Source organism: Ovis aries, chromosome 4, assembly GCF_016772045.2.
Source record: "Ovis aries strain OAR_USU_Benz2616 breed Rambouillet chromosome 4, ARS-UI_Ramb_v3.0, whole genome shotgun sequence".
Taxonomy (NCBI): Eukaryota; Metazoa; Chordata; class Mammalia; order Artiodactyla; family Bovidae; genus Ovis; species Ovis aries.
In genome coordinates this window covers 118,793,321-118,933,885 of record NC_056057.1, presented here as the reverse complement: position 1 = coordinate 118,933,885, position 140,565 = coordinate 118,793,321, and the positions used below count along the sequence as shown (strand labels likewise).

Genomic DNA, 140,565 nt, shown 5'->3' with positions numbered 1-140,565 from the left:
TTAAAGAAGTAGCAGTTGGAATCAAATTGTATGCAGTGAAATAGTACACTCAGGAAACCAATCAGTACACAGGGCTTCGCTTGGACTGGCCCATGGCCTTAAACAAACTGTCCCTGCTCTCTGCCCCCTTCCTCGTTTTTAGGGCGAGTGATAACATGCTGGTCTCTGGGGCTGTGGAGAGGAGGAAATGAGTTACTGGGTTAGGTGGTGCTCGGCATTGGGTGGGTGTTAACCAGCCTGCAGCCTGATTACTCCTCCGCCAACACCAGCTTCAGCCCCCCCCCCGCCCCCACCGTGACCCCCACTTCCACTGCCTTCGTGACGCAGCTATTGCTAGCAGCGTGCGCACAGTCTGGGTTAGTCGGATGACGTGCTGGTAACCGCAAAGTCCAAACAGCTAGTTAGTGGGGATTGGGGCTTATTTACAATACAAACTCCTGGGCCCGGCCCTTGGACAGTCTAAGTCAGCAGGTCTGGGGTGAGTCCCGGAACCTGCCTTTGTGGTGAGCATGGTGAGTGATTCTGCTCCAGGCCCGCCCTCTGAGAAGCATCTTGTTGGCCTGAACCTGGGGGTCAGGGGCTCGGGTAAGAGCAGAGCCACGTGCCCAGCTTCTCTTCACCAGACTAGATACAATGTGAAGCGTCTATCCACCCATTCTAATCTGTAGAGAATATTCAAGAAACTCCATCAGCGCCTGTTAAGCATCTTCCAGATGCTGCTTTATTCCAGGTGTTCGTGAAGAGACAGAAAGACCCCAGCCCTCCTGGAGTTATGATCTAACTTGGACAAACAGACAATAAGCAACAGATAAATTTACTAAATAGTGAGGGTGAGATGACTAGGACACGAAGAGCAGGGCAAGGCTGGCTGAGGTGTGGCTGTAGCTTTCAGCCAGTGATCAGGGATTGCCCCACTGAGGCGACACTGGAGCAGAGGCTGGAGGAGGTGAGGGCCTAGTCACGGGATATCTGGGGGACGATGCTTCAGGCAGAAGGAAGAGCCAGTGCCAAGGCCCTGAGGCAGGATGGTGCGTGGAGGTGTGAGGACCAGCGAGGTGGCCCTGGGGTTGAAGCAGCCTTGGTGCTAGTCACAGGAGTAGGGAATGAGGGCCTAACAGGTAAGGACTTTTTTTTTTTTTTTTACAGTTTTTAACTTTTAAGAAATATTCAGTTCACACACATAGTTAAAAGACCTTCAGTCTTTCCCCTACAAAAGTTGTTAATGAGACTAAACTGTGGACTTCCCAGGTGGCTCTAGTGGTAAAGAATCTGCCTGGGGAAAAAAAGAATCTGCCTGCCAATGCAGGAGACCCAAGAGATGTGGGTTTGATCTCTGGGTCAGGAAGATCCCCTGGAGGAAGGCACGGCAACTCACTCCAGAATTCTTCCCTGGAGAATCCCACGGACAAAGGAGCCTGGTGGGCTATAGTCCATGGGCTTACAAAGAGTTGGACACAACTGAAGCAACTTGGCACGCGAGCAAAGGATGTGTAGCCAAGCTCACTAGGGATGTTTTTCAAAGCATGCTCACTGCTTAGCAGTGGGTGACACAGTCAGCTTGGTGGGTCATGAGCAGTACTTTAAGAATATAACCGGTCCTTTAGTGTAGAACAGGATGCAAACCATCAGAGAGTGCTGAACCCAGCTAAACAGCTATCTCATGAAACTTTTGTTTTCTGTGTCACAGAAAGTTAAGGGAACAGAGGCATTTGATATGTGAGTGTTGAATCTTATTGACTCAAATCTCTGCTCCAGCTACTGAATAAAATTAACTAGTGACCAAACTCTCCTTCTTTCCAAAAATCCACGCATAGCTTCAGGAAATACCCTTGGCTGTCCCTCAGCAAAGGAAAAGCTTTCTGGAGATGAACCGGCCAGATGGGGGCGGATAGCCAGGAGGGGAAGGGCGCCACCTGCAGGCAGCGTGCCTCACCTCATCAGACCGCCTACAGGACCTGTCTTCTAAGTTAAAGGGGATCATTCCAAGACAGACCAAACCTGTCAATCCTGAAGGAAATCAACCCTGAATCGTCATTGGAAGGCCTGAAGCTGAAACTGAAGCTCCAATACTTTGGCTACCTGATGCAAAGAGCCGACTCACTGGAAAAGACCCTAATGTTGGGAGAGATTGAAGGCGGGAGGAGAAGGGGACGACAGAGGGTGAGATGGTTGGATAGAATCACCCACTCAATGGACATGAGTTTGAGCAAACTCTGGGGAATAGTGAAGGACAGAGGAGACTGGCATGCAGCAGTTCATAGGGTCACAAAGAGTCGGACGTGGCTTAGTGACTGAACATTTGAAGCTCAGTGGGCTTTATTGGGATGGGGATCTGTAATATGACAGAGATGAAATTGGTGGTTGGCTTAAATCATGAGTCACTGCAGCTGCTGACCTTCAACACTCCTTGAAAGGAGTTCAGAGTGGAGATCAGGAATGAGGTGCTCTGTATTCTGGGAAAAATAGGCCAAACAGGTCTTCGAATATTTGGATATTTTCAGGAGGTTTTATGAATCCAATTCCTGCATCTCCTCGTGTCTAGAAAAGTGCAAATGCTTCTTGGTGACACCTGCTGCTTGTGACTGGCAGAGGCTTGCTGCAAAGTATCTGTGCTTCACTGTGTGTGCTTTCCCTTCAGCTAAATCACATAGAGACTGACCTTCCCCCACCTCTTCGGAGCAGTTGCTTAGAGCTTTCTGAAATGCTGTCTTCCAGGCCATAGTCTTCCTTTTGCCCCAAATAAGACTTAACTCACAGCTCTCATGCTATGCACCTTCTTCAGTGGACAGTACAGCTGCTATTGCCAAAAGGTAACACAGAATGTTAAAAAAGTAATGAAATTAGCAATGATGAAATCTTGTTTTTATAGTGGTAAAATATACAAAACATAATTTTTCACTGTAACCATTTTCAAATGTACAGTTCAGTAACATTAAGTACATTCGTGTCCATGGATGGACATGCACCACCCGTGTCCAGAGCCTGTCATCTTCCCTCAACTGACAAAAGTTTATTCATAAGAATAAAGAGCAAAATGCACTGCTTTTAGTGTACAAGTCTCTGAGCTCTGACCGACGCATAGAATCACCTCACCACCACCTCAGCCAGATACAGAGCAGTTAAAATCTCCCCAAACTCCTTCCTGATCCTTTGCAGTCATGCCTCGCCCAACCAGTCCTTGGCAACAACTGATGTGCTTTTTGAATTTTATTCTGCTCTTTTCAGTTGTTTTTGTTCAGTCAATAAGCTGTGTCAGGCTCTTTGCAGCCCCATGGACTGCAGCACGTCAGGCGCCCCTGTCCTCCACTACCTCCCGGAGTTTGCTCAGATTCATGTCCATTAAGTTGGTGAAGCTATCCAACCATCTCATCCCCTGCTGCCCACTTCTCCTTTTGCCTTCTATCTTTCCCAGCATCGGGGTCTTTTCCAATAGATTGACTCTTCACATCAAACGGCCAAAATACTGGACCGTCATCTTCAGCATCAGTCCTTCCAATGAATATTCAGGGTTGATTTCCTTTAGGATTGATTCATTTGATCTCCTTGCAGTCTAAGGAAGTCTCAAGAGCCTTCTCCAGGACCGCAGTTTGAAAGCATCAATTCTTTGGCACTCGGCCTTCTTTGTGACCCAACTCCCACATCTGTACATGACTACTGGAAAAACCATACCATAGCTTTGACTATATGGACCTTTGTTGGCAAAGGCCCGAGGTCCATAACATTCCAGAGTGGTACGTGAAAGGAGTCCCATGCATGGCATCGTGCAGTGAGCAGCCTCCTAGGTCTCACAGCACTCTGCAGGGAGAGTCTTGTGCGCTGCTGAAAGGGCCACTGTGCGGCAGGATTCCACTGGAAAGATGGACCTGGCTGCTTATGCATCCCACAGCTTATCTGAGTTGTTTTCAGTCGTGGGTCATTAGAAATAAAGCACTAGCATTCACAGACAGGGTTTTGAGTGAACATAAGCGTCACTTTCCTTGAGTAAATAGGAGTGACGTTTCTGGATACCATGAGGAATATACATCTACCTGTAAGACACTGCCAAGCTGGCTTCCAAAGCAACTGTGCCATTCTGCATTCACATCAGCAGAGCAAACGGTTAAAGCTTTAACCATTCCAATGAATGTGCCATGCTGTTTCATTATGGTTTTGTCTGAATCCCCTACTATGACTTAGGGTACTGAACTCTTGTCCCATCCCTGTGTGCCACCGGAGTATCTTCATTCAAACTTTTTCCCTATTTTGAGTTTGGGTGGTTTGTTTCTTATTATTGAGTTTTGAGAATTCTTTTCATGACATGGAAGCACATTTCTGTCACGTGTGTTTTGAAAATATTTCCTCCAAGTCAGTGGCTTGTTTTTTTCATAATCATTAGTATCTTTCAAAAAGCAGAGGTTTTAAATTCTGATGAAGTCCAGTTTATCAGTCATTTCCCTTTCATGGTTATGGTTTTAGGGTTTCACATAATCTTTGCCTAGCCAAAGCTGCAAAGGTTTTCTTCTATGCTTTCTTCTAAATAGATGTTTTATGATTTTAGGTCTTCCATTTAAGTCTGTGATCCATTTTGAGTTCGTTTTTATTATGATGCAAGTTATGGGTCAGGGTTCATATTTCTTTTTCTCTCATGAGACTTTCATTTGTTTTTTTATTGAGGTATAGTTATTTACAATACCTTATAAGTTTCAGATCTACAAGATAGTGATTCCATTTACCATGATTATAAAATATCCCCTGTGCTGAACAACACATCCTCATATCTTATTTATTTTATCCATAGTAGTTTATACCTCTTATTCTGATGCTTATCACTGAAAGGATATATAGTCACTATACTATTGACTAAGTCTAGATAGTATATTCAAAAGCAGAGACATTACTTTGCCAACAAAGGTCCGTCTAGTCAAGGCTATGGTTTTTCCAGTGGTCATGTATGGATGTGAGAGTTGGACTGTGAAGAAGGCTGAGCGCCAAAGAATTTATGCATTTGAACTGTGGTGTTGGAGAAGACTCTTGAGAGTCCCTTGGACTGCAAGGAGATCCAACCAGTCCATTCTGAAGGAGATCAGTCCTGGGATTTCTTTGGAAGGAATGATGCTAAAGCTGAAGCTCCAGTACTTTGGCCACCTCATGCGAAGAGTTGGCTCATTGGAAAAGACTCTGATGCTGGGAGGGATTGAGGGCAAGAGGAGAAGGGGACGACCGAGGATGAGATGGCCGGATGGCATCACAGACTTGATGGATGTGAGTCTGAGTGAGCTCTGGGAGATGGTGATGGACAGGGAGGCCTGGCGTGCTGCGATTCATAGGGTCGCAGAGAGTCGGACACGACTGAGCGACTGACCGGAACTGAAGTCTAGATAATCGTAGGGCTATTTTATAACCTAGTTATTGATTCTGTTGGTGGTATTTAGAATGTGTCCTGTGTTTCTCAATTATGTGTACTGCTGGAATGAACAAATTCCTCTGTGTATCTTCAGATTTTAGATTCTTTCCTTCAGTTAGAATCCCAGAAAGATTGGATCTCATACAATAGTTGTGATTCATACATTTCCGTGTGGGATAATTTGGCTGGTGAATCATGACATCCAGGTTGGGCTTTCATTCATGTTTGATTGCTGTTGAGGTTAAGTGTCTCTTCCAGTGTTCACATCCCTTCATAATGATCTCTTTCATGATTTGTCTGTCAGTCTTCTTACCTCTAAGGCAGTATCTCTATTAGTAGGCATTCAGTGGCACATTCACCTTTGGATGGGAACCATCACAAAGTCTTGACAGCCCGACACCTTTCTCCATTTACTGTAATGTGCCAAAGAGACAAGGAAATGTATTTCTATCAATCTTTGTGTTGTTGGTCTCTTGATTTCTTGAAAAATAGGAAAAACTAAGGAGCATTTTTGACCTTTGAATTTTCAATTACTATGCCAAGCTTTCAAGGCAATTAAGACATAAATAGTCTTTGTACAAGATCTTGTCCTTAATCCGTGATTGATACCTCGTGCTGAAATAGCATAGGTGATGTACAGAAGCATCGTCTCAGAGAACACACATGTTAATAAAAGATCGATTGTCAAATACGTTTAGAAAGAAAACAACAAAAAGAGAACATAATTTGTCTTCTCAGGTGTCCTGACAAGACCACCGTAGCCGCCTCACACCACCTGGATTTCCCTCTCAGTGACTGTCATGTGTGAGCCGTGGTGCCCACACCCGCCAGTGGCTGTCCCCAAGAAAGCATGTGGACAGTTCCCCAAGAAAGCATGTGGACAGTTCCCCAAGAAAGCCTGTGTTTAGAACATGGGATGAAGTTGCATTTGAAGATTTAAGCCAGCTTCATATGTCTGGGTAATATGTAAGACATGTTATAAACACAAGGTTAAAGATGGCCAGTTAAGTGATTTAACAATTGAGTAAATTCTCCAAAGCCAGCCAGATCCACCGTCTGCTTCTCTTATTTCATTTCTAAACATTGTAACCACTTTGCGGATGGTGGTGGTCACAGAGGAGGAGGAGATCTAAGGATCTTGTTGACTTTATCCAGCGGGTCCTTGAATAGCCCTTTAGAAAATGCTGAGTAATTTAGACTCCTAAAGGAGTCATCTCATTAAATGCTGTGCACTTCCTCTTTTCTATTTACCCAAAGGGAAACACGGGTGGGGAGCAGGTGAGCTCAAACCAGGCCATGCAGGATATTCTGCTTTAGGAAAACAAGGTTGCCCATGCACCCAAATGCAAGAGGTGATAGTTCAAAATTTGACCTTGACTGATTGCATTACAGAGGAATTTTTCAGTTTGGAAAAGTATACTTTGTAATTTTTGTTTTGAGTGTCAACTCTTTTTGTTCATTTAAAAATAGCTGAGTTGACACATTTTCCATATCATTAATATTTTTCCAGCCCAACAGCACCAGTATCTTAAAAGGACTTAGAAACACAAAGTTGTATCAACCCTGTGTTCTCTTGTCTTCTCACATAAGCTTTGCGCTTGTGCCCTAGTGAGACAGTGGAGCAAACGCAGACACATTGTATCTGTCGATTCTGCCTGAAATGCGACTTCTCAGTTTATTTGCCTTGTAGTATTTGGTGAAAGATGCCCGTTTTTCTTTTCCTCTCCAGTCAACACGATTTTATTCATTCATTTATTTATTTATTTATTTTGCTCTTAAGTTTCCTGCTGGGAGAGCATTGGGGCTGATATGGTAGAGCAAAGCAAACCCGTTTAGGCCACTTAAGCAACGCATTATGCTTGTCACAGGTAAAGTCTGTGAACCAGCTAATCATTTGCAATTTAGAAAGATATGCCTGTTTAGACACCTAAGTTCCCAACCTAATAGCTATTTCGTCTAGAGATATCTCTCGTTAGGAGCTCCCAGTCCATCAAATGGATGTTAAAAGAAGATAGAAATGAGCCCTGGCAACCCAAGAGTCAACACAAGTCTCGGCATTGCAGGGTTTATGCTTTTTCAGCCCAGGAGGAGCCCTGTTCACCAGTTAAGACTGGTCGCCAGTTATGCCAGGGACCCTGAGACACAGGTGTCCACCCAGCTGCCCCGTGGCGATGGGCACCCGTGGGTCTACCATCATGGAGCTGAAGAAGCCCGAGGCTGGATGCGTCTCTGACTGCTCTCTGGCACATCCACCTGGGCGGGGACCAAGAGACCAACGTGGCACAGCTGGCCTGGAGGGAGGGCTTGGTGATGGAGGGGTGCTCCCGGCTGACGGTGAGTCTCGGGCCTCCTGCCTGCCCGGTGCAGGGAAAGAGCGTCTCCCACCTTCTGGAGTGGAGGCGCTGGCTGGCGACTCAGCCAAGAGGAGCTGTGGTCTCGCCAGGGCTTTGAGGGTAGAGGACGCACCTGTGTCTACTTGCAAAACGCGTCTGGGGGATTTCAAGAGTCTGGCCCCTCCCTCACTTTCTGAAGCTCCTCCAGAAGGAAATGGCAACCCACTCCAGTATCCTTGCCTGGAAGATTCCATGGACAGAGGAGCCATGGGGTCTCAAAGAGTCGGACACGACTGAGCAACTTCACTCTCACTTTTCCAGAAGCAGAAGGCGGTTCCTTCCCTTGCAGCCGGTTGGCTTGTTGATCTCACTGGACAAAAAGAGGAGAACTAGGAAAAAGTACTCCAACGAGCGCTGCTTTCCTCTCCAGGCAGTAAAGAGTAAAGCGGCTTTAAAATCTGATCAAAACCCTTGACGAATAAAAGCGCTTTTAGCTGAACAGGTAGTCCTGGGTGTGGGAATCCCAGCGGAACCTCCCCTCTCCACTGTTCCCCCGTGTCTGTCAGTTCTGAGTCAGAAAACTGTGATTTCAGAATCTCAAGACTGACTTCCTGTGGCTGTTTCCTTCCCTGCCCTTTGGCAGTCTTGTGGGGTTTTGGGGGGTCGCTGTGCTGGGTCTCCGTTGCTGTGAGGACTTTCTCTGGTTGTGGTTCACGGGCTTCTCAGCAGTGGTTCTCATTTCAGAGCCCAGGCTTCAGTAGCTGCACCTCACAGGCTTAGTGGCTGCACGGCTCGTGGAATCTTCCCGGACCAGGGATTGAACCCGTGTCCCCTGCCCTGGTAGGCGGATTCTTATCTACTGCACCACCAGGGAGGTTTGCAACCTTGCTTTAATGTATGGGGTTTCTTTCACATGACTGTCTCTCTTAGGTGCTATGCAATTTGGGATCCAGGCACAGGTTGTTCCAAGGGTCCTCAGTTCACTTCAGTCGCTCAGTCGTGTCCAACTCTTTGCGACCCCATGAATTGCAGCACGCCAGGCCTCCCTGTCCATCACCAACTCCCGGAGTTCACTCAGACTCACGTCCATTGAGTCCGTGATGCCATCCAGCCATCTCATCCTGGGTCGTCCCCTTCTCCTCCTGGCCCCAATCCCTCCCAGCATCAGAGTCTTTTCCAATGAGTCAACTCTTCGCATGAGGTGGCCAGAGTACTGGAGCTTCAGCTTCAGCATCATTCCTTCCAAAGAAATCCCAGGACTGATCTCCTTCAGAATGGACTGGTTGGATCTCCTTGCAGTCCAAGGGACTCTCAAGAGTCTTCTCCAACACCACAGTTCAAAAGCATCAATTCTTCGGCGCTCAGCCTTCTTCACAGTCCAAATCTCACATCCATACATGACCACAGGAAAAACCATAGCCTTGACTAGACGGACCTTAGTCGGCAAAGTAATGTCTCTGGTTTTGAATATACTATCTAGGTTGGTCATAACTTTTCTTCCAAGGAGTAAGCGTCTTTTAATTTCATGGCTGCAGTCACCATCTGCAGTGATTTTGGAGCACCCAAAAATAAAGTCTGACACTGTTTCTACTGTTTCCCCATCTATTTCCCATGAAGTGATGGGACCGGATGCCATGATCTTCGTTTTCTGAATGTTGAGCTTTAAGCCAACCTTTTCGCTCTCCTCTTTCACTTTCATCCCTGTAATCGAGGAAAGGAGCTCAGGTCACGCGCGCGAGCAGGGCAGAGGGGCAGGAGCCAAGGGAGGGGGAGGGCTGAGCGCAGAGGGGTCCGGGCTGAGCCGGGCCTCAGGGAAGGGGACCAGGGGCAGGTACCAAGGGTGACCAGGCCAATCCAGCCGCTCCTGCCTCTGGGTGAGTTCTGTCCCCTTTGAGGCCATCCTGGGTGTTAACCAACCTGATGTCACCCATTTAGTTTGTTCTAAGGAGACTCATGCAGCCATGAAATTAAAAGACTCCTTGGAAGAAAAGTCATGACCAACCTAGACAGCATATTAAAAACCAGAGACATTACTTTGCCAACAAAGGTCCGTCTAGTCAAGGCTATGGTTTTCCAGTGGTCATGTACGGATGTGAGAGTTGGACTATAAAGAAAGCTGAGCACCGAAGAATGGATGCTTTTGAACTGTGGTGTTGGAGAAGACTCTTGAGAGTCCCCTGGATAGCAAGTCAACCAGTCCATCCTAAAGGAAATCAGCCCTGAATATTCATCGGAAGGACTGATGCTGAAGCTGAAACTCCGATACTTTGGCCTGATGCAAAGAACTGACTCATTTGAAAAGACCCTGATGCTGGAAAAGATTGAAGGCAGGAGGAGAAGGGGACGACAGAGGATGAGATGGCTGGATGGCATCACCGACTTGATGGACGTGAGTCTGAGTGAACTCCAGGTGTTGGTGATGGATAGGGAGGCCTGGTGTGCTGTAGTCCATGGGGTCGCAAAGAGTCAGACACGACCGTGTGACTGACACTCTTGGCACACTCGTGTGTGGCCTGAGCTCTCCTCACTGTGTGGGAAGAAGGCATGTGACGTGGTCACAGCGAGACTCCCCCAGGCTCTTGCGGGAACACTGGCACACGTACAGCTGGAGCTAGACGCTCGCCATGCCCGGCCCCCCGGTGAAAGGCTGAGCAGCCCATTGTGCGGGAAAGGCCAAAGAGCTGGCCGAAGGGCCAGTCAGGGCTTCCACGTCCTACGCTTGAGGTTTACGGAGCATCAGGTGACAAATCCCGGAGCAGGGGAACTCCCCCTCACAAATCAAGGGTGGTTCATTTCTCACAAAATTAGCACTTTTTCTCCTTAACTGTTGGGGTTTTATAGTTTTTTTCCCCCTTCTCTGAGGTTGTTCACTGAAATATTTGGTTTTAGGAGGGGTTTGCTTTTGAACTGTGATGCTGGAGAAGTCTCTTGAGAGTCCCTTGGACTGCAAGGATATCCAACCAGTCCATCCTAAAGGAGATCAGTCCTGGGTGTTCATTGGAAGGACTGATGCTGGAGCTGAAACTCCGATACTTTGGCCACCTGATGGGAAGAACTGACTCATTGGAAAAGACCCTGATGCTGGGAAAGATAGAAGATAGGAGGAGAAGGGGATGACAGAGGATGAGATGGTTGGATGGCATCACCAACTCAATGGACATGAGTCTGGGTAAACTCTGGGAGTTGGTGATGGACAGGGAGGCCTGGTGTGCTGCGGTCCATGGGGTCGCAGAGTCGAACACGACTGAGGGACTGAACTGAAGTGAACTGAATTTAGGATTATGAATAATACTATTTTCTTAAAATGTTTTCAATGGGCTACATTGTAGACCTAGTAAATTTTTACTGCAAAAATGATGACAGGTTTCTGATTGACAGGGTGTGACCTGCATTTTTAAATTGTCATCGTGGACAGTGACTGAAAATATATTCCAACCATCTACCACTTGTTTGAATATAAATTAAAGCTTCTACACACCTGAGGGCACCCAACCAGGACACCAAAGCATGCCCTAGACATCTGAGCCTCTGTGAGGGACCCGGCCGCCCCTGGGGAGGGGGGGATGGGTCCTTCAGCTTCGGGGAGCTCTGAGAAGTAACGTGTACACACAGATGAGAGGCGTGACCTCAGACACACACATGGATGAGTCTGGGTTTACTTGCCATCCAGAAGTGCCAGGTTCAAAAGTGATCCTCTGAAGGTCAAGGGGTAGGTTGATTGTTTGACATGGAGATGAGTGTTTCCAAGGAGAGCAATTCCAAAAGCTGGCCAGGCCCCCAGCGGCCCTGGGAGCTGGCAACCTGTGGCTAAGACCTACCTCGGAAAACCACCCATGTTCTGCTTCTGGGCGGTGAGACTCTGGGGAGAGCTTAGGGGAGGGCCCGGAGGCCAGCGGTGAGGTTCAGTCCAGTGCTGTGGGGGTCACGAAGGGCCCTGACGATCCCATGGGGGCTGCTTCCTTGAAGCTGCCGGAGCTCCCATGGGCCGCAGTTGGGGGCAGCCTCCCCATGGGAGGGGGCCTCGGGGTGCCTCCAGGGTCTGTGGGCGCCGGGTGCTGGGGTAGGCCTGCAAGCAGGGCTCCCACGTGACTGCCTAGGGGGATAACTTAGGCTTTCCAGAGTTGGTCCTAAATTGGAAGTGGAGGCAGTAATTAGGGAAGTGTCAGAACTGACATTCTGACCCTAACCCCGGCCACACCGGCCCAGCTGTTACCGGGCTTGCTGAGCTGGTTGCTGGGGAAAGAAGCTGGCTTCTGCGCCTGGTGGCCGTGGGGAAGGGGCTGTTTCCGGGCCTGGCTGCCGCACATGTGTGTGTCCTGTCTCACCGCTGTGTGTGTGTGAGTGTGTGTCCCATCTCACCACTAACTGCTTCTCTGGCCTTTCACAAGCCACATGACACTTTGGTATATAAAATCAGGTGTTTAGAATGCATGGTCTCTGAGCCACTTGCCATTTCTATAATTCTATAAAAAACAAAATTGCAAGAACGGCGACTTCGTGTCCACTGAGGGCCTGCATGGCTCCTGCCGTCCGCAGGCAGACTCTCCTGGTGTGTTTGGAGCCTCCTTTGATGAATCGAAGACTGCCAGGGGTGAAGAAGGTAGCTGGGAGGACATCCGCTGGGGACAGCCCCCTGCTCCCAACTTCCCATGGCAGGAGACCAAGGTCCGGGGCAGAAGGGGTTTTGGGCGCCCCATGACACCAGGCCCAGTGTCCCCAGGGTCCCCAGCACCCCCAGCGCCTCCGTGCACGGGCCCGGCCCTTCCTGGCCCAGCGTGTCTGTGTGGAAGCCCCTCCGGGAGGCGCTTGGTACTGCAGAGTGGGCTGTGCTCTTTGGACAGGCGTGGCTCTCACCACCCACAACCCGCAGGGGACACAGGGTCTGCAGCCGTGAGGAGCGGGCCTGCTCTCCAGGGAGATGAATCCCCGAAGGGAACAGATCCCACTGCCCACAGGGAAGCACGGGGACCATTGCGTGCTGGGTGAAGACTGTAAACGCCGGGGCAATAGGCAGAACCAGGCCCTCCTGCCCGACGTGCTCAGGGCTGCTCCCACGTCCAATGACGAGGACACATCAGGAGTAGGAGGGGAAGGCCCCCCAAGCGGGGTGGGTGACCCCCACCCCGTCCCTGCTGTGACACCCCCTCCCCTGCTCCATCCCCAGGCGCCAGGGGTGGCCACGCCCCCTTTCTGCCCAGCCCACTAGGGCATCCAGGCTTCTCAGCCCCTCAAGCTCCCTCACCCGACTAAGGTTCATCGTGCGCCCAAGTTTGGGGCCTTCTGCCCCGTAACAGCTTCCTGCTTTACCTCTGAAATGAGTTTGCCCCCACCCCCAGGCCCACCCCATCCAGCAGCGGCTGCAGCCAGTTCCGCTCCCCTGAGTTCTGCTTCACGTCCCTGGGACCCTGATGCACAGGAGCCACCCCCAAAGCGATGAAGTCCGACTCCAGCAGGCAGAGTCTGCGGCCAGTATTCTTTACTTTGAAAATGTTATTAACTCACCTGTCACAGCAGGGGTCGTTTGTAACGACAAAAACCAAATGACAGGTGGGCCGCTGAGCATCGGCCTGGCCCTCGTGGTGCTGTGGCACCCAGGGGCGATGTGCGCACACCCTGAGCCACGGCGGACCCTGACCCCCAGGCCTCTAGCTGTCCCCACTTGGGGGGAGGAGCCCCGGGTCTCCCCACTAGGCCAGCTGTATTCACGGGGCCGCCCTAACCCTGCAGTTCCAGGATTTCCAGTAGACGGGGTTGATCGCAGGAGTTATCTTCACTCATACTCAAAGCACCACTGGAATGTGCTGTGAGGATTTTAAGAAGATGTAGACACACGAAGACAAAGACAGGGAGCCACAGTGGCCGTGGACAGACCGACAAGGCAAGGATTTCACGGGCGAGGAGCTCCAGCTGCAGGTGGAGGAGCGGGAGAGAGGATGGGGAAGCCACGTGGCCAAGGACAGCTCCCCAGGGCCGGGGGTCCCAAGGCCAGTCTGCCTTCAGAGGGGCCCGTGTCGCCCAAGGACAATCTCCGTGGTGGGAGGAGGCCCTGGGAGGCTGAGCTGCAGATACGCAGTCACGGGTGTCCGAGCAGAGCCGCTGGGACCGGGTCACCTGTGTTCCCCGTGGATGCGGCGTCAGTCCTGGTGGAGGTGGGAGCGTGGGGGCTGGAGGCGTTGGGGACAGCTGAGGTCGGGGGAGGCATTCCCACGGCCTCCCAACTTTCAACAACAAAGTCGAAGGTGAAACTCAGTGGGAAAAGCCTTAGGAGGTCAGAGGGGAAAACGACTTCGCACCCTGAACCTCAATCAGATCACCAGTTGGTTATGCAGGCGGAATAAAGATACTTTATTTTTACATGGTCTCAAAAAGAGACTCTGCAGTATTCTGTCCCGGGGGCTCCTGGGGAGGGTGATACACGTAGAGTAGGGTGTCCAGGGTGCCAGGAGCCCAGGACCCCACAGACAGCGTCCCTGGTGACGGGGGGGGGGTTCCATGGGCGACTCTGGGTGCGAGTCCAGGTGGGTTCAGGAAGCAGAGTGACCGCCAAGCACGTCGACCACTGACGAGGCAGGAGACCCGGGCGGCAAGGGGACGCGATGTCTCACGCTGCCGCTCAGCTGCCAGAAGCCTCCCCGTGCCAGGACGGAGCACCGGTCACAGACATAACAGAAGTGCCGCCAACCTGCCCGTCACCCCATGGGGGTCCCCGCCTCCCCGAGCCGGTCTGGGGAGCATCACGCTGACACTTCAAGCGGCAGCGGGACCAGCTGTTGTGTAGTAGCGGCCGTCACTGTGAACTCGACATGGGCTGCTTTGATCCACATTAAAAGAATGTGTAATACCCCACCCCACCCCCCACGCACACGTAAAATAACGGAGTGTGAACACGCGCACGGCCGGGTGCAGCCTGAGAGGTCAGAGCAGGCGGCAGGGAAGGTGGCCCCCGCGAGGGATGCCCTGCGCCAGCAGGGAGGAGGAGGCGGGCCGCTTCCCGCCCCGCCCAGGCGTGGCCTCGAGTCCCAGGGAGGCTCCGATTAATGCTCCCCTTCTTCTCCCGCGTGTGCTTAGTGACCCTGTGCTTCTGGAAAGGACGGTCCTAACACAGGGACACAGGAAAACGTGTAAAATGCAAACACAACATTGTTCATGACGGGCCCGCACGTTATTTCCCTAGTGTGAGAGTTTCTCACGCCCTTGGGGCCCTGGGCCAGGAGGCACACCTGGTCCCCGACTCCAGGCACAGCTGAGGTCAGAGCTGAGGTCTGAGGATCAGCGCCTGCGGCAGGGGTGGGGGGCGATGGTGCCACGTGGTTCAGGAGTGCGGTCAGCTCTGTCTTGCCGGGTCGCTGATCCCGCGGTCCCGGGGCACACGGATGGTGATAAACGCCGAGCGCAGCCAGCAGTCCGTGGAAAGACCTTTATGTTAAGCTTTGTGTTCATAGTTTTTAGTGTGAGGACAACTGATGGAATGTTGGAGCTGAAGATGCTCCCGGAGTCCATTTAACAGCGTCCCCTCCCTCCATGTCTTCCCTGGTGTCTCAGAGGGTACAGAGTCTGCCTACAACGCAGGAGACCTGGGTTCAATCCCTGGGTTGGAAGGACCCTCTAGAGAAGGAAATGGCAACCAGTATGACTGCCTGGAGAATCCCACAGATGGAGGAGCCACGCAGGCTTGGCGGGTACAGTCCATGGGGGTAGCCTGGCAGGCTTGGCAGGTACAGTCCATAGGGTTGCAAAGAGCGACTAAAGCTGGACACGACTTTCACTTCCCTCCTTCTGTGATGGGGAAGCCGGGTCCTGTGAACTGCTTCAATTCCCAGTGATTACCTGTTTTTGTCTCTTTCCAGCGCATCTGCTCTGTGCTGGCATTCAGAGCTGGGGCACACAGAACAGGCCAGCCTCGCCCTGGGGGCTCCACTGCCATGGCACATGGAGGGAGGGGTGCCCTGGGGGCGCCCAAGCTGGGCTCAGACCCGAGGGCAGGCGAGTGCTCAGGGAAGCCTTCCTGGAGGAGGTGACGCTTGGGTCAAGTCTCGAAGGCCCGGGAGCAGTTGGGTGAATGAAGAAGTGAAGGAGGGTCAGCGTCTCGGACGGAGGGGCAGAGGTGCGCGGGGCTGAAGACGCACGATGCAGTCAGGAAACCTGTGGTAGGCGCCTGGCAGAAACGGCACAGAGAGAAGCAGGAGGGTCCTCTCCTGTAGGAGACTGGGCCTTATCCTCAGGGAAATTCAGACATCGCCAGGGGAATCAGGGTACTTAATCTGGGAGGCACCATCAGTTTGGTGCGTCAACTGAAAAAAAAAAACATCAACCCACTCAAAGCGCGAGTCCTGAGTTTAACTTTACCTGGGGTGTCTCACTGAGGACCACAGCCCGGGAGACAGCCTCTCAAAGTGCAAACTGTGAGTTTAACTTTACCTGGAATGTCTCAACGAGGACCATGGCCCGGGAGACAGCCTCTCAGAGAGCTCTGAGCAACGGCTTGAAAGGGGTGGGGGTCAGTACATGTGTGATTTTGAAGAAGGGGTCCATGCAACTCAGCACCCATCTCAGCAGAAGGTCACGGTCAGTCACAGGGAACAGAAATCTCAGTTACTGATTGCAGTGCTTTTCTAAGCGTGGGACGATGCAAGAACCTTGCTTCATAAACTTTTCTCCTGAAAACACCCAACGCTCTGAAGGCCTGCCCTGCTGGTTCTCCCGGAGCACAGAGGGCCTCATCCTGATCTCGGCCCTGAATTCCACGCAGGGTGTTCTGTAAGTTGGCCTTCACGGTGGCTAATGACTTGACTTTTGTGGAACTGGGTAGAAGACAACAGTCTTTCTTTCTTTCTTTCTTTCTTTTTGCAGTGCGGGCTTTTCTCCCGCTGTGGGGACTGGGGCCTACTCCCTAGCTGTGGTCCGCGGGCTTCTCACTGCTGTAGTTTCTCCTGTTGCAGGGCCTGGGCTCCAGGCGCGTGTGCTCAGTAGCTGCAGCCCCCGGGCTCTGGAGCAGGTTCCCTGGCGATGGTGTGACCGTGCCCGGGAGTGGGGTTCCACGGGGGACCCTGGGTGCCCCAGACAACGTTCTTTAGCTGGTATTCCAGGCAAGAACACTGGAGTGGGACTCCATGCCCTTCTCCAGGGCACCTCCTCGATCCAGGGCTCAAACCCACAAGGGAGACCCCTCTCTCCTGTCAAACAGTAGCGTGGGTCCCCGCTTTTCATGGGTTTGGGCCACTTTCTCAAAGTCCTGCACAGAAGAGCCGTCCATGTGCCCTGTCTCTGCTCTTCTGGAAGCCACCTGTAACCCCGACGGAGGCTGGCTGTCCTTCACCCGTGTAGGAGCTGCTTAAACACACGCCAGTCAAACCAGGTTGCTTTCCCTCTGGACCCCGTGCTGAGTGTGGAAGCCTTCTAAAATGCAGGTCCCATAACGGGGGGACTTTGTCAGTTTCGTTCACTGCCAAGCCTTCAGAACCTAGAACAGCGCCTGGCATGTGGGAGGCACTCAACTGTTTTAACTGAAAGAACATTTTAAGAGGTCAAGAAGCAACAGTTAGAACTGGACATGGAACAACAGACTGGTTCCAAATTGGGAAAGGAGTACGTCAAGGCTGTATATTGTCACCCTGCTTATTTAACTTCTATGCAGAGGACATCATGAGAAACGCTGGGCTGGCGGAAGCACAAGCTGGAATCAAGATTGCTGGGAGAAATATCAATCACCTCAGATATGCAGATGACACCACCCTTATGGCAGAAAGTGAAGAGGAGCTAAAAGCCTCTTGATGAAAGTGAAAGAGGAGAGTCAAAAAGTTGGCTTAAAGCTCAACATTCAGAAAACGAAGATCATGGCATCCTGCTCCATCACTTCATGGGAAATAGATGGGGAAACAGTGGAAAGAGTGAGCGACTTCATTTTTGGGGGTCCAAAATCACTGCAGGTGGTGACTGCAGCCATGAAATTAAAAGATGCTTGCTTCTTGGAAGAAAAGCTATGACCAATCTAGATGGCGAATTAAAAAGCAGAGACATTACTTTGCTGACAAAGGTCCATCCAGTCAAAACTATAGTTTTTCCTGTGGTCAAGTGTGGATGTGAGAGTTGGACTATAAAGAAAGCTCACAAGGAATAGAGCCAATATTCATGGTAACTTTAAATGGAATATCATCTATAAAAATATTGAATCACTACAATGTGCACCTGAAATTCTATAATAAATTAACTATATTTCAATTAAAAAAAAGAGAGAAAGCTGAGCGCCAAAGGACGGATGCTTTTGAACTGTGGTGCTGGAGAAGACTCTTGAGAGTCCCTTGGACTGTAAGGAGATCCAACTGGTCCATCGTAAAGGAAATAAGTCCTGAATATCCATTGGAAGGACTGATGCTGAAGCTGAAGCTCCAATAATTGACCACCTGATGCGAAGAGCTGACTCATTTGAAAAGACCCTGATGCTGGGAAAGGTTGAAGGTGGGAGGAGAAGGGGATGACAGAGGACGAGATGGCTGGATGGCATCACCGACTCAATGGACATGAGTCTGAGTAAACTCCGGGAGCTGGTGATGGACAGGGAGGCCTGGCGTGCTGCAGTCTGTGGGGCCACAGAGTCGGACACTGAACTGAACTGACTGAAGAGCTGTCAGCAGCAGCTTCGTGGCCTCACGTGCGGTGCCCTCTACTGGACGGCGGCCGTCACGGCCTGGGTGCTTGCCCTGCCCCCTCGCTGAGGCTGGTACAGGTCGCAGGCGGCCCTCCGCTGAAGGTCGAGTTTGGCCGTGTTGACGGTCACTTTCAACAGCTGTATTCCCTACAAATGTCCTCCCGAGTTCCAGCTGCCCGCTTTGGGCTCAGGGCTGATCACGGCCCTGGGGCTACAACGTCCCCCTGCCCACTTTACCTAAGCTCTGCCCCAGCCATTCATCACCTCTCCTGAGTCACCCCGTTTCTCCCCCTGTGTGTTTACGCGGGGTCCCTGAGGAACCTGGGTCCAGCACTGGTGCGGGGGGGACAGGAGCTCAGCCCTGGAGTGGCTGCCCCCCACCGCACCCCCAGGACCCTCAGCTCCTCTGGGACCCCTCTCTTGGCCCCTGGGCACTGCTCCCAAGAGGCCCACGTTTCCAGCTGCATCTCCAGTCCCTAGCTCACCTGCTCTGTTGTGACAGGTTCCAGAGTCAGCAGGATTTTTCCCAGAAAATACAGCCCCTGATCCTCAGCCTCTTGGGCGAATGCATCTTAGAAAGAGAGGGGAAGGGGATGGAGGCGCAAAGGAGACAGGAGCTGGAGAGAAAGCCCCTTCCCGCTGCCTCTCCTGCCCAAAGAGGAAAGCTGAGTCCTTTCTCCAGGACTGAGTCTCCATGGCTTCCTGCCATGCTTAAGGACGGCGCTTTCTAGAAGCTTGCGCAGGTGCGGGTGCAGACGAGGGGTCCCCAGGACAGCCCGAGGTGTCTGCACAGGGTGGGGGTCCCTCCGGGGGCTGCCCGAGCTGCCTCCTACCTCCATCAGGCGCTGGCCCCCGAGGCTCATGTATGTTTCTTTAAGGCTGGTGGTGGCTGCTGCTCTGCTTGGGGGCAGGGGTCACGCAGGCCGGCCCAGGAGGTTTCCAGTCTAAGTAAAAGAGACGAAGCAATTCAGTGGAAGAGAAATATCTGTCCTAGGAAATGAGATGGTGCCTTAAACCTCAGAGCGGGGGAGGCCACTGGCCTTTTCTCTTATTCACTCTTTTTTTTTTTTTTTTTGCCCTAAGGGTCAACTCTCAACGAGATCTTGCCACAGAAACCCTTTAAATGTGAAATGCTATCTTGATACTAGTTGAAGGGTTCCAGTTAAAATGAAACATACTGATTTTAAATGGAAATGGCTGCCTGGCATTGACCCCGCTTTGGAAGCAGAATGGCAGGCTCACAGCAGCTTTCAGGGTGGGAGCAGGGAGGCAGGGAAGACCCAGTCTGGTCCCTACCAGCTTTTCCAGCATTAGCCATCGCCTTTGCTGCCCAGAGCTGGGGGAGGCCGTGAACTTGGCCAGTGGGACCCAAGACACTACGCTCCATGCCTTGGGAAATTCCACTGGCCCCCTTGTTGCCTCCTCCAGCGGCACTTTCACAGATGGCACCATGAGGAGGTTCGACCCCCAGCACAGGTGACACCTATGAGGATGAGGATGAGATGGCGGGATGGCATCACTCAATGGACATGAAAGAAACTCCAGGAGATGGTGAAGGACAGGGAAGCCTGGCGTGCTGCAGTCCACGGGGCCGCGGAGAGTCGGACACGACTGAGCAACTGAACAAGGTGACGCCTCCAGGGTGACGCGTAGGTCCTCTTCCCGGCATGAGGGGGCAGGGAGGACAACCTGTCTAGCTCTGGATGTGCCCAGGCCGCAGAAGCCTGTCCCCTTCCAGCACTCACTGCGGACCAGGGTGACGAGGGAGCCTGCTCCTCCATCGCCCGCTCACCCACAGGGCAGGGTGAGTCCGCTCTTCTTGGCAGGTGACGATGGACCAACTCAGGGATTCAGGGCTCAAGGAGAGGCCAGTGGATGAGCAGCCTGTGAGCTGCGCCTTTTCGTGCAGGCCTCCCCAGGACCCAGCGCACGGAATGGGTCCTTCACTCCCTCTAGAAGGTAGAAGCGTCTTGGATAGATGCCCCACCCTGCAATATGAGGACAGGGTCACATCTCCGAAGGCTCCAGGTGAGGCCCTCGCATCCTGGAAAGTTGATCAAATCCAGAAGAAGGAGGGACTCAACTCACAGCTCAGCTGAAGACTGCTGTTTAAACCAGGACAGTCCCCTGGGACCATCTCCCAGGGTTCAGTCCCCACCCAGCCCCATGAACTCAGCGATCAGGCCGCTACAGGGGGAAACGGAAGGGCCGGTAGCTGTTTGAATGCCAGAAATATGTCCCTGAAGTGATGCCAGGAGTATATCCAGGAATGAATCCCTGAAGAAGTGATGCTCTGGGGTCCAGGTAGACAGTCTGATACGGAGAGATGATGTCAACCTCTCCTCCGCTCCTCAGAGCTGTCCCTCACCTGGAGCGGAGGGCAGCTCGGGGCTCCCGGGACAGGTATCTCCTTGTGTGGAGGCCGCCGAGGCCTTCCTGCTGTCGCTCTGGAAACCTGCCTGAGCGGCTGAAGCGGGAAATGACCACAGTGGGCCTTGCCCAGGACGGCGGGCAAGCCTCTTTCTGTGATGGACAGCAGATGGGGTGGGGGAGTGGGGTGCAGCAGGCGGGTGGGGGGGCCGGAAGTCCACCAGCAGGGAGGCAGCCTCACCTGCAGGAAAGGATGACTCTGACGCCCAGCCGACACAGGTGATGGGCTCAGAGAACATGCCGGGTTTAAGCTGGCCGGTCAGGGACCGGAACACGGTCACCACCAGGCGGGTCTGCGGTCTTCCCCAAGCGAGTGCACGTCCCGGGCCCTGTGACGGCCCTAGAGAAACCACCTGCTAAGCACTTTCCCTTTCTGCTTCATGCGGCAGAAGGGCCCGGGGGAGAGAGAAGGCCGCGGAGAGAAGAGAACGCCCCGGGAGCAGGAGAGTCCAGGAGGAGGGCTGCCCAGGACACGTGGGGAGGGCGTTCGACGGCCTGCCTGTGTTCCGCTTGCTTCAGCTCCCGTGTTGCTTCTGAATGAGGCTTTTCTTTCTGAAGTGAGACCAAACACTCCAGCCCCAGGCTGGAGTCTGCAGGCTGGGAACGCAGCTTCTGAAAGGTGGGAAGCGCTTCCCCACCTCAGCACCTCCACGTGGACACCTGCGTCCCGTCAGGTGGACACAGCGTTCCTGACTTTGTGGGCTGGAGGTCTGCGTGCTCCAGGCGAGGCAGTGAAAATTGACGCAGGATGAAAGGAAAAGGCTGTCAAGGAGACAGGCTGGGGCACCACCAGCCCGTCTCCTCTTCCCGGGGACCGGTCAGCCACGAATCGATGGTAAGAGGGCTCTTTCCTCTTACGGTTCAACCCACTGCTCAAAATTCTGCCTCATTTTCGTTTGCTTCAGGTTTAGGCCGTGCTTTCGGGTACAACCATTTTTTTTCCTCCTAGAGTTAAAAATATCTGTCTTCTGATCTTACCTATTTGGTTATAAATAGGAAACATACTTTTTAAAAAAGGTACAAATGGTCACAGCCAAAACAGCCCTGCTCTTCTTTCCCAATGAAGACCCCCAACATGAACTCTGACACCAGCCACGGGGTCAGGGCTCCATTTCCTCTAGGACGCCAGCCACCAGCGGAGACCTCAGGCTACCCACACTTCTGACAATCTGTCCACAACCCTGGGGATTCCCATGACCCCCTCAGGTTGGACGATCCCCTCGAATGATCCAGCGAACTCAGGAAAGAGCTGAGCTTACGATTACCATAAGTTTTATCATAACGGACACAAGCTTGGACCAGCCTGGACCAGCCGAGTACAGAGACACACAGGGTGATGTCTGGGTGGGTCCCGAAGACAGAGCTCTGGGCCCTTTCCTGGTGGAGCCGGGACATCAGCGCTCTCCTGCATCGGCCGGGAAGCACCACTGAGCCTCATGGGCCGGGAAGCACCACTGAGCCTCAGGCTCCAGAGTTCTCCTTGGCCTCTCAAGGCGCAGCGGCGGGACTGATGACGGGCTGTCTCCATCCTGAGCTCCGCCTCCAGCCCCCTCGCTTCCCCCAGGGCACGCGAGGAGCACCTAGCTCCAAGCCCCACCCTCTGCTCAGTCTAACCAATCGGGTGGCTGGTCTTCGAGACACCAGCCCCATCCCAAAACTCTGGGTCACGTGATTGGCATACCCTCTCAGGGCCCGCCTAGCATCACAAACACACTCCTGTCACTCAGGAAATCCTGGTCTTTATTACTTGATTCTCCAGCCCAGAGGAGGCGGATATTCAGAGTTATCTTAGATTCCTTCCAGAAATACTGCGTTTTTTCCCGAGGGTAGCTTACTATGTTACATGCACGGTTTGGAAAGTCTTTGTAAATGTAATGACTTCATTCGTGAGTCATTTTGCATCTGTGCACGCGCAAGTGTGGCCCAAACTCCTGGACTTGGAACCATTGGGCCCCCACCAAGTGTGTGTCCTTGTGATTTGCGTCACTATTCTGACACGATGCCCTCTGTTGAGTCCTATATGCGTCTCCACCAGTACGAGGTCTCATCTCACCAGTACCAAATCAGCCTTTTTATTTTGCTCATCTTTTATTAAATGAGATGTTTATTTATCTATTTGGCTGCACAGGAGATCAGTTGTGGCGTGGCGGATCTTCATTGCACCGTGTGGGACCTGATTCCCTGACCAGGGACTGAACTGGGGCCCCCCTGCATCGGGAGGGCAGCATCTTAGCCCCAGGACCACCCGGGAAGTCCCCGTTTTACTCATCTTTTGTTCAAATTCTTACTCAGTTTTCAATAAGGTGGTTCGATTTAATTTTCTGGTTTTGCTTTTAATAGCCTTTATTTTTCAGAGTGATTTTAGGTTCACAGCAAAACCGAGCATCATGACAAAGATTTCCTGTATTCCCTCGGCCCCCCAGATGCAGTCAGCCTCCTCTATCAGCACCCCACGTTCACTATCTCGTATGTCCGGTTTACTGTTACGGCTGATGAACACACATCACGTGTGATCACTGTCCAGAGTCCACCGCTTCCATTGAGGTTCCCTCCTGCTCTGGTACATGCCACGGGTTTGGACAAGCGTGCAGTGACGTCAGTACAGCATCCTCCAGAACCATTTTGTGGCCCTAAAAATCTGCTTTCTGCCAATTGATTTTCTTTTATTCTTTTTTGGCCGCACCACGTGACTTTTGGGCCTTCGTTGCCCATCAGGAAAGAAACCCATGCTCCCTGCAGTGGAAGGGCAGAGTCACAACCTCTGGGCAGCCGGAGAAGTCCTGATTTCAATTTTTCCACGGCTACAAGGGTGCTTGCTCTCTTCTTTTATGACTTGGGGGGCGGTAATGGTTAGAAAGGCTTGCCTCACTCTACAAGTGTATAATAAATACTCTCCTGTAATTTATTCTAGTATTTTTACGGTTTCCTTCCTTTTTTTCTATTTATTTATTTAGCTGTGCCGGGTGTTTGTTGTGGGGTGTGGGATCTAATTCCCTGACCAGGGATCAAACCCAGGCCCCTTGCATTGGGAGTGTGGCGTCTTAGCCTCTGGACCCCTAGGGAAGCCCCTGTGGTTTCCTTTCTTAGTCCATCCGGACCGGCCCCTCTGTGATGTACATTCCAAGACGGTTCACTGGACCATCTCTTAGTGGAAACACCACCTTCCTGGTCCCCTCAGGCTGGCCTGTGGAAAGCTCCCTCTGGCCACGTGCAAAGCACAAGCGGGTGGTCCGAGGGGCCGCAGGCGCACCCGGCAAGACTGTGCAGCTGGGCAGCCAGAAGGTTGCCCCTCAGAGTGTGTGTGTGTGTAGAGGGGGTGGCAAGGAGCAGCCTGATCCAGAAATATTTGGGAAACAAAATCAAGAGAGTTAAAAGCAAAGCAGATCTGGGGCCTAGGGGAGTGGTGGGGGTGAGGGACAACTTCCTGGGGCTGGGCTGTGTGGGTGCTGAGATGCAGGTACGAGGAAGCTGGGTCTCCGCTACAGATCCAGGCCCCCGTGGCTGAGGCCGGGTCGCACAGGGCCTGAGGGCTCTCTCCCCTTCCCTGGCTCCTCTGCCCTCCCCGGGCTTATGCAGGGCCTGGCCCCAGACCCCAGCCTCCTCTCCTCCTACAGGCTCCCCAGCCTCAGCTCTCCCTCCCAAGACCACATGGACCCCGTCCAGCTTACTGACAGGTTGCTCTAGGACGGGGTGCTCCCCTTTTCCGAACAGCTGGGCCCAGGGGCCCGGAGTCCTTGGAGTTGCCACTTCTGCACGGGGGACCAAGGAGCTTCCCTAGAGGGAGGGGGGACATCACCTCTCTGCTCTTTCAGTTACGGATTTCATTCAGCTTTCTCCCAACTTGTGCTAAAAGTTACAATGGCTTAAACCTGGTGGAAATGAACTTTTCTCTTATATTAAGAGAAGGCCCAAAGTCAGCAGTTATGGGCTGGGGTGGAAGCTGCACATCGGCGTCAGCATCCAAACTCCTGGGGTCTCGTCTGCATCTGCTCTCTGCTTTTCCACCTCCAGCCTGCCTCAGGGTCCAGGAAGCCTGCAGGAATTCCAGCCATCAGATCCACATTCCAAAGAAGAAGCAAGGACAAAGGAAAGGCAAAAGGGATCTAAGGCCGCTGTCTTCCTGCTTCTGAGATTTTCAGAAATCCTGCTTCTCCCTAAGTCCTGCTTACGTCTCACTGGCCAGAAATTAGTCCAGCGTCCATACCTAGGAGCAGCGGAGCTGGGAACTGGCACTCTAAGCTGGGCACACTGCTGCTCCGTTTAAAGATCAACGTCCTATGACTGCAGTCAGTGCTTGTGAACAAACGGCTGAATCTTCCTCAGGTGACACCGTGGGGGGAAAGGTGAGCATCAGTTCAGTTCAGCTGCTCAGTCCTGTCTGACTCTGTGACCCCATGGACTGCAGAACACCAGGCCTCCCTGTCCATCACCGACTGCGGGGCTCGCTCAAACCCGCGTCCATCGAGTCGGTGATGCCATCCAACCATCTCATCCTCTGTCGTCCCCTTCTCCTCCCACCTTCAATCTTTCCCAGCATCAGGGTCTTTTCCAATGAGTCAGCTCTTCCCAGCAGGTGGTCAAAGGACTGGCGTTTCAGGTGCAGCATCAGGCCTTCCAATGAATATTCAGGACTGATTTCCTTTAGGATGGACTGGTTGGATCTCCTTGCAGTCCAAGGGACTCTTCAAGAGTCTTCTCCAGCACCACCATTCAGAAGCATCAATTCTTCGGTGCTCCTCTGAAGGTGAATATAATACAAGGCTATTGTTTATCAGAACCAAGTCCCATTCCTTGGACCCAGATGACCCGGCACAGCTGGGGGCCAAGTGATGGGCAGCAGGGTCACAAGGTGACTGGACCCTTAGGGGGACAGGCAGGAAGCTGAGCCACAAAGACACCCTGTGAGGGAAACGGAAGCCGGGATTCTTGCTCTCCGAGAAGGGGTTTACTAATGCCACAAAGGGAGAAGATTACAAAGAATCTGAGGGGCTGGGCTGGGTTGGAGACACGGGATCAACTCATCCGTCTCGATGTAGCCATGGCGACGTGTGTGCGTTGGGGTGAGTGTGTCTATACGTGTGCATGCTAAGTCGCTTCAGTCCTGTCTGACTCTTTGCGACCCTATGGACTGTAGCCTGCCAGGCTTCTCTGTCTGTGGGATTCTCCAGGCAAGAATACTGGAGTGGGTTGCTGCCCTGCTCCAGGGGATCTTCCCAACCCAGGGATTGAACCTGTGTCTCTTACATCTCCTGCGTTGGCAGGCCGGTTCTTTACCACTAGCGCCACTTGGGTGTATGGCGAAGTGTACGTAAATCTCATCTTTGTCCCAGAGAGCCTGGGGGCAGTGACACCCCAGTAGTAATAAACAGTGAGTACCTCGAACTTGCTCTCCAGAAACGTCTTCTCCACTGAAGGGTGCCAGGCTCCCTAGAGGAACGGCCAATCCGCGAAGGGACAGCGTCGCTTCTCCCCCGCCCCTTCCCTTCCCCTTCTTTCTTTCTCTCATCTTTCTCTCATCTTTCCCACTCTGCCCATCCCCCTGAAATACCCCCGTTTCACCTTCAGAGCCCAGCATCCTAGAGACCAGGTGCTCAGAAGCACAGACAGAGCTGGCATTTTCTGCTCGCTCGAGAAAGCAGGGATCTGGGGAATATGGAGGAAATTATTCAGATTACTTGGAGGAAATTAAAAAAAGCATCTCCCGCACTGAACCATCCTTCTTTCTCCGCCACAGTCTGCCCGAAGCCTGCAGCGGGGTGTCAGGTGACTGAGGGCGGGGTGTGTCTGGGGCCGGGTTCCCCGCGGGCCCGCACCTGGCCGCTTTTCCTGTGGGGTTTGCATGAGACTCGTTTGCAAAAAAAAAAAAAAAAAAGGATGCCCTGCTGATGTTTAAGGCAGTTCCTGTTTAAATGTAAATGTGATGCTTAATTTATCCATCCCTTTCAGGCTTGTGGGGTGAGTGGGTGTGACAGGTGGGAAGAAAAGGGATTGATGGGGGGAGTGGGGAGAGAGGGCTGGGGGGGTAGGACCAGTGTCCCCATCCGGGAAGGGCTGGGACCCTCCCAGGGAGTGCCCAGGAGGACATTCCTTTACCCCGTTGAGCAGTGTTGGGAGCAAGGCCCTCCGGGGCCAAGTGACCCGGGGCACCTCCTGTCTTTGCTGCAGGGTGAGGGTCTGCATGCACGAGGTGTGAGGCAGGTGGCCTGGCTCAAGGGGCCTCCTGCCCAGGGCTGGGGTGAGGGGACCTGGAGAGGGCGTGGGGACCCAGGCCTGGGACATGGGCACGCAAGTAGTGGGGGGGGATCTGGGAAGGAGGCGGACTCCTGGGCCAGGACAGGCACTGGGGTGGGGTTGGAGGCTGGGGCCGGGCTGGGGCGGGGCGGGGCGGGGCGGTGGCTTGCCTGGCAGAGGAGGTAGCTGTGTGCCCCGGGATGCGCGCACAGGTGTGGCGCCCAGGGCTGGGCTGGTCTTCAGGCGCCCAGGGCGGCCAGGCATCCGCTGGGTCTCCCGGTGAGACACCCTGAGGCCAGACGGCGCGGAGAGGAGGCGGCGCAAGCATGATGCGCTCGCTGCGGCCCGTGGTCCTGCTGGCCCTGCTGGTCCTGCTGGCGGGGCTGCCAGCGGCCCGGGACCCCCGGGAACCGGACGTGTTCTGTGGAGGTGAGTGTAGGGGTGCGGCGCAGGCCCAGTGTCCCCGCGGCTGGACAGCCCGCCTTCCCCGTCCCCCGGCACCCCAACAGGAAGCTCTCTAGGGTTCCCACTGGGCCCCCGGCCTGGGCCGGGGTCCAGAGGTTATGGGAGCGGCTATGGAGCCTCTTGCAGCTTCGCCCTGAGCCTGGGTGCTCAGTTCCCGTCTCTGGGCTTCATTTGGGGGCCGTCATGGGGTGTCTGCAAAGAGATCCAACCAGTCCATCCTAAAGGAAATCAACCCTGAATATTCATGGGAAGGACTGATGCTGAAGCTGAAACTCCAATACTTTGGCCACCTGATGAGAAGAGCTGACTTATTTGAAAAGACCCTGATGCTGAGAAAGATTGAAGGCGGGAGTAAAAGGGAACAACAGAGGATGAGAATGTTGGATGGCATCACCGACTCGACCTGAGTTTGAGTAAGCTCTGGGAGTTGGTGATGGACAAGGAGGCCTGGCGTTCTGCGGTTCATGGGGTCGCAGTCAGATATGACTGAGCGACTGAACTGAACTGAACTTGGGGTGTCGGCTCAGCTGTGGGGTCACACTGGCACATGGGGCCTGGGCACTTTAGTGACATCTCTCCTGGGGTGACGAGCTAGTCACAGCTGATTTGGGCTGTAAGCTTGCCCTTTGTAGAACCTGCAGGTGGGTTTTAGTCTTTTTAGGGTGGTCCTTCAGTCACACCGATGAGCGGGGCATCATTAAGGAGGATCGGGGATCTGGGGAGGAGCACACGGGCTTTGACCGGCCATCTCAGTGGGGACGAGACCGTGGAACCGGGAGGCCACTCATGCCAGCAGAAACGTCTGTTGGCTCTGGTCAAGCATGAGCCCCGCTCTGCTGTTTGCTTCTGCACAGACCCATCACGTGGCTCCTGGTCTCTGGGTGGAGAGGGGAGCCACGCCTGTCCGGGCAGTGAGAGTGCAGTCACTGACCTGTGCCGGCTTTCCTGGCTGGGCTCTTGGACGTGGTGGGGTGGGGGATGGGAGGAGGGAGTCCCTTAGGGCCAGGGCCTGGGGACAGCGTGCAGAGGGGCAGGTGGGGTGGAGGCGTATAACCTACAGTGGAGAAGGGACCTCAAGCTGGGGGCCAAGGAGGGAGATGGGAGAGGGCGGTGCCCCTGAGGCCTGGGGGCAGGGGATCTGCTGAGAATCCCCAGGGACTCACTGAGGTCCCCGGATCCTCAGAGCTGGGCCCCACCCACCTCAGGCTCTCATTGCATGCTGAGTTCCTTCAGTTGTGTCCAACTCTTTGCGACTCCATGGACTGTAGCCCGCCAGGCCCCTGTCCATGGGATTCTCCAGGCAAGAATACTGGAGTGGGCTACCATTCCCTTCTCCAGGGGATCTTCCCAACCCAGGGATCAAACCTAGTTTTCTTAGGTCTCCTGCATTGGCAGGTGGGTTCTTTACCACTAACGCCACCTGGGAAACCCTAATGTACAGAACATGCAGACAATTGGGTGTGCCTGTGTTCCAATAAAGCTTTATTTATAACACCAAGCAGAGGGCCAGTTCTGGCCCATGGGCTCCAGTCACCCAGCCCTGCTCAGGACATCCTCCAGGCGCACAAAGGACTGAATCTCACGACTGCCTCCTCGCAGCCTCTCTGCTCATCTCTTCAGGTCCCTCCCACTCCTTTGTTTTGGCGGGAACTCAACCTAAGACAGGTAGATAGAATGATCGCCAACATTTGACAGATGAGGAAACTAGCAAAACTGAGGTTCTCCCGAGGTCATTCAGCCGGTGAGGGGCAGTGCCAGGCCCACCCACGGAGCTGGGTTCCGCAGTCTGGATCCCCCTGTGCTCTCTTGCGTCTCTGAATGATTCCAGAACCAGTGAACGCTTGTGCCTGTGGGCATCTCCAGGGGCCGTGGAGAGAGGTTGTGGACCCTTAGAGGAGAAGCTGTAGAGAAAGCAAGGCCAAGTGTGAGAGGAGGGGAAGGCACACCCACGATGGTGCCCTCCTGCCCTCTGCCCTCTGCCTTCCTGCCCTCTGCCCTCTGCCCTCCTGGCTTTCTCCCAGCTCCTCTTGGGCTCCTCTGTGGCCCCCCTCCCATGTCTGAATGCTGGAGCTCAGGCCTGCCCCCTGGTGACCCCTTGGCTCCCCACCACCCTCATCCAGGCCCTTAGTTACATCCTCCCTCCCCGGTGCCCCTGGAAGCAGAAGCCCGGCCCCTCTTTACCCCCAAAAGCATCTGAAGCCTCAGCTGTGGCTTTGAGATTGGCTGATGTGACTTTACTGCACTGGACAGCGTGAGGCTCGTGTGTGTGTGTGTGTGTGTGTGTGTGTGTGTGTGTGTATGTGTATGTATGTGTGTCTGTATGTCTCTGTGTGTCTCTGTGTCTCTGTGTATATGGGTGTATGTGAATGTATGTGTATATGTGTCTGTTTGTGTGTGTGTGTATGAGTATATGTGTCTGTGTGTCTCTGTGTATATGTGTCTCTATGTGCTTTTGCGTGTGTGTATATACGTGTCTGTGTGTGTGTGTGTATGAGTATATGTGTGTGTCTCTGTGTATATCTGTCTCTCTCTATGTGCGTTTGTGTGTTTGTGTGTGTATATGTCTGCATATATGTGTCTGTATCTGTATATGTGTGTGTGTGTGCATCTGTGTGTATATGTGTGTGTACTTGTATGTGTCTCTGTGTGTTTGTGTGTATGTGTATATGTGTCTGTGTGTCTGTGTGTGTGTCTCTATGTGCATTTGTGTGTTTGTGTGTGTATATGTGTGTATGTGTCTGTGTGTATGTGTACGTATGTGTATGTGTGTGTGTATGAGTATATATGTCTGTGTGTCTCTGTGTATATGTGTCTCTCTATGTGCGTTTGTGTGTGTATATGTGTGTATGTGTCTCTGTGTGTATGTGTATGTATGTGTATATGTGTCTGTATACGTGTTTGTGTGTATGTGTGCATCTGTGTCTGTGTATATGTGTGTATACATATATGTGTCTCTCTGTGTGTGTTTGTGTGTATATGTATATGTGTCTGTGTGTCTCTGTGTGTATATGTGCTTGTGTGTGTGTTTAAGTATTTGATGCTTAAGTTTTGGCTGCAAAGTCCTAACCCCTGAATGTCAGGCCACCTGTCTGTGAGCTTGGGGAGCTTGACCCAAACATCTGTCTACCCTGGAAGGTTAGGCGGCCACTTTTGAAGTCTGGCCCCTCAGGACAAAAGGCAACACCCAGCTGGCCCCAGGGTGGGTGGGGGTCAGGGGCTGAGGGCCTCTGTCTGTGGCAGCCTGAGTCGCAGGACTCGAGACCATCCTGCTGAGCCGACCCTGCCAGGGCATCGCCTCCAAAACGGACCTCGCCCCACGCCGCCCCGCCTGCACAGCCCCCGAGTGTCTCCGCCTTCAGCTCAGCCGAGGAGCAGAGGACCAGGCCCCGCCTTTGACTCCTTGCTCTGCTCTCTGCCTGAGGCTCGCCCGACAGTTCTCCTCCAAGGCCGTGCGGAGCTGTCCACTCCTTGCTGAGCAGGGCAGCCACCAGCACCTCGGGCCTCGTTTGTTCCCGACTGGCCCCCACTTCCTGCCTTCACCCTCCCCCCCGTTCTCCGCACAAAGCCCGCGTCTACTCTGTTTTAGTACCGCTTCCCCCAGTTTTTGGCCAGGCCTCGAGGCACGTGGGGTCGAAGCTTCCCAACCAGGGGCGGAATCTGTGCCTTGCACTGGAAGCTCAGCATCCTAACCTCTGTGCTCCCAGGGCAGTCCCTCCTGCCACAGGGTCTGTTCCTTCCTCCACTCTCACCAGCCCTTTGATCTGCTGGGCTCATTTGGAGAGGAGATAAAGATGGAGCAGGTGGGGAGACCCCTGGAGGGTGTGGGCCTGCCCTGGCCCAGCTGCACAAGCATTGGTGCGGAGCATCTGGTCCTGACCCCCTCCACCATCACCCACTATTCTTGGGGCACCTGTAGCATGGAGACAACCGCCTCTTGCGCTTCGACCTGCGGACTGAGCCGGTTTCCCTCTCCTGGCCCTCCTCCTCTGCGCCCCCTCGCCTCGTGGGGGGTGGCCCTCTGTCCTCCGCAGCTCTTGGTAGACCTTCATGCGAGTGTGTCAGCCGTCAGCGGGCAGCGCCACACAGGCTATTGATTTAGTGACAACCATTGCTGCTCAGAATTGATCTAATGTTTCCATTACACTAAAAACGCTTTAACAAGTTCATTGGGAATCAGGTGATGGCAAAGAGCTGCTCGGTTCCCATCACGTCCCCTGGAGGAGGGGGCTTGTAGGGGACCTTGGGGGGCGAAAGCCACCACTCTTTGGTCAGCCTGGTGGTGAGGGACCGCCTGTCCCCAGGAGACCAGAGGCCTCGGGGTCCCCACCAGGCCTGCTGGGAAAGGCTCAGCATGGCTCGCTCGGGGCTTCCCTGAGACCATGTCCCCGGGGCCCTGAGTCTTTCTCCATCACCACCCCACCCCACTGCCCAGGCCCTGATGCTCCACGTCTTTGAGAGACCTCAGCTCCTCTGTCTGAGTGGGGAGGTCTGCGTGTTCCACCAGGCTTCCCGTCCTTCCCGGTCACGTTTTCCCCATTGCCGACCTCAGTTTGAGCCCTGGCTGCTTCCTCGTCCCAAGACCACATGCCTCAGGTGCCCACAGGTAGCTGGGTGACACCACCGGCTCTCAGGGAGGCGGGAGATATTCAGAGCAGTGACGGGGCCAGGCTCCTGAGTGGGCAGCGCTCTGGGCCACAGTCTCTGGCGAGGGGCGCTGTCCAGGGTGCTGAGACTGAGCCCTGGCCGAGGGGTCCTGCTCGCCAATGGCAGAGCCGCCCCCATCTGCGTCCAGCCTCGGTGCCCACCTCCTCCTGAGCCCAGGTCCCTAGCCTGGCACGGAGGGCTGGCCTTCTGTTCTGGACCCTGTTCCGAGGCAACTCTTGGTCACTCAGGACCCCGGGCCGGGACCGCTGCATAATTCACGAGGTGCGGGAGAAAGGCTGGTGCAGAGCCCCTGTTCACAAGCCAGGGCTTCAAGGCGGCCGCAGAGCCGACAGCGCGGGCGGCCCCGCCCCGTCGGTCTGTCCCAGGAGCCTTGCAGGGTCTCAGACATGGACGGTCTGTGTGTCTGGACTCTCAGGGACCACCTGCCCCCGAGCCCTACTGATACACTGCTTCTTGCATCCCTTATGATTTGCACTGGGGTCCCCTCTAGTGGGCATCCCGAAACCAGCCCCAGGGGCCCATGCCAGCCAAACCCTGGGGAGCCCGGGTGTGGGCGAGGTCCCCTTCCTGGCAGGGAGCTGGGTGGGTGACATCCCAGGTGGCAGGCAGTCAGGACAGGACGAGCCGCGCTGGGTAACAATCGCTCCCAGTGCTTCCCATCGTGAGGCGCTTCTCCCTGCCCTGTGGGCAGCCTGGCCGTTTGGCAGTTGTCACGGGCGAAGGCAGAGAGCCTCAGAGGGCCCTGGCCAGCACGCAGATGCCGAGATTCAGCCGTGGCTGACACTTGGCTCCACCCGAAGCCAGCGTAGGAAGCCCAGGGAGGCTGAGCCCCACTTGCCACGTGCCTGGGAAAGGAGCAGCCGGAACTGTTCACTGAGCGCTGTTGCTAATGCCGTGTTTCTGAAACTGAGCCAGGCCTGTGCACAGCTCCCTGATGCCATGGTGATTCACGACACTGCTGTGGACATCACCCTGGGCCCACCCTCATTTATTTAAAGCATCTGACACCACTATGGGGTCTTTCTCCATCTGCACTTTCCCTGTGTTGTTTTATAACTTACTTGATCTGAAAAACTAAACACCCAAGCCAGCATCTAGCATCCACCCCCAGTGTCTAAGTCCTAAATTCTTCTTTGATTTGTGTGTACACTGTCAGCCAGCTACTGCTGCGTAACAAACAAGCCTTAGTGGCGCTTTTCCCTCCAAGTCTGCTGGTTGACGGGGGCCAGATGCCTAGCCCCTTGTAGTTCAGATGGTAAAGAATCTGCCTGCAGTGCAAGAGACCCAGATTTGATCCCTGGATTAGGAAGATCCCCTGGAGAAGGGAATGGCTACCCACTCCAGTATTCTTGCCTGGAGAGTTCCGTGGACAGAGGAGCCTGCTGGGCTACACTCCATGGGGCGCAAAGAGTCAGACACGACTGAGCGACTAACTCAAGTGTGTAGGCTCAGCAGGCACGTTTCCCGGGTAATGTTGGTCCAGGCCTGTCCCATACGTGACTCCTCCTCCTCTGACCTGGGGCTGGGAGAGCCGTGCTCTTCTCTGGCCAGTTTATGGTGCCAAGAGGACTAGTGGGCTCAGACCTGGCAGGTTGTCCCTTCCACCTCAGTCCCCTGGAGTCAGATGGCTGACCCAATGCCCCACGTGGGCAGACAAGAACTGCAAGGTTATGTTGCAGAGCCAGGGTCCCCATCAGAGTGGGGTCTTCTCCCTCCACCCTTCTGTAGATGGGTGTGTGTCTGCAGAGGCAGTCAAGCCTCTGCTCGCTCAGGACGGTTTATATCGCTGCTCTGGAAACACCGGCTTCTTAACCAGCCAGGTAACTGCAGCTTCACCACCGAGTGGGATTACCTGTTGAGATCCACCTCCCACACCCACCTCTCGCTGGGAGCCAGCCCACCCTCACCCACAGGCAGGAGAACCGTGGTCTTGTTGGAATCGACCTGAGTGTCCTTGGGTGCTTTATCAGGAAGTCAGTTTCTTCCTGGGGAGAGCAGGTGTCTGCGTCCTCTGCGGGAGGCAGGCGTCCTTCTGGCAGGAACAGAGGAGCCCCTGGTGATGGGAGCACATCCACCCAGGCTGGGCTCTCGAGCATCCAGGATGACACCAGCTGGGGCTGTGTCTTCATCAGCTCATTAGACCTCAGGAGAGTTTTGTATTTAAGCTTCTTTCTACAACCACACCTTTTATGATGGAGATTTCAGGGGCCACGGCAGTCTCTACGGAGCCCTCCCTGATGACCTGGCTCGTGTGAGCACTCTCGCGCTGTCCTTGGATGGCCCCATCTGCCCGCTCTTGCCCTCGCTGGCTTGGTTTACCATCTTTCCACACAGAGGGCATTTGGGTGGGACCCTGGTGGGTTCTCGGAGAAGGCAATGGCACCCCACTCCAGTGCTCTTGCCCGAGAAATCCATGGATGGAGGAGCCTGGTAGGTTGCAGTCCATGGGGTCGCTAAGAGTCGGACATGACTGAGTGACTTCACTTTCACATTTTACTTTCATGCATTGGAGAAGGAAATGGCAACCCACTCCAGTGTTCTCGCCTGGAGAATCCCAGGGACAGGGGAGCCTGGTGGGCTGCCGTCTATGGGGTCGCACAGAGTCGGACACGACTGAAGCGACTTAGCAGCGGTAGCAGCAGCAGCAGCAGCATGGTGGGTTCTGGAGATGCATCTGCTTTTGAATCTCTGCCCTGTGGTCCGGTGTGTGACCCGAAGCAAGTTGCTTACTTGCTCAAGCCTCAGTTTTCTCATCTGTGAAATGGGACGATGACGCAGGAGCTGCTCTAGCTTCTGTGGGTTTTCATTGTGATGGTGGGCAGAGTCCTCAGCACAGAGCCGGCATGCAGTGGGCCCATCAGTGGAAGCCACCGCACCTGCGTGCGGCCCCCAGCTCCCCAGACAGGTCTGGAGTCAGTGCCCTGATGGTCTTTTTCAAACTGAAGTATCGCTGACTCACTACACTTAGTCTCTGCTCTACAGCAAAGTGACTCAGTAACGCATACATGTACATTTTTCGTATTCTTTTCCGCTACCACAGGATACTAAGTAGAGTTTTCTGTGTTGTACAGCAGGACCTTGTTGTTTATCCATCCTAGATATAATAGCTTGGGCATGAGTTTGAGCAAGCTCCGGGAGTTGGTGATGGACAGGGAGCCTGGCGTGCTGCAGTCCATGGGGTCGCAAAGAGTCAGACATGACTGAGCAATTGAACTGATATCATAGCTTGCATCCCTCACGACCTTTAATCACATCAGGGTGTTTTTAACTGACAGGGCCTGGAGGGCCGGAATTCCCACTCAGATAGCTCCGACTATGCCTTGTGAAAATAGTGGCCCACGGCCTGTTTTATGCTTTGCCCATACTTTTCTTAACATTCCCAAGTCTCAGAGAAGTTTCGTACTCAAGATGTGCAGAATAAAAACTTTCAGAGTAATCAGGTGAGAAGGACCTGAACCAAAGAAAGAGATTATAAGCGAGATTTAAGAGGCGTTTGGGTCGGTGACACTTCCGGTCACCTGAAGCCTGACTGGAGACCCTTGTATTGTTAGTACTGGAAATCTTCCAGGGGTGTACCTGCCCACACTTCTCCCAGAGTAAACAGCATCTGCTGGCTGTAATTGTCCCTCCCCTGGTGACTGAAGCCTGCTGTCCTGAGCGTCGAGGAAGATGGAGTGAGGTGAATAGAATTACAGTGGAGCTGGAGTGTTCCCTGGAAAACAAACGCTGCCGCTGAAAACCCCGAGAGTGCTTCCTTCTCTGAGAGCAATGTGGGAGGAAAAAGCCTGTCAGTTTGGCTTGTGAACAACCAGGGTTTGCCTGTTCGACTAGAAAGTATCACGGATCAGTTTTGCCTATTCTGCCGTCATTTTGTACACCTTCACGTTGTTAACATGAATCCTCACAGCGCCTCTGATTTTAGATCTGGAAAATGTAATTTGGGTTAAAACTCGATGGGGAGTCGCTGGGGCGCTGGGTTGCCGTGGTGACGTGCTGGGGCGGGGAGATGCGCGCAGGAGCCTCTGGGTTGGGCTCTGTCTTTGCACCAGCTGGTGGGCCTCCTCTTTCCAGGCCCCGCCCCCACCTGCTGCCTCCCTGAATCTCTGCCCAGTACTGAGATGTTCCTGGGGTCCCCGGGCCTGGCGCAGGCTTGCTGGCAGAACTCGGATTTTCTCCACCTACAGAGGGACAGAGAGCCTCCGAGGAGCTAACTCTTTCTAGCTCCAGGGGGTAGATCTCCGTTGGGCTGAGCTGAACATCATCATTTTTGTTCCATACCACTGACGGAGTTAGGCCAGGTCACAGGACAGTTCTGGATAATGAGAGCGGGAGTCCGCCAGGGGCATCTGGAACTTTCCTTACAAACAGGAGTTTACAGGCGAGGAAATACTTGTTCCGACTCTAGGTGTCGCATCTGAGGACCACAGGTGACACTGCACACCTGGGCAGGAAAGTCACGAGGGTGGCAGAGAAGCCGAGCCAGAGGTGGGGTGTCGCTGAGACCCTGAGCTAACCCTTCTGGGCATGTCTTTTTATCCGGAGACAAACTTTATTCCCGAATTGCGCTCCCCCAAACTCATATGCCGTGGAGAAGACATAGAGAAGTCCACTCTAGGACTCTTGCCTGGAAAATCCCATGGACAGAGGAACCTGGTAGGCCGCGGTCCATGGGGTCGCGAAGTCGGACACGACTGAGCGATTTCCCTTTCACTTTTCACTTTCATGCATTGGAGAAGGAAATGGCAACCCACTCCAGTGTTCTTGCCTGGAGAATCCCAGGGACTCAGAATTCCTGAATCCCTGGTGGGCTGCCGTCTGTGGGGTCGCACAGAGTTGAACACGACTGAAGTGACTTAGCAGCAGCAGCAAACTCATATGCCGAAGTCCTCCCCCTTGTACCTGTGAATGCAATTGTATTTGGAGGTAAGGTCTTTCTTTCAGTCTTGCTTACGTATCGTGGCTGTGCTGGGTCTCCGTTGCCATGAGGACTTCCTCTAGCCGTGGCGAGTGGAGGCTACTCTCTAGCTGTGTGCAAGCTTCTCACGGCCGCGGCGTCTCGTTGCGGAGCAAGGGCTCCAGGTGCTCAGGTTTCACTAGTTGCGGCGGCGGGCTCAGTAGTTGTGGCACACGCGGCGTGTAGGTCCTTCCTGGACCTGGTCGAACCAGTGTCCCCTGCACTGCAAGACGGACTCTTCACCACCGGGCCACCAGGGAAGCCCGAGTTTCCTCTTATGAGAGACTGGTCAAGTAGGATCATGAGTTACTGCACGGCTGTTAGCGTAGTGGATGCCGCCTTGGGCCGGCACACACGCCATCCTTCTGCTGACCCCACCCAGGGCTGTGCGCTGCAGTACGTTTCCTCTCTGTCATCAGGGGCTTTGCGGTGGGCAGGCACTGCGTAGCCGTCGCCAGGTCCAGGTGGCCTCGGGGCTCTCAGCCTCCAGACAATCACGTAGACCGATGACGTGTTCCAGGCAGCCCCAAGACTAGTGACCCATTCACAGACCTGCTCTGCCCGTGGCCTCCTCACAAGCCCCACACCTCTCATGCGCTCCTGCTCAGGCGTGTGGACGGGCTTCTTTTCCCACTGTCTCAGACACACCGTGACCTCACACTGGCGTTTAGCATCTGCTGGTCTCTCTCCCAAGGAGCCTGGACACGCCTCACCTGCACCCAGCCGCCTGCACCCTCCCGTGTGCAGCCCTCCCACCCTCAGAGGCCTGCCTGTGAACCGACCATCCTCCCAGGGTGGGCTGCAGTGGGCTGGCGGCCTTCAGGTTCCACCTGTGCTCACTCGTGTGCCTGAGTCCTGCAGTGGCCCCCCAGGGAGGGTCTGGGCCTGGGTGCTGGCTCTTGGCTTCCGCCCGTCCCCACGTGACCTCTCGGTCAGTAGTCCCTCTGGGCTCTGAACAGGACAGTCAGACATTCCAAGAGGGCAAAGGTGAACGCTCCCAGGCCCCTTGAGGCCTGGCCCTGCACACATCACTCCCCTCATTGCTGTTGGGCAGCCCAGCAGTGTGGGAAGATAGAACGGCATCAAAATACGGCCTTTCCTAATCTCAGAACGTCTCGGAGCACATGAGGCTCTCCTTTCTGGAGCTGACCCATACTCCTCTGTCCTCTGCAAACCCTGAGTGGCTGTGGTCAGGATGGTGGTCTTCTCTTACCTTCCTTTGTAACTCCTGCACCTGGTACAGTGCCCAGAAGAGGGAAAGGGCTTTAATATTTCTTGAATGATCAGATGAATGAGACACAGTGATGTCTCCAGGTTCATTTAAAAAGCAGCTATTTTGCTAATGAGGATCCTTTGTAAGGCTAAATTTTCCCTGCTTTAAACATCTGAAACGACTTGACAGGAGCGGGTAGAAGAGTTAAGGAGATTACGGTGCATCTTCTCGGCGGGATATTATACGCAGCTTTGATAACAGTCACCGCTGCACAGCACGTCGAGAATATACTGATAGCAAAGAACTGAATGAGGAAAGTGGGGCCAGGAAGACACGACTACAGTAGCGTCATTCCATCGGTCAAATGCTGATACATCGCTCCCCGGCTGACACAGCTGCTCCCGCGGGGGAAACACCCACTCCTGGGAGCTGGTGGTCTCTGTCGGTCCCCCCTGGCCATCTCCTGCTTGTCCTCAGAGCCTGGCTCAAGCGCCGGCACTCGGGAGACTCTGAGGTCCAGCCACGCGCGTGCCGTGACTCTCCCCGCCCTCGCCCATGCCTTCCTCACGCCGCGTCTCTGCACCGGGCACGGCTGAGACGTGGTGCCCGGGGTGCCAGCGGGCTTAACAGTAGAGGTGCGTTTCCTCATGGTTCTGGACACCAGAGGTCTGAAGTCGAGGTGTCGGCGAGGCCGCATTCCTCCTGAAACCTCTGAGGAGGGCCTTTCCCGCCTCTACCGACACAGAGCGGAGGCTGATGACCGTCAGCTTGCAGGCGCATAGCCTCAGCCTCTGCGCCTGCCACCCCGAGGGTCTTCATCCGTGTCTCCCTCCCTCCCAGTCTCTGGGTCTTTCCTCTCCTTCCCAGACCCAGTCACCCTAATGACCTCATCTGAGCTTGACCATCTGCCGAGACCCTGTCTCTGGATAAGGTCACCTCCACCGGTGCTGGGGCAAGGCACAAATCCCGGCAGACACAGCTCTGCCCATGAGAGCGGGAGAGGGAGGGGAGGAGGGAGGTGGCTACAGGATGCAGGGCGCCTGAAGCCGAGGCTTGCTCCCAGGCCCAGCCAGCTTCCTGTGTGCCTGGCCGGCACTCACGCTTCCCCTGGCGGCTCTGGGCTGCCAGGGTCTCCAGCCCTGGAGGACTCCCGGGGGGCTGTGCTCCTCCAGGCCCCAGCTCAGGGTCACTGGGGCGGCTCGTCTCTGGCCTCTCAGCTCATTTCCCACCCTCCCCTCATGGAACAGCAGCGCCGCCGGCCCCCACACTTCTGGGTCTTGTGGACAAAACTTTCAAGAAAGACTTGAGCAATGGGCACCGCTTCCACTTTCAGGAGACTGAGCGTCCTTTGACGGGTATTGGGGGGCGCCGCCCTTGTCAGGACAGCACCCTCCAGGGGTCAGGGCTCACCTTCCCGGAGGAGCTGGGGCCCTGCTTAAAGGAGACAGGTAGTTTGGTGGTGGGATGCAGGCAGAGCCTGGGCCCCTCCCGGCTCTGTGTCTTAGCATCTGGCCAGGAGAATCTGCTGGTCACCCATGCTGGCACCCGGACCAACTGCTGCAGGTGGCTCTGGGGGTTCAGGCAGCCTCGCTCACCCTACTGGTCCCAGCGGGGTGTCTGCAGCCCCCACCCCGCACTGTGAGTTTCTGTGCCCCTTGCTGAGCTCGCTGCCCTCCAGGCAAACGCAAGTGCCTTGAGGGCCTGGCTGGGACCTACTCCTGCGTCTCCCCTGTTCTTTGCGTCACCTTGCAGACTTCAGGTCCTTGAACGCAGGTGACTCCTGAGCCTCTAGGGTGTGTGTCCAGCAGGGTGCAGGAGTGGGCCGTGGGAAGAGGGGTCTGAACCCCCATGTCACACGTGTTCTCTTGCAGGAGTGGTGTCAGCACAGGGGCCAGCAGGCTGCAGGCTTCCCGGGCACTGTCCCCACCCACAGGGCTGGGAGTGGGGTGCCCCCAGCCTGCCCTCTGCAGCCCCCAGGGACCATCCTGACGGCTCCGACACCCGCCTCGTCTCCTCCCCATTTCCAAGTCTCACTCTCAGCAAGAGAGAGAGAAAAGGCCAGGAGAGAGGAGGAGGCAGACGGAGGGAGGAGACAGGCAGGCCCAGCTGGGGGGAGGGCTCGCCCTCTGGCAGGCAACGTGACCCGCCAACCCCCCCAGGAGGCTTCAGGCCCGCCGCCTGCTCTAATAAACTCGAAACTCCAGTGACTTAAGTGAAGATTTCAGATTAACATTTAAATTAATGCCGGACTAGAAATCTGGAGGCCCAGGTCGCTGATGTGACTGTGTTAACTTGTTCTGTGACCTGGGGCGAAAATGTGAAATGATCTGTTCTGCTCGAGCCACCCCTTCCCTGCGCAGGGGAGGTCAGGACGCAGGCCTGGACGACCTCACGCCCTCCAGGGCTGTCCGGGAAGCCCGGTCTCCGGCGTGGGTGGGGCTCACCTCTGCCCCGAGCCGCTCTGCTTGACCTGCGAGTGTGGGCCCTGGAGGCTGGGACTCCAGGCAGCTGGTGCCACAGAAGGGAAGGCAGGGCCAGGGGAGTGGGGACCACGGCAACCCCGCCGTCAACTCTGCTTTCCTCTCCCCAGCCTGCCCCGGCGCTCCCCAGACTTGGCCCAAGCTGAAGGGAGCAGGACATTAACAGGACAGATTGCCCGGGGGGTAGGCACGGCGGCCAGGTTCACCCCGTGGGCTCCACAGACCCTGGAGCATCCTAGACCTGCCAGATCCTGGAACATCCTGGAACCCGAGTCTGCAGGCACAGAGCAGAGAGCCACGCAGGACTGGGGTCCCAGGAGGGTTGCCGGGTCCAGCTGGGCGGGGGTGGTCGGTCTGCTGAGTGGATGTGGACGCTAGGTGGCTTCTAGGTTATCCTCCTCTGATGAAGAGAGAGCTAAGTGAGGCAGAGGAGCGAAGCAGGCACCCCAGGGCAGGCTCAGAAGCCCTGGGCTGTGAAGAGGGACCCCACTGCCCTCCAAGCAGTAGCTGTATCAGGAAGGGCTGGGGGGCACTGCTGGAGCATGGAGGCCCCTGGTCCCCCGGGCCCTGCTCCGCGGGGCTCCTCAGGCCGGCCTGCCACGGCCCTCTTGGGGGGACCCATGTCGCCCCCGGAAGCCGCCTCTCAGCACTGTGGCCACACCAGCCACTGCCCCTTCGCACTGACCGTTCCCTTCCCTGTGGCCGAGAGACTGGTTCCCACTCCCTTCCCCTTCCTGGGAGCAAGGAGTGAACGGGGTCAGGAGCCTCAAGGACACTCTTCCTCATACCTTTCCGTCCCCAGGGATCCTGAGCCGTCCTCAGCCGCAATGGGCACCCGTGCTTTCTTCCTGAGAGGCCTCCCGGCCGTGGTGCTGGGCCATCCGCCAGCCGCGAGGCTGAGGGTGTGTGGTCCCCACCCCCACCAGTGGGCTCGGCGGGTCAGGGACTCCCTGGTGACCCTTTCCTGGGGCTGTAATGGACTCGGAAGGGCAGTGCTGAGGCCCCTCACAGAGGAGGGAAGCTGCCATCCAGGGGGCCGGGAGAGCTGCCCCGAGAGCCCAGGGCACTGGTCCAGCGTGACAGGAGGGCATCACAGGGTCAAGAGCCTTCAGGAAGGTGCTGGGATGCCAAGTTACAAGGCCCCGGAAGCTGGGAAGGAGGCGTGTGGCTGCAGGCTGGGCTTGGAGGAGCAGGCCATGCCAGGCTCTCCAGGCTTCGGGCCACTGTCTGCTGCCCTTCCAACTCCCACTGGCTCCATGTACCGACGAGCTATTCTCGGAGCCCTGGGGATGGAGAAAGAGCAGGTGTCACTCAGGAGGCCGGCACCTCCATAGTAGGTAACCCTAATGATCAAGGACGGCTCACACTGCCCGAGGGTCACCCAGTCAGCAGCTGGGCTGGGTGACCCATTGCTTGCCCGCGCGCCGCCGCAGACGTGCTGGGCGGCCTGCAGAGTGGGACTGGGGAACGTCGTCCAGTCTCTCTAAGCCTCACCGTGACACAGGGTCACTCTCCAGGCTCCGAGGAGTGTCGAAAGTGTGGCTCATGACCCAGCATGGGGCAGGCAGGACGTGTCTGTAGTGATGTCGGCGAGACTGTGATTGCTCCTTGCTACCGTTGACGCAGGCTGAGCCCACGCCATCCCACTATGGTGTACGATCAGGTTGTCCAGTCGCTTGGTCAGGTCCGACTCTTTGTGATCCCGTGGACGGCAGCACACAAGGCTTCCCTGTCCTTCACCATCTCCCAGAGTTTGCTCAAACTCAAGTCCATTGAGTCAGTGATGCTAACCAGGAAACAGTGCTAAAACCAGGGTCAGCCATGCCCGTGTTCAGATTTGGGAATTTAAAGGTTATGCTGTTCACCCCCGAAAGGCAGCGCTCAAATCAGACAGAAAACGTGTGCGCGCCTCGTTTAACACCAGGCGAGGGGCTGTGGGCAGCCCAGGCTTTGCTGGGCTCCTCCGACATCCGTGTCAGAATGGGGGCAAAGACAGCAATTTCAGAACCAGCGTCCTGTTGAGCAAACGAGGCTGATGTTGGAGGCATCGTCACTTCATTTACTTTTTCTTGGTGAGAATTCTCAGCTGGGCAGCCCTGCCTGAGAAGAGGAGCAGAATCAGCTCCAGAACTGGGTGGAAAGTTCAGTTTCAGAGGTTCCCTGAGATTTTAAATTCAGCCAAAGTGTGTCTTTGGGAGCAGGGCCCCGTTTCTGACAATGCGCTTCCCTTTGCTGAGGCTCCGAGGGTGTAATGGCTGTGACCCAGTGTGGCTCAGGGAACTCTGAAAGACTCGGAGCGAAGGCCTCTCTATTCTTTAACAAAAAAGTGTTTTACATGAAAACGTAAAATGTATGTGGTTTATGAAAAACACAGGGGCAAAAGCATAAGCAAAGGAAGCCTCAGCCTGGCTCCCTGAGAACTCTGCACGTCTTGGCCTGTGCTGAGGCAACCAGAGGACAGGAGCTTGTCCCAGCCCCGGGGACTGTGGGCTCGAGACTCTGCAGCTGGGCTGAGGCTCGGGTGGGGGGCCCTTCCAGGAGTAACGCGTGCTCCTTGCCTTGTTTAGCGTGCAGGGCTCTGATGGACGAAGTGGAGTACGACGTCACCAAGGCTCGGCAGGAGAAGACCAAGGTGGGCTCCTTCCGAATAAATCCTGACGGGACGCAGGAGAGGAGAAAGGTAGCGGGAAAGAAATTATGTCCCCGTGTATAATTGCGGGTGTGGGCAATTACCAGCCATTTATCCAAACAGCAGTTGGTCTTAATCTTCTAACCTTTCTCTTGTTCAGGGTATCAGCTCTAAATTGCTTCTGAGTCCTGGGGGACCCAAAGTAATCTTTAAGCTTGAAATTGAAGTCTCTCTCCCAGCACCTAAATTTTGTGTCTTGTCAAGTCGGAAGGCGTTTCGGCACTATTGTGCATCAGGATAAAAATAGCGCTTCCACGGTTCTTGGGTGAGGCCTGCAGGGGACCCAGAGCGGCTGCGGGGGCTGCCTAGGGACCTCAGAGGCTGAACGCCTCCCCCAGGCTCCCCAGCCCTGCCGCCAAGATCCGCAGAGTATTCTCCCGGGGGTAACAGACTCAGTCACTTGTCTGAGTGGAAAGATGGATATGCTTCCTTCATGGAACCCCCCCGGGAGGGCACCCCCTCCACCACACCGCCCCACCCTGCCCTGAGTGTCTGATGGCAGGGGTCTAAGGATCCAAGAGGGAGGGTCTAGGTGGGGCCAGGGCAAACCTGGCCTCCTGTCTTCTCCCCCCGCCCAGCGCTCAGGTGGTAAGCGCTCAGAAGAGTAAGTGATTTCATAGTCATCCTAAGCAAAACAGGGGCTTCCCTGGTGGCGTAGCTGGTAAAGAATCTGCCTGCAATGCAGGCCACCTGGGTTCAATCCCTGGGTCTGGAAGATCCCCTGGAGGAGGGCATGGCAACCCACCTCAGTATGCTTGCCTGGAGAATCCCTGTGGACAGAGGAGCCTGGTGGGCTACAGTTTATGGGGTCGCAAAGAGTCAGACGTGACTGAGCGACTCACACACAAGTGGAACAAGTCTGGAAAAGGTGTTGCACAATATCACCCAACGTGCTCAGGGCTGAACGGAAGTTAGGTTTGGATTTCCTGTTGGTTTGGTCCAGTACTTGAACAAATGACTGAGTTGGGCCGTCCGCTTTTTCCACCTCTTTCTGGAGCACTTGCCCATCAGACAGCATGGGAGTGGGCTGGTCAAGGCCCAGCAGGGCACTCTGAAGGGTGTCTTTAAGAGACATGTTGGGTCAGGAGCCACCCCAAGAAGGGCAGGGCCTTCCTTCCTACATCAACCATTCTCCCATAATTTCCCCAAGTAATTCACCAGAATTATCGGATAATTCTGATAACTCAGGTGCTTCCCCAGGAAAGATCACCGTGCACCCACGGCAGCTCCATTCAGGCCGATTCCCTGTGACAAGGTGACCTGCAGGGGCGGAGCAGCCCTGGCCTCTCCACCGGTCTCACTGTCTCCCACTGTCCAGCAGGGCAGGGAAGGTGTGTGTGCAGGGGCTAGTGCAGCCTCTAAAGTAAAGGAGGGTCACTATGGTAAGAGATTAGACTGTGGGTTACCGGACCCATTGCTGGTGCATCTGGGCCGGGACAGAGGAAGGAGTCTTTCTCTCAAGAGTGACCCAGGGGACCTGGAAGGACCCAGAGGAGGTGGCAGGGTGGCGACTTCGGGGAGCTGGCAGCTGTTGATCAAGAACCCCGCCACGCCAGCCTTTCAGTGATTTCCTGTCCAGACAGCGACCTGCAGAGTAAACCTGCTTTCTGATGAGAACACGCAGAGCAAGTCAGCGGTGTCCCAGGGTCCCTCGGAGACAGTGGGCCCCGTGGGGCTGGGGCGGGCGCACATGGGCCCTGCCCCCTCCAAGCTCTCCCACTGCATCCCTGGGGGCTTTCCCTGGGGTCTGTGCAGAGTGCCCCGAGCTCCCACGTGGACTCACATCCAGTAGCAACAGGCCTGCTCAGCTCCGCTCCGAGACAATCGACTTGAAACCACATCTTCAAAGTCACCGCAAACTGACTGCTGAGCCCCGAGAGCCGCCATTCTGCCGCGTCCATCCCTTGGGCCAAGGTGACCTCAGAGGCCCGGTGTCCACGAGCCCCGCCGTCCTGGGGCATGTTCAGCAGTCATGGGGAGAGGCCCCCCCAAATCCAGCGCTCGGCACTGGAGCCGGGCTCTCCGGACGGGCGCAGGGAGGCGCCACAGTGCCCAGAGAAGCTGGGCTTCCAGCCACGTGTCCTGGAACCGTGCGGCTTTGTGGTCAGGGCTGGAGGCCAGTCTCCCGACCACTGGCATACACGAGGCCAGTGACTGCGGCTGTTCCCACGCCTCACAGAACCCAGCAGCATTCCCTCCCACCCGCTCAGGAAATGCTCCCCGGCTTCAAAGCCCCGTGGCCATTTTCTTGGCCGGCCAGACTTGAAACGCAGGGGCCTTGTGCAGCGTGAAGTCAGGGCCTCACCCACCGCCTTGGATGCGGGCCTGGTGGCCTGCCGGCGGGGCTGGTGTGCAGGCGTCTCTCGGTCCTTCTGCCGCAAGGAAGCAGTGTATGCTCAGCTTGGTGTTTGAGAAGCACGCGCGCGCACACACACACATGAAAGAAGCACCCGGCGGGACTGGGCCTGCGCTCCAGCTGGGAGAGGCCTAGACTCAGGGTGCGTCCCGACATGCTGGCCAAAGGCAGCGAGACCCACCACCTGCCTGTGCGCCTCCCCCCACGGCCTTTTCTCTGCCCTCCGCACTCTGCAGTGGAAGCACTGGGGCCTGTGCTGAAATCCACCCGCCCTGTCTGTTCCCTGACTCTTCCAGTGGGCGTCCCAGCTGGGATGCCGCAGTCCCCAGTCCAGGAGCTAGGGGAGCCCGGGAGACGGGCTTGGGGAGCCCGGGGAGCCTGTCCTCAGGCCACACCTGCTACAGGAGGCAGGCCCAGCTCTGCGGGGTTAGGACCTGCCCTGGCCCCCACCACCGGCCGGCTCCACCTTGCTTTGGCTCAGCCGTGCGGCCTCATGTGCCCCGTGGCCCCGTGGCCCCTGGCCAGCCTGGCCTTGAGCCCTCCTCCCCTGTTTCCTCTCTCAGCTCCATACACCCCTGTGCAGGGCGGCCTGCCCCAGAGGCCGCTCACTGGACCACAGACCCCGGGACACACCCCCCGCATGGCCACCTGTAGGATGCTGGGAGGTGGGGACGTTCGGAGGGCCGGCCCTTGGAGAATGGGGTGGGGCTCGGGTGGGGTCAGCTCAGGGTTGAAGTCAGGTTTGGGGTTGGGGTGGGAGGTCAGGGTTGGGGTGGGAGGTCAGGGTTGGGGTGGAGGTCGGGGTGGGGTGGGAGATCAGGGTTGGAGTGGGAGGTCGGGGTTGGGTGGGAGGTCGGGGTTGGAGTGGGAGGTCAGTTTTGGGTGGGAGGTCGGGGTTGGGGTGGGAGGTCGGGGTGGGGTGGGAGGTCGGGGTTGGAGTGGGAGGTCAGTTTTGGGTGGGAGGTCGGGGTTGGGGTGGGAGGTCGGGGTGGGGTGGGAGGTCAGTTTTGGGTGGGAGGTCAGGGTTGGGGTGGGAGGCCGGAGTGGGGTGGGAGGTCGGGGTTGGAGTGGGAGGTCGGGGATGGGGTGGGAGGTCGGGGTTGAGGGGGGGAAGACGGGGCAGATGGGTTTTGCCCCGTATCCCCGGGGGTTCCCACTGACTCCAGGAGCCCTGCTCTCTCCTAGAGTTTTCTCCAGCGAGCAGAAAGGGCTAGACTGGGGGTGGGGCAGCGCAGGGAAGGGGGTCCAGTCCCCCTGGCTGCGGCACCTCTCAGGAGCGCTCCCCCGGCCCGGGACCGTCCCCAGGGGACTCAGGCCCCAGCCGCCCCCGGAAGATCCCCTTTCACCTTCCGCCCCCTCCCCGCCACGTTTGGAGAAGTAGGGGAGGGGACAACGAACCTCCAGTGAGACCCAGACCCAGACAGGCACTGTGAGGCCCTCTCAGGCAAAGTGCGCCTCTGGCCCCCATGCCCAGGGGGGCCACCGGGCCCCCATCAACTCCTCACCCAGCGTGGTGAGCCAGGGGACCCTTGGCGAGAGGCCCCATTTTCTCTGAGTGGCAACCAAGCCAGGCCTGAGACAGGCGCTTCGCAGACTCAGTGGACAGCGGAGCTTGGGGCTCCCAGCCTGGCTCCAGGCCCCAGACCCGGGCAGGCCTGAGGGAGGGGCGCAGAGTGCTGAGGTGAAGAGAAGCCTCATTTGCTTGAACTGACCCCATCCTCATGGCAGCACAGAGGCCTGTTTGCCAGCAAGATGAGAGGGTGAGTTGGACAGTCACAGGCTGCCTGGGGGCAGAGGGGAACTCAGTCCCATAGTGATGGTCAGACTGCGGGCCCCCCAACCATCGGGCCGTCAGTCAGCGTCCAGGGGCGAAACGGGCATGGGAGCATGTACGTGAAGTGTTAGAGTGCATCGTGACGACGGAAGCTGTTGTCTCCTGACGCTTTATGTAATGAGTTGCATCGGAAAAAGTGGGTCACGGCCCAAACATTGAGAGCCACGGCAGCAGATGGCCCTCCTCAGCATGGGACCGCGGCCTAAAGATGTCTCACTCGGGAGGACAGTTCGTACCCACCAGTGCCACAGGAATTGCTATTCCCCAAGCGGAAACCAACAGAACCTCTCCTCCAGGGGTTACGGCAGAAAGCAGGCTGGGTGTTGGTGGTCTGTGCAGTCCGTGGACCCAGGAACCAAGGCACCCTGGGCGCCACGGGTGTCTCCACAGCCCACGGGGGCCCCGGCGGCCTGGCTCCTGGCTCCTGGCTCCTGTCTCCCGGCTCCCAGCAGCTGTAGCTCAGAGGTTATGCTCTGGCCCCAGGGCCACCCTCAGCCAGGACGCCTGGGGCATGTTCAGCCGAGCTGGGTGTGGTGGAGAGGAGGAGTTCTCGGGCCTCAGAGGGGAGCAGGGTGAGCGCTGCGTGTGACAGCAGCGAGAGACAGATCTGGTCTTCATCCCACTCCCGGCATCAGAGCCTGATGGTGTGACCACTGCTCGTTTCAAAAAGGCGGCCCTGGGAAGCTCTCAGCGTCGAACGCCGGGCCAGCCAGCTAAAGCAGCGTCTCCCGTCCTACACAGCAGGCAGTCCGCCTGTCGGTGGCTCTGGGGGTGAGTTCGGAGGCCCAGGGACCCCAGGGGTGACCACGTCCTTTTCTGCCTTTCCTGTCTGCCGATCTTGGCAGAAAGAGAGCTCAGCCTGGTGGGCAGATGCTCCTCGTGGTCCCCGATGAGCCACCCATCTCCTGGTGTCACGTGTAGACAACATTCAGGACAGAAAAATGGAAAAGTGTTGCCTTACACTCCTTTTCAACAAGCGGGGAATTTGTCCAAGAGACCCTGACACCCCAGCCCCAACACACTCCGGATGGTATCTTACGGTCAGGACACTGCAAGGGAGCGTGCCCGACCCGGGAGTCCCCGTGAGGTGAGGCCCGCCCTGGGGTGGGGGCCCTGCCTGAGCAGAGGAGGGTGACAGAGGCAGGTCTGTCAGCCTGAGGGTCGGGGGTCGGCGGTCCTGTGGCAGGAGGCCGCCCGGCGGCCCACACTTCCGCCCTGTGCTGTGAGCGTGAGGGCCCAGAAGACTGCGGAGACCCCGGACTGATGATGGGGCTGAAGCGGGGTGGGGGACAGTCCTGAGCTCTCTCTCGAAGTTTCCTGCAAGCGGTAGAAAGAGATGGTGTGCGGATGGGCGCAGGGCTGGAAGCTATACGGGCAAGCAGGAGTTGGGGGACTACCCTTAAAATGTTTTATGGATGTCGTCAGCCCGCAGTTGTGTGTAATTCAGCGGCTAAGTTATGTCCAGCTCTTTGTGACCCCACGGACTGCAGCACACCAGGCTTCCCTGTCCTTCACCATCTCCCAGACTTTGCTCAAACCCATGTCCACTGAGTTGGTGATGCCATCCAACCCTATCTCATCCTCTGTCGTCCCCTTCTCCTCCTGCCCTCAATCTTCCCCAGCTTCAGGGTCTTTTCCAACGAGTTGGCTCTTCCCATCAAGTGGCCAAAATATTGGCCACTTCAGCATCAGTCCTTCTAATGAATATTCAGGTGGTGGCTAACACCTTAATTGATATATTTCTTTGACAATTGTGGATAAAATTATGTTCACGTGGACCTGTGGATCAGCATGTAAAAAGTTGGGAAGGTGTAGTGCAGTTTTTAAGTACAAAAAGGAAGTGACTGCTCAGCGTATACAGGTACTCCCCATGAGCGAGCATCTGGTCTTGGAGGATGGGGACACAGTGTATGCCTCGATGGTGATGGGGTCATCCGGGCATTGCCATGAGGCTTTGGGGGTTTTTTGGCTCATCTTTCTAATGTTTTCCCATCATGGACAGATTATTACTGTGTAATTAAAAAAATTAAGTTTGGGTTGTTTTCCGAGAAATCAAAAGAATTCCATGTCATTTCAGGAATTCCAATTCTCAAAAGTAGTCTTGCTCTCAGTGAGGTGGCAGGCACGCATGGATATCTGCTGCACAGAGCACGTGCCAGCAGGCAGGTGGCCACCCCCTGGTCTGTGCAGCCTCTGGTCCTGGTTCCTGGTGGCCCACCGGGTCAGCAGTGGGGGCCGCCTTCCATCCCCACCCTTGGGAGGTTTGGGCAGTCCTGGGAAGGCAGCACTGGAGTCAGGGGGCTGGCAGCTTTGTCTCTGTTGCTGATTCTTCTCTCTGTGAGCCGTGGGGGCCCTGGACCCAGTTTCTGAGACGAGCGGATCTCCTATCTCAGGCGTCCAGAGGACACGTGCAGAATCCGTGTGTTCAGTCCTCGACAGCCTGGCTGCTGTCCCTCCAGGCTCCCTTTTCCTTCTCTCCCAGAGAAGAATGAAGAGGAGAGGCCTTTCTAGTTTTCACGCCTGGGCACTTGGGGTCCTTTGCGCCTGAGTCATTCGTTTAGCCGACGGCTTTGACTGTGTGTCGTCTTCTCTTTTATCTCTCCTTTTCTTTCTTTTATTTAAACAAGTTATATCTGCACTTTTTCTGTAAAGAATCCTTTTTTTTAAAAAAAACCTATTTATTTTCGGCTGTGCTGGGGCTCCGTTGCTCCGTGTGGGCTTCCGCCAGCTGCAGCCAGCAGGGACTACCCTCCGCTGGGGCACACAGGCTTCTCACGGCGGTGCCCTCTCTTGTTGGAGAGCTCAGGCTCGAGGCACGCGGGCGTCAGCAGCTGCAGCTCGAGGCTTCGTACGTAGCTGTGGCTCGCAGGCTTTAGCTGCCCCACGGCATCTTCCCAGACCAGGGCAGAACCCGTGTCCCCTGAACTGGCAGGCGGATTCTAACCCACTGAGCCGCCAGAGAAGTTCCTCTTCCATTTTTTTAAAAAGAGAAGCCCCCTGGCTGTTGTGCTGATTTGCTGATACAGTGCCACGGGCATCTCTCCCGCGTGAGTCCAGGGACAGCTCCCACAAGAGCTGCCCTCCTGCCCGCCGGCGCGGGTGGGCGGGGGAGGCTGCTGCTGTGGTCATTCGGGGACCCAGTCCTCGGGGTCCCCTGCATGTTCCGAGGAGGGTGGGGACATCGGGGCAGGGGGCTCCTGAGGAAGGTCCGGGAGGCAGACTGAGAGTGGGATGTCTCCCTTCTGCCCGCACAGCCTGGCTCGGGCTCTGACACCCGCGCTCACCTGGCTGATTGCCAGGGAGCTGGGCCAGGTGACCACAGGCGGTTTCGCCCTGTGGCCGCTGGGGACAGGCTGTGCCGCGGTGGCTCTGTGGTCACCAGGCACCTACCGTGTCACCCAAGTGAGGGTTCCTCAAACTGATGACCTGCAGCCCCAGCACAGAGCAGCTAAAGCCGATAATCTCCGGATGCAATGGGGTCAGTCACCCACCTCGGGCTTGTTGAAGCCCGGCTTCGCTCCGCAGACACTAAGGTCCCGGGAGGCCCCAGATGGACGCCACTGCAGGCCTGCACCTGGCATGGTCCCATCTTACACGTGACCTGACCTCAGCACCTCTAACCCGGTGAGGCCGGCCGGCCCAGATCTGCAGACGATCTTGCACCCACCCCATCTCAGTCAGGGGTGTGCCAAGTGTGACAATCTCTGCGGTGATTTTAAATAGAGGGGACTGAATGCAGGGTTTCCGGGCTTAGATGCTCCCATGCAGCCACCAGGAGGGCTGGGGACCAAGGCCTGGCGGCCAGAAGGTTCAGGAAGGTTGGCGCTGAATGGGCGCAGCTGTGGCTGCTCCGGCCGTGGGGCCAGGACCCTGGGACGAGGGCGGGACTTTGGATTCCTCACCCTGGCCAGCTCGCTGCCCCCTGCCCCCTGCCCAGCTGTGGACATCTGGGCCCTGCAGGACTGCCAGTTTCTTCCTCCCGCGGGGCTGACAGGCTGGCGTCCCCTGTACTCGGCAGACTCCACACCGGCCTCTCGCCCCTGCCGGAGGGCCCCGAGCTGTCTGAGTTGCCCTGGGCCTGTCCCCGGGGTGGCACTGCCACTGGCTGGACCACCAGGTTGGAACCGCCCTCGGTGGGCAAACCCTCTTCCTCCTCAGCTTCAGCCGCCCCCTGAGAGGCCAGGGTGCAAATGCAAACCTGAGGGGCAGGAGCGAGTGTGTGCAGGTGCGTGCGATGTGCGTGAGCACGGACGTGTGCACGCATGTGCGAACTGCGTGTGCATGGGTGTGAGCGTGCGCACACACACACACTCTCATGGCACAAACCTGTGAGGGCGCAGTTGCCGGTCTCAGAGCCGAGAGGGGAGACTGGGTCACCCGAGTGTGGTGGGGGCGGTGGGAGGTACCAGCGTGGGCAGGCCTGGCTGGGACCCACCCAGAGGGGGACGCTGGGGGCCCCGAGCACGGCAAAGACACAGCTCTGCCCACGAACCTCGAGCCCTGGCCGGGCGCTCGGTGCGCTTCCAGGCAGGGCCACCAGGGGGCCCTTTTCCCCAGGGCTTGCCGTCCAGCCGGCGCCTCAACAAGGGTTAACCTTCCCCCACCCCCAAACCACGGGGATTAAACACTCACGGCGTCCCCAGGGCATGCAGGGTAGAGGGTGACGCGAAATTAAAAGGGAAGGAGATTATTTTTAATCCTCTCGGTAGGTGTTGAAACAACGCAGGGAGGGCCAAGCCGCTGAGTCGGTCGCCTTAGACTGAGGCGGGAAGGACCGTCGCTGCCACTGGGAGCAGGTAATTAGACTGCCCATTTTTCTTTCCTAAGGAAGAGAATTGCTTTAATCCCATAGACATTGCTTCTCCGGTCAAAGGTGCTCAGATTTTCACTGCGCTGGATGCTGTTGGCGAGTGGAATTCAGAGTCGAGGTCGACCTCTGCCTCTGGGGTGGACTGCGGAAGGCGAGTGTCCCGCGCGTCCTAAAGAACACCCTGCAGGTCGCCGGGTCTTCTCTGGGCCTTGTTCCGGGAACTCTCTCTTCCCAGCCGTCAGCAGAGTGATCTGCAGCCTCTGCTGCCTGGGCATGCACTTAAAAATTCAGGGAACAAGCATTCATGTTGCTTTGAGAGTCTTTGGGGATGGCATGAGCTTTCCTTTTTTTTTCTAATCCAGATTTTACACTTTTTATTTTGTGTTGGGGTATGGCCAATTAACAATGTTGTGGTAGTTTCAAGCGAACCGCCAAGGGACTCAGCCATACATATACCTGTATCTATCTCCCCAAACCTCGCAAACTTTCCTTTTTTCCCCTCTCTCTTTCTGACTGATCGGCACTTTCCAGGATTGACTACAGAGCAGTCCTTCTTATGTATTTATTTTACTGAAGTAGAGTTGATTTACAATGTTGGGTTGATTTCTGCTGCACACCAAAGTGACTGAGTTATTCACACACAGATGCATCTTTTTTGTATTCTTCTCCATTACGGTTTATCACAGGATATTGACTATAGTTCCCTGCACTACACAGCAGGACCTTCTTGTTTATCCATCCCATGTACCCCAGTGTGTATCTGCTCACCCCAAACTCCCAATCCCGCCCTCCTGCACCCCCACCCCCTGGCAACTCCAGTCTGCTCTCGAGGTCTGTGAGCCCACAGCAGTTCCACTTGCTGGCCAATTGAAGTCACGTCAAGGTTCCGAGCTGCCAGCCCTGGCCCGTTCCTTCTTCCCGCCTTCCGAGCTGGGGACGGGACGGGAGGCTGCGATAGAGAGGCACAGACACGTGTTGTCCGGGGTTCAGCCCATGCGAGGACGACCGTGGCGGATGCAACCCTGGGACGCCTGACTCTGCAGTTATCTGTATGTGGTCACACCGAGTCCCAGGTTATCTGTTATCTGTAGGTGTTCACACAGAGGCCCAGGTTGTCTGTATGTGGCCACACTGAGGCCCAGGTTATCTGTTATCTGTACGTGGTCACACCGAGGTCCAGGTTATCTGTAGGTGGCCACACCGAGTCCCAGGTTATCTGTTATCTGTATGCGGTCACACCGAGTCCCAGGTTATCTGTAGGTGTTCACACAGAGGCCCAGGTTGTCTGTATGTGGCCACACCGAGGCCCAGGTTATCTGTTATCTGTATGCGGTCACACTGAGTCCCAGGTTATCTCTACGCGGTCACACCGAGTCCCAGGTTATCTGTAGGTGTTCACACAGAGGCCCAGGTTGTCTGTATGTGGCCACACTGAGGCCCAGGTTGTTGTTATCTGTAGGTGGTCACACTGAGTCCCAGGTTATCTCTGCGTGGCCACACCGAGGCCCCGGTCACCACTCACACGTGCTCCGCGTGTGGTTTATTCTTAGCCCCTCTAATGCATGGACGATCCCCCAGAGACGTCCTGCTCTCTCTGATCTGTATGTCAGCAGGCTTGAAGGGATATCCATTGCAGATCTTTTTGATTTTATTGAGTGATAAAGGAGAAATTAGTGTATTTTGTTTTCTGACTATGGAGTGAGGAAGAGATGGTTGGTAACATAACATAAAGCCATGGCATAAGAAGGTGCCCTGGTACCCAAATAGTCAAAGAACCATTTAATAGGACAATGACCCAGAGAAAGAAACAGCCCTCAGGGCCGAGCATGAATTGGCAGGCAGAGCAGATGGAATTGTCTTTGTTATAAAGCAGCTATTAGAGAATATCAGGCGAACTTTCAGAACCAATTTTTTACCGCTTTTCTAAATTGCAGCATCATTTTCACTTACAGAGGGTCCTACCAGACACTGATCTGATTGAAGTAAGCTCCTATTTATGATGTTGAACAGATGTTGACACGCATTCTGGTTTATTCGCTCAAGCTGTCATTGAGATCCAAGCCGACTTGGGTCTCACACTTTCGCACAAGATTCTCCGGGGAGCTGGGCGATTTACAGCACGTGAGCAGCTCTCGTTCTCCCAGGTCTGTCTGATATATCCTGGGACATGCGGGGCTCAGGGCTCAGGCGTCCAGGGACCTGATGGGCAATGTCCCCTTCCCTGACGACCGGGCATTTCCCTGGATCCCTGCCACTCTAGCCACCAGCCACATGGCCTTGCATCTTGCTTGGACTCCCAGCTGTGTCTGCCTGATGGACTGTGAGGCACTGAGAGGAGCCAGAGTTCCTGAAGGCTCAGCTGAGGAGTGACTAGGAAACAGACAAATCCGGGACCAGCACGCCTCGGAGTGCGGACCGTGCGTCACCGGCCGTCACCCCTGACGAGGGAGAGCTGGAGTCCCAGTGCAGAGGGAGAGGACGAGAACGGCAGGATGGATCGGCTGGTGACACCACCGGCCCCCGTCAGAGGCGCGCACACACCGCTACCTGGCCGTGGGCTCAGCGCATCCTCAGTCTAAGGCCTGAGGAGCCCTCCTGCCGTCCAAACACGTTTTTAACCTTCTAAGTGCTATCTGAACCTCCCTAGTTCAGATGCCGTGGCTAGTCTAATGACGTACATGCTAAGTTTACATGATCTTGAAGGAAAGAAATTCTTTAATTTAGCTTCATGTTAAGCAACAGTGGCAAGTGAAAGTGGCTTAGTTGTGTCCCACTCTTTGCAACCCTGTGGACTACACAGTCCATGGAATTCTCCAGGCCAGAATACTGGAGTGAGTAGCCTTTCCCTTCTCCAGGGGATCTTCCCAACCCAGGGATCAAACCCAGGTCTCCTGCATTGCAGGCAGATTCTTTACCAGCTGAGCCACCAGGGAAGCCCAAGAAGACTGGAGTGGGTGGCCTGTCCCTTCCCCAGGGGATCTTCCTGACCCAGGAATTGACCTGGGGTCTCCTGCATTGCGGGCAGATTCTTTACCAGCTGAGCCACCAGGGAAGCTGTCGGTAGTGTTCCCCCACAAAAGAAGTGCGTGCGTGCTCATTTGTGCTCAACTCTTTACAACTCCATGGACTGCAGCCCACCAGGCTCCTCTGTCCATGGGATTCTCCAGACAAGAATACTGGAGCAAGTTGCCATTTCCTCCTCCAGGGGATCTTCCAGACCTAGGGATTGAACCCACGTGTCTTGCATTTCCTCATTGGCAGGCAGGTTCTTTACCACTAGCGCCCCCTGGGAAGCCCTGATATGGACCCTACTCCTTGATTTTCAATTTAAAAACGTGAAGGAGAAGGCAGAGAAGACTGATCGTCAGAATTCAGGTCTAGTATGACCCAATTGTTTTTAAGAGTCTATCTATGATGAGTAGTCTATTCACAAATAAAATGTGGGTGGTCACCCAGTGTGCTGTGCCTGCGGTCAGCAGAGGCCTGGAGGCTGCCGTGCACCTGCTGGCAGGGGCTGGGGCTGGGCTCGGCCGCCGAGGATGCTGCCCCGCGGTCAGCCCGGATGCCATGCCAGCAAGCCCAGGGCAGCCAGACAGCCTCATTCCCCATCACGGTGACTCAGCAGAGGCTTCCGCTTGGAACCTGGTCCGCAGCCGCGGGTCTCTGCTGGGGGCCACCTGGAGCAACACTGGAGATGCAGCTGGCAGGGAAGGAGGGTGCCAGGGAGCTGCCCGGCCTCACAGGGAGAGGCGGGCGCTGTGGGCACAGGACAGCCACCGCCCCAGAGGATTCACTGGTCTTCACTGTCCACGCACCAAGCTTGAGAAGCCCTGTTCAACAGGAGTCGTCCTTTCTCGTTAGTCAGTTGGTGCTTTCTGTCTGCGCTGGGTCTTGGCCGCTGCTTGGCTTCCCTCTGCGTGGGGCCAGCCCGGCTGCCGTCAGTTGTGGTGCGCGGGCCTCTCACTGTGGAGGCGTCGCTCGTTGCAGGGCGCGGGCTCCAGCGTGCGCGGGCTTCAGGAGCTGTGGCCCCGGGCCCTAGAGCACATGCCCAATAATTGGGGTGCCCCGGCCTAGCTGTGGGATCTTCCCAGACCAGGGATCAACCTGAGTCTCCTGTACTGGGAGGTGGATACTTTACCGCTGAGCCACCAGGGGAACGCAGGAGTTTTAGTTTCTTAGACTTGGAGTTCCAGTGTTTAGAGAAAGCTGTGGCTGTCCCTTTACTAAGGATGGCCACCTGGCGTTGCATGGCTCTCTTACACTGAAACCCCAGCTGCCATGGTTGGACCTCAGCTGTGGTCAGGTCCAGTTTGGAAGGAGTAACACCCCTGCAGAGCACGCAGGGAGGAAGGGGCATGGAAAAAACCACATGCAAATCTGGTGATTAGCTGTGCTGAACAGCACCCACCCCCCATTCACATCCACACAGAGCCTCGGAATGTGACCTTGTTTGACCACAGGACCTGAGGAGATGTTCGTAGTTAAGATGAGGTCATGCTGGACTAAGATGGGCCCCGATCCGGTGACTGGAGTCCTTACAGGAGGGCCAGCAAGACTGGAGATGCTCAGAGAGGAGACACAGGCAGGACGCCCGGGACGGCCAAGGGCACGGAGGCTGGAGCAGGGGAGGAGGGACCCTGCTTGGAGACATGGCGTCCTCCGTCTCCCAGGCTCAGAGGCCAGTATCCCGTGCTGGGGACAGTTGTTTTCCTGGCGGGTGCAGAATCTTTGCCTATAACCGGGTCTCTGACAAAGGAGAGAGGCCTGGAGGATGCAGAGGACTGTGCTTGGAGGGTGGAGGGCTGTGGGGGGCTCTCGGTGGGCATGAAGACCACCTGCTCTCCTGCAGGGTTCAGCTCTGGATGCAGAAACCGCCTCAGCTTGCACAGCCTTCCGGGGGGATGGATTGGGGGCTCTGATGCGTGGCTTTCAAGGGCTGGACCCGAACGCCTCTCCTCTCTGCCCCCATGTGACTTCCACGGTGGGGACAGCCCCTGAGTCCCCCAGTCGAGCCTGACGTGGGACTGAAGGAAAAGTCAGGGCCCTGCTTACGATAAGATGAGAGGCCGAGGAAGCGCTGGGGTGGGCACAGCACCAACCGAGAGGCTTTAAAATTTATGTGAAGAGAGAATATTCTCCCCTGTCCACTGTTGAAGTTTGGTTTAAAAAAATAATTATGCTCTTTGGGCTCTTCTCACGCTCTTCTCCTGAACTTTCTGGAACATCAGAGGGAAGGAGGCGTCTCTGGCCCCTCGACTGGTTGGAGTTTAGTCCGTCTGGAGAGCTCTATGGAAAATGTGGGGTGAAGAGTTGCCTCTCATAGTCCAGAGGCCGCTGGGTCCACTAATAAGCTCCTCTGTGGGCAGCTCTCCCGGTGTTTCAGGGGAGGAGTTGAGTTCTCGACAGAGGGTCAGGCGATGCTGCCCAGAGGCTGGGTCTCCGGGGGCTCCTGGGGGTGAGGTCCCCCAGACTGGGGAGCAGTGGGCTGGGAGCCCCTGATGGGTGTTCAGCAGTTTCCAGGTGGTATGGGACGCACTTGTGCCTGCTGACTATTTGAAATGAAGTGAAGTGAAGTTGCTCAGTCGTGTCCGACTCTTTGCGACCCCATGGACTGTAGCCTACAAGGCTCCTCTGTCCACAGAAATTTCCAGGAAAGAGTACTGGAGTGGGGTGCCATTTCCTTCTCCAGGGGATCTTCCCGACCCAGGGATCGAACCCAGGTCTTCTGCATTGCAGGCAGATGCTTTACCATCTGAGCCACCAGGGAAACCTGCTGACAATTTGGGGTTTTCCTTTTTTTTTCTTCATTAGAAAACTTAAATTACAGAAGTAACATGGTGATTTTAACTTGAGATCCACACCAAAAAGTTTGTCAGTGACCCTTCCACCCTCCCCTGCTGACTTCCCACGATCCTCAAACCTGAACAAACACGCACATCTGATATGTATTCATTTTTCTCTTTTTGTCACTTAAAAATAATAGCAAAATCATGCTATATATATATTCCCCTGAAGGGCATGGAAATGTTAAACCGATTTAAATGTTAAGTTTAAATGCATTCCTCACCCCGTAGACGGATGGTTGTTCTCCCCCTTCCCCGATTCACATGTCGAACCCTAACCTCCCCACCATGTGACTATGTTGAGGTCTTCGAGGAGGGGATTCAGGGTAAGTGAGGTCATAGGGTGGGGCTCAATCGCATGGGACTGGTGTCCCCATAAGAAGAGTCGGAGATACCAGCCCGCTCTCTTGGCCGAGTGAGGTCACAGAGAGGGGTGGCCGTGGGCCAAGCAGGAGGGGAGTTGTCAGACTCAGCCGGACCCTGGATCTTGGATGTCCAGCCTCCAGGACTGTGCGAAAATACTTCTACTGTGTAATCCTCCCAGCTGGTGGTGTTTGGTAAAGGTGGCCCACGCTAAAACACTCACTTAATGAACACACGTCACGGATGGCCTCCGGTCAGTGGACGGAGGCCCAGCCTGGTCACTGGGACTGTTCTACAAATGCACACACAGGCTGCTTCCAGGTGTTGCTGCTACAGCAACATTGCAACAAGCCTCCTGGTTACACGTGTGTGTGTGTGTGTTAATCGCTTAGTCATGTCTGACCCTTTGTGACCCCATGGACTATGTGCTCCAGGCTCCTCCGTCCATGGGATTCTCCAGGCAAGAATACTGGGGTGGGTTGCCGTTTCCTCCTCCAGGGGATCTTCCCAACCCAGGGATCGAAGCCAGGTCTCCTGCATTGCAGGCAGATTCTTTACTGTCTGAGCCCCCAGGGAAACCTGATTATATATGTGCGGTTCCCGTGATTTCTGCAGGACAGACTCTCCATGGGGTAGGGCTCCCAGGGCAGGCACATCTTGACTCATCCTTGCAGCCAGCTTTTCTCCCCACAGATATTGCCACATTGTATCTGCTGGCCACACGTGCGGGCTCTCCTGGGCTTTTGCCAGAACTGGATGACGTCATTGTTTAGTTCCTGGTAATATATGAAAAATGGCATCTCACTCCCGTCTCGATTTCCCCTTCACTGGCTCCCAGGATGTTAAGCAGGTTTCCGGTGCTTGAGTTGCTCATTTGTGACCTTTACCCGTGTTCTGTGAGGCCGTTAGTCTTGCGTGTTATTTCCTGGGTGACCGTGCAGGGCGGCTGGCTCCGCGCCTCCCATGCGAGTTCTTGGTGGCATCTGTCTGAGGCCTTGGTGCCTTTGCCCCACAAGCAGTCTCTTCTCGATGCCTTTGGGTGTCTCATCTCGTTCAAGACTGCATCCCCATCTTTGTACTGATTGCTTTCTGAATTTTCTTCCGATAGCTTGTGCTTTCACGTTTCAACGTTGAGTCTATTCAGAACTCGGTTTTTGGATATGGTGTGAGGTGTGGTCCAGCTTTCTTTCCTTCTGGCAGGTCATTTGTGTTAGCGCCGTCTACTAAACAAACCACGCTCCCCCTCCCTATTGCATTAGAATGACGTTGTCAGCTTTTCAAGGATGCATTTGTCAGGAACTGAAACACAGACGTTCCCTCGCAAGATCCGAACATCCGAAGTATTCCTGTAGCTTTTCAGAGCGTTTGTTAAAGCCCGTGATTGATCCTAGTTGCTTGCGTTCTGTCGTATCCTCTGTCCTGAAGGACACGCTCTGTGCTGAACACCTCATAGCATAATATTTGGCTCATAGTGTGTTCATTCTCAATTTCTGTGAAATAAAAGAATAAATGTTTGCTTGACAGGTATGTCACTTCTCCTTTCGTTCTGCGAGGCGTTTGGGGACTGTTTCCACTATTTTCTGAAGAGCCTGGGAAGATGATGGAATGCCAAGGAAAAAAAAGTGCTCAGGGACTTCCCTGGCGGTCCGGTGGCTAAGAATCCCTGCTTCCACTTCAGGGAAAGCGGGTTTAATCCCCGGTCAGGGAACTGAGATCCCACTTGCTGCACGGCTCGGCCAAAGAGTTAAAAAATGAATAAATAAAAACATAATAAAAGAGGATCGCCACCGGTGAGCATCCTGGGCGTTTGATCTGATGATGTTGTGAGTGTGGTGTCAGGCGTGTGCTGAGCAAGCTCAGGGGGGCCTGAAAGGAGTCTGTGACGCCAGCATCCACGTCTGCAGACCTGGGAGGGCTGCCCTGCGCCCTCTGCCCTGCGCACCCTGGGGCAGCCACGCACACGGCCAGCCCCTGGTCCTGCGTCCCCAGCCCCCAGCCCCCAGCCCCGTGGCTCCCACATCCTCTGCCATCACTGGTGCTGCTGGACCGTATATACGACCCAGACAGAGGCACCGTGGTCCAATTAGTCAAGAGAAAACACTGACATTAGCATCTGGGTGTATAGAAGGATTCAACACCACACTGTCCTCGGGGAGAGGAGATAAAACAGATGATTCAGTAACCATGGACAGATAAAAATAATAATTATCAGAGGGCGGAAAGTGATGGGAGAGAATTAAAGATTACAGTAGCTTAGCACAGAATTAAGGTTAATTAACCAAACTCTGGCCACGCGTGCGTTTCAATTGATCAATACAAACAAAAGGAGTGGCACCGACCCCTGGTGCTGGCTAGCGGCCTGGTGGCTGCTCCCTCTCCCCGGCCTGGGTCCTCCTGGGACCCTGAAGAGGATGGGAACGCCCCACTTTCCCACTCAGATCCCCGAGGGAAGTCGACCTTCCTCCCAGGACGAGACGGGAGTGTGGCTTCCGCAGCACCTCCGTCCACAGCGCCCCTCCTGCCCTGGGGCGTCCGGACTCACTCAGTAGCTCTTCATTTCTGAGACTTGTGTCGCAAAGCACCACAGACTAGGCCTCAGGGATGGACTGTCTCCCAGTTCAGGAGGCCAGAAGTCCAAAACCAAGGTGTGGGTGGTTGGTTCTTTCTCGGGGACTCGGGGAAAATTGGATTTCCTGCCTCTCGTCACCGCAGTCCTTGGTATTCCTTGGGTTGGGGATGTGTCCCCCAGGTCTCTGCCTCGCTCAGCATGTGGCCTTCCCCTGTCTGCGTGTCTGTGCCCTCCTCCAATTCCTAGCAGGACATCAGCCACACTGGATCAGGGCCCGCCCGAACTGAATATGCCCTCACCGTAGCTCCTTACCTCTGCAAAGACGCTCCTGCACTCACGGTGCCAGGTGTGTGGACGTGAGCTTATCTTTCCAGAGACAGTTTGACCCCTGCAGGTTCAGACTTGGCAACCCCAGGGCCTCCCAGCTCTTTCTGATTCCACCAGACTGAGTGGGTTTGCCTTCCCACCCTGCCCTTTTGCTGAGGGTCCTCAGATGACAAAGGTGCCAAAGGGTGGGTGGGGGCCCTCTGCAGCCCCTCCTCACGTTCGCTCGTTCAGAGGCTGCTAAGGCCGCAGGCAGCAGGGCTGGGGCTGGGACGTTCCGCCCCATGTAGGGTGGTGGATGGAATCACACTAAAGACTTTAGGGAAACAAACCCTGACCCTGACCCCCACTGCCCTCAGGAAGCTAGGCCCCCTTCCTGGCCTCCGTCTGGGCCTGCAGCTGAATGCCCTGTACCTTTTGACTCTGATCTTTGCATTCATTTCCAGTACGTGAGACTGTTCTCCCGGCTGGTTCAGACCATTTGCGAAGAATAACTTCACGAGCCTGGAATTAGACGCTGCACAAAAGTCTAAATACATAATGCATTTTGTAATTCTGTCACACTCAAAACAAGCTGTCAAAACTGTCTGGCATGACTTATCCTTAATAAATCCCTCGTCCCGTTAATTGCTCCTTATTCCACTGAATCGGAATTGTTCGACTCCACAATCGGGGAGGGATAAAGGGATGCATTTAGAGGATTGCGCCGTTTTCCCAGTGCAAGAGGATCCAGGACTGGCAGTCGGTGCCATGCAGCCCTTGGCGAGGGAGCTGGGTGGAATGCACTACAGCTTTGCGTCTTCGGTTTCTAACAGTTCTCTCCTTGGAAGCTTTGGAGGGAAAGCAACATGCTGAGTCTTGGGAAAGACGGCTGAGGTGTGAGGCTGAGTCCCCTGATGCTGGTTGTTCGCTACAAACAGTAGCTTTGCCCTCCCCCCGCCCCCCGCTTGGTGCCAGTGGTGACAGATGTCTGCCCAGGGCAGTGTGCACTCCTTGAAGGCTCGGGAGGGGTCATGCCCTCTGGCCCCCGCACTCAGAGAAAGGCTTTGGCCTCATACGGACCTGACTAGCTTCTGACTTCAGCGTGCACCCGAGTTCTGTGACCTGGAGCAAGAGACCAGCTTCTCGGCGGTGTGTCTGGGGAGGTGGGATGGGGCCCCCAGCCTTGGTGGAAGGAGACAGGAGAGGCACAGCCTCGTGGGTGCAGAGAAGGGCATCTCACTGGGAGAGGCCCCGGGCAGCAGGCCCCAGGAGCCACAGACATCTGCTGTGTCTGCTGTGGGGCCAGCTGTGTGGTATCAGGGGCAGAGGCAGGCCTGGCCCCCTGAAATCACTGAGTACATCTCTCGAGGCCTCTGTTTCCTGGCCTGCAATACGAAACAATACCCACCCCAGCAGTGCGTGTGTGTTGCGGGGGGAGGGGGGGTTCTTAGATCAAAGTGTGGAGGGAGCTCCAGGACTGCGGCGTCACTGTGGGTGGGAGGAGAGCAGGGCCTGGGTAGAAGATGCTCCAGGCTCCCTGGGGGCCACGAGGCTCCCTCAGTATCTGCATGTGTATCCCTGTGTGTACATGCACGTGTGCACATGTGTGTGTAACACGTCCGGGAGACCTGCTGTCGGGTCCTCCGGGAGAGAGGCACTGTGGCCGCCAGAGCAGGGAGGACGCTGGGGTGGTGGGAGCTGTGGCACCTGGACATCACTCAGAGGGCGGGGCCGGGTGGGGAATGGGGCACCCGGGCTCAGCTCGCCAGAGGAGGGCTGGGCGAGAGTCTTCTGGAAAGAACCAGACAGATTTACCGTGCGGACTGAAATTCGAATTGCATTTCATTTTCACGTGTCACAAAATATTCTTTTGATTTTTTTTCCAGCCATTTGTAAATGTAAAAACCGGTCTTGGCTCATGGACACAAACCTCGAGGCCAACACGGCCCTGTGTGATTTCAGGTGGGGGCCAGACCACAGATTCTGGGAGGACAGAGGCCACCTTAATTTTGCTCACTGCTGTCTCTTCACGTCTAACCCAGTATCTGGAACCCAACAGGTGCTCAGTAAACATCGGTCGCCTGATAGATTTCACCGCTTGGGTCTGTGGGCCTCTCCTCAGGCACCGTTCTTCCGGCTTCCGCACGGGTAGGGCACTTGCCCTGTCCTCAGAGTGGGTCACTTGTCTTGCTTCCCAGCACCGCGCTTGCTGAGTGCAGTTCAGCCATGCCCGTGGCTTCTGCGATCCTGGAGCCCAGTGGAGAGGTCCCAGAATGCTCACTCCACCCACGGCCCAGGCCCCACCCACAACTCCGGCCCCACCCACAGCCCAGGCCCCACCCACGGCCCAGGCCCCACCCACGGCCCAGGCCCCACCCATGTCCCAGGCCCCACCCACAGCCCAGGCCCCACCCACAGATCAGGCCCCACCCAGAGATCAGGCCCCACCTACGGCCCAGGTCCCGCCCACAGCTTCCCTTTGGGAGCGATAGCAGAACGTTTCTTACTCCCAGTTTACAAATGTAGAATATATTTAGAAATATAACCCTCCTCCAAGATCTGGGTGTTAAAGAGCAGAAAGATAACATTTATCCAAATGCACAGAAATCAGGAAGAAAGAGCTTTCGCGTTAGCTCGGCTCAAAAGGAACAAAATGACCTCAGGCCCAGCTCCTTTTGGAAGCGTTAGCAGGGGGCCGAGTGGAGACACTGCTGTGACAGGGTGGAGCCCCGTAGGCGCTGAGCGATGCCGCAGGCCTGAGATAAACCCCAGCTGTTCCTCCTCTCACCGTCTCCCTGGAGCAGGTTTCCGAGGAACTCGGCGCTCAAGCCTGGAGGGAGCCACTCCTCTTTAGGGAAACCGCTGAGGAACGTTGCCCCGTCTGGGTTCGTAGTTTATTTTCACAGGTGTCTCTCCGTTAGGCAGACTGGGGTTCGTGGTCTGACCAGAAGCATCAGTAGATAAAACCAAATAGAACTTAGTTAGCCTACATTATGGAGAAGGCGATGGCAACCCACTCCAGTATTCTTGCCTGGAGAACCCCAGGGACGGGGGAGCCTGGTGGGCTGCGGTCTATGCGGTCGCACAGAGTCTGACAGGACTGAAGCGACTCAGCCGCAGCAGCCGCAGCCTACATTAAGGAACACGGCCTGAGAAATAGTCCAACAGGAGAAAAAGTGCCTCATGTGCAGAAATGCTCAGAGTAGAATCATTCATCTCGTTTTAAATGTGGGCAACTCCCTACATGTCCGAAGTGAAGGGGCTTCGAGGAGGCTGTGGATTCTCATGGGCGCCCACCACCTGGCCGATCGGACGGTCGTGGAGCCGGGGGCTCCCGGAAAGGCCTGTGATGGGGCAAGAGGGCAGTGGGGACACAAGAGGGGGCTGGCCAGGGCCGGGCATGGTACTGAGATGGCGGGCAGCTCCCCCCTTGCATCTGAGCCTGTTGCTTGAGTGAAACAGCACCTCATTGCACACTTGAATGAACAGCACCTCCTTGCACGCTTAGCTTGTGAAGGCTTTGATTTGGGAAGACTCAAGTTCACTGGCGGCCCTCAAGGAGGAAACCAAACTGGACGAGCCAAATGTTCTTTGGGACAAGAACAAAGCTGACGTAGGAACCGTCTCTCTTTTTTTACATTAAAACCTTTCTCCTGGCGGTGCCGGGTGGTTGGTCGCCGCGGGGCTTTGCTCTAGTTGTGGCAAGCGGACACTGGTCTCTCTTTGCGGGGGGCAGCCTTCGCATTGCGGTGGCTTCTTCTGTGGCAGAGCACAGACTCAGCAGCTGTGGCTCACAGGCCCAGCTGCTCCGCGGCTGGTGGGATCCTCCCAGACCAGGGATGGAACCTGTGTCCCCAGCAACGGCAGGTGGATTCCCAGCCACTAGACCCCCAGGGAAGTCCCCTCTCTGTCCTTCTGTGGAGAGAGGTTGGGGATCTCATCAGGCCCATGTTTTGCATCCATTCTTTTGAGGCTTTAAGAGATGCTATGACTTGGAACCCAAGAATTAGCAGGAAGGCAGGAACACCGATGACCCTTCCCCCTGGACCGGGGGTGGTGGCTCCCTACACCGTTCAGCCGTTTACTGATCATCGGTCCCCATTGCACCTGAAGCTACAACGCATCTGGTCACCGCCCCGGGACCGACTGGCTCAGAACCAGGTGCCCTTTTTCTCTGTTTTTGGCATTGCTGCGCAGCATGTGGGATCTTAGTTCCCAACCAGAGACCAAACCCGTGCCCCCTGCACTGAGAGCTTAGAGTCTTAACCACCAGAATGCCAGCTCAGTTCAGTCGCTCAGTCCTGGCTGACTCTGTCACCCCATGCACTGCAGCACGCCAGGCCTCCCTGTCCATCACCACCTCCCAGAGTTTTCCCAAACCCATGTCCATCAAGTCGGTGATGCCATCCAACCACCTCATCCTCTGTCATCCCCTTTTCCTCCTGTCCTCAATCTTTCCCAGCATCAGGGTCTTTTCCAAAGAGTCAGTTCTTTGCATCAGGTGGCCAAAGGATTGGGGTTCCAGCTTTAGCATCAGTCCTTCCAATGAATATTTAGGACTGATTTCTTTTATGATTGACTGGTTTGATCTTGCAGTTCAAAGGACTCTCAAGTCTTCTTCAACACCACAGTTCAAAAGCATCAATTCTTTGGTGCTCAGCTTTCTTTAGGTGCAACTCTCACATCCATACTCAACTACTGGAAAAGCTATAGCCTTGACTAGAAAGACCTTTGTTGGCAAAGTAATGTCTCTCTTTTTAATGTGCTGTCTAGGTTTGTCATAGCTTTTCCTCCAAGGAGCAAGTGTCTTTTAATTTCATGGCTGCAGTGATTTTGGAGTCCAAGAAAATAAAGTCTCTCACTGTTTCCATTGTTTCCCCATCTATTTGCCATGAAATTATGGGACTGGATGCCAGAATCTTCGTTTTTTGAATGTTGAGTTTTAAACCAGCTTTTTAACTCTCCTCTTTTACTTTCATTAAGAGGCTCTTCAGTTCTTCTTTGCTTTCTGCCATAAGGGTGGTGTCATCTGCATATCTGAGGTTATTGATATTTCTCCCAGCAATCTTGATTCCAGCTTGTGCTTCATCCAGTCCAGATTACTCTGCATATAAATTAAATAAACAGGGCGACAATATACAGCCTTGATGTACTTCTTTACCAATTTGGAACCAGTCTGTTGTTCCATGTCTGTTTCTAACTGTTGCTTCCTGACCTGCATGCAGATTTCTCAGGAGGCAGGTAATATGGTCTGGTATTCCCATATCTTTAAGAATTGTCCACAATTTGTTGTGATCCACACAGTCAAAGGCTTTGACATAGTAAATAAAGCAGATGTTTTTCTGGAACTCTCTTGCTTTTTCCATGATCCAGTGGATGTTGGCAATTTGACCTGTGGTTCCTCTGCCTTTTCTAAATCCAGCTTGCACATCTGGAAGTTCTTGGTTCATGTATTGTTGAAGCCTGGCTTAGAGAATTTTGAGCATTAGTTTGCTAGTGTGTGCAATGAGTGCAATTGTGCGGTAGTCTGAGCATTCTTCGGCATTGCCTTCCTTTGGGACTGGAATGAAACTGATCTTTTCCAGTCCTGTGGCCACTGCTGAGTTTTCCAAATTTGCTGGCATATTGAGTGCAGCACTTTCACAGCATCATCTTTTGGAATTTGAAATAGCTAGGCAGGAAGCTAGGGAAGTCCCCACGCTTTTTTTCTTTTTTTTTGGTTTCTGAGACAAAGGAACTTCCGAGCCAGGAGGAGATGCAGGATCTCAAATGTCGTGTTAAAGCTGTTCTCACGCTGCTAGTGTTGGGTGAGCTGAGTTTGGTGCATCAGAGAAAACACAACCCTGTTCTGTTCTGCTTGTTTTACTCCATGGCCTGGATGCCGGGCTGGGGCAGGAGGGTGTGCCGTGACATGGACTCCAGCTTGGGACGCTCCTCCTGGCACCAGGACCTCCCAGCAGAGTTACACTGGACCCTCCCTCCTGGTGTGGGTTTGCAGAACAGAGGGAAGGCCAGAACCGCATGAGAGAAAAATAATGCCACGGAGAATGAGCTCATTTTTGCTTTCAGTGTTCAGCCTTGTAATCTCCCCTCAAGACAGGCGTCCAGGAAGGCTATGCCCCTCACCGTAGCCTCCTTGGCCCCTTCGGTTTTCTCTGCTTGTGGATGAAAGATCAGTGCCCTGGGCCCGGGTCTGCTCACTTGTGACCTGCTGTCTCACTCAGCTCAGCGCTCATCATGGTAATGGAGGGGGGTGAGGTCCACCCAGAGGCACTGTCTGGTCTGAGGACCCAGGCCTCTTTGCAGGTCACCCCACACGCATCTCTAAGGACAAGCCTTTGACTCAGTCTCTCTGTACAAATGGCCCTTCCTCCGGTCTCTGCTCTTTCTTAGGCAGAGCACAGAAGCAGAAAATAGGAAATCGAGCGGGCAGCCCCTCTTGCCACTGCCGCCCGGAGTGTCAGCAGGATCCTAAGCTGTGAGGCCCCTCTCTGTGCACACAGCGCCTGAGGGGCTGGGGGACAGGGAGAGTGGCGGCAGGTCTGGGGGGGGGTGCACAGGGTCCTGAGGCCAAGACTGCTGGGCCTCAGACCACGCTTTGCGTGCCATGGGTCTGGATGCCCGTGGCTGGCAGCTCTCTGATTCTGAGAGGATGGGAAGGGGTGAAAACGGTGAGAGGTCCTCAGGCTGGCTTTTCACGCGCTGTGTCGGAGTCCCAGGACTGTCTACTAGCCCACCAGTTAGGAGGCTGCAGAGGTCGGAGTCCCAGGACTGTCTACTAGCCCACCAGTTAGGAGGCTGCAGAGGTCGGAGTCCCAGGACTGTCTACTAGCCCACCAGTTAGGAGGCTGCAGAGGTCGGAGTCCCAGGACTGTCTACTAGCCCACCAGTTAGGAGGCTGCAGATGTCGGAGTCCCAGGACTGTCTACTAGCCCACCAGTTAGGAGGCTGCAGAGGTCGGAGTCCCAGGACTGTCTACTAGCCCACCAGTTAGGAGGCTGCAGAGGTCGGAGTCCCAGGACTGTCTACTAGCCCACCAGTTAGGAGGCTGCAGAGGTCGGAGTCCCAGGACTGTCTACTAGCCCACCAGTTAGGAGGCTGCAGAGATCGGAGTCCCAGGACTGTCTACTAGCCCACCAGTTAGGAGGCTGCAGAGGTCGGTCTGGGTTCCTTCAGTCCGCTTCACTTGTAAGGTAATCTACACGCTAAAACAGTCGGCGTCCATCAGAAGGAAAGACATCATGTCCTTTTACATCTGTGTGTCATGCCGAACTCTTGAAGGGTCTTCCTACCAGTTACTTGCCCTGGTCAGACACGCAAGAGCAGCTGGGGCTTTCCTCCCAGGTTTATAGGCCAGGCCTCTGGCAAGCGAGGGGGCCAGCGTGTGGTCCGGCCCTCCGTAGGCTGTAGGCAGTGCCAACCAGGGTGGAGGTATTTGAGGGGGCCCGAGCAGGGTCGCCCTGGCTCAGACGGGATCACAGCACACGTGCGTCGGGGCGCCGGCCCGCGTCTCATGTCGTTCTGGGTCCCCTCGTGACGGTAGGCCCTCGAGCAGCCCCGGCCACCTCTTGGGCGTGGGCTGCACTTGCAAGACTTCAGGCTAGGGCTAAATACGGTCTGGGACTGTGTTAGGAGCTCGGCAGCTGAAGTCCCAGGGACTAAGCAGCTTAAACAGCAGAAAAGTATTGTCTGCAGTCCGGGGCTGGGAATCCCAACCCAGGTGTGGGCTGGGCTGGTTCCTCCCGAGGCCTCTCTCCTGTCTGGCTGATGCCATCTCCCCCGGCTTCCACCCTGCCGTGCCTCACAAGCTGTCCCTCTGTGCGTGTCTGTGTCTTGAACCCGGCTCGTAAGGATGCTGGTCAGATCAGATCAGGGCCCTCGGGACTGGCGACCTTAGCTTACCTGTGTTGTTCAGTCACTCAGTCATATCCGACTCTTTGAGACCCCACGGACTGCAGCACGCCAGGCTTCCCTCTCCTCCATCTCCTAGAGTTTGCTCGAACTCATTTACGTCTATCGCGTCAGTGATGCCATCCCAGCAGCTCATCCTCTGCTGCCTCCCTCTCCTCCTGTCCGCAGTCCTTCCCAGCATCAGGGTTTTACCTTAATCACCTCTTTACCGGCCCCACCACCTGAGGTCTGGGGGAGCCGGGGGATGGCCCTGCTGGCTGCTTCATGGGAGGCAGAACGGTGTGCCAACTGAAACGGCTCTGCCCTGTGGGGCCCTGGCAAGTCACCCCTGTCGGAGCCTCAGTCTCCCCACCTGGGAGGGAGTCTCTAAGGCCTTCCTGCCCCAGTGTCTGCATGGCTGAGTCCTCAGCGTGATGGCCTGGCAGCGTCAGGGCCGTGGAAGGAAGCCTCCAGACCAGGGCTACTCAACCAGGAAAGGGGGCAAAACACTCACCTCACCCCCTCAAAACTATTGTTTCAGGATAGAATAAGGTAAGAGTGTCCCCAAACTGATGTTTAACAAACAATCCAGAGGGATTCTGCCGTAGCTCACACTGGCCAGGAGCTCCCTTTGAACCAGTCCTCAGGACAAGGGGCATCTTGAATCTGCATGGATTTAAGTTTAGCCACCTCCGCAGTGAGTGTCCTTCATCCAAGGTCCAAGGGGAGACCGTCCTCAGCCTTCTGGATGTGCCCGAGCCCTTTTATCCCCAGGTGAGAAAGACAGGGGCTGTGCTAGGCTTGGATCTTGTACAAAGAGGAGGACGCTCAGAAGTGCACACATGGACACTCACATATACACACATGCACATGGACACACACACAGAGACACTCATGCACACACAGATACACCTGGACACACAGACGCATGCACATAAGATCCACAGGCACACACACACAAGCACACACAGACACACGTGGACACAGAGACACACACAGGCACACATGCACACACAGACACCCATGGACACACAGACACAGATCCACAGGCACACACGCACAAGCACACACAGACACACATGGACACACACAGACACACACAGATACACCCGGACACACAGACGCATGCACATAAGATCCACAGGCACACACACACAAGCACACACAGACACACGTGGACACACACAGACACATACACACAGGCACACATGCACACACAGACACCCATGGACACACACAGGCACAGACCCACAGGCACACACACACAAACACACACAGACACACACAAGCACACACAGATACACCCATGGACACAGACACATGCACACAAGCACACACAGACACCCATGGACACACACAGACACACACAGGCACACATGCATACACAGGGACACACAGACACATAGAGACCCACAGGCACACACACACAAGCACACACAGACACACAGGGACACACAGGCACACGTGAGAACAGACGCACATGCACATGGGCACACGCACACATAGACATGCATAGACACACAGGCACCCGAGGACACACACAGACACACGGACATACAGACCTGCACGCACATACGTGCACACACGCACACACATTCACTCACATGCTGTGAGTGCACCAAGAGTGTCTCTGGAGGATGGAGGCCTGGGCTTTAGGGTCTAGGGGAGGCACCCTTCTTACTTTTTACTCTATGCTTTTGTTCTTTTCTGATTAAAAAAAAGCAAGTGAATGTGTTACTTTTTCTATTTAAAACTATTTTTAAAGAAAGGGTTTCCTCTGCGGCCAGCGGGAACGTCTGTGTGCGCGTGTTTCCGCAGTGAGGGAGATGAAACTCGAGGTTCTGAACTGATCCCAGTCTTCGTCCTTTTCCTCTGAGAGCTGAGACTTCCAAAGGAGATCTCACAGGCATGACGCAACTGGGAAATGCCACAACAGAGTTCCCGGAGGTGACTTTTCACTTCTATTCCAGAAAAGCAGTTTGCAGAAATGGTTAGAAATGGATACCTATTGTGTTTTCAGAAGCAAGATGGTGACGCAGCTTTCGGAGGTGGGGGGAGAAAATTGTAACATAAGGACACCGATATCTATTTATGTGATCTTTAGCTAAATTGATAGACAAGCAGTCATATTATCATCCACTGGGGTTTACTGGCTCTCTTCCAGGCAGTCTTTTTCAAGTATTTCTTTGAATTTTTATTCAGAATCACAAGAAAGTCCCCTTTAAAAAGGCTGAATTAGAGAGGTAAGTTTGTCTGGTGCGGAGACGGAGCTGAATAAATACTGTTGGCTGAATGGACACGTTCCCATCGCCCCTGTCACCGCGGCAGCTCTTCCTGCCTTTGCCCTTTCGAGCACTGTCACTGTCTTCTATTACTTTTTTTCTAATCTGCAAAATCCTTCCGGGGTAAGCCAGCAGAGGTCAAAGCTCAGAAGGAGCGTGAAAAGGTCGCCGTAAATCCTCTCTTAGAGTGATTTTTAACAAAGATTGAAAAATTGTAACCTTTTTCACATGGATAGTTGTATTTCAGTTCACCTAAAAATGTTTGAAAAGTAAACTTTCTTACAAGACTAATAAATAGAATACTTTTTAAGATGAGAAATCAAATGGCAGTGCCAATTTCTATTTAATAATGAAAAGAAAGTATATATTTTTTAACTTTAGGAAGTCAAATTGAGCTCAGTGACTCCCATTTGGAGTTCATTAACAGTGATCCAGTATGCAATTTTTCTATACTTTCAAGGTTTCTACGTTGTTTAGCTGAAAACAGGCTCCAGACTTTTTTTTAAAATGTGATTGAAATTTTAATAGTTTTGAATTCTAGGAAAAATTTTCCCCAAAATCACATTATTCTTTTTATTATTTCTATTTTTCTCACAATCTGAGCATATACTTTATGTTGACATAATATGTCCAGGAATAAAAATAGGAAACACTTGCAAAATATTTATTTCAAATAATGACTTTTTCTCAGTATTCAGATTAAAGGAGGCAAAATTTTGATGTTGTTTTCATAAATTTATTGTATCATTTGTGGTAAGTTGTGCTGCAGTCTTTGTATTTTTGCCCCCAAGGTTTTATTGATTGCACAAATTCACCTGTTTTAACATCAAATTTATGTAGCTGAAAAAGCTAATATTAATTCTGTTATATGTTGGCTGGCTTTGGCTCTCTGAACAAAGGCTGCTTAAAATCTCTCTTATTGATTAAGTCCAGATGGGATTCATTTTTTTCTGATATACAGAACACTGGAAAATTTATCAACCTTTATTATTCTTCATCGAAATGAGCTTCTTTAGATTTCTAATTATATTGTCCAATAAAACTAAACAGTCAATGCTATTTGCATATTATATGAAGAAGTGTCACACAACAAACTCATAGCAGTCAATTAACATAAAAGCTAATTATATATCTCATCAACTTACAAGAGTTTCTGAATTCATGCTCTCCCTGTTGTAGCCTAAAGCAAAGGAGGTTTGAATTTTCACTTCTAAATATTGACTTTTAACTAATATCAGAAGTGATTTCAGTATTTTTATGGATGAAAAGTTAGTGATTAAAGTAGATGTAATATTTGCTATAATGCAATTAAATTTTTTATATTAACGACACCTCTAGAAAGAAAACCTTTGCAACAATGTGAAACTAAGCAGGCTAAGTGCTGGTTTCCTATCTCAGGGGCATTCCAAAATAAGCATCCAGATAAGTAAGATTTATTTGAGATTGTCAGACTGTTATGAAGGAGACAGCATACCACAAAGACAGTTTTCACGTCCGACTATACACCGTAACGTAATTGTATCGCTGCCTGATTGTGATAGCTATCAAGCAAGAAATTTGCTACAAGATTAACAGAGACATAGTAATGAGCAAACACGGAAAGCACCCTGTAATTGACTGTTATTAAAGTGTTGTCATAGTGGTCTCGAATAATTCCCTAACTCCAGCTTTCTAGAGAAACTGAACCCCAAACTTTCAGCTACCTTTTTCTGTTTTCAAGTTGGAATATGAGTACCTCCTCCCACCCCCATGTCATTGCTCACAGAACAAGCACATGGTCAGAAGGGGCCTAAAGGTAAAAAAAAAAAAAAGAGTCATAGCTAGGTTTCAGAAAGAGAAAAGTTAGGATTTTACTCTGAGAGTGCACTGAGACAGCAATGAAATCCTAACGGATTGTTTTTGTATTTATAACTTACACCAAATGAGTCCATGTGTAAAAGTAATGGCCGGTGAATCAGTTTTCTCCCGATACAATGATGGCGGCCTTTTTCATTCATATTTTAATGAGGTTAGTATCTCTGAGACCCTCCTTCCAGGACGGAGGCAACGCTCCCCTAAGACTACAATAGGAGTTGCTTTATTGACAAGTACTATTCAAAATCTTCATAGTATAGAAAGAAAGCCTCAGTTTTATTCCACTTGTCTCAATACTTATTGCACTCTTAAAATCAAAACATTTTGAGGGGAGAAAAAGCCTCAATTATTCCCCAAACAGTCTTTAAATTTAGTGAAAGTAGTTCAGCTAAGTGGAATCATTTTAAACCCTAATTGTGTGCATTTTAAAAGTGGAATCATGTTAAACCCTAATTGTGTGCATTTTAATAAATGTATAAAGAGTTGACATGCATAAGCATCTTTTTCTTTAAAATTTTCTCACAAAATCAGATGCGTTGATTGGGATTTTAGGTCAATTTAAAAAAAAAGTATTCCTGTGGAACGAACTCTACTCGTCTCCTGCTGTGTGTTTTTTCTTGCTCTCAGTGAAGATTGTAAAAGGGCATTTTCTGAGCTCTCTGCCAGCAACATGTCCTACTCTTTCTATTAAAGAACGTTTACTAGAAAGAGCCAGCTAATTACGTCAAAAAGCCAGCTAGCCTTCAAAGGTGTATGAAATCCACAAAACTCACGTGTTGATCCCTGGACACCACATATTTGTGTTAAAACTGGTGCAACACTACTCTATTGGGACATACGAAATCCCAATTTCAAAACAAGAAAAACAATCCTGTTTCGTAGAAAGTTATCACGTGGCTATGGTTTTTTGTTTTGTTTTTAAAAAGCGCCAACCGGGAAATAAATAAAATGGCTCTCAAAAGTAAGTTGTGGAAGGTCTCACGTTTTTAACGTTCTGATTTGTTCAGATCTTATATACTCAGGGTTTTCGTACGCCGCTCAGAAAGTCAGACCTGTTTTAAAAAAGGATTTCGAAAGTGGTCTCGGCGCCACGGGAACCAGTGTGGTGAATTCGTCCAGGGTTCCAAGAGCACCCTCCAGCGCGCAGAGCCTCTCTTTTCAGTGACAGCGTCTCCCCAATGCTTACGCTGAGACTGGGGACTGGGGAGAGGGCTAGGGAGGGGCAGAGAGAAGGCATTCCTGATGACAGATTTCTAAACGAAAGCGCCAGCTCTTCACTTGGAGGTTAAAGTGCCGCTTTGCTGACATCCAGAAAGTGCTAGGAGCCTCTTCATATGGACCAGACCAGGAAAGACACAGCAGCACTCTCCTGGCAGAATGAAGACCATACTCATTCTGTTCACGATCTGCTTGACTAATTGTAATTTAAGAACTGACTTCTCTTTCCTAGCTTTTAAGTCCCAACACGTATAATCTTTCGTCTCCGTAAGTCCATAAAACAGATTTTGTTGGTTAACCTATGTTTTTGGTTGTGTTTACAACTTACGAGGCTTACATGGCACAATTAAAAGTGTGATTACTTTGTATTTATTGCGTTTTTATAGTGCACTTTCAGCTACTTTTTCAAGGGTCTTCTGATCGTAGACATGAAAATAAAATCACTCCTTTAAAAAAACTATATTTTAGCGAATCAAGGATGTTGCAGTAGACTCCAGCTTAACAAACGACCTAATTGCCAAGCTGACCGCAGGGGCCTTGAAAGCAGCTCGGAGTCGGTCTCCAGGTTCGCCGGGAGAAGGTGGGAAATTTCACCCCCACGCCCGTGCTGGGGGCGGTGGAAAGCTCCCGCGGTGCCCCGTCCCCGCGCATAGTTGGCTCCTTGCTGGGACTGGGGGTGAGCGCAGGGCCGCCGGCGCGGTCGGGGCTGCAAGCAGGTTTGCGCTCAGGGGCGCGGGGCGCGGGCGGCGGGCGGGGCGCGGGGCCTTTGTGCGCCCGGAGCGCGCCCGTGAGCGCCGCGCGGTCGCCGGCACCGGAAGGGTTCACACTGCGTCTGAAAGGGGGACAATGGAGGCGCGGTATATGCACAGCGCCGAAATCGAGTTCATTTGTGGTCCGGCCCCTTTCACCCCGGTTGTCAGGCAAACTTCCTACTTTGATCAGCAGAGGGTGGAGAGGCAGAAAGGCCCGCGGAGGCCGGGGCCGCGGCGCGCCCGCGGCGCCCTTGGCGGGTCCCCGCCCCCTTCCGGAAGGAGCCGCGGGGACGCGGCCTCCTGCACCTTGACCTGTCTAGACGGCCCCCGAGTAGGGTGGGTTTTTTTTTTTTTTTGTCCCTGTTACCAAGGGCGCGGGGTACTCTTTGACCCCCGCGCGGGGCGGACGTGGTGGCCACAGGGTCCCCTGAATCCTCGCCGGATTCCGGAGGGAGAGGGGCGCGCGGACCCCCGCACCGGCTGCTGCAAAGACGACGCGCCCGCGCCCCGCGAGCGGGGACAGGCTGTCCGCCCGGCTTTTCCCGGCCACGCGGCTCCCGGCCCTGCCCAGGACCCCGGCGGCCGCCGAGAGGCCAGGCCGCTGCGCAGCGCGAGCCCGGGCCTGGGCCCAGCTCGAGAGGTGCGCGGCCGCAGAGAGGCCCCGCGCTCCGGCTCCTGTCTATCGGTTTCTCGCAAGTAAATAGATAATAACAGCCCTTCTCTGTGGCTCAGAGCCTTCTTCTGCATGCTCCGTGATTTTCAGAAATTATCTCCTGTGGAAGGATAGTTGCTAGTTTGATTAGAAGTTTCTCTTGTGATCACTTTCAAACATAGGCACCTGTTAAAAACCGGAATTGAAGCTAACCTCTTAAAGGCTGTAAATAATGTAACTGGGCAGTAACCGGACAGGAAGACTGCGCGCGTGAGGTGGTGGTGGGGGTGGGGGGTGCTGCCACGTGCGTTCAAGGGAATGGCTCTTAAGTAACACTAACATTAAGTCAAGTGTCCTGCCTTTTTTGGTTTTGTTTCTTTCTTCATAGATTCCCTTAGCCCAGTCGGAGGCATTCCTCGCAGACCTCCTGGACAAAGTGTGTGAGCGGATGAATGACTACAGACTCGAAGAAGACCCCGTGACCAAGGAGAAGACTTTCAAGAGATTTGCTCCGAGGAAAGGAGACAAAGTATACCAAGAATTTAAAAAATTCTATTTTTATTCAGATGCTTACAGACCGTTGAAATTCGCGGTAAGCTCTTTTTCCGCAGAGGAATTCTATGCTCCGTGAACTTGTTTTTGGTACTTTAAAGAAATTTCTTGCTGTTTGGGATTTTGTTGAGTTTTGAGACAGGCCGGTTAAAATGTTGCCTGTTAGCCTTGTTGTTCTGTTGCTTCTCCGTGTTAACCAGGCGCTCAGTGACTTGCCTTTCGCATCACTGGGGGGCCGTGGTATTTTCATCTCCGTGGAGACACTTAAATGATATTTTCCAGGAGGTGCGTTACAAGTCCCAGTGACTTGGAGGCACCGTTTGCAGGCTGCTTTGCTCCCGGACGGTGGGGAAGGGGACTCACTCGGTCCCATGGGCGGGCAGCTCTTGTACAGGCTCCTGTGCCAGGCACAGGGGCTGTGGTTCTGAGATTAAAACCTAAATTAAAATGAGTGCTGTTTTCAAATATGGATAGCCACGCGATGGAGGGAGAATGATGCACCTCACTTTTTTCTCAGGCTTCACAGAAGAGGGAGAATTCTCCTCCGGAGTTAATTCAACTATTTTAGCACAGACTCGGTTAGACAAAGGCTTAGGTATGACCGTCGGCCTTGTGGCACATTTCCTCCCTTCATGATGTTTATTCTACTTGAACGGTGGCCTCTGGCTCAGAATGTGCCTACCAGATATATGGCAAGAGATTTCATTTTACTTTCGCTGTTGAGTCAGATCCAGTGATGGGAAAGCCTATTTAAGAAATGTCTGTGGTTCACGCGGTGGCCAAAATGTCAGACATGCCTACCCCCTGATAGAAGGGCGGCAGCTGACTTTGGAAGATTTCGTTTTAATTAAAAAATCAAGGCAGTAATTCCAGGGCTGGAGATGCTAGAGCATGGGGACTGCAGAGAGGAAAGTGCTTATATATTTCATAGGTCTTCCATAAACACGTGATAGCGGAAGTTAAATATTTTTAAATGCCATTTTAAATTTTTTTGAGTCTCACTTAATGAACTCGGAAAATGAGTTCCAAGTCTCCAGTGAACACCATTTAGCATTACAGTTCCTAAGAGTGTAAGCTTGTGTTTCCCCAAGGCAGACACATACTCCAGTCAGAATTCAAGGGTTTCAGAGGCATGGGTACATTTGAGCACCCTCTTTTCAGAAATGTCAGATTTGGGGGCAGAGGGTGGGGGGAGCAAAGTGAAATTATAGATGGATCTGTAACTGTTAGAAAAGAAAGTTTCCCGAGTGACTGGCAAGCTGTTATCCAGAGGGCAATGAAAGATGCGTTTGTGTGTTCATTGCTGAGAAAGCTTAATTGTTTTCACATTTCAGATCCTGCTTTAGAACCACAAAATGGATTGTTATGTTAAATATAAAGGAAACTGGTTTAACCATTTTAAGGAGCCATGTTCTTTAAAGTTTCCAAAAAAACAAAAACCCACCAAAAAAGCGAACACTTTTCAGCTCCATAAGTGGGAGCGCCCCCCCTCCTGTTCCTTGCATTCCATTCCAGTTTGAGGAAGAGAAACAAATACGAAGAACCATTTTCCTGCCTTACCCTCGTCTTTCAACACGACTAATCAGTCAGCTGAGTCTTGGGGAAAATGATGCAATTAGCATTCTAGGGAGAGGGTTCATCCAGTGCAATGATGTCTTAAACCAAAAGGGCTGATGAAAATGGACCACCTTGGTAACATGATGTTTTTAGCTAATAAAACTGTGACAGGTCCTTCCTAGCAAGGTGTCCTGTGAGCGCACATCTATCCACGTCTGGTGGTGTTCTGTTTCTGCAGTGTGAAACTATAATAGAAGAGTTCGAAGATGAAATATTTTCGCTTATCACCCAGGAGGCACACCAGCTCGCTGACGCACTGTGCGGTGGAAAGTCAGGTACTGTGTCTGATGCGGCATGCGCCCTCTCCCAGGCCCACCCCTCTCCCGCTCAGCAGCTTGTTTTTATTTTTTTCAAACCGAGCCTCTGTCTCCCTGCCACCAGCCTCCGATGAATCAGAGAGGACTCCGTGTGAGCGGAAGCAAGGCTGCGAGGCCTTGTTGCTTGGACTTCTGCTCCTCGACGTTTTTAAGTGAATTCAAACATGCTTGACTTCCAGCCGGGAAGGAGCAGAGGCTTGGTCAGCCCTGCCGGCATCCAAAGCACTTCTCCTTTTAAACTTTTAGAGCTGAGTTCTCCACCCTGGACCAGGGAAGGATTTCTTTATGACTTGCCTGCTCACCTGCCCCAAGAGAGAGGGGGGGTCTCTTTAGTAAGAAATTTCTAATGTTTTCCTGTTGGTTTATTTGGTGCTGGAATTTTTTTTTTTCAAGTTCCTTTCCCCAAATATCTACTTCTTAAAACATTCTTTTTCTGGTGTGGAAAATAATATTTGATTCGTATGTATGAACACATACATACATACAACCAGAAGCTAGAAAACACTACCAAAACGTTATTTCCTGTATACAGAGCTGAAGCACAGGATCACCCCGACCCCCCCGCTACCCCCGCTTAAACACACGCCTTTTAGCCTGTGTCATTTTGATACTTTAAGGGATGTAGGACAGGTTGCACATTGTTTTCAGATATCTTTGAAGAAATGAGTGTCATATATGGAAATGATGATTGAAAGCTGGGGAAATACTTTTATGCAATTATGGACGCTTCAGATGTTTAGCAGTCAGCAATTGTTTATAATTAAATATAATTTAAAAAATAAATAAATATAATATACCTGCATCCATAGAATCAAATTTAGTGCCAAAGTCCTTAAAATAATAGTTACTGCAGTTTGAAGATATATGTTTGTCATCGAAGTTATTGAACAGGAAAGTAATAGATTTCTATTAACATGACCAAGTTTTCTTACTGAGTAGCTGATGGGGTTGTTCTGTGTTTAAAATCCAGTTTGGCTGGGAGTTTGCAGGGCAAAGTGAAGTGATATAGTCAGAATACAGGCAGGAATTCTAGAGCTTTTTCCATTGATTCTGGATATGTGCTGTTGTAAGTAGTGAATGTCACATAATGGGAGCGAACTTCACATCTTCACAATTTCCCAGAGAAGGTATTTTTGAGGGTTTTCAAGCAATTCAGAGATGACTGTGTCTGTTAGGATCTAAACAAAAGTGTAATGAATGGGATCGGGAACGTTTGTTTTCCTGTTTTTCCTCCAAGGGTTTGGGCTGGTCATAATCGTCTTTGCTATATGAATACCTGCTCAGATATTATGGAAGTCTCTAGAAAGTTTCACCAACTCTTTATATGGCAGGAGTTGCTTCAAGTAATAAGATTCTGAGGAAACACTGTTTCCAAGTGCAGCAGTTCGGCTTAATTTCCATTATATTAACTATCTCTTCATTCCTTCCGTATATTTATAATTGGACATAAAAATTAACAGTATCCTAAAGAAAATACAGTGTAAAGTGTAAACTTAAGATATGTGCGGTATTACTAGTGTAAAATAAAACATGATCAAGTCATTCTTAATAGCATCGATTCTTAAAAGACTGATTAAGTGTTTACATTGTAAACGTGAGTATCAGTGCACCAGACCTATTGAGAAAGCAAGGTAACCAACCACTCCAGAGGCTTCTCCGCCACATGGCTGCTACCTAGTGAAGTGGAGTGAGCTTTTTCAGGCTGTTCCTCTGTGAAACATACTTATGGGTACTCTAAACAATTTATAAATAAAAACTAGGAACCCATTAATTCTAAAAAGAGGCAAGAGTCCCCGCCCCTCCTAACTGCCCCCTCCCCCACCGCGCCATCATTGAAGTAAGTAAACCACATAACAAGGTCAAGGGGTTTCCAAACTTAAAAATTATCCTCAGGAAAAAGCTTAAGTGACAAAGTAATGAGAATAATCCTAATGCATGATTGCAGCCAACAAAGAAATAGTATGTTTTAACATATCGGGATGGTTTTAGAAAGCTGTGTAAAAGGTGAGGCTCTCCTATCATATAGAAACTCCAGATGCTTTTTTCATGTGCTCTGAAATACAAGCACAGCAAGTTTCCTATGGCAGCATGAGGGTCAGCCTCTGCTCTGAAAAGATGGGGCTTTGTTTTATCCTGTTCTACCACAGCTTTGCTGCGATCCCTCTGCACGTTTAAATGATGCTTTAAAGAGATGACCGTGTGTGTGTGTGTGTGTGTGTGTGTGTGTGTGTGTGTGTGAGTGTGTAACGGAGGTTATGAAACTACATTAACCAATACTTTTCCTATATACTATGAACAAACACTGTCCTGAGGGCTCGTAAAATATCTACATTGCTTTTAGGGAGATTAATAATGTTTTCAAAGATAGACATTTTTAGAACTAGAAGTTTGGTTGGAAGGTTAATATACTTTATATACACCTTATATATTTGTGTGTGTGAGAGAGATTTTTGCTTTTTTTCTAGTTAAGGTAGACCTTTTCAGTGTATTTGTAATAGTTAGCACGGGAGCAGATCAGTGCACATTCACAGACGTCAGCATTTCAGCTTTAGAGGTATAAATGACGTGGGAAATTTCTGTAAGGTATTTAAGTGTACATCATGGTGATTTGATGTGTCCTCCATCTAGTTAATTAACACATGTATGATTGTTTAAAATATAAGGCCCAACCCTATACACAGATAAATGGGGAATAATGGAGAAAACATGTTAAATTAAGATGACCGTGTTTGGCTTTAAAAATAATACTTCCCTGAGATTTTCATAAACGTGTTATCTTTTCGATGAGTGAGAAGCATCTCAGTGGAGTGCTGTGGGTTTGCAGGCGGACCTGCAGACGCCACTGTAGTTTATTCAGTGGAGAGAAGAAAAGTTACCAAGTCCGCTCTGTTTCAGGGGCCTGAGACAGCAATAGTGGTAATAGGCTATTTCTTACGAATCTCCGTTTTTCCTAGGCAGAAAATAAGAGTTCAGTAGATTTTCCCAGTTGGATGTTTTGTAGCACTTGACCCAGGCTTCTCTAGATTGTCATTTTAATGTCTTGGAGTAAAAATGGTATTTTAAAATCTTAATAAGATACAAGGTCATGATTAAAAAGATGGCTATATTTCACTCAAGGTTAAACATGTCACTCTAGATTATGGATGAATGGGTTCTTTGGTTTGTGGAGGTATTCATTAGGAAGAGTGAGTTTATAAATATAAATACATAAATATGTTTTATATACATATCACTTCTGCTTTGGTATCAAATCTTAACATTAAAAAAAACATGAGACCAATTTTGTGACATGAGCAGTTTGAATGGCCACCTAAGGAGTAAGGTCTCAAGTATTCTGAAATGGTGAGCCTGCATTTAAAGTAAAAGCATTTTGACCTTTCTGTATAGATTTTCAAGCATTAAAGAGGGTGGTAAATTCTAATATTAAAAATAATTACTTTCAAGGCTAATACATGATACAAAATAACACAAAGGCTAGCCTATTTCCTAGTTTAAATAAATTATGTAGCTAGAATAATCCATCACCCAGTCTAGAGAGCTGGCATTCTTTGCTTCCAGTGGGAAATGTACTATGGATCCCAGCCTCTCTGCACCTCGGATTAAGTGCCCAGCACACTGATGCCCTGTCTCGAGTTTTCCTTAAACACTCCCATGGCCACGGGCAGGAGGACACAACCCGTGGGCTTTGTTTCACGGTGCTCCAGGAAGGAAGGCTGGCAGTGCCCCTGGGATAGCAGTGGGTGACCAGCCTGCAGCGGAATAAGCTGCATTCTCTCTACTTGTGTGTATTTGAAAATGTCAGAAGGTTTTTTTTTTTTTTTTCAATGTGCTTCCACAAGAATGTGCTTTGCAGAAAGTAAGTGACCTATGGGCTGATGTTAAATGTGAGAGTGATGCCATCTAATTTCTTCCCCCCAGGTCTGTGTGAAACGTCCACTAAGCATACTGAACTCTAGGAATGATGGTGCCGCTAGCAGAGAGGAGTCACGGCGCGGTCCCCAAGGCCAACGTCTGCGTTTCTGTCTTCACGTTTCTTCACGAGAAGAAGCGCTGTGTCTCTTTTTCATACTGCAGGCGCTCATCTTTGATATTTTACTGAATATCTCTTCTTTGGCATCATGACAAATCCCACTTCTTTCTCCAGGTGCAGTTGAGGAGTACATGAAACAACTACTTTTGTGGATTTTGGTATTTACAAACAGTCTTGGCAGGAAAGCATCTAGTTTAGTGAGAGGACAAATGTGAAGACACGTCACAAATGAAATAAGGGTTTAGTAACATGCGCTGCATAGTCCACGCACATATAGAATATAGTGTCCTGTTTGATAGGACTTGGTTTGATTTCATAAGTACTTGATTAGTCACAAAATTAAGAAAATGCATTGCAAAATTCCAGGCTAATTTTTCTGGGCTGTATGGCTATCACTGAAAGAAATGAATTCACTTTATGTCAGGAATGAAATTTAAATTGCTAGAAACCTTAAGTTTAAATACTTTCTAATTCCTAAAATTTAACCCAATGAATAGAAAGCAGTGAACACTTTAATAGTGAACAGTTATATTGGCCTTTCTAATGCACGCGTTCTGAACTGAACTGGTTTAGAAAGTTGGATTATTATTCGTGTATTTATCATCATGTCTTCTTAAAGGCTGACACCAATGGGCACGTTTGCTTTGCTGCAAACTCTCCTGTCATGCTTTGTTTTTTAAAGGTTTTCGCCTAGCATTTAGCATGTAGATTTTACTACTAACCAACTATTGTTCTGTCTGTGGATGTTTTTGTAGGTGTGGAGATGGAAGGAGAGGTGGAAACTTACAGAAAATTGCCTTTTGACCACCTTAATGGAGTGTAGTAATCTCACTCTTAGAGATTTCATTGTCTTGGGGAATCTAATTTGTTGGAGATTTCACTGTCTCTGTTAAATTTACATTTAGTGGAATAAAACTTTAATTGTTTAAAATGTCGGGGCATGCTTCACACACACGTTTGAAAGAAGAAATTCTCATTGTTATCCCTGAGAAATTTATAAAGTGGGTTGATGTTCCGCCTCCAAAAGCAGAAACTATTTGCCATGTGTTACGTGGTTACCTAGAAAGCACATTACTTAAACTGTTCAGCTGACACTTCGGGAGAAAACAGTTTGTAAGTTTAGAAAAATTTGCCAACACGAAGAGAAAGAGGTTTCCTTTCTCCCTTTCCCACCTCAACTTGTGTTAAAAGTCAGGCTTCTATGTCAGTGTCGTTCATTCACTGAGAAAGTTTCTGGTTTCCTAGCTGATTGAGAAGTGTGTGGAGCCAAATGTTAGAGCCCGGTGCATCTGCGCTGCCTGCAGCTGACAAAGCAATGGAAATGGCATCTAAGAATCATTCGAGTCATTTTTCAGGACGGTAGGAAAACTGACTTAAAGCGTGGTGCCTAAAACTTTGTAAACTCACCTATTCAGGTTTTGTTCGATTATCAGATAATAGGCCATAAACGTTTTCCTAGCTTCAGCTTCCTTGGTAAACACTAAACTGTTTCTTCACGGGAACACGGCAGAGATGCTGGCACGGAGTCCCAGTTGGAACCGTAACACGTGTGTGTGTGTGTGTGGGGGGGGTGTTGCTGACAAACCCTTACATGGACAGTGCCCATGCCATTGTAGAATTTAAGAGAGTGTGGGCTTTGGGTTCCACCCTGAGCGACCGTGGGGCGGTCTGCCTTCACGCCACTGATGGTGTTTCTCGTGGATGCTGATGCTTCTGCTGTGATGAGAAGCACGCGCCTCGCCTCTCCCAGTGAATATCTCAAGGTTTTGCTCAATATGGCTGTTCAGTTTTTTCTTACTTCCTAGTAAAAATAATCTTGTCTCTTACAAGATTTTCAGTATCTCATGACGTAGCTATTTTTCTTTCGAGATCAAACTTGCTAAACTCATGTAAACGTTTGTGATTGCTGATTAAAACTACATTTGAATCCTGGATATGAGTCACTGCACTTCTTACGGCTGCGACGACTCCTAGGTTTCCCTCTGGGTCATGGTGAGGCTGCGCTGCTTTTGCTAATGAAAAATAATGAGAGAAGAGCCCCTGGCTCCATCGTTCCTCCAACCATGCTCCTGCCTTTTAATGACTTTTATTGACCAAAAAACAAAACAAAAGCAAAAAGCCAGAAAAAAGGAAAAAGAAGACAACACCCAGGGTATAACAGAAAAGTTTCTTAGAGCCCCTGAAAAGCAACCTAATACTGAGAAGAAATTCCCGGAGAAAACGTTGGGGGAGGTTTACATTACTTATTAAAATAATGAGGAGAGAAGACGTGTTTGAGGTAGATGGTTTCAAATTGTACTTTATGAGATGGTTTCTTTGGGTCTCTATGGAAGACTTCTGTGAGCCTCTTCTCATAAAGAAAAGGACCAAATTGGCTGAGATGCACAGCTTATATTTTGTTATGTGGATTACTATTTGCAAAGAATAAGCCAAGACCAATGAATCTATTTCACTGAGGAGTGGAGAGTGGAATAGAACAAAGTCCCAAAAGGGAGCAATCAATACTTGATTTACTAAGACAAGCCCTAAAAAAATAGAGTCAATAGCTGGTTATATTTTTTATACCTGTTTCTCTGCTTGGTCGACATTTATTCATATATGTAATAGTATGACCTAAATAAATATTTTAAACTGTATACCAGTCTATCTTAAAATTCATGTTGTAATGAATATGAGAAAAAGCCAGACTTTGATGTGATCGTGTATCCTGTGTTAAACTCTAAGGCAAATCTTTGAGGTAATCTTTAATCTTGACACCCAGTCCATAGCATATTCCATAGTTTTATACCAGAATGCAATTAACAATATTACATAGTCACGATAAAAAGGATACTCATTAGATATGTGCATTTTTTATTGTGATCTTTAGCCTACAATTTAATCCCCCTTTATAAGTTTCTTAAATTCCTCAGATTATTTGCTTTTAGAGCAAGGACTTAAATAAATGAAAGGTCAAATGCAACAAATGAAATTGAAATATGAAAGTCGTAGAAACTCGTTGCCCATGAATTACCCATTAAAAGAGGCAGGAGATGACATGCTTCTCTGGGGGTCCTGCGTGGCACCTCCTGCCTGAAACGTATTTGCTGGGGAGGCAGGATCCACCCTTTTCATCTGTTTTCAGGATTTGCCCTGCTCAAACAGATGATGATTGCACTGAATAGAATATTGGCTCATTTGTCTGTAGGACCATCATCGGAAAGACCAAGCTTTGCTTTGTAAGGACAGTTTGTGGAAGTGGAGTCTAAAGCATCAGATACAGCTCTCTGCCCTTGCCAGTCCTGGGGGGACTTGGAAGGTGGCTGGGTGGGTAGAAACCTAGGTTTGTAGGTGCAGCCTACAAGCCTGTGTACATAGATAGGAATCAAGTCAGGGCTCAGAGAGCCCAGCTACAGCGTGGCCTGCACCAGGGTGATCCCAGAGAAAAAGTGTCCAGAAATTTAATTCCTTAAAGAAAAAAAAAAAATCATTCCTATACTCCCATCTTGATTTCCAAGAAAGAAAAAAGATAGTCTGTACCATAACACACATAGAAAATGTTCTACCCCACAACAGCAAACTGTTCCTGAGACACGTTTGATCTGTTACAAGGTTAGTGGGAAGCGTGCAGGGACAAGAGAGGACAGACTCTGTGTGATCAGTACCTTGAGACCATGGGATTTCTGCACCATGGTTTATGGCCCTGGATATGTTCCAGCGTCTCCTAGTTTACAGTCTATAAGAACTGGAATAGGATTCACATCCTAGTGTTGTGTGAAAATTACATAAATCTTCATTATGTTGAATTGGCTCATGGTGCTTCTCAGGTCTGCTATATCCTCCTACTTTTCTGCATATTCATTCTGTTAATTTTTGAGAGTTTGATATTGAAACTCCAGCTAAAAATCTTTATTAAATAATTGTAATACATAGTGGAACCATACGTGAAGGACTAGGAAGCCTGGTGTGCTGCAGTCCGTGAGGTCGAAAAGAGTCAGACGTAACTTAGCGACTGAACAGTGAACAATATGTACCTTTGTTGTGTATTTCCTAAGCCTCCTGTGTGTTATTATACTTTCATAATTTAAAAAATAAAAACGAGGAAAAAGTTACTAAGAAAACAAGCCACGATGTTACATGGAAAATGTATTTGAATCTTACTATAATATGGCTTAGTATTATGAACAAAATTCCAAGGAGCCATGGGTCAAAATTGTATACCCTCCCCCAAACAATAGCGAGAAGTGGAAGCCTGATACAGCAGGGTAAGCCATTCGATCAGATAGAGTCATGTTCTGTTGAACTACAGTGTAGGCCCAAGTTTCCTGACTGCAGACTTGGTTGATCTGTGATGCAGCTCGGAGGCATTCAGAGCTTTCCTTAGAGCAGAGATTCTAGCGACTTCTTTCTCCTTTAGGGATTGTTACTAAACCAATATCCAAGGAATGCAGGTTATATAATGAAACATTGGAAGCCCAATGTCAGCTAATTAAGAGCCTGCCTGGGAGTCAGAAAGATCCTCTAAGTGATAAGTAAAACTGTTAATACCGGTCTTAAACTTTGTGAGCAGAGAAGTTGGCTCCTGAAGAGTGCTGATGTCCTGCCGACATTCCGTGTCAGGGGTTTGCCCCAAGCTGCTCTCTGACCAGTGGGGATTTCTCTGCTGTGTGATCTGATAGCGGCCAATAAAAGGTGCTGATAACGCTGGGGGGACACCACTGTCCGCAGAGGAGACTTCAGTCAGGTGAGCTCCACTGTCTGATAGAAATGATCTTTATGGCTTTGCTGTTCTTCATCAAAAGACTTTGATTAAGCACCTTCATGCCCTGTGGTTTGTAGAAGAAAGCAGAGAACCAAAAAATAGACTATTTGGTCCCCATTAAAAATGGACTCCATTTAAAGCAACATGGTATTAAAAGAGAGCAAGATCTCATGCAAATGCAGCTTCAATAAGTGTTATTAAATTATTAGACCTTTAGGTGAAAATATGCCCGCGAACTGCCTTTATATGCAATCAAAGCCGTGATTAAATATTAATGCCCTAAGATTAAAGGGTCACTTGAGTAGGTTTTCTTAAGCAGTACCCCCAAATGGTGAATAGGAGATGTTGCAAATTAGCTGGCTTTTGTATACTTTGTGGGCGCTAAAACCTGCACCAGTTCTGAGAGTGAAAGCCGCCAGGGTGTGGGCCAGCCGTGCACAAGCTGAGGCACTGTGTGCTGGACGTGCGTTTTCTCCTGTCAAACCACAGAAGGCTCATCCGGCCTCGCACCTCCTCCTGGTGCCTTGCAAGGCCCTTTCGCAGGAAGAGAAGCATCTGACGCAGCATTTGTGTTTCATGAAACCCAAGGACGAGCTGCTGATTGTCCGTATGAACTAAGGGTGTGTGAGACCTTCAGCCTTGAGAAAGGAATACTTGCTGCTCGCTCAGAAATCCTTTTCCTTCTCCTCGGCGTCGAGTCAGGTCCAAGGGACCCTTGGTGCCTGACAACATACCCAGTGGTGGAAGCTCTCTCCTGCATTCCCACGATTGCTGAGGGCCCGCAGTCACCCCGTGGCTCAGGGGACGGCGGTGGGACCAGAGATCCCCTCCCCTCCGGGCAAGGTCGTCACGTGGCCCAGGTAGGGCCCCCCAGGCCCTGGCACTGAGGGGGCGCCCAGGCAGGCAAGGGGAGCAGGACCGGGGGAGCGGTCCCTCTGGGGGATGTCCTTGACCCGAGGCCCCAGGGAACAGGCTTCTCGGCTGGCCAGCCCGTGAGGCTATGGGAAAGCCGCGGGAATGGAGGGGGCCCACCAGCTTCTCCGGCTTGTTCTCGTTGGTCTGAACCTGGGAGCCAGCCCGGCTCACAGCCCTGCTCTTGCTTGGCTGAGAAATGGAGCTTCGTGGTCAGACCTGAGTGAGCAATGCCCCAGCCCGTCCCGGACGTCCCCTCGTCTGCCCGCAGGCCCGGGCCCTTACTCCAGGTGGCCTCATCAGCTGGCACTATGGCAGGACGCCTGGCGCCCCGTCCCTCGTGGGGTCCCTGCACGGCACCTGGCCCCATCACGACCCCCCACCCGCTCTCCACACGCCTGAACTTGCCCTGCTCGTCACCATCCTGGGTCCAGTGGGCCCCTGGGTGAAGCGGGCACCGAGAGGAGTCCAGGGAAACGCGTCCGTGACCATGGGCACCGCACCCTCCACGCCCTGTGGAACTGGAACCCGACATGGGAAAGGGGGCATGTGTGGAGGGAGACCGCGCCGGGGTCTTCAGCATGAGAAATGATGTCCCCCCGGGTGGACCTGAGCTGGGCTCTGTGGTCTCCCCGCTAGGACCACCTCTTCCCGGGTGACCAGCCCCTTGGAGGGGGTCAGCGGGTGCAGAGAGGGTAAAGACCCTGCTGGAGGCTGGGGAGTGCCAGCGGTAAACACGTCCAGGGACAGCTTTCAGAACCTGTATGGAAGCTTTTTGGAAGGTACGTTCCCTGGCCCGTGGCCTTTGCTAGGGTTGAGAGAAGGGGTCTGGTATGAGAGCATGTGAGGCTGAAGAAGCAGAGCCGCCGAGGAAGAAGCTGGAGCCCGCCCGGTGCCGGATGCCGAGGATGGAGGTGTCCTTGCCCCGCCCCCTCGGGGACACCGCGGTGCAGGGGCCTCCGTGATCCTCAGCTAAGGGACAGAGGCCAGCCCGACCTCAGTCTGCTCTTGGTTTTGCAGGGGGACTGGCAGGAAGTGTGGGGCCCCATTCTGCCCCCAGGGCCTCCGCTGTGCACCCTGGGGCCACACGGGGCTGGGCATCTTCAGGAACCTGCCCTCCGGGCTTTCGCAGAACTGCGACCTCCTGGGGTGTGCTGGGGCCGTGGGCACTGCCTGAGTGTCATGCCGTGCTCCGATGGTGGCGCCGTTTCATCTAGTTTGGGTAAATTTCAGTAAGGGAGAGGACACTTGGTTATTATTTATTACCTTCGGTTCTCACAGAGTGGAAGGTGTCCGGGAGGAGATGGGCACTCGCGGATCCCCTTAGAGTCTGTGTCAGATGACGCCCCTGGACGAGCCTGCATCCTGGCGACCCCCCCCCCCCCCCGGTCAGGAACACTCCCGTATCCGGAGGTGGCGGCGTGGACCTCCAGCCTTGCTCCACTGCTCTATCTGCTGGCCCCATCTCCGTGCCCCTGAGCCCCTGCGTGGACGTTGCTGGTCTTCTGCTCATCTGGGAGACCACATTCGAGACCACCTAAGCGCCCTGCCCCGCACTGGGTCTCCCTTTCTGGGGTCCACGGGGCTCATGCTGCGGGAGTCCTCGTTCCTCTGAAGGCTCAGAAAGTGTGGTTCAGACCAGAGCAGGCAGGGCTGGGGCAGGTGGGTGCCCAGGGTCGCCTCCGTCTGCCCCGACCAGGGAAACTGCAGAGAAGGGCGTTTCTGCCTCTTTAACTTAGCTTTCCTCTTTTAAAACCAGACAAAACAGGGACTTCCCTGGCGGTCCTGCAGTTCAGACTCCATCCTTCCCCAGAAAGGGGTGCCGGTTCGATCCCTGATTGGGGGAACTAAGATCCCTCATGTCATGTGGCCCAGAAAAAAAATCCAGACAAAATAAAATGAAAATCAGACACAAAAAACCCCCTATGTTCTTTCTTATAAGTAAAAAGAAATACATGTATTTAGAAAATACAGATTTAAAAAATAAGAAAATGACTTTTCTCAGCTTCATCACTCAGCTAGTTGTTCGTCTCACATATGTATGTCTGTGCACACGTGTGAGTACACGTGTGTGAATTAGACACCTTCCCTCCTGCTTGTGAGTAGCCTTTGCCCTCAATGTGCGGTGAGCTCCTTTCCCTGTCGTCTCATCCCCTTTAACACCGTGACTCTGACGGCTGCCAAGTGTGACCTCGTGTTCTCACACACACCACACTCGTTTAGTCTCCTGTGTTGGGTCATTTGGATATCTTCAGTATTTTTATCATTGTGAAAAAGACGGAGGTGAGTTTTGGTAGCTGCGTGTATGTGCTCAATTGTGTCTGACTCTGCGGACCCTGTGGACTGTAGCCCGCCAGGCTCTCCTGCCCATGGAATTCTCCAGGCAAGAATACTGGAGTGGGGTGCCATGTCCCTCTCCAGGGGATCTTCCCGACCCAGGGATCGAACCCACACCTCCTGCCTCTCCCGCAGTGGCAGGTTGGTGCTTTACCACTGAGCCACCTGGTAGCTGTGTCTTTAGCATATTCAAGGAAATTTCCTGTGGATGAATTTCTGGAAGCAGGATTTCTGGCATTAGCACATGTGAATCACTGGGGCCTCTGTGCGGCCCTTGCGAGGCGGGCACCGTCCCCATCAGCCTGGACCAGGTTCCTCGTGGTCCAGGGAGGCCTTAGGGAGCCTTGGGTCTCTGGTACCCACAATGCCTTTGGAGTCTAGGACGGTGCCATCCTCCTGGGGAGATCTGGCATCTAGGAGAGCCGTGCCCTGCTTGGCAAATTCCTGCATCTTCACTCCAAAGACAACAGAACCTGGACCAACCCATGCCCGCCTGGCGAGGTTCCCAAGCTGTAGGGTGGAGCCGGTCACCCAGAGTTCAGGTGAGCCCTGCCACACCCCACCCTTCCTGGCCCTGGGAGCGCTCCGCTGCTCTGATAACTGCAGTTCCCGTGATGCTTCCAGACCCTTCCGTGTGCACTGGTGGTTCAGAAATACAGTTACCGCCTTCGTGTGAAGCTGAAACAACCAGCATCTAGGACCTCCCTGGTGGTCCAGTGGTCAAGACTGAGCTCCCACTGCAGGAGACATGGGTTCAGCTCCTGGTCAGGGGAGTGATATCCCACGGCCAGAGCAGAGCGGCCAAGAAATAGGGCAAAGAAACCAGGGTCTGGAGAGACACGTGACCAGGGCTAAAGACCCAGGTGTCCCTACTGCAGGGCCAGCGTGCCTCCCTGGGGTGCCCCAGTGTCAGACCCCGGAAGCAGGTCCGGGGCCCCTGGGCGGCCCCGCCCGGTCATCCGCGCGAGCAGGACCGCAGGGGCAGCCCTGCCGGTTAGTCCGAGGGCGACATCTCTCCTCAGGACCACAGCAGGGACGTGGTGCCAGTGAGAGGTGGGTGGGTGGCGGGTGGGTGGTGAGCAGGGCCGCGCCATCCTGTTCAGGCTGCCGACCCGGCCGGGTGCTGCTGGCTGACGCAGAGCTCATCTGTGCCGGGTCAGCCAGGCCCGGGAGGAGTGGCCCAGACACCACCCCGCAGGAACCGGCTGCTCTGAACACAGGCAGGTCACGAAGTGAGCCCACGTCAGCCCTTCACCCCTCGGAGTCATTTCCTTGAGTTCACCGCTGCAATAGGGACATGGTCTGTGAACTCAACTTTCCCCTCTTTTGCCCTAAAGAGCTGCTTCTCCTGTAGCCAACGTTCAACCCCCTCAGTACCCCTCTAGGCAGAGCTTATTAACCTTTTTTTAAATGCCCTGGGAGCCCTGGGAACCCTCCTTAGGCAAAGATGTTTAAATGCATAAAGCGAAATACACAAGACCTCTAGGAAACCAATTAGATTTAAGATAGTTACGAAATACACTTGTGATGTATGCACCTTTACTGATAGGTTAACTAACGAGGTCTCATCACCCATTTTGAAGCAGCAGGTACGGAGCAGGAACTGTGCTGTCATCTGTAACAACTGTAGCACAGCACAGAGGCGTCTGTGGTTCATACTGCCACAGTGTCACAGGCGACACAAGCCTTGCCAGAGCGTCCTTATGCCGATTTCATAATGAAACGAACTGGTCCATTTCAGTTAGAGATAGATGGGAACAAGGATGGGTTTTTCCCACCCAAATTCACAGAACCCAGGTGAGTAACTCCTGCCCTAAAGGAAACAGAAATAAGCGATGTTGAGAGGATGAATGAGGAATGGAGGGGCTGTTTGGTCCAAGGCCACACAGCAAGTTAGAGCCCCACCCTTGGGCTCCTGCGAGGTGCTGACCTGCTGGTCTGGCTCAGCCTCTCCCCTTCTTACCCTCCCGTCCTAAAGTGGTCCCAGGTTTCATCCTGAAATGCTCCCCCAAAGACCAGTCAGCTGCACTTACTACTATTAGTAAAGATACAAAATGGTCTCAAAAGCACTGTTGTTCAGTCACTCAGTCGTGTCCGACTCTCTGTGAACCCATGAACCGCAGTACCTCAGGCTTCCCTGTCCTTCACCATCTCCTGGAGTTTGCTCAGACTCACGTCCGTTGAGTCGGTGATGCCAACCATCTCATCTCATATAAAGAAAATTTTTACGGGTAATACAAAACCCCAATCTGAACTCCATAAACAGACTTGTTCCATCCAGGGGGGATTAGAAGACTCCTTTCATCTGAGAAACACCTCACAAAAGCCAACCACCAGTGCTTTCTTTCGGGAGCACTCAAATCAGTAATGAGGCTCCTTGAAGAAATCCTTCAGACCAGCGTTCAGATTTAACGGAAGTATGTACAAATAAGTCAATGGTAAGCTCCACTTATTATACTTTGGTGGCAAAGGGAGATGGGACCGTAAGGTCTTTGGGTCTTGTGTTGCGAGAATTCTTTACAAAACGAAGCGCTCTGGGGGAAAGTGGGCCCCTCAAATAGACTAATCTCATACATTTCCAGTAATAAATACCAGAAAGAATGGAGACTTTTCTGGTGGTGCACTGGGTGAGAATCCGCCTGCCAAGGCAGAGGACCTGGGTTCCACCCCCGGTCCCGGACGATCCCCCATGCCGCTCAGCTAAGCGCGTGCGCCACGATGACCGAGCCTGCGCTCCAGAGCCCAGGAGCCGAACGCGGAGCCCCTGAGCTCCGGCTCCTGAGACGCCCACGCACAAGAGCCTGTGCTCCACGAGAGAAGGCAGCAGAATGAGAGCCGTGTGCACCGCAGCGGGGATAGTAGCTCCCACTCGCCGCAGCTCGAGAAAACCCGCAGCAGCCAGGAACCGACAGCACAGCCCCAAATTTAGAAACAGGGGGAAAAGCAGAGTGGGCCAGTACATGGCGGTTTCTTCACCTAACTGGTCATCTGAAGGGCAAGCAGGCGATTGGATGTTCTCTCTTTTCATCCATCAACAGTAGGGCTCCCCGCGGAGTGTCCCTTCCAGTCACGTGTTCCTACCTCCCAGGGCTGCAGAGTTACCGACTGATGGATGGTCTTGCCTCCATTGCCCGGGATGCTCTGAGCATCCCAGCGAGCTCTCAGGGAGGGATCTGACGCCCGTCTGCCACTTCCTTGGGGGCATCCTCCCCTGTGCTGCCTGCCCCTGGCGCTGGCATCTCCGCTGCTTCACCTGTCGCCATACTGCCCCTGCCCCAAACCTACCACCTCCTGCCCAGCTCCTGCCCCGGTCCTCCAGGCTTCAAGGGCCAGGAAGGCTCGTAGCCTGCCTCCAGCTGCCCCCCATCCCCCTCTCTCAGCCCGAGTTCAGCCCATTCTTGCCCCTCGGGTGTTTCTCTCTCGTGTTGACTCGCGCTGCTCTCTCGACATTCTTCCTGCCCCTCTGGGGTGTCTGGATCCCCGTATTCGGGTGTGACTCTGTGTGTGAATAGCAGGCTGACTATACTGTGAAATGCTCGCCATTGTAAGTCTAGTAAACCCACTGCCTCCCGTTGTTGCCACATTTTTTTTCCATCGTGATGAGGATTCTTAGGATTGTTCTCGCTCTGGTCATGAAGGCAAACACCACGCTCTTCTGCGATGCGTGTAAATATCGAGTCTTTACACTGTACACCCGGAAGAAGCATAACGTTACCTGCCAATTCCATCTCGGTCAAAACAAGCACAATAGACAAGAGGCAGCTGAGGGGTGCTGGGGAGAGAGCGTGCAACAGGGGGGCGAGCCCAGGAGACCTCGGCCTCCGAGATGGTCTTCCTTCCTCCCGGGGCGCAAAGGCCCGGCTGGGCGGTGGCTCCGCCCCGCGGTTCTGTGAATTTCCGGACGCCTCCGCCCACGGTGATGCCCGGAAGTATTTGCCGTCGCGGCAGTTTGCAGTCCTCATCCTGGCCTGTCTGGCCTGCTCGTCTCAGTCGTGTTTCTGTCCTCCCGTCCCCACATCGGGCGACCCGTCGTCCCTCCAGCGCCCACCCCCACGTCCTGGGAGCCCCCAGGCCTAGCAAGGCCTCCCCCGCCCGGCCCTCGCCCCCAGCTCATTTGCTAATCTGCGGCCCGCTCCTCTGCCTGCGCCCCCCTTCAGCCTCTCAGCCCCCCCTGCCCTTCCAGGCTTTGTTGGGCTGTCTCCTCTTTTTTCCCTTTGTTGCTGTGGGTTCCCCAGACTGTTTGCACATTAAAAAAAAAAAATTTCCGTCTTCCATGTCAGCGCGTTCTCTCCTGCCCCGTTTCCTGCAAGCGTGTGGATGCCTGAGGCCCACCATGGCAACGTCGGAAGGGACCGGAAAGCGATGCCTCGGATCAGCCCCCCGGCCAAGACTTCCCCTCCTTGTTAGAGGAGGGGCCAGAACGAGCAGGCAGACTCCGGGGTTGGGGGAGGAAGGTTGTGGACACCCAGCCCTGAGTTCAGGTGCTTAGGTGGCCCTCCCCCCGGCGTGCTGGGCTCTGGGGACTGCCGGTGGAGAAACAGCTCTTTGCTCTCTGGGTACTGAGTCAATTAGGTCGTGTCCGACTCTTTGTGACCCCATGGACTGTAGCCCGCCATGCTCCTCTGTCCATGGGATTCTCCAGGCAAGAACCCTGGAGTGGGCTGCCATTTCCTCCTCCAGGGGATCTTTCCGAGCCAGGGATCAAACCCGCATCTTTTACCTCTCCTGCGTTGGTAGGCGAGCTCTTTACCCCCGGTACCACCCTCTAGTGTTGCTAAAAAAAAAAAAAAGCAGACAACTGGAAATACCTCCTTCATGCCACGGCGCCATCCTGGGGCCGGCTGCCCTTCCCGCTAACACTCCTGACAGTCCCCCTTCCGGGGACGTCAGCCTCCTGACGCATGAGCCCCCTGTAGCCTCCGGTCCCCTCGAGCCCCGCGGGGCCGGGGCAGGGCGCGTCCTGGCTCCGGGTCCTGATTAGAAATGTAAAGGAGCAGCTGCCCGTCTCTCCCCGGGGTGCGCCCCTGTCCCTCCGCGGGCCAGCCCTTCCCACCGCGCACACAGAGCGAGGCAGCCAGGCGTGCCGGGGGCGGGGGCCGCCAGTGGCCCCTTCGCCCTTTGCCTTCTGGTGGCTTCTGAACCATGAAGTCCTGGTCAGCGGTGCTTAGGACCATTCCTGGAGTGGGAGTAGGGGAGGGAGGCAGGGAAAGACCCTGGGGGAGCAGTGGGGGGCGGGTGTCCTGAGCTCATGTTTCCTGTTGGGAAGCATCCCTCCTTCCCAGGGACTTGGCGACCCAGGCTGGGGATGCAAGGAGTGGCTGAGAACACAGCGACTCAGCCAGAGAGCGTGGTCCTTGCCCTGTGGCGACGCCAGCCTGGAACCTCGGTCCTCCTGGCCTGTGCTGGGTGGGGGAAGGGGAGGGCTGCTGTGTGAGGCTCTTCTGCCCACTCCAGGGAGGACACTCCAGGCCCTGGGGTGGGTGGAGAGATAAAGGCCTGAACAGGAGCCAGGCTGCCCCAGCACCACTGTGCCTGCTGACCCTGCTGCCTCTGGGGCTCCTCTCTTGGCATTCGCCCCCCGACGCCCGGGTGCAGGCTTCATCTCTTCTCTCCTGGCCCCTTGGAGGCCACCCCCCTGCAGCCCACCCTTTATCTGCTCCAGGGACCTCTCACCACTGTCCCTGACGCTGCCTCCGCCATCGGGCCCTGCCACCACCTTCAGCATCGCTTTCTGTGGCCGACCTCTTGGCCCGGCAAGTAGTGCTGACTTCCCCTGAGCACGCCCGCCTCCCCTGCCCCCGGCATCTCTGACCCCACTTCCACGCGCACGAGTTCTCACACGGCTTCCCTGCTCAGGATCCCGGCAGTGGGGTGGTCGCCAGTGGCAGGACAGAGACACAAAGGGACAGGGGAGAGTGTGCTGGGGCTGGACGCCCGAGTCCCGGGCAGCTTCCATCACAGGAACGCGGGCCTGTGCGTTCTGGCCCCGTAGGAGCTGTCTGTCCAGCGGCGCTCCCCGATCTGCCCAGGACTTTGCGCATCAGGCCGGAGTTGGGGTGGGGCTGTACCCCTCCTCAGTGTACCCCTCAGGCCAGCGGGGAGGCCCCTTTGTCCCTCTCAGGGATGCCGGAGAGGTGAAGTGAGGCCAGAATCCTCAGACCCCCCCCCCCCCGCCCCGGATGATGGACGCACCGACAGATGGGAGCATCATGCTGCTGGGCGGAGTGTAACCTGGGGCTGCCGCGGCCAAGGCGGCTGGACCCCGGGGGGCAGGGAGCCCGGCTGAGGGGTCGCGGACAGGACAGTGACGGGCAGGCAGGGACCCCAGTCCAGCTCAGAGCTTGGGCTGGCTGCATTGCGTGGCCAGGGAAGGACCTGAGCCGGGGGCTGAGCCAGGTCACCGAACCACCCCAGGGGGATGCCGTGACTGCAAGGGGCCTCCAATCCGTCCTTTACCAGTTAGTTCTACAGACAAAATACATGCTACAGATCCGGACCTGGTGTTAGTAGCACAGCGAGGCCCACAGCTGTCCCCCGGAACTCCTTCTCCCTTCACGGCCGCCTCCGAGTGGCTGCCCCGCCCTCCCCCCAACCCCCTCAGCATCCCCGTGAGAGGAAATCCTCTAAGGGACTATGAGCTGGAACCCTTGGGCCGCCTCCTGCAGGGTGTCTTGCCGCCTCCAACATCGTCTCGCAGTCTGGACCAGGCAGATGGCGGGGAGGCCCTTGGTGAGGGCCGTGCCCAGCACAGAGCCAAGAGCCCTGGGGAGAGTTCCCTTAAATCAGTTACAATTAAATAAAATTAAAATTCAGGTCCTCCACTGCCCTAGCCACATTTCAAAGGCTGGACAGGCACGTGGACACGTGGCTTCCATGTCGGCTGGCACGGAAAGCCCTCCTAGACTGCACTGTGTGTGAGGCAGCCTGGGTCTCCACACAGCCCCTGGGGACAGAGCTGCCCAGGGATCTAGGCCCTGCTGGCGGCAGAAGGGTCTCCAGAGAAGTGCCTTCAGTGTCCCGTGCAGAATACCCTGTGCTTGGGGGCCTCCTTGCTGTAATGCTCTGTTCTCACAGGGAGGAGACGCTCGTGGGAGTGTATACACGTAATGCATGTATTTTTGAGCGGATACATATGTACACATATATAAATTATGTCTGAGGTACATGCGGGTGCTGATGTGGTTGATAAAATGTCATTTAAAAGCCCCATGGAGGGCTTCCCTGGTGGGTTGGTGGTGAAGCATCCGCTTGCCAGTGCAGAGGACATGGGTTCGATCCTTGGTCTGGGAAGATCCCACGTGCCTTGGAACAGCTAAGCCCGTGAGCCACATCTACTGAGCGAACCTCTAGAACCCTGAAGCCACAACCGCAAAAGCCCGCGTGCCCTGGAGCCGGAACTCTGCACCCAGAGAAGCCCTCACAACGAGAAGCCCGCGCACGGCAACCGGAGACGAGCGCACACAGCAGCGAAGGCCTGGGACAGCCAAACACAAGTAAATACAAAGCTGTTTTTAAAAAGCCCTGTGGAGCTGAAAGCTGTGTTACTGTCTATGTTTTCTCAGAAAGCACTACCACCGTAACAACCATCCGGCTGCGGATCCAATCTTCGGATGTTAAAAGAGATCTTTTTATCTGAGAAGGCCGGGATCACTGCCCCAGATGAAAGGGATGGGTCGGGCTGGAAACGTGGAAGCAGGGCGTGAGTTCCTTCGAGCTGGCGTGAAGAGCTGTGTGGGCACGACAGGCAGGCCCAGACTGGCTCTCGGGCCGAGGCCCTGCGCACAGGAGGCAAGCAGGGCGTTGGGCCTGGGCGTGCAGTTGACCATCCCAGAACGGATGAAGAGAGCACCGCCAATGGGGAAACCGAGGCACAGACTGAAGACCACCAGCTCCCACACTGGGCAGTGGCGGGGCCCTGCCTGGGGCCTCCCCAGAGCCCGCCTGGCGGGGAGAGGACAGCGCCGTCCCCCAGGTGGGAGACCTCCCGTTGCCCAGGTCTCCCGGTCCGCTCTGGCCCCTGGTCAGCCTGTCAGATTACAGGCAGCCACGCTCCGAGTTCTCTCTGATGTGCAGACACTCCCCTTGGGAGTTCACGGTGGCAGCCAAGAAATTAACTTGCAGAGGTCACCCAGCACCCTCTGCTGAGGGCTGAAAGCTCCCGGGCCTGCCCTGGCCTCAGTGACGGGGACCCATAGAGCAGTGCGCTGCCCTCCCCCCCGGCCTGGGACCCCAGGAGCAGGGTCTCTGGGTCAGAGCACCTGGCTTGTGACGGATAGCCTCCAAAGACCCCTCCTTGACCCCCATCTAGGGCTCCACCCGACCGGCCTGGAGCAGACAGCAGCCTGGGAAGGCGTCTTGGAGAGACGGGAGTGCGGCCCTGGTGAGGGTGGGGGACACCGGCCAGGTCAGGGCTCCGGGGAGTCCCTGACCTCCTAGGGGTAATTGTGTCCTTAGAAGACAGACAACCCAGCAGGGGGTGGGGCGTGATGGAGGGGGCAGGGCGGGGGCTTGCCAAGAGGCAGACCAGCCCCAGGCCAGGAGGGCACTTTGGAGGAAGCCCGGCTGTGCTGCGAGAAAGGGACAGCCAAGGAGCCACCGGCCTCCTAAAGCCAAGGACACCCCAGGGATCATGGCGGAGCGGCTCTGGGAGGCTGGCTCTCACAGGTGGGCCGGTTTCCATCACACCAGTGCCCAGAGGCCGGTGTTGGTCCTGATGACCGCGGGTCCAGATGGCAAAGGGGCCGTGCTCTGCTGAGAGGAGAAGGGGGCCCCAAGGGGGCAACAAGGCAAGTGACCCCCTAGGTCACAGCTCAAGAAGGAGTTGGTGGCTGGAGCAAGGGGTACGGGAGACCCTGAAAGTCACCGTCGGGTCAGCAGAGTTAAGTGAACGGAGCCCAGGGCAGAGCTCAGCCTGTGTTGTAGCAGGAGGCGTCATGCTTTGCAGTGTAAAGGGGGGGTCCTGACCTTGAGTGGGGCTCACGATGGACATGGTGTGGGGGGTGGCCAGGTGGAGACCAGAAACCCTGGAGGAGTTATCTGGACACTGTGTGCTAAGTCACTTCAATCATGTCTGACTCTTTGTGACCCCACGGACTGTAGCCCACCAGGCTCCTCTGTCCCTGGGATTCTTCAGGCAAGAATACTGGAGTGGGTTGCCATGCCCTCCTCCAGGGGATCTTCCCGACCCGGAGATTGAACCCATGTCTCTTACGTCTCCTGTGTTGGCAGGAGGGTTCTTTTACCACTCGAGCCAGCTGAGAAGCCCCTATCTGGACACGAGCATGTCCCAAGAGGAACAGCTGACAAGCTCTTATTCAACACTAACCTGGCCGGTGTGAACCAGGTCTGCGGTGGACAGGGGAGACGGGGACAAAACGGCTTGGAAGAGCCGGACAGTGGCCCGCCTGCAGCCTCACCCCAGGTGGGCCCCTCCTGCATCCGCTGCCCACACACTTCCTTCCACCCAGGACCCTGGGTGTCCGTGGTGCCTCCTGGAAGGGGCTGACCCGGCCCCAGCTCCAGGGAGGGCTCTGATTGGGCAGGTCAGTCACCATGTCACCTAGTCATTGGCTCAAGGAAAGCACAGAACGCGATGTGAGCCAGTGAGGCACCAAGACATGTTCACTGGGAGCCTCTGGGAAGGACCTTCCTTCTTTCCAAGCGTGGGACCCAGGAGTGGTAGTCCTCTGGGTGTGAAGCAAGAAGCTTGAGACCCCCATTTTGGCCAGAAGTCAAACTGTATCCATGCAGAAAGGAAGCATTAGGATGAAGCCAACAACTGGGGAGTCAAAGGGAGAGGCAAAGAAAGCCAGCCCGGGTGAGCTGGTGAGCCCTGCTCAAGCCTTTCCTGAAGCCATCTTACTGCTGGACCTTGGGGCTTGTTTACGCCAATGTTTTTCTCTGTTTCTTGTGACTGAGAGCATCATGACACAGCTATAGATCCATTTTACATTAAACAATGCTGACAGGCTGTTCAAAAAATGAAGACCTATGGCACCCCTTTTAATCACTTCATGGCAAATAGGTGGGGAAACAATGGAAACAACGACAGACTTTCTTTTCTTGGGCTCCAAAATCACTGCAGATGGTGACTGCAGCCATGAAGTTAAAAGACACTTGCTCCTTGGAAGAACAGCTATGACCAACCTAGACAGCGTATTAAAAAGCAGAGACATTACTTTGCTGAGAAAGGTTTGGTTTTTCCTGTAGTCATGTACATATGTGAGAGTTGGACCATCAAGAAAACGAAGCGCTGAAGAACTGATGTTTTTGAACTGTGGTGTCGGAGAAGACTCTTGAGAGTCCCTTGGACAGCAAGGAGATCCAATCAGTCAATCCTAAATAAAATCAACCTTGAATATTCATTGGAAGGACTGATGCTAAAGCTGAAGCTCCAATACTTTGACCACCTGATGCAAATAGCTGACTTATTAGAAAAGACCCTGATGCTGGGAAAGATGGAAGGCAAGAGGAGAAGGGGATGACAGAGGATGAGATGGTTGGATGACATCACCGGCTTGATGGACACGAGTTTGAGCAAGCTCCAGGAGTTAGTGATGGACAGGGAAGCCTGGCATGCTGCAGTCCATAGGGTCACAAAGTTGGACACAACTGACTGAACTGAACTGACAGGCTAGATGAATGAAGGTCTCATGTTTATAATGACATCTGAGATGCTGTTGTGATCAGTCATTTAAAAGCCTTCCTTCATTCATCGTCTTGTTTTCCCCATGTGGACTATCTCAGTGATCAAATGGAAAAGGACAGTGACCATCGCACTATGGCCCTCACACCTGGATGCTCGAAAGGCCTCCTGTTGGTCGTGAGAGTCAGCTAGACCAACAAGGACAGTCAGGATTTGCATAGGAGAGGGAAAATAAAAGTGATAGTCTTTGGAACCGTATCCTTATTTGGTTTCTTCTCTGTATCCCAGAGTTGGAGGCCCAGAGCTGGGAACAGGACTGCTTATCTTACTGCAGAGTCTGGATTCTCTTCCTAGGCCCATGGCAGGGGTACCAGACTGGTCAGAGGGTCCTGGGTGTGGTGTCCCCATGGCCCCATTCTGCCTAGGAAGCCTGGTTCCTGTCCTCAGGCCTGACACCCCCAGCTCCAGCCATGCCTCTGATGACAATCTGGCCCTGATTTGAGTCCTGGAAGCAGGGACCTCCCCACATCCTGCTGACAGTGAGGCTTTAACCTCTAATGCCCTGAGCAGATGCCCAGTCAGTCCCCAAAAGCCAGCAGGAAAAGACTCTGACCTCCAATTCACTCCATCACGGCTTGATTTCAGCCCTGCAAGCAATTAGCATTTGGCATCAAACACAGTAACAGACAGAAGCTGCTCCCCACATACACACGACTCACATAACACACACACACAATCAGGTATACGTCTGAGTGTGCACAAGTGGGTGTGCACCCACAAGCACCTGCATCCACACGTGCACGGGCACACACAGGTTCACACGTGCACACACACATGCAAAGAGTCACGTTCGTTGCATGGGCAGCATGCAGGTGTGCGCACGCACAAGGCTCCCTTGTAGGCTGTGCACTCACACACCACATGCGCGTGCATCTCACTCACAAGCGTGCGCAGGCACCATACCAATGTGCGTGTGCACAGCCTCACGCGTGCACGCCTGGGTCAGCCCTCCACATACGTGGGATGCAGGACGCTTCTCCGCTCACCCCGCAAGATGCCTGTGGCCACCCCCAGCCACCGCCCAGCTCACACGCCAGATAGAAGGCTGCTACTACTGCTGCTAAGTCGCTTCAGTCGTGTCCGACCCTGTGCGACCTGAGACGGCAGCCCACCAGGCTCCCCCGTCCCTGGGATTCTCCAGGCAAGAACACTGGAGTGGGTTGCCATTTCCTTCTCCAATGCAGGAAAGTGAAAAGTGAAAGTGAAGTCGCTCAGTCATGTCCGACTCCTAGTGACCCCATGGACTGCAGCCCACCAGGCTCCTCCATCCATGGGATTTTCCAGGCAAGAGCACTGGAGTGGGGTGACATTGCCTTCTCCAAGATAGAAGGCTATCAGGCCCCCAGTGAAAACTCTGGTATTTCCTCTGCCTCTAGGATATTTTTACGTTTTCCAAGAGACAGTATTCTTGTATTGGAGAGAGGCTTGAATTAGGAAGTGGAAAACCTAGTCGTCCTTGAAGGCTGTCATGGTGGGGCTCCCCAGGCAGCGCTGCTGAGCCAGGTGAGAGTCTTCCAGCTCTGGGGTATAAATGGCACGAGGCTGGGGAGCGGTGGGCCGTGGGGCAGCCACCACAGTGAGCCCAGACAACCTCGGGGAGCCCTGGAGCCCTGCTGGCCCTTATGACCAACCTAGATAGCATATTGAAAAGCAGAGATATTTCTTTGCCAACTAAGGTCCGTCTAGTCAAGGCTATGGTTTTTCCTGTGGTCATGTATGGATGTGAGAGTTGGACTGTGAAGAAGGCTGAGCGCCAAAGAATTGATGCTTTTGAGCTGTGGTGTTGGAGAAGACTCTTGAGAGTCCCTTGGACTGCAAGGAGATCCAACCAGTCCATTCTGAAGGAGATCAACCCTGGGATTTCTTTGGAAGGAATGATGCTAAAGCTGAAGCTCCATGAGGTTGGCCACCTCATGCGAAGGGTTGATTCATTGGAAAAGACTCTGATGCTGGGAAGGATTGGGGGCAGGAGGAGAAGGGGACGACCGAGGATGAGATGGCTGGATGGCATCACTGACTCGATGGACGTGAATCTGAGTGAACTCCGGGAGATGGTGATGGACAGGGAGGCCTGGCGTGCTGCGATTCATGGGGTTGCAAAGAGTCGGACACGACTGAGCAACTGAACTGAACTGAACATTGTGGAGGGAGTGTGCAGATGCTCATTGGCTCCCATGTTGGGAAGCACCATCCGCAGAGCGCAGCTAAGGCTGAGGCAGAGAACAAGGCTCACAGCAGAGTGCCACCACCCAAAACACAAGAGGGTTTCACAGAGTGGGTTCCCCTCCCGGGGGCTCAGCCTTAGGACGTGGGAGTCACGTCTTGACGGATGTTCTCAGAGACCACATCGGCTTCAGCCAGCCCACAGGGAACATGCTAAACAGCACAAATGGACTTTGTAGTGGGTGAGGGGTGGTGAGATGCCTGGCCACTCTGAATGGGAAAATGTAAACGTTCAGTTCAGTTCAGTCGCTCAGTTGTGTCCGACTCTTTGGGGACCCCATGGACTGCAGCACGCCAGGCTTCCCTGTCCATCACCAACTCCCAGAGTTTACTCAAACTCATATCCGTTGAGTCAGTGATGCCATCCAACCATCTCATCCTCGGTCGCCCCCTTCTCCTCCTGCCCTCAATCCCTCCCAGCATCAGAGTCTTTTCAAATGAGTCAGATCTTTGCATCAGGTGGTCAAAGGATTGGAGCTTCAACTTCAGCATCAGTCCTTCCAATGATGCTAGGAAGAGTGATGCTGGAAGGACTGATGGCCTTACCAAGGGCCAAGAGTTTAAGCAGAGCTCAGGCACACGCCTTGCATGGAATATAAGATAGACACCAGGATAGGGAGATCAGTGAAAACCCTCCAGAAATGGTCCCCAAATCTCAGGTGTGGGCAAGGAAGGAACTTGAAAGGGGCCATTTTCACGGGCTATTTTCTGTGAAGTACACACAGCACCCCAGAACTCTGCAGGACTCAGCGGCTCACAGGAGAAAGTGTGTGTCCTTCTGCCCCTCGACCCATGACTCAGCAGCAGTTCAGCTGCCCAGGGATGGGTTCGGCTGGGCGGCTGTGTGTGGGTGGGTCCAGGTCCACATCACAGGGGCTCATCTGGAGTCCAGGCCCCTGGAGATTCCAGGAGCTGAAGTAAGCCAGCACTCTGCAAAGAGTTCACATTCAAAGCTCATCGAAACAGTGGGCGTACACTCTGTGCAAAGAGGAGGGGGAGGGAAAGTGAATATTTACTGAGAAACAGTCCTAACTAGCAACGACCTAGGCAATGCTTTCTGTTGCTACAATTTTTGTTTCTGCATCTTGCCTTGTTTATGTTGAGATAAACTTAAGGTGCTGGCACTCCTGTCTCGACCTGCAGGGATTATGTTTCCTTTCCCTCTTCTTTTTCTGAGATCTCCTAGACTTTTTTTTTACCAAGGCTGCCGCTGCTGTTTGCGTAGATCAGAGAAAGGCTCCCCCACTGAGTAGAAGCCTTGATGAGTGGGTGGCACCTTTTCACAATTTAGAAAAAGGCACCCCTTTCTTGAGGTGGATGCAGCTCTATGCTAGGACAGGGAGCTTGGCAAACAGAATACAGGTTGAGTTTTAACCCCACCATCTCAGAGGCTGTCTTTGTGCAGTGAGCAACCTACTCAACTGTACATGGCACCCTGTGTCTGTACAACTCTTCTCGCTCTGCGCTAGCAAGTAACATGAAATTACACGTGTAGGTCAATGGATGCCCTCTGAAAAACAAGAAGGAAAAGACTCCCATTGCTTTCCACATTCAGTAGGGTGTACACACTTTATATTTCGGAGTCGGGGGCTCATACGAGTTCACTCAAACAGTTTTCTCTTCCTGAGACAGTAGAGATGAGAATGCAAATTTGCTTAAGCTGGACAGTGTGACCCAGAGTGATCACAAAAGAGGGCTGGAAAGAGCAATATTGACATTAGCCTTGAGCATTTTCTACATGAAGGTTATAAGAATAGTGCCAATCCCAATACATATAAATGCTGTTACATGAGAACGCCCGGTGACGGAGTGTGGTGTGGCTCAGCAGCTTTGAGCCCAGTAGTAGATAAGCCTCTGTGCAGAGACATTACGTCAGTTTCTTTAACCTCATTCTTAGCTTTGCCTTCCCAGCTCTCCGAGTAGAAGTCCATGTGGGCCCTCCTGCCCTTTCAGGTCCTCCAGGGGGTTTTCCTAACCCAGGGACCAGACCCAGGCCTCCTGCACCACAGGCAGATTCTTTACCACCTGAGCCACCAGGGAAGCCCAAACTGCAGATATTAAACAGTTAAAGCGATGGACACGCATCCTTTAGCATCCTAGGGGCTGTCAACGTTTGCACTTGAATCTTCCTTCTCATTCTGGGCTGATGCCCTCAGATCGAGAAGCTGGAAAGGGCGAGGAGCCAGAGGTGAAGGGTCACGGGCAGGGGGGCTGCCCCTGTTCTCAGGACTGGCCGTCCCCAGGGTCGGGACGGACGGGCCGCCGTAGCCGATCGGACACACGGGGTTTCCTTTCGGCTGCTGGCCTGTGCTGCTCTGACAAATTAGCTGCATGTCTCACTGTTCTGTCGGCCTCACTCTCTGGGTCCAAGGTGAGCTGGCGGGCTGTGATCCACGGCCATTCAGGGGTCCATGTGGATGTGGGCTCGCTGCCCTGTGAGCTCACTGTCTGTCCTGAGGCATCGAGAGCTGCAGAGATGGGAAAGCAAGGATGGGGGGGTCTCACAACTCACGAGCCTTGGACCTGAAGTCCAAGTGGGTCACTTTGCCCCAGGACCATTGGCCAGAGCTGCTCCACTGTCCCCGACCTGCCCACCAGGAGGCTGGGAGATGCGTGGGTGTGCACAGAGTGTTTGGGGAGCCGTCGCCCCTCGGTCCTCCCACAGTTGTCCTGTGCCCTGGTGCCAGGCATCCACCACCAAGGCTCCTTCCTTGGAAGAAGCCAGCCGCGCCTCTGCCTGCCCGGGACCCGCCTTAAAAATGCAATCACTGCTGGACCCGAAGCCTCAGCTCTGCCATTGCCAACGTGGCGGCTTTGGGAGGGTGACCTATGCCCTCCGGGCCTCACGGATGCCTTCCCAGGAACAGGACTGTGCTCCCGGGGCTGTGGGGCCGGACCACAGAGAGCTCCCAGGAAGGTTTGTGCTGAGAGAGACGGGTAGTCAGGCTCAGGGCTTGGCAGGTCCCGGGGCGGCCAGAGGGTAGACCTGGGTGAGCTGTGCCAGGGAGGGTGCTCTGCCTGCCTTCATGGCTTCGCGTTGCAGGCCAGTCCTCCGAGAAAGTGCAGGACGAGGGGCCTCCATCTAAAGCTTCCCCCAAGGGTTCCCATCTCCTCTGGAAGCAGCGTCTAGAGCACAGGGGCTGGGCTTGCCACATGACAGCGATATGCCCCTCCTTTCCCGTCCCAGCCCTGGCCTTCTGCAGCCTTGCCACCCGCGATTCCAGTTTGAGAAGCTCAGTCCTGACCCCGTGGACCCACTGCAATGAACTAGACTCACTCTCCGGGAGTTGGCAAGATGGTAGAAACATCAGCCGTGATTAACAGCTCCATGCTAACCGGGGTCCTGGGCACCCAGCGAGACTCTGCCCGTGGGTGCCTAGCAGGACCCAACACCACAGGGCCCCCTGCAGGACCCCCTCGATGTCTCCATCAGGACCCTGCATGTCATCCTCTCGCTCCAGGCAGCATCCTGAAGGCCTCCTGGCGCGACTCAGGGGGGCCTCCTGAGAGCCCACAGGCAGCTTCTCTGCTTCCTTCCCTCCAGGTTTCAGAGGAGGAGATGGAGGCTGAGAGGAGAAAGGAACACTCTCAGCAGATAACTGCATGCTATGCCCTGGAGAAGGGGATGGCAACTCACTCCTGTGTTCCTGCCTGGAGAATCCCCTGGGCAGAGGAGCCCACGGTCTGTGGGGTGGCAGAGAGTCAGACATGACTGGTTGACTCAACAGCAGCGTAGTGCAGCGCCCACGGGGGACCAAGAGCCTCTTCGTGGATCGTTCTATGGGAGGGACAGCGTCTTGCTAGGTCACACGGATGCTAAAGTTGGGGGGCTATGTCACAGATGCCATGAGCCAGCAGAGGAAGCTGAGGACCAGTGACAGGAGGACGAGGACTCAGCCAGACCCACCCCATCCTCACCGCCAGGGAGAGCGCCATGGCTTAGTCTCCTGGCCCTTCCATGGTGGGAAAAACGGAGTCCACTGCAGGGGCTGTGCTGGGAGATGGTTTAAGAGAATCCACATTACTTGTGGAGTACTGGCTGGACTGGGCTGAAGAGTGTCCCCGCCTCCCCCAGAGTCACATCCATTCATGAACCTGTGAACGTGACCTTATTTGAAAATAGCACCTTTGCAGATGGACATGAAGGTGAAGTCATGCTGAATTCGGGTGGGCCCTTTCTTTGTAAAAGGGGACCTGGACGCAGACTGGCATGTGGGGAGAAGGCCGTGTGAGCACAGGGGCTGGGGCGATGCGCCCACAAGCCAAGGACACCAGGGGCTGATGTTCCGAGGCTGGCAGAGGTGAGGGACAGACCCTGCTGGCACCTGCCACCGACTCCTGACTTCCATTCTCCGGGACTGAGACAAAAAAAAACCCCAGTTTGTGATGCTTGGTTGGGGCAGCCGCAGGAAGCCAGGCCCTGACAGGGACCTTTAAGCACAAAGGCTTCCCTGGTGGCTCAGACGGTAAAGAATCCGCCCGCAATGTGGATTGAATCCCTGGGTTGGGAAGATCTCCTGGAGGAGGGCCCGGCAACCCACTCCAGTATTCTTGCCTCTAGAATCCCATGGACAGAGGAGCCTGGCAGGTTACAGTCCATGCGGTCGCAAGAGTTGGACACGACTGAGCAACTAACACTTTCTTTCAAGCAACACTCGGTACAGTCATGGTTTAAGACAGAAAGGTACAATGGGCCCAAAGTCTAGGTGAACCTGGCTGCTGGGATAGGAAACCCGAAGGGAGAGCTGGGATGTCTCCTAAGGAAGCCACCGGCCGAAGGACACGTGCACAAGGAGCTGAGAGAGCCGGGAGGGGAGTGCTCAGCAGGGTCTCCCAGGGAGCCCTGGCTGCTGGCCGAGGTGCTGCTCCGGCTCCATCTGCATGCCAGCTGTGGGCTCACAGTAGCTGCAGTGCTGGCCACTCGCCTCCTAACCTGAAGGGGCCTTGAGAGAATCTCAGCGGGAAAGGGGCATTCCTTAGTCCTGGAAACCAGGGGACAGCCTGTGGGGTGGAGGCTGCCCCTCCCCCAGTCGGCGGCCAGTCACCTCTGCTGGGGTCCGGAGGGCCCAGGAGGGTCTTCCGAATGCAGGACTGCAAGGCGAGCTTCAGAGTGAATCAGGTTTTATGCCCCGAGGCAGAGGGGATTCTAACACACACTGGAGCAGAAAAACACAGAGAGCCTTGCAGATGGCTGCCACGGGCAATACTTGGCAGACAGGTTCCGTGGGGGAGTTTAACCTTCTGCAACCTCGTGGTGGGCTCGCCGGTGAGCGCTCAAGCTCTGTCTGTCTCACACACACAGTCAGAGGCACAGATACACTTGCAATCATCTCCAAGTTTTGCCAGGGTGGTTTTATTTGAGGTGGCCCTAAGGCTGACACCCCTCCTTCTCACCCCACCGAACATCTTATGCAAGCACGCCTGCACAGCTCGGACGTAGAGCAGAAACTGGAACTCAGGCAGCCAGGAACCTGCAGGCTTGCTGCTAACCGGGGCAGTAGCAAATGTACAGTCGGAGCTCGGCGAATAATTAATAGTAATGAAAACTGACGTTGTAAAAATTAAAGGGAGAGGGCTGATGGAAAGGAATTAGTTTGGTTGTCAGACCCCAGGCCTAAAGGGAAACACATTGCTTTGGAGAATCTTTTAATTAATTCCAGAGTCTCCCTGTTCTTTCTCCACCAAATGAGCTGAGTTCCTTTCCTGGGCAGGAGGCTCTGGTGCAGACGGACGCAGAGAGGGATGGGGGAGAGCCGAATGGTTATCAGGGATCATCCCACCTGCATCCGGAGCCTCCAGAATTTCCCCGCCCTCCCGGCAAAGAAAGCTCGAGGTGGGGGTGACCACGCAGTCTGGGCCAGCCGCCCCAAGAGGGGTTCGTTTTGTAAATGTACTTTTTACTACCTATGAATAAACCAGGAGGTCTACCTCATTCATAGCTAAAATGAAAATGGATCTCTACAGTCTGACCAAGTTCAGCCACTGAGCTGCGGCATTAACTTGTATTCTAACAAGATTAAAATATATTTGTCCTGGGGATTAGCATACTTAAGTCCCCTTTCCCCTTTGGAGCGGTGGCAGGGCACTTTGATCTGCCTTGCGTGGCGAGAGCGCGGCTTGGGCCCAGCTATCCGACTGCCAAGTGTGAAATCGGCCTGATGTCATCCTCAGTCTTCATCTTTTACATCTTCCACCAGTTTAATTATATTTCCGCCACAAAGCTCCGGCGCCTCATTGCATATTCAAGTTTGACTAGGAAGCATTTTTTTTTAAAAAAAAAAAGGTGCGAATGAAATACCCCTGTAGGGGGAAGGGAGGGAACCAACCTCGTGGTGCAGAGGCAGCCATCCGGCCCCAGCCCTGGGTTTGCCCCAGACGCCCTCACCTGCGTGGAAATGTGCATCCACCCGGCCAGCTCTGAGCTGAGCTGGGCGCCCTCATGGGGTTCCAGGCGCAAAAGCCATTGTTAAACCCACGCGTGGTGTCCGGGGCTGCTGGCTTGTGACTCCGTGGGTCTGTGTTACATTCATTCTCCTGGAGCTGGTTCTGTTCCCCTGGGGCTCGAAATCCACCCCAGGGGGCTCCCTCTGCTGCATAAAAGCCGCCTTCCTCTCGGTGAGCGAGCTGACCTGTCACCCAGGAATCGTCCACTTTGAGGCCCTGTGCAGCCACCAAAAAAAAAAAAAAAAATTTCGAGGGCACTCTCAGGGCTCAAAAGGGCCATGTCTGGCTGACCTCTGACCACCTCGAAGGAATCAGAGTTGAACTCTGCATCCAGATGTCGAGTTCTGGCCCTCCAGCCCTTGGCGAATGCCCCAGAACTGCGGGGAAGGCCAGTCTGACTGCAGGGTAGGCCTTGAGGTCCCAGGGGGGCACCTCCTAATACCTCCACCCCAGGGCCACCAGGGCCTCCCAGGCGGCTTATGGTGGGGGGGGGGCCAGGGGAGGGGAGCCTGGCCAGGCCTCGGTCCTGGGGCACCCCTCCGTGGGCACTCGTGTCTGGGAGAGGAAGTGAACCCCCTGCAGGCGTGGCTGGCTTTTGACCTTCACCCCAGGCTCTGTTGACACCCCCGCTGGAGTGTCTCAGAGACCCTGCACTCTCCGGAGTCGCCAGTCTTTGGGCGTTACTTCCCCAAGCCAGCAGAACAGAAATGCAGGTGGGCTTCCTGAGCCTTCCAGAGCAGATTGGCCCTGGGCCACCTCTCCTCCTTGGACAGCCCCCTTTGTCGAGGTCTCCCAAGCCCCACCCCCTCCTTCTGGGTGGGGGTGCACGCAGATACAAGCCATAGGTAGACTGAGTTGAAACTCACTTTCTCCACGTGCAGAAAACCAAGAGGCAACCCTGATATATATTTTTTAAGGTCCAGATTTAGGACCATCTTTATTTTAAATCATCAGTCTTGTTGAAATGGGAGGTTAACAACATATCACTTCTTCAACTGAATGATATAATTATAAAATTATCTCCACATAATTAGCTCAGGATTATGTTTCATTCTGGTTAGCATGTAATCAAAGCCTGTTATGCTTTTAGCTATAGGAACAGCAATTAATTTCAAAGGGGGTACTTAGACCCTTCACTATTTAGACAAAATAGCTCATCGCGCCAGGAGCAGGCGGCTGGCTCTTGGAGGAAGATCGGTGGTTGGGGCAGCTGTGATGCGAGGGTAGGGGTGGGGTGCAGGGGGGACTCCCAGCCCTCCTCCCAGCCCCCTGCTGTCTCATTGGGCGCCCACCTCCTAGGCGCTGAGTCCCTCCATGTCTCATGGTGACTGAGGCTCACTGCTCAGTGCGATTGGAATGGAGAAGCGAGTGGTGTGTGAAGTTGCTGAGCCTCCTAGGAACCCAAGGCACAGTATCTTGCTCATTTTGGGGGGAAAGCCTGGGGAAAAGAGCCTGATATGAGTGGGACTGCCTGTGTTTTTGAGCCCTGTGATCACAAAGGGCACACCTAGCCGTGTTTGGAAGGAGAAGGGACTCCTGATTCTAGAAAGTGCTGACGGGACTCCTGCGGCTCTCTGGTAGGAGCGCTCCCAACACTGTTCCGCTTTTCACGGCCACGTGGATATTTCATCATCTCTCCTTCCCCTCAGCCATTATATAGAGGCCGCCTGGCATGGCAGAAGTGGACACCATGCCGGCGGCTCTACCAGTCAGGCCCAGGGAGCTGAGTACGAGTCTCCCCTGAAGAAGGGGCGTGTGCTGCCCACCCAGCAAGGCTGTTCCGTGCCCCATGCTTCTGTCCTTTCCCTCATAAACACCCCCTTGCAGGGAGCCTGTTAGGTAGCAGTTCTTTTCGCCTGAGGCATGAGTGATTTGGCTTCAGGGCACAGGACTGCCTGTTCACAAAACTCAGCCCTTCCCTTGCCCCAAGTTTCTTCAGTGAGAAGTGCTGTTGTGTAAGTGTTTGCATGAAAAAATATGGAGCTTCATATGCTGAGCCTGCCATGATGGGAAACTCAGCTTCATGCTTTCTCAGCCGGCTTCAGTCTTGTGCCAAATAAATTTGCCATTGCTCAGTTGCTAAGTCGTGTCCGGCTCTTTGCCACCCCGTAGACTGTAGCCCACCAGGCTCCTCTGTCCATGGGGTTCTCCAGGCAAGAACACTGGAGTGGGCTGCCATTTCCTTTTCCAGGAGATCTTCCCGACCCAGGGATCGAACCTGTGTCTATTGTGTCTCTGGCACTAGCAGGCAGCTTCTTTACCACTGAACAACCAGGGAAGTCTTAACAAACAGGTGTTGGGAAATCAGCATGTCAGTCTTTCCTCCCAGACTGAAATCTGTCCGGTTTAACCCAGATGTCTTGGCACTGGGGTGGGGGCACAATCTGAGACTTAAAACTGGCAGCCTCTGAGTTTCTTATCCAGGCACCTTTCTCACAGTAGCAGAGGCATGGAACCGGCCTCGACAGGAGTAAATTCTGCAAAAGGCTGCTGACCCTGCAGTGTCCCCCCACTGCCTGAATCCAAAGAAACGCAGCTTTCCGGATTCGCATTTTGTTTGGGGGAAGTGTGAATCAAAATCCTCGGGAGAAAGTTGTGGCCTAAAGGGGAAACTCTCCATGAGGCCGGAGAGCCGGGCCGGAGTCCTGGCGAAGTTGGAGGGGGCCGGGGATGGGAGGGGGGCGCGGCAGACCCCCCGAACCGGGCAGCAACTCCTCGAGGCGCGCCTGGCAGCTGGAGCCTGTGATTACCCATCCAGAGAGGAGAGAAAAGCAGGGAAGGGGGAGAAAGGGCAGTTAGCGGAGGGGGTAGGGCCGGGGGAGGCGGAGGGCAAAGCCCGGCGCAGAGCCTGACAGTCCTCTCGCAGACAAAGGACTTGGCGGGAGGAGCGAACCCCGAACGCGCTGGCTGAAAGGCTCGGGCCGCGCGCTCGGACCGCGCGGCCAAGTTTCTCAGCGCGACAGATGGGGCCCTGCGGCCGCCCGGCCCAGCCCTCCAGACGGGCCGCGCCCGCGGTGACCCCCACCCGCCCTCGGCCCCACGGAGGACCCCCGGGCGGGGGCTGGGGCGGGCCCCTCCGGGCCGCGCTCCCCACTCGGGCTCTCTCTGCGGACGCGGTCCTCTGAGGCCCCGAGCTCTTCTTCCCTCCCCGGGTGTCTCCGGGGAGGCTGGGCTGGGGGTGGGGGCTCTCTGGGACTCCTTCCAGCCCGAGGGGGCGAAAAGGCGGCCGAGGAGGCAGGTCTCCGCCACTCTTTGTTCTGGGCAAAGCTCTAGGCTCGGCCCCGGGAGGCGGAGTGGGGAGGGACCGCCGATGGGGCGAGGCCGGGGCTCTGGTCCTAGCTTTCCCTGGGATGCGGAGCGCCTAGTGAGTCGGGGACTCCCTCCCTCCGCCCAGAGGCGTTGCCGGGACCTGGAAAGGGCTGGGGCAGGGCCCGGCAGGGCAGCAAGCTGGGCCACACCTGTTCCAGAGACTCTTGGGCCTCCTCACCGCCCCTGGGCTGGCCTAAGATGACGAGGTGGTCAGTCACCCCGATGGCTAAGCAGGAGGCTAACAACAACAACAATAACAATAACGCGGTCCTCGTCAGCCTCACCAGCCAGGCCAGGCATGGGGCGGGCCACTCGATTAAATCTCATAATGAGGAGTCACTTTAATGACTATTATTACGTTTCAGGCGATTTCAAGAATGGCTTTTTATTTGCTCTGGGCGGGGAGCATAAACAAAATAAACTATCTGAGATTAATAATGAAAATATGAATGGTCTACTCAGGCTTGCGCAGCCCGGCTCCCGTCCGGCGCCCTGGAGCTCAAGGCGCAGGTACCGCGCGCGCGCGCGGCTCTCCCCCGCAAAGGGCGGCCCACGAGGTGGCGGGACTCAGCGCAGTGCCAGGCCTGCCCGCGGCCTCCCCTCGCCCACCACCCAGCCCACCCTGCCCGCCTGCTCTTGAAGCCAGAGGCCTCGCCCTCGGCTCTGACAGGAGAGAGAAGCTCGCGCAGAAATGGGGTCCCCACCCCGAGGCCCAGCGCGGAGCTGCAGTGTGTCCCTGAGGCGGCGCGGGCTGCCAGTTGGGGGGTCAGTCTCCCCCGAGGCCTTGGGCGCCAGTCGCTATTAATCTCCCAGAGCATGGCGCCCCGGCCTGGCGAGCAGCAGGTTTCGGCAGAGCCGGGCCCTTCCTGGGGGCTCTTGGGGAGCTTCCCCGGGCGGGCAGAGACGGGAGAGGTTGGATATTAAACCAGCGGGAGACAGAATGACTTTTAGCCGAGGACAGAGCGAGCAAACACAGCCTCGAAGCCGGCCCCGAGCGGCCAGCACGCGTATTTGCATATATAGTGTGTGATGTTTGCCCTATGCGTCGCATGCCAGGGCACACTTGTGCCAAGCGGTCCAGAAACCCCAGCGATTTGCCCTTTTCAACCAAGGGAAAACAGGACCGATGGGACCTTCTCGGAGATCAGACTGGTGGCCCCCACTTTTGCCCCCTAAAGAAAGCCCTTGGCAGTCCACTTCCTGCGACCTTCGCTGGGCTGGTGCTGACCCTCGGATTCTGACTCCATCCTGAGGATGGGGGCTCACTTATTTGACCCCACTGGGCAGCTGGAGGAGGGGCTGTCTAAACACCAAGGAATCCCACTGGGTCTCTGGTCCTGTACCTTTGGGGGAGCATGTTCCACTGGCCTGCGGGGCTGCGACCATCCACACTCAGCTCCCAGGCCTCAGTCTAGTCTCTGCGCAGCTAAGGAGGCCTGGGGACACAGCCAAGCCGGAGGGTGGGGGCTGTGCAGCTGCAAGCCACGAGGACTTCCTTCCTAAAGGAGCTTCCTCTGAGAACATTTAGGAAACCCCGCCTGCTGCGGGGGTGACAGTCTGGTGGGGTCCAAGTGGGGCGTCACCGGTACTGCAGTCTGGGTCCAGATCCGAGCTGGACAGAGCTGTGGGGGCCCAGGTGGAACTCAGTGGTGGCCGGACTTCCCAACGGGGCATCGCCTGCCCTGTGCTGTCGGTTTGTTGTGTCCAACTCCCTGCAACCCTGTGGACTGCAGCCCGCCAGGCGCCTCTGTCCATGGGATTCTCCAGGCAAGAGCACTGGAGTGGGTTGCCATTTCCTTCTCCACGGGATCTTCCCCACCCAGGGATGGAACCCGTGTCTCTTGTGTGTCCTGCACTGGCAGGCAGATTCTTTACCACTGTGCCACCCGGGAAGCCCAGCTCCTAGTGAAAGCGGCTGGTGTGCACGGAAATGGCTCTCCATGAGTTATGAGAGAATTTAAAAACATGTAATAAACATAGGAGCAAAACCAGAATCTCAGCGTTTGGAAGGTCTGAGAGTTCATTTAGTCCAATTTCCTACTGGAAGGGCGGAAAAAAGCAAAAGCAAAGCCTTATGCCACTGTAGGCCTAGTGTCTGCTTGCATACCTCTGAGGATGGGGCACTCATTACCTTACAGAACCATACATTGCCCCTTCACAGCGCTATGATTTGCCAGTGGGATGAAAGACAAAAGCTAAAAATGATCGCTGAATGTTACTATGTGATCTTTTTATTAAAAGGAAGGAGAGGCCAAGGGTAATAGAAGTTGGGCTGGTGCAGCTTTGTTTTGTCTTTAAGACCCCCCAGATCTGCGCAGGGGCAGAGTGGTGGCTAAGGAAGACGTGGTCCCACCCCATTAACGCTCCTGGGACCAGGCAGCAGGACCAGGCTCTGGAGCCTCTGCAGCAAGACCCCAGAACGTGTCTCTGCAAAACCCAGGAGCAGCTCAGCTCCTGCCCGGAGGCCCAGCGTCCTTCCCCTTGGGAAGCCCGTGTGGAATGGAAATGCCTAAAAGGTCGGTCGCCTTGGGAACAGACATCCTCTCCCGTCTCTGAGCTCCTTTTACTGGGAGAAGAAAACTGTAGCCAAGAGAATTTGGAAACAGAGCAGCTGGGTTCACAGGGTCGTTGGCTGTCCTCTGAGGCCAGGTGAGTTGCAGTTCCCGAGGTCGAAACTCCCATCCACTTCCGGTCCTTTCCTGGCATCCGCCTTGGGATGCCGGCAGTCCGTGCTCTGGGGAAAAGACAACAACCCAACATAAAGGAGAAGAGCCTTTGTCTCAGGTCAAGCGAGAGGTCCTCTCCCCTGGGGCTGAGCGCCTCTGTCCTGGGGCAGCCAGGGCCAGAGACCTGTTGCGTTCTGCAAGATTTTAAATATTTATTCAAAGAAAAAGCACCGAACTTTGGAACACTTCCTTCTGGTAAAGAAACGTGTACTTAAATTCCTTTGGTTGTTCTGTACTCACACAGGAGACATCCAAAGTGTCTTCATTATTTAAAAAGAAAAAATCATGCCTCTGGCTACAAAGGCAGGCGTGTGCACACCTGCCGCGGAGGGAAAGGCCTGAGCATCTGAGCACCACGGCAGGCCAGCTGGGCTCAGAAACACACTTAAAAAAAACCTACTCATTCCATCTTGGACAACTGATATTTTACAATAAAGTGGGTTTTTTTATTTAATGTAACTTTCAAGAATTTCAACACACAAAAATGCAGGGGGAATGTTCACAATTTTGATAATCACAGTCGTAAATAGAAACATTCATTTCTTATAAGATTATAAATATTTGCTACTGGGACTGTAAAATGCACATGTGTAATAAACTAAAAAATAAAAATAAAAAAATAAAAACCCCAAAACTTTGCTTCCTGCTAAAAGGCATATCATTTCATTGAGTTTCCTAAGCAGCAGATGGTTATTCACAGAATTTTAAATTACAACTTTTGCTTTTATAGTTTTTTTTTCCTTAAAAAAAAAAAAAGGTTTACGCTAGTATATACAAAGTGAAACTATTATCGCAGTGAAATAAAGAGGTTTAAGGCAAAGAGAGAAGTTCACCCTCAGTCCTCAGGGCAGGGCCCGGGGCACCCCCCTAGGCTGTCCCGGCACAGACGGACATTTGGACACAATTCTTTTTCCATACAATAAACAGAAGACAGTGTGGAGCTACAGATAAAGATATAGATAATGTGTTCGTTTATATATATGTACTTGGTGGGGATATACTGAATATATTTCATTTACACTGTACCACACTTCAAAAAATAAAATGTATATTTAAAAAAAAAAACAGAAAAGACAAAAAGAGATAAGAAATGATTATTTACACTTTCTTCCTTCCTCTAGATCCTGGAGAATTCTGAGTTCCTTTAAAAGTCAAGGTAGCCACATGTTCTAGAACTGTGGACTCTTACACGTCTGCTTGTGTGTATATAGGCACACACACAGATATATGTACACATGCACACACATATTTACCATGAAAGAATGCTCTCTATAGCAGAAGCGGCCACTTTAAAAACAGAAAAAAAGAAAAGAAAGTGAAGGAAAAGGAAAGAGGGGAACCTCCAGCTCCTTCTCAGGCTTCTGCAGCCCCCGAGGCATACCCAGCAGACCTTGGCTGCGTTTCTGGGGGCTCCCGGGCATTGCCTGGGCAGCTGATGGAGCCGCAGGGGAGCTTCTGGGCCCAGGTCTGGAGGGACAGGGCGGCCCGAAGCCTGTGGGCCTCCAGCCACTGGCGCCCTGAGCCTCGGAGCGGTGCCGGAGGTGGGACACTCTGGTGCTGGAGGCGGGCGGCTGGACAGGGGACAACGACGCAGATGCAGACAGAAGGATGCAGGGAGGCGCGGGCCAGGCCTCAGTGAGGAGGGAGGGAAGGCAGGAAGAGGGGAGGAGGGGGGCTGGTGTGGGCCCGGCCCAGGCATCCCTGGGGAGCAGGGCACCGGACCAAGGCCCAGCGGCCCTTTCCCTGCGATGGCAGTGGCGGGCCTGGGCATGTGGACCCTCCTGCCGGCCTCACCAAGCCCACACAAACAAAGTGGCAGAACTCAAGACCAAGTAGGAGCTATTTATTCGGTTCACAGTCGTGTGAAATGCAGCAATAAAAATCTTTGGACTTCAGCAAGTTGTTTTAATTTTTTCTTTAAAAAAAAAAAAAGTGTCCGATGTCCCATAACGGAACTTAGGGGATTAAAAAAGATGAAACCCTAAGTAGCCCCCTTTGCAAAAACAAACAAACAAACAAAAACAACATAAAATTAGCATAATCTCATAAACATAAAAACTCAAAAAATATTTTATAGTCAGACATTTTGGATTTTACACCTCCTGTAAATTATATATACATAGAATATTGCAGAACCGTAGCTAATATGCGATATCGTCACTATTAATGCTGGTATAATGTTTATACACTGGCCCTTGATTTCTGATTTTAAATTATTGCATCATTTAGCCGGGGCGGGCCGGGACGGGGCACCTGCCCGCCCTACTCGCTGTCGGACTTGCCCTCCTTGGCGGTGGTGGAGTGGTTGTACAGGCCCTGCGCCATGAGGTGCACGGCCAGCGTGTTCTTGCTGCCCGTGGCCTTCTTGATCTTGGCGCGCTTGTTCTGGAACCAGATCTTGATCTGCGACTCGTTGAGGCTGAGCTCCTGCGCCAAGCTCTGGCGCCGCTGCTCCGTCAGGTACCTGTTGGTCTGGAACTCGGCCTTGAGCCGCTGCAGCTGCTCTGCCGTGAAGGCCGTGCGGGGCCGCTTGTCTTCTTTGTTGGGGTTCTTCTTCTTTGGTTTGCGAGACCTGGGACCTGGGGAGGCGCGGTGGACACAGAGAGCACAGGTTAGGAGGGCTCCGGACCGGCCTGCACGCTGGAAGGGGTGGGGTCGCCGCCGGCACAGGAGGCTGCCCCAGCCAGTGGCGGCCGGAGGAAAGCAGGGCTGGGTTTGGGGTGGGCCGGGGCGGAGCTCTCGTGGAGGGGGCGGGGAGGGGGGCCGGGAAGTCTGCAGGAGCGGTGGGCTTGGGGGTCAAGGGCAGGCTTAACGGAAAAGTCAGGACAGCAAAAAACCCAAAACTCTTGTGGCCAGGCCTTTTCAAGTCTCTCCTGGAGTTCTGTCCTTGAATGGGGACAGGATGGGGTGGCTGCGGGGAGAGAGAGGAGGGGGACATACTGGAGGGGGGGTGGGGCAGGCAGAGTAGCAGGAAGAGGCCCGCAGGTGCAGGGGGTCTCCCCACAGGTCTGGGGCCATGGGATCCAGCCCAAGGTGGGTGCTGAGGACAGGAGGGCTCTGCCTCCCCCAGCCGGCCCTGTGGGCCCACGTCTGTCCTTTCCTTTAAGGGGAAGGAGCAGAAGCTTCCCGCCCTTCACCCCACCAGGTCTCCCCCAGCCCCCTGTCCAGGAGAGGGGACACGCTGCTGCCAGCCCAGGAGCTGCGGAGGCCACGGGGGACCCCGCTGACCTTGGGCAGAAGGTTCACACTCCTCACTGCCACAATCTTCCCGGTGGGCCACCCCACAGTACGTGAGGTTGGTGCGGGTCGGTGGCGCTGGGGATCCTAGGGCCCGGGCAACGGAAAGGGCCTGAGAAAGGTGATCAAGTGTTGCCTTTTTCTGGGTTTCCGAAGGTCAGATGGGGTAAGGGGGTCAGAGAGGGAAGAGGCCTTTGCAGGAGGGGGTGGTGGCTGCAGGTCTGGGGGTCTTAATCTGTGAAGTGTGTGAAGTCACGCTGGGGGCTGGCTCCCGCTTCTTCCGAGGAGCCCTGGCTGAGAGGCTGGAGAAGGCTAGAGCACCCAGGTCCCCGCCCCTCGCCCTGCCTGACTGAAGGCGGGATGAGGCCCGGAGGGGCACTCTGACCAGGAGGGTGGATCATCACCCAGGCCTTCCCCAGCAAGGGATCTGGGGCCGTTCGCAGACCCAGGAGGCCCGCGGAAGCCCCTCCTCAGCCCACCGAGCCTTGCGCTGTCTCCAGGAGCCACGATGGGAAAAGGAGGGCAGAGCCCGGTGGAGAGGGGGCACCGGTCTGTTCGGCTCAAACCCCGGGCCTTCAAGATTGGAAGCACACCCAGGAACACATCCACCCGGGCGCACTGCGCCCCCCGCCCCCACCGCGCCCACAACTCGCTCACACGCCGAGGTGGCCGGCTCCTCGCCTGCTGCAGCCTGGCTTTTTCCCCGGAGGGTGCGGATTCGAGGCGGCTGCCCGCGGCGTCCCGGGGGCGCCGCGCAAGGCGGGCAGAGGGCGGCCCTTGCGAGGCCTCTACAGGCCCTGCGGAGGCCCCCACCGCGGCCTCGCGCGGCGCAGCCCGCCCGCCCGCTGTTCCCACCCGCAAACTCCCCGGTCCCAGGGCGCTCGCACACGCCAATCAGCCCACAAAAGGCCAGGGCCACTTTATAAAAAGGAAATCTCCCTAAAATCAGAGATTTTAGTTCCTTTTCCTTCTTGATTTTCGTTCAAAACGCACTTAAAGAGTCTCGGAGAGACCATACCTCCGCAACAAAACAAAACAAAACTCTGCGTCGTTGCTTTCGGAAACGCCCGGAAACACACATCTTATCTTACGGGGCTTTTTTTTTTTTTTTTTCTAATAAAGTCCAGGAAAACCAACCACTGAGCCAGGCCCGACTGCCGGGCTTCCCCCGGCCTCTGGGTCCTGGCGCGGCCGCGACTCCCGCGCCGCACAAAGCCGGGCCTCGGCTCCTAGCCGGCCGCATTGTGAGCCTATATGTTAATTAAATATTAACAAAGGAGAGAGGCGAGAACAATGGAGCAAATTTCAGATCTAGCTGGAGAAATTGGGGTTTCATCAGAGATACACACAGACCGTTTCTGCGGGCTGGCGACCAAGGGGTGGCTTAGTTGCGCTGTGAACTGTGTAAAAGACTCCCGCAAAACAGTTGAGGGTTCAGGGGAACAAGGGGGTCCGGTCTGCGCGGCCGGCTCGGGGACAAACGGAGTCTGCGCTTAATGGCGGTTCGCAGCCGCAGACCCTCATTCACTGCGGCTCACGCTTCTATGGGGACGTGGACTCAGCTTTTAAAAATCCCGGGTCTATGAAAAAGACGCCCAGAAGCTCTGCACACCCTCACCAGCTCCCCCGCGCACTTCCTCCGAAATCTGCTTCTTTCCTACCCAGGAAAGCTCGGTAAAGGTCGTCTATCTGGGGACAGCAGGCCTTCCTCCTCCAAGCTGTGTGCGCACCTCTTGGCAAATAAAACAAGGCACAGGGCGAAGGGCTCCTCTGTCTGCCTTCCTTCCCTCTGCGGATTCCTCCACCGGCCCCTGCTCAACCTCAGCTGAGGACGACCAGCCGAGCCTCGCTTTCTTCCCCGGACACCTCTGGGAAACTGGGGCGGCAGGATGAGTCTAGGTATGGGGCGGGCTGGGCGTGGGTCCGGATCTGGACCGAATCGGAAGAACAAGCGAGGGTGTGCGCTTCAGGGCCTGTTTTCCAGCCACCCCCGTTCCCACCAAATAAACTCTGGTCAGGGCAGGGATGCGCTAGGGGCTAGGAAAGGTCCTCCAAAGCAAGGGAGAACGGAAGTCCTGGTACTTCTCGCCGTCCTAGGAAATCTGTAGCCCCGAGTGAATCAACCCTGCCCCTCTCTCTGCCTGGCCGTGGCCCGGGTCAGCGTCGGCCGCACACAATGTCGCTCTGTGCGCGTCTTTGTGTTGGGGGCAAGGCATGCTCGTGTCTTCTTCCTCCCGGTAAGTTCCCGCCCCAGGCGCGCAACCCCGCGGGCCTCCCTACCGCAGGCCGGGGCGCGGGTCCCCGGGGCTCACCTGAAGAAGGTCGGTCCGAGTAGCGCGTGCAGTACACCCACGCCGGCCAGAGCATGGGCTGCGCGCCCAGGTTGGCGCTGGCCTGCGAGCTGTCCGAGTCTGAGCTCACCGACAGGTCGCCGCCGCCCAAGCCGCGGGCCTTGAGCGCCCCGTCCAGGGGACCCCCGGGGTCTCCGCCTTTCTTGGCGCCGCTGTGCAGTGAGAGCGCCTTGGAGCCGCCTTCGCCGTCACCCGGAGAGTCGCTACCGCCACCGCCGGGCAGAGGCCCGCCCGCCCCAGGCGCCCCGGGCGCGTTCTGCCGGGGCTCCCGGCCCGACCCCAGGAGCTGCTCCGCGCCGCCCGCGCCGCCGCCTCCCTCCACGCCGCCTTCGCCGCCTGCCCCGGGGCCTCTGCCTCCTCCAGCTCCGGGACAGCACGTCCCCGCGTCCTTTCTCCGGCCAAACTCGGGCCGCAGGATGTTGTCGATGAAGAAGTTGGTGATGCGGTGTGGGTGCTGGTGGTTGCCCGGCGCCTGCAGAACCGCAGGCAGCATCAGAGCCCGCCGGCGGCCAGTGTCCGCGTCACCCGGGCTGCCGGCGCCGCCGCTGGGGCTGGACTCCGGCGGCCGCTGCCCCTCCGCCGCCGCCGCTTCGCTGGGCTTGGGGTCATTCTCCTCCATGCTGCTCGCAACAAATTCCGAGTCGGTTCTCCGGGGAGACCAGTCAGCCTTCCGCTCCTCCACTCCGCACGCGGAGACTCCCAAGGCCGGCCGGTGTCCCTTCCCTGCTGACTCTCCCGAGGGCGAGCGCGGCGGCCGCAGCCAGGGCTGAGGTCCTACAGGTCGCCAGCCGCGCTCAGAGCCGAAGCCACGTTCCGATCCACGAGTTGAGTTAGAAAATACCAAGAGTCGCCCCGCGCCCAGACGCCGGAAGATTCAAAACAGTCCGGTCCGAGTCTTCGCAGCGCACCCAGGAGCTAGACGGTCACAAGGGTCCGGCGCGGATCCGGGGCGCCTCGGGGCTCCACGCGCCTCTCCACGTCCGGCTGCCTCCGGCTCCGGCGCCGCCGCCGCCCGGCCGCCCGGGGCTGGAGCTCCGCGCATGCAGGCAGCGCGCTCGCCCGCGCTCACGCCCGCCGGGGCCCGCTCGGGCCAACGCCGCCGCCGCCGCCGCCCGGCCGCCCCCGCCCGCGCGCCCCGGCCGGCCCTCTAGGGTGCGGGGCGCGAGCGGTCAGCGCGCCCGCCGCCGCCAGCACGCACATGGAGGCCCACGGGCCCGCGCTGCGCTCGGCCGGCCTCCGGGCCCCTGCGCGCGGCCGCCGCCCCGCCGCGGGCCGGGGCGCCCCCGCCGAGCCCCGCCGAGCCCCGCGGCCCGAGTCGCATGGGTGAGCGGCGGGCCGGGCCGGGCCGGGCCGGACCGGGCTGGGCCGCCCGCGTTCCCTCGCCGTCCGCGCGCCCTCGCACCTCGGCCTCCGCGCGGCCAGGAAATTTCCAGGCCACTCGGCGCAACCCGAGACACTCGGACTCTGGATTTTTGTTCTTATTTTTAACCGAGCCCCCTCGAGTGACGTCGCGGGCCGGTCTCCTGGACACGTGCCTCGGTCCAATGGTCGTAGCGCCGCGCGCCCACGTGACCGGCTCGGTGACAGCAGCCTCCCGCCGCCCCGCCCCCCCTTAAAGGCGCCGCGTCCCTGCGCTCCGGGTACGGAGCCTGGACCCGCGAGACCGCCGCCGCGTCCTCTGCGCGCGCGCCTGCGCGCGCGCGTTTTCCCCGCGGCTTCTCGGCACTCTGAGAAACGCGCGCGACAGCCCGGCCGAGTCGCCCATACGCGGACCGGGACAACCGCTGGAAGGGTGCTTTTTTTTTTTTTTTTTTAACATTTCCATATTGTTTACCGTGGGGGGAAAAATCCCACAATTCCTTGCACAAAATGCATAAATAACATTAAATGAGCTGCCGAGATACAAAGGGACTTCTGGAAGTCCGCCTTGCTGGAGAGGGGAATTGTCACTTACATTTGACTTTGGTAACCTGGGCAGCTTCCCGTGTTTAACGCAGAGCCGACGCGCAGGCCCCTCTTCCTGCAGACACTCACTGTAAGTGTGCGCGCGTGTGTGCGCGCGTGTGCAGGGAGCCGCGTGCATGCGGTCGGATCCCACCCCAGCCACGGAGCCTCCTGAAGCGTGCATGCAGACCCGGAAGAGCTCAGGAACACGATGTGGAACTCCGTGTTGGGGAAAGAGAGTAAAGGAGCACTGCGTATTATAACCAGATCTTCTTTCTGGAAGGAGAAGGGAAGGGGATGGTTCAGCCAAGCCTTCAAAACCACGTGGAACAAACTACTCCCGAGCGGCTGCCTCCTACCAAGTCCCCACTCTCATCTCCCACCCCTAGTTTTTACCCCACCGAAGGTCCGAGGGACTACAGGACAGTCACCTCTTTTCCTTGTCTTAAAATCTTTTAAATTAATTTTTCTGGAGGGCCCATATGAAAAGGAAATTAGAAATCAAATGGTGGGGTGGGGCCCCAATTTGCTTCTCCTCCCCCTCCCCTCCTTCCAAGATCGCTCTCCAAGCTTCCTTTCCAGATGCTGTCAGAAAGTCCAACTGGAACTTCTGTTTCCTCTTCTCCCGCCTCCTACTTGTGGCTCCTTCCTGTTCACGCCTCTGTCCTTGCCCCCAGCTGCAGACACCCCCACCAAACACCCTGTCTGCCCCCAGCTGCAGACAGGCGTGTGACCCGAGACACGCCTGTCCATCAGTTAAAAGGCACTTTCATGGAAATTTTTGAAGTTCAAGAAACATCCAAAAGGGCAAGTTGCAGGGTGCTGGAGCATTGGCACGATAAAACTACAGTGGAGAGGGTATGGGAAGGATGGGGAGAAAGGGAGAGCCCACGTGGCTTCAGGGTGCCTGCTTTTGGTGACCCTGGGCCTGGGCAGCCATCAGGAGGCTCTCAGGCTAGGAAGATGGAGTAGGTCTGGCCCAGCAGCCCTCCTGGCAATGTGACCGCCAGGCCACCTTGAGGCTTGAAGGCTTGACTTGCTTAGCTTTTCCTTTGGTCCCCACGAGGGTCCCATCGTCTCTCCACCCCATCGTCTCTCACTCCAGGGTGAGGCCTGGGTTGAACTAGAAGAAACAGTTACAAGGTGCTTCTGGGGGCGTTTAACCCACGGAGGAGAGGCATGAAGTGGGTAGAAAGAGGTACTGGGCTGGGTCACCTGGCCGTTAAATGCAGGTAGTGGCTGGGTGTGGGCAGGCTCTGGAGGCAGTTGGGGAGGTTCATTGATCCTTGGTGAGACTGTCAGGATGGGGAAACCCTTTCCACTGGGGTGACTCACATCTCTCTCCCTCCCCCACTCCAGTGGAGGTATCTTCACCAAATTACCTGGCTAGGCACACTCCTGCCAGCGGCCCTCCCTGGGTCTCAAAAAATGAAACCCATAGTCTGCCTGCTGCTGGGAAAATGAGGCTGGTGAAGTTATGGCAACACTCTATTTACACACGTTTAGGGCTGCAGGAGAGTTTTACTGCAACTCTGGGGACCCTTAATCACCAGGGAATGTCTAATTATTTGGGGCCTCCTGATCACAGAATGGGTAGGGGGAGGGCCCAGGGATGGCTGGTTCCTGAAAAGCCACCCCAGGTTAATTTCTCCACCTGTCCCCTGAAAAGCACTTAGGCTGGCTCCTCAGAAATACTCCCTAATGTCATGGGCACTTTTGCCTCTCAGTGCCGTGGCATTAACTGAGCAGTGGTCCAGATGCAAACTGCTGGTGGTGGCATGAACTCTGCCAAAGCAGCACCGCCATCTCCATGCTAACCCCACTTATTGGGGGTGGGGGGGCAGCAACCTGTGGACACTGGTCTCCAGGCCGCAGGTGAGGCTGGTCTGAGGAAGCAGGACGATTCCTGAGTGACGGCCTGCTGCCCTCCTCCAGTGATTAGAGGGGAGGCCTGCAGGAGGAGAGGAGGGAAGGAAGAAGCCATTAGAGGGTATCCAGCTACACAAAGCCAACCCAAACCTCAACATAATTCCACAAAAGAGCTCCCCTCGAGCGTGGGCACCACCCAAAGGCACAGCGTGGAGGAAGGGAGAATCTGGGTGGAAGCTGCATAAAGTTAATTTGCTCAGGGCGGAGGGAATCCTAAATCTTACAAAAATCGCACAAGCCCTTTCTGAAAGCTCTAAGGCGTGCTTGAAGACCAACAGGCCCCGCCGGATGTGGGACAACACCCCCCTTCCTCCCGCCTGCCTGTTTTCTGGGTTGGGGGAGCGCCCAGGCGGGGCAAAGGGGAAAGGCACATTTCCAAGTGTCCGCTCCCGAGGTGCGGGCCCTGGGCCCAGCCCGCAACGCCGCTCGGCTTCTCCACCCACACAGCGGCCGCCCCGCAGCGGGAAGCTTCTCCGCGTGACCAGGCGACCCGGCGCTGGACATCTGCTTCTCCCCAACCTGGTGAGGCCGCGATCGGCCCGGGATCTCCGATCCTATCTGCTCCTGCCAGGCCCAGAAGACTGTCGGCAAACCGCCGCCCCCCGCCCCGCCCCCGCCGCCGCCCCCGCCCCCGCCGCTTCGGGAGAACCGGCCCCCTGCCCTCCCCAGGCTCGCGGCACAAAGGCGGACCTCGGAGCACATCAAGGGGAGACGCAGCTCCCGACCCGGTATGTCCCCAGCTCCGACGCGAGTCCGACGAAATCTGCGGCCGCAGCAGATCCTGGGGACGCTGGCTGCAGATCGGAGCCTCCCAGTTTTTTCTTAAAACGACGCCAGAGGAGGCTGACTTTTCCGGCCTCTGTCCTGTCCCCTCACTCCCCACACTGCTCGGGGTGGGCGTGGGGACACTGAAAAAATAAATAACCAATGTAATATGAGCGGCGTTGGTTCTCGGGGTCCCTGTCGCTCGGTTGGTAGAGGTGCCCAATTCCGGAGAGCGAAATCTCACCCCCTCGCAGAATCAGGCCGGGGAGCCGCACGCCCGTGGCCGAGAGCCAGCCCCGCGCGGCCGGTCCCGGCGCCTGGCCGGGAATTAGGGCCGATCCGGGAGAAAGGGCTCGACCTGGCGGAGAGCCCCCTGGCCCTCGGCTCCTGCAGCTGCGGCCGAGACCCCGGCCTGCAGACAAAGGCCTAAATGATGGGGCAGGCGGAGGGGGGGTGGTCGGGCGGGGCCGGGGGAGGGGGGCGCAGAGGAAGCGCGAGTGTCTTACCTCCAGCCACTCGCAGGCCTGCAGACGCACCGGGCGAACTTGGGGGCCTGGGTAGGGACCTCGACGAGGAGCCCTGGAAAGGGTTAAGCGTAGCAGCCGGAGGGCCTGGAAGAGGCCTGCAGAGTCTTGAGGGATGGGACGCACCCGCTCCTGCGCTCTGACCTCTCCCTGCCTAGGGCGGCAAGCTCCGGAGAGAGCCTGGTGGGTGGGTGGGCGCCCGCGGAAGCTTGGCTCAGGAAGGGGGTGGGCAGCCAGCCACACTGCTTGTCTGGACCCTGCCGCCAGAGCTGGAGAAGAAGCGGCTTGGGCTTGGCTAAAGGGCCCTGGGAGCTGGGGGCGAGAAGTGGGTGCCTTCCTGTCCAGGCCACAGGGAGAGGGCCTACTTGGGATGCTTAGCCTAAGTGCCAGCCTGCTAGAGCTGGGGAGACGGGCGGAGGGCTCCGGCGATGGGCAGAGGACTGGGGCAGTGCGTGGGAGGCTGGAGAGATGGGCAGAGGGCTGGGGAGACAGGAGGAAGTCTGAGGTGATGCCTGGAGCCTGGGGAGATGGGCGGAGGGCTGGGGAAACGGGCAGAGGGCTGGGGAAACAGGGAAGGGCTGGGGTGATGCCTGGAGGGCTGGGGAGATAGGGGGAGGGTGGGCAGTTTTGAGCAGGAGACTAAGGTGCAGAAATCACCGCTAACCTGACTTCTCAGGGAAAAAAAGGCTTCTAAAGGGAAATCGTAAGATCGCCCCACTTGTGCTAGGAAACCCACACCCCGACTCATTCCTTTGCCTTGGCACACCCTCCATGGGCTTTCTCTAGCGCCAGGCAACTCTCTTCTCAAGCGACCTGCACTAGGATTGCTTGGGAATACTGTGCACCCTGGGGGCCCCTTTTACAGCTGCCTCTGGAAGCTGGGCGCACTTGTGCTCACTCCCCTCACCAAGCTGAGGGAGTAGTCTGTGTAGGGTCATGGCTGGGAGTCACTCAGACTGCTCCCTGGACCTCAGGCCTCTGTGATAAAGAAAACGTCCCCTTGGAATTGCGGCAACCCAGAAGAAAGTGACACAGACCGAATAATCCAGAGGCGAGTGAGTGGGCTTGGTTGGGATTCAAAGAGCTGGCTAAGCACACGAAAGCTAGAAGAAAAGATATATAAACAGATAATGAGTCGTGAAGATAATCAGCCACCCTCTCTCCAACCTTACAATTATGTACAAATAGTGGAAGAAATTATAGTATCTATCCACTGTCTTCCTTTTGATCTTTGCAAGGAAAACAAGACCTTCAGAAGGAACTCCAGGAATAGCTGCCTCCTTCACGGAGCGAGAGAGGTTTCTTTTCTTCTTGTTCTTGCCCTAAAAGGCACAGAAAGTCACAGAGAGTGTAAACTCACAGAGGCTGACTTCACACTATTTTTGGAATCAGGATTTGAGTGGCTAGAGAGTCCCAGAATTTTAGACAAATTTAGGTTTAACTTAAATGACCTGGATCCAGTCTAGCCAAGCTACCGACAGCTAGGGAGACAAATAACTCATTAGTCCAGGTTTTATATCAGCAAGAAAATATCTAAACCATCATCTCCAAATGTCAGCAATTGAATAGAGCTTCAGCGGGAACCCTCCACCTGGAGAGTTATATACATATTGAGGAGACAGGTCTTTTTAAACCTATATTCAAGCTAGTCATGAAATTAATTTTTTTCCTTTATCAAATAGAAATATTAACATTTATAGCTTGATGTAAAAGACTGAAACTAAAGTGTGAAGAAGCTGAAAATATTCCCTACATTGGATTCAATTACTGATCAATTCCACTGAGTTGAGCAAAGCCTGTCGTTTCTCCTCACGGGGCCTGGGTCTTGCAAGGCTCTGCATTTGGGGGCCTCAGTCAGGAAGTGAAGGCTTTCACTTCAGCAGAAAGTGCTAGAGCATGGAGGGTGTGTCCCCCGTACATTCCAGGACAGGAGAACACTCTTGGGGGGTTGGTGGCCTTTGAGGAGCACCAGGACGTGGCCACCACCTGGTGGGTGCTCGCTGGCTCCCACCCAGCAGCTCAAACTGTTCCGGTCAGGACCCAGGGCCAGGGAACTGCCTTCAGTGGTACCCTCAGCCTTTGCTTCTGTGTCTGTGCCTCATTCCAGCCCACCTCGCCCACTCAAGCCAAAGCCCACCAAAGCGATATTTCAAAGTCAAGACACAGTCAGGAAGTGCTTTCTTCTCCCTCCCAAAACTCTTCTCTCCTCAGTCCTTCTTTAAAAATCTCCTAGTTTTCTGCAGGCAGCTCTTCGTTGCATTTTCTGTTACGGAGTTGTCAAGGTTTTGTGTGTCTCCTATCAGTTAATCCTCTAAGACACTGCAGCCTCTGTGAAAGCGGCAAAGTTCAGGAACTCAGTCCCAGCTGGAGCATAAACACAGGCTGGTCGGAGAGGCAGCGGTGCAGGCGAATTTCCCATGTGTGTAGCTAATGCCCCTACATTCTTGGGGATTTTCACCTCCCCAGCTACTGGGAGCCAGAGAAGCGAGCTGTCCTAATTAACTACCGGGCTCAGCTCTCCTTTCGCAGGGCCAGGGCTAACTGTGGCGGCTAGGGGCAGCCTCTGGATGTCAGATGTTGGGGCCCCGGGGGCGAGGATCTGAGAAGCCGTTGGGAACTGAAGGTTTGGTGCCAAGGCGGGTAAAGCGCGGGCTCCCCGGAACAAACGACACCTTCAGGGCCACGCTTTTCTTTTTGTGTGTGTGCGCAGATGCAAGTTCAGCTGCAGCTCGTGCAAAGCAGCCAGGCAAAGCTCAGCCTTAAAGGTAGAATGTGAAGGCAAGACTCGACCGCCAGGAAGCCTCGATTTGGGGGCATTCTCCGAAGTCGGAGGCCAGAATGGATTTCGGATGGAGAAGCAACCCAGAGGCGAGCTCCGTGAGACTAGGCCGAAGGCCGGCCCCAGCCTTTCCGCTACGGCGGAAATCTCCTATCCTGGGGCAAACCAACTCCTAGAAAGCACGAAGTCGAGCCAAGAGAAAGCCGGACGCTAGTCACAGGCCGGGCGCGGGCAGAGCCCCCGCCCTGGGAATCCAGGCGGGGCTCGCATCCGGGCCACCTTGCTGGGCCCTCTGGTGACGGGGCAGGAGCGCCCCCAGCACCCGTTGCGGTCCTTGCTGCTCCCCAGAGCGGGCCAGGGGAGGGGCTCTGCGCTCCCCGCCCCACCCGGTATCGCCCAGACGGGTCTCGGCCAGCACCCAGCTTCTTCGCCCAGGGGGCCGTGGTTCCCCTCGCAAGCATGCCGGACTTTTCCCTTTGGGGGCGGTAGTCGGCTATGCGGATCGGGCCGCGGGTGTGGCCTTGGCTCGCTCGGATGTGACCCGGTCTCCGGTTTCCAGAACTGGCAGCCTCTGCTGGGGGTGCGGTTCCACTCCTCTCCAACTCGCTTCCCTGTCTCACTGCGCCTTCGGGTTGGGCGAGGGGATTCCTCGCTGGCGTTTGGAGTGCAAGAGCCCCCGGGGGGCCCCCCCGAAGGCAGTTTCCTCAGAGGATCTCCCTCCCCCTGTACATCTAAGTAAGCTGCGAACCCGCTTAATTTTAGGAGTGATTCCTAGAGACCGGCCGGGTGCCCCGCTGCGCCCCGAGAGGGAGGGAGGGGGCGCTGTGGCTCCGGCGCCAGGCCTGCCCGGGGACCTGGGAGGGTCTGCATGCGCGCCCTCGGGCTCCGAGCGGGCCCCTGGGGATGGATGCCCCCGAGCCAGCCTCCAGCCTTCTGGCCAGGAGGGGACCCCAGCCCAGTCGAGAGTCTGGTCTCCACCACCTAGCATCGAGGTCCCAGGAGTCCGAGCCCGGGCCCACGAGGAAGACTTCTAGGCCGCGAACTTTCCACCGAGGTGACAGCCTGTACCTCCAGACCCTCAATTTCGAGGCTTGCGAGACCCAGCGCCCGCGAGGAGGCGAAGGGCGCGCGGCTGAGGCGCGGCCCCCTCCGCGGCGCCCAGCGCTCCCGGAGCTCCAGGCCCTGGGTTGGGGCACCCGGAGGGCCAGCCCGGCGCGGATTTGTGAATGAACCGCAGAGCGCTTCGCAGCTCACAGATCAGAGGGCTGTGGTCGCCCCACCGACGTGGTCCAGTGAGCCGCTGCAATAGCGCTTAGCGACAAAGCCGGCACGGCCGGGACTCGGCGGTCCCGCGCTGCGCTCGGCGGGGACGCGGGAGGGGCGAGCCAGACAGCGACTTCAAAGCCGCTAGTCCGGACTCGGTGAAAGGGTGGCGCTCCAGGGTGGCAGGGTCTGAAACTGCGTTTCCCCCAGCCCGCCCACCCCCGAGACGCCCACAGACAGCCCTGACCCGGGTGACCAGAGCTTCCGGCCGTCTCCAGCCCTCCCCGAGCGCGCCCTTCGCGTTCCCCGGCACCCCTGGGCGTCGTCTTGTCCCCGAACGGCCTCGCAGGTCTGGCCACACCCGCTTCCCTAAGCAGCTGTGTGGTTCGAAAGGTTTCCTCACTGCCTTCTCCCACCCGAAGTCTTTGGATGCCTCCCTCCGGTTTCCGCTGTTGGGGGGCTGAGGGGGACCCGCGCGGGCGAAGGTGCCCTGCGGAGGAACCGGGCCTCTCCGCTCGCGGGTGGAGGCACTGGGAGAGCCCCCCGGAGAGGAAGCGGAGGGTAAAGCCGCCCGCCCCCACCCCGCGCCCTTTCCCAGCTGGCCGCCCGCGCTGCTCCAGGTGCGCGCGCCTTAAAGACGCGCCATCTCCGCGTGCGCTGCCGGCCTCCAGGGTCTCAAATGTGCGCGCTCTGCTCTTTTTTTTCTGGAGAACAGTGGAGAAGGGGGAGGGGAGGCTGGGTCACGGGGTGGGGGTGGCAGGGAAGTTTGCTTAAAGGGAGGCAGAGGTCAGAGGTTAGGAGGGATTAAGCCTGGTGGTCCCGCGCACCCTCGGCGCCCAAAGAGGGATGGCGGAAGCAGGGGATCCAGACATCTAAGAAAACGGGATCCGGGAGGAGGGCGTGGTCGCAGTGAAGAGCGGAAGGTCCGAAAAGGAAACGCGCAGAGGAGCCGGGATGTCGGGGTGCACAGCCGAGCAGGAAGAGAACCAGGAGGCAAGAGGGGGAGGGCTCACTCTCACGACTGCGCCCCCCCCCCCCCACCGCCGTGACAAGGCCCTCTGCGGAGTCTCTCTGCGTAGAGGCAGAGGGCATTTTCTCCCTGCACCATGTCAGCCCTCTTGGCTTCCACCCCGGGAATGCACGCTCCTCTACCAGACCTGCCCCCTCCTGGCCCCTCTCGGTTACCTGTCCGGGAGGACCTCCAGAAGGCCCCCCTTTGCTTCCACCCGCCTCCCCAGATTCCCCAGAATAAATTCACCCAGGGGTGAACTGCCCCTAGCCACCACAGGACCTTGACGTTTGGGAGCTTCCAATTTCTCTGCCCCCAATTTCTCTGGTAGCATCATTCCTCTCCAGTTCTGAGCAAGAGACCCCGGCTCCTGACTGCCCCCTGGCCGCCTCCACCCCAGGTCTGAGGGCATTTCTGACTCAGCCGTCCCCCCTGGTCCTCAGTCTGCTCCTTCCCAGTTTCCGCCTTCCCACCATCGCTCTGGCCAGGACCGTGGAGGACGGTCCGGGTCCCGGCTCCTGGCCCCTCACAGGCCACACCTAGGTCTTCAGCTGGTCTGCGCGCTCTGCCTCCCGCGTCCACCACATGGTTACCCGCCTCCACCTCTATCTCTCCCTTGGTGGGGGTTTCTGCCCGTCCTGGAGGGCTGGTTGGTCTTCCAGCTTCCCTTGGCCCCTCAGTCTCTTCTCTTCACACTTCATCCACACCAGTGGTTGCCAAGAATGCTGAGAATTAGACTCGATCCTGAAACACACCTCGGGGCCCTGTGTGACCTGCCCTGGCCACCCCTGTCGCCTGAGATGATAAGGCTGGCCTCGCTCCGCAAGCTCAGCACCTTGACTCTGCCTGCGGCCAAGCCCTTCCTGCCTTGGGGGGCCCCTGCCCGGCCCCCGTCCTTGCTCTCCCTTCTGTGGAATTCTTTCCCAGACCGTTGGATACAGATGTCTTTAGCATGAAACCATGTCTCTGCAGTAGCTCCTGCCCCTGGTGTATTTTCCACAGCACGCATGGCTCCTTCTGGTCGTGAGACCTTAGGAGCTGTATGTATTTGGGATATGCCTGTTGGTGACTGATTCACGTATAATGACAATAAAACCCACTTTATGTATACTTAAATCATATATTTTAATGACTGCTTACTATATTTCCTCAATGACTCCCCTGTAGCTCAGACGGTAAAGAATCTGCCTGCAATGCAGGAGACAGGGTTTGATCCCTGGGTGGGGAAGATCCCCTGGAGGAGGGCATGGCAACCCACTCCAGTATTCTTGCCTGGAGACTCCCATGGACAGAGGAGCCTGGTGGCCTACAGTCCATGGAGTCGCAAAGAGTCAGACACAAATGAGTGATATTTCCTCAAACAAAGCAAAATTAATCAGAAGAGTCGTGGTTCACATTTTTACATACTTCTTTACCCTCTGGCTTAAAGGTTAAAGGTGGCTGGACTCTCATTTCTGCCGTGCAGTCCATTATTTTGGTTTAAGTGTATGAAGAAAATGCCTCACAGAGACATGTAGCTGGGAATGGAGAAATGCTTTATTACCCTTGTCATATGATGGTGGATTTTCTTCCTAAATATTAGACAAAATTCAACAGATAGACGTTTCTGGAAGGTTAGTTGCAATATAGAATCTAAAACCATATCAACCATTGCTTCATACTCTTACGTTAAAATCCATGGAGCTATCTTACGCGTTGAACGGATCTTTTACCCACATCATTCATTGGCCATTTGGAAAATAGTGCTTCTTGGAGTTATGCCGTTTTTCCAAGGGTTGACAGATTTTCTTAAACAATATCACAAAATCACATTTGTTAATGTCACCTCCGAGCTCATCAGAAAGGTCTTTAAATACCGGGAAGTTGTCTGGCTTACAGTATTGGACACATGTTTTCCTTTTCACTTGAAAACTCAAATTTTATCCCCAGCCACAACTACTTTTTGCCTTGTAGTTGTGATAGGCTCACTTCATTTACTTTCGAGAAAACGTCTGAACAGCTATGGCGTGTCCGCCAGGTGTATTTTGTGTAGGACGGAATCCCAGAGGGCTGGTTGGTGATAGCTCACCACAGGGGCTCCCCTTAGCTCCTACCCTTAAGGGTGCCTCGCTGTGAACATGAGCCCCCGGTTCCTTCCCCTGGAACATTCAAAGGATAGGTACTCAGGGGCCGAGCTTTAACAAAGCTCATACCGTCTGTACTTCAGGGACATCGTTCAGTGAAACCGGCCTCTTTTAAGCACAGCTCTGCGTGCGTGTGTGGCTGCTGGGGCCGGGGCTGGTATCGGAGGCAAGGGGACTCAGCCTCGTGCGCGCCCGTGCTTCTGCGCCTTGGGCCAGTGTCTGGGGGGTGGCGCAGATAACCGATAGCTCAGCACAACTGTAACGTGGCTCTGTGTGGACCCTCTGCCCGGGTCTTGGGGATCTGCAGACCACACTCTGAGAACTGCTGCGTGCCCAGGGGGGTTTTGTGAACGAGTGCTTTCGACTGGGGCTTCCAGAGGTGGATATACAGTCCTGATCCAGAGCTCCTTTGCCTTTGGAAGCTGACAGGGCGTGCGCAGCCTGTGTGACCTAGCCCCGTGGGTGCTGATGACCCCCATACTCAGACACACAACTGTCTCCGCGGTGAGAGCATCGCGCGAGTCACGGCGGTGGGAGAGCAGCCGTGAGAAACCGCACGTCCGTTTGGATCGCGTTTTGCCACCAAATAAGTTGCACAATTGACTTTTGGTTCTGGTTTTGGAGTTGGCGACCTCTGTCACTCTCTCCACTCATCACGGGGCAGCTGGCGCACAGAGGCTGCCTGAGGTCCAGCTGGGGTCCCCGGGGGATGGAGGAGGGGCTCTCGGATGGAGGCGCGGCCCCCACGCAGAGCTCAGATCACGGGCATCCAGGCGGGGGGCACTGAAGCCCCCTCTTTGCCTGGGCCTGAGCCTCTCCTGCCAGCTCAGGCTGCATGTGTCCTGCATGTGCTGCCCTGCAGCTGCTCAGGGCGGTCTGAACATTCCAGACGCTTTCCAGCCTGCAGGCTTGTCTTCTTGCAGCCTCACCCGTGAGAATCCAAGTTCCTCTAGGTCCTCGGCGGTGGACGGGGAGGTCAAGGTGACGATGGGGACGGTGAGGGGTGGGATCCAGTTAGGGGGCTGGGGCTATCCCCATCCTCTCCTCTGGGTCTCTTCGCCCTGTGCTCCAGCCCCCCGGGACCTCTGACTCCTCAGCCACGCTTATGGTCACTTACCTTTAGAGACACCCCCTTGGTGTCTGCATTGGGCCCACAGAGCCCGGTGTGGTGGCAGGAGTGTGGACCGTCTCAGGGAGACGTCCCCAAGGAGAGGGACCGTGACAGCTTGCCCCTGGCACATGGCCGCGGGGACAGGCCGCGACTGTGGAGCGATTGCTGGGTCCTTGGGACTGTTCTAGAAGCTTCCTGTGGAGCAGTCTGTCGAAATGCCCAGCACCTGGGCTTCTGCGCCCATCAGCGCTCTCCAAAGAGAGCGCGCTACGACGCTGGTTTGCAGACTGAGGCTGCCGTGTCCAGAACCCTGGGGGCCACCGCAGGCTGGACGCTCGGGCGGGAGCAGAGGCCGTGGTCTCCAGCAAGGTTCCTCTCCTCCAGGAGACCTCCACCTTTGCTCTTGAGGCCTTGAGCTGGCCAGGTGAGGCCCACCTGCGTTATGGAGGGTCATCTCCTTCACTTAACGTCACCTGATGGTAGGTGGTGATCACCTCTACAACATGCCCCACCCTGCCCCCTCCCTGAGGGGGCTGGTGTTTCCAGACCAGGTCCCAGAGCCTCACGAAGTGACCCCAGAAACCCAGAATTCAGGCTCAGGGTGGTGTGATCAGATCTGCAGGAAGGAAATTGAAACGCAGGCTCCCGGACCCCAGCCTGGGCCTGACTCTCTGGGCAAGAGACCTGGAAACCTTCTTTAAAAAAACAAAAAAGTTATTTATTTACTTTGGTCATGCTGGGTTTCCACTGCTGCGAGGGCTCTTTCTCTAGTTGAGGCTAGCAGAGATGACTCTCTAGCTGCAGCGTGCAGGCTTCTTGCCACGGCTTCTCTCACTAGGGGGCTCCCAGGCTCTAGGGCCAGAGAAGGCAATGGCACCCCACTCCAGTCCTCTTGCCTGGCAAATCCCATGGACGGGGGAGCCTGGAAAGCTGCAGTCCATGGGGTCGCTAGGAGTCGGACTCGACTGAGCGACTTCACTTTCACTTTTCACTTTCCTGCATTGGAAAAGGAAATGGCAACCCACTCCAGTGTTCTTGCCTGGAGAATCCCAGGGATGGGGGAGCCTGGTGGGCTGCCGTCTCTGGGGTCGCACAGAGTCGGACACAACTGAAGCAGCTTAGCAGCAGCAGCAGCAGGCTCGAAGGCATGCAGACTTCATAGTTGGGGCTCCCAGGCTCTAGAGCACCAGCTCAGTAGTTCTGGAGCATGGACTCAGCTGCTCCACGGTGTGTGGGATCTTCCTGGAACAGCAACTTTTGGTCTCTTTACCTCTGAGCCACCAGGAAAGGCTGGAAACCTTCACTTCAACTAAGGTCCCTGATGATGGAGGCCCACCAGGGTCTGGCTCCTCTGACAGGGGTGAAGCTCCGGAAGGGTGGGCTGGGCGGTCTCTCCCTTGCAGTGTGACACATCGTCAGCCACGGGCCCTCCGGTGCGTGACACAGACTGTGGCCCCGTGGTGGGCGGAGGATGAACGGGAACGAGAACCAGGTGGCAAGTCCTCCCAGGGACCCCATGGGTGTGTGACGAAGAAAGCAGAAGCATGCCGTGTGCGGCCCACGGGGTCCCAGACGGGGCGACCCAGCCTACCCACTGGGGTGCCGGCCCCACCCGCCCGAGACGAAACGGTGTGTCGGCGTTCATGCTGGGGGTGCACAGCCTGCCCCTCCGGTGCCCCGGCCCCACCCTCGGGGCTCCGGGTCCCGTGGGCACCTCCCTGCCCCTCTCATCCTGGGCTAAGACCGTCTCCGCTTGGCCAATGCCTACCCACTCCCCCTGCCACACCGGCCTCGCGATTTCACAGGGGAAGAGTTAACAGCTCCACACAAAGGACCGACTCATAGACTCGAGGGTCCTAGGAAGAGGGGACAGCCCAGGGCGTGTGAACCTGGGACCTTGGAAGGGTCCCTCAGCCCTGTCCCCATCGGCCCGATGCCTGCCCCTCGGCCCTAAGCGGGCAGAGGGGCTGACTGCCTAGGAGGCCGGGTCAGTGAACTGGCCTAAGTCCATCCTGGCTGCTATAATCAAACACGAAACACAGAGAGGCTGAAGCACCGTTTGTCCTTCAGTCTGGAGGCTGGGAGCGTGAGATCCAGGGCCTGGCAGATTTCGGGTCTGGTGGGAACCTGCTTTTGGGCTCACAGACGGCTGCTTCTGGCCATGTCTTTCTGGCCGTGTCTGGGGAAAGCAGCAGGGAGTTTCTGGGGTCTCTTATGAGGGCGCTGATCCTGGCATGAGGGCCCCACCTCCTGACACCAGCACACTGGCGGTTAGATTCCAGGTGAATCTGGAGGTCGGCGGGACAAACATTCATTCTGTGACTGTAACACGTTCTCAGCTCCCAGGGATTCGGGGTGGACATCTTAGGGGGCCGTGCTGTCTAATACAGCCAGTCTGAGGGGTCCAGCAGGGGTGTTCTGAGAACCACACATCCTACCACGCGTCAGAGTGACAGGTTAGCATCTCAGTGTCCCTGGATATTAGACTGGATTCTCTCTGGACTTGGGGGGTGGTTCCTGCAATGCAAGATTGCCTGGGAGGTTCTCCACTGAGGAGAGCCTTGGTCTCCTCGCGTCCTCCTGAGTCAGAAGCAGCTCTCTGCGGTCCAGGCTATGACTCTGGAAGCTGCATTTTCAACCAGCCGTGGCTCCTCCCACACTCACTAAGATTTGACTCTCTCGATCCAGAACAAGTGAGGTGTGGACCTGTCAAACAGGGAGCAGCAATGCCCAGACCTCCCCTCCCCTCTGCGTTCACCTCAGGGGCATCAGTGGGCACCTGTTTCCCTGGCCTCACATCCCGTGTGTGTTTGCCTGCCCGACTGGACCATGGGTTTCAGGAGAGCAGGGTCCGTCCGCATTGCCGGCTGCCACAGAGCCTGCAGGTACCCAGTGGAAGAGCCCAAGCTCCTGGGTGCCCTCTGCAATGTTGATCAGCCAGGGGGCATCCTCAATGCCCACGGTCCACTCATCCAAAGGATTTAGAAAACAAAAACTGACCGTGGTGCGTATTCAGAACCTCCTGAAGATCGGAGCGCAAAGGAGAAGTCCTTTTTCTCAATCTGCACTTGCTAGTCGTACAGACTCCACATGTAAGCTCTTGGACTCTGTGCTTCCCGGGGACTAGGGCCCAGCTGGGCGCTAGAAGGGCTGCCGCTCTGACCGCCAGTCAGTGACGGAGCACACTGGGCGAATCCCCACGCCCCTGTGTGCTCCCGAGACAAGGTTTGGGGAGAGTCCCTCTGCCACCGAGGTTCCGCCTGAGACAGCTCCCCGTACACAGGTGGCTGGGCGGAAGGGATAGTTTCTAGGCTAATTGCGCATTGCCCCCAATTCCACTCTCTCCAAGAAAAAGGCTCTTGATTATTCACGTATGAGAATGTGGCTTTAAATAGCACCTCAATTTGCTTCCTCACCCATCCAGGGGTCTCTGTGGATAGCGGGTGCCCAGGGGAATGGGTCTGCCTCCTAGAAGATCTGGAGCGGGGGTGGGGTTTGCCGTCTCCCCCACCAGGGAGGAGACCTGCTCCCATCTCATTTCCATGGGGTAGAGCTTCTCTCGCTATGACAATTAAAAAGATGGAGAAACCATTTGCATTTTTCCTGGGTGTTAATGACCTTCCAAACCAGCATTCAATTGTCTAGCTTAAAGTAGCTCGGCTCACGTTGCATGAATAATTCACCTGCCGCTGCGTTCTCCCACGCACAGGGCAAAAACCTCATTTTTGACCTAGTTCCTAAAGTTGAATCCATTCACGTAATCTTTTACACACACTTGGTTTTCTTTTCTTTTTTTTTTTAAGGTATATGTTATTTTACTCACATCCTAAGTAAACTTAGTGCCAAGTTTTGGGGGCTTACACTGGTGATGTGGAGACCTAATTTGTTTTATATAACCCGAAGCCTTGAATTTAATTAATTTTCAGTCTTAGGCACAGAGGCACCCTCCACCTCGCTGAGATGTGGCTCAAGTAGGCACTGTAGGGATGGAGACAGAGGGAGGCATGGGAAAACCCGGTGTTCAGGGAGGCCTCAAGGTGGTCAAAGGTGCTCAGGCCGAGGGCTGGGGTCCAGGCCGGGGGTCAGGTAGACTGAGACCAGGGTGAGGCCGCAGCTCGCACCAGGGGCACTGCCTCCCTCCCCAGGAGCCTTCCATCATAGAGGGTCCTCTCATGAGCACACGGCCTGCCAGAGTGCTTCCCCCCAAAGCGGAACTCCGCTGCAGAATTGTGAAAACCTAGGGTCCCGACCTCACCCTGAAGCTAGGAAAGCCGCATTTCTGGGCTGGGCCTTGGGTTTCAAAGCTGCTCCCTGACTGTTCTTCATAGCATCCTGAGACTGCTGTAACAAGGGCCGCAGCTTGCTGCTGTTGCTCCGTAGCTCAGTCGTGTCCCGTTCTCTGTGACCCTGTGGATTGCAGCACACCAGGCTCCCCTGTCCTGTACTATCTCCCAGAGTTTGCTCAAACTCAGGTCCATTGAGTCAGTGATGCCATCCAACCATCTCATCCTCTGTCGCCCCCTTCTCTTCCGGAAACCTTCAATCTTTCCCAGCACTGGGGTCTTTTCCAGTGAGTCAGTTCTTCGCATCAGGTGGCCAAAGTATTGGAGCTTCAGCATCAGCATCAGTCCTTCCAATAAATATTCAGGGCTGATTTCCTTTAGGATGGACTGATTTGATCATCATTCTCTGTAGCTTAGAACAACAGAAACGCACTGCCTCACAGCTCTGAGGGCCGCAGTTCTGAGACCCACAGTGATGGAACGGTCATAATGGCTGTTCCAATGACGCTCATTGAGGTTTTAGTTGTGCTAGACAGCCGCACCATCTTACGTAAGACGTTTAAGCCTTAGGGCCCCTCTGCTGGTGTTCTGGATTTACAGACAAGGAGACGTAAATGACTCAACTACTGTTACACAACCAGGGTCGTGCTTAGTCGCTCAGTCATGTCTGACTTTGTGTGACGCCCTGGACTATAACCTGCCAGGCTCCTCCATCCATGGGATTCTCCAGGCAAGAATACTGGAGCCGGTGGCCATGCCCTCCTCCAGGGGATCTTCCCAACCCAGGGATCAAACCCAGGTCTCCTGCACTGATTGCGGATTCTTACCACCCGAGCCACCAGAGAACCAGTGAGCAGAAGTCAACGCAGGTCCTTTTCCCTCCGGAGCTCTGGGTTCCCATCCGTCTGTCTGTCTCAAACCCCCCTGAAGCCTGAACGTAGCACAGATCTCCCTGCATCAAGAGAAGAGCACCTGCCTCAGTCTTCATCCTCCACTTTCCGATCTGACGCCACCTTGTGTCCTAAAGTGACCTGAGATGCTAGGGACGCGCGGTGGGCGGTGGGTCAGAGGAGGTCTGGCTGAGAAATGTTGGGACAAACCCCCACAGGCCAGGAGG

At 54.7% G+C, this 140,565-nt stretch overlaps 2 protein-coding genes across 4 annotated transcripts; one reads left to right on the top strand and one right to left on the bottom strand.

Moving 5' to 3' along the window:
* The first annotated feature begins 27,216 nt into the window (after window positions 1–27,216).
* On the top strand, window positions 27,217–84,665 carry CNPY1 (canopy FGF signaling regulator 1). 3 transcript variants are annotated; one of them, XM_042249062.2, is made up of 5 exons: window positions 27,217–27,451; window positions 43,367–43,479; window positions 76,606–76,809; window positions 78,565–78,661; window positions 82,622–84,665. In XM_042249062.2, the coding sequence occupies exons 1-5, from the start codon at window positions 27,349–27,351 to the stop codon at window positions 82,657–82,659; spliced, it is 555 nt and encodes a 184-aa protein (XP_042104996.1). In that variant the 5' UTR covers window positions 27,217–27,348; the 3' UTR covers window positions 82,660–84,665. The 3 variants fall into 3 exon arrangements, with proteins under 3 accessions (XP_042104996.1, XP_027824860.1, XP_042105000.1); XM_027969059.3 differs by lacking the exons at window positions 27,217–27,451; window positions 43,367–43,479 and adding an exon at window positions 75,820–75,901; XM_042249066.2 differs by lacking the exons at window positions 27,217–27,451; window positions 43,367–43,479 and adding an exon at window positions 76,140–76,261.
* A 31,873-nt stretch (window positions 84,666–116,538) lies between these two features.
* Window positions 116,539–122,735, bottom strand: EN2 (engrailed homeobox 2). Its single transcript, XM_015095147.4, has 2 exons — window positions 121,680–122,735; window positions 116,539–118,709 (listed from the first exon to the last, which is right to left on the bottom strand). Exons 1-2 carry the CDS (start codon window positions 122,335–122,337, stop codon window positions 118,393–118,395), a joined length of 975 nt encoding a protein of 324 aa, XP_014950633.3. The 5' UTR covers window positions 122,338–122,735; the 3' UTR covers window positions 116,539–118,392.
* Between the last annotated feature and the right edge of the window lie 17,830 nt (window positions 122,736–140,565).

Excerpts from the sequence above, each read along its gene's own strand:
- CNPY1 (XM_042249062.2), top strand. The coding sequence starts at position 27,349 with ATGATGCGCTCGCTGCGGCCCGTGGTCCTGCTGGCCCTGCTGGTCCTG. Across the intron at positions 76,810-78,564 it reads ACAGACCGTTGAAATTCGCG|TGTGAAACTATAATAGAAGA; the intron begins GTAAGCTCTTTT and ends CTGTTTCTGCAG. Across the intron at positions 78,662-82,621 it reads ACTGTGCGGTGGAAAGTCAG|GTCTGTGTGAAACGTCCACT; the intron begins GTACTGTGTCTG and ends TCTTCCCCCCAG.
- EN2 (XM_015095147.4), bottom strand. The coding sequence starts at position 122,337 with ATGGAGGAGAATGACCCCAAGCCCAGCGAAGCGGCGGCGGCGGAGGGG. Across the intron at positions 118,710-121,679 it reads CTCGGACCGACCTTCTTCAG|GTCCCAGGTCTCGCAAACCA; the intron begins GTGAGCCCCGGG and ends GCGCCTCCCCAG.